The 144,179-nt window shown below is 41.5% G+C and overlaps 2 protein-coding genes and 1 pseudogene across 5 annotated transcripts; 1 reads left to right on the top strand and 2 right to left on the bottom strand.

The window, feature by feature from the left end:
• The first annotated feature begins 10,197 nt into the window (after nucleotides 1-10,197).
• On the top strand, nucleotides 10,198-30,810 carry pik3r1 (phosphoinositide-3-kinase, regulatory subunit 1 (alpha)). Its single transcript, XM_085359985.1, has 15 exons — nucleotides 10,198-10,437; nucleotides 11,470-12,101; nucleotides 20,456-20,548; nucleotides 20,638-20,712; nucleotides 20,914-21,045; nucleotides 21,708-21,909; nucleotides 22,221-22,303; nucleotides 26,581-26,782; nucleotides 26,878-27,058; nucleotides 27,163-27,288; nucleotides 27,373-27,515; nucleotides 27,605-27,781; nucleotides 27,896-27,970; nucleotides 28,057-28,227; nucleotides 28,379-30,810. The coding sequence occupies exons 2-15, from the start codon at nucleotides 11,762-11,764 to the stop codon at nucleotides 28,566-28,568; spliced, it is 2,190 nt and encodes a 729-aa protein (XP_085216111.1). The 5' UTR covers nucleotides 10,198-10,437; nucleotides 11,470-11,761; the 3' UTR covers nucleotides 28,569-30,810.
• Nucleotides 30,811-44,901: 14,091 nt separating this feature from the next.
• Nucleotides 44,902-54,454, bottom strand: LOC146629288 (uncharacterized; annotated as a pseudogene).
• Nucleotides 54,455-70,845: 16,391 nt separating this feature from the next.
• Nucleotides 70,846-106,248, bottom strand: tnca (tenascin Ca). 4 transcript variants are annotated; one of them, XM_085359989.1, is made up of 29 exons: nucleotides 105,881-106,248; nucleotides 98,704-99,265; nucleotides 96,887-98,200; nucleotides 96,264-96,527; nucleotides 96,057-96,172; nucleotides 95,394-95,547; nucleotides 93,584-93,853; nucleotides 93,202-93,387; nucleotides 93,001-93,090; nucleotides 92,595-92,858; nucleotides 91,703-92,101; nucleotides 90,475-90,924; nucleotides 88,697-88,972; nucleotides 86,408-86,680; nucleotides 85,982-86,257; nucleotides 85,604-85,876; nucleotides 82,442-82,750; nucleotides 81,106-81,378; nucleotides 80,726-80,848; nucleotides 78,061-78,204; nucleotides 77,836-77,955; nucleotides 77,606-77,749; nucleotides 76,257-76,387; nucleotides 75,323-75,455; nucleotides 74,782-74,933; nucleotides 74,490-74,586; nucleotides 74,241-74,402; nucleotides 71,756-71,919; nucleotides 70,846-71,559 (listed from the first exon to the last, which is right to left on the bottom strand). In XM_085359989.1, exons 2-29 carry the CDS (start codon nucleotides 99,179-99,181, stop codon nucleotides 71,449-71,451), a joined length of 7,146 nt encoding a protein of 2,381 aa, XP_085216115.1. In that variant the 5' UTR covers nucleotides 99,182-99,265; nucleotides 105,881-106,248; the 3' UTR covers nucleotides 70,846-71,448. The 4 variants fall into 4 exon arrangements, with proteins under 4 accessions (XP_085216115.1, XP_085216112.1, XP_085216113.1 ...); XM_085359986.1 differs by lacking the exons at nucleotides 82,442-82,750; nucleotides 85,604-85,876; nucleotides 85,982-86,257; ... (1 more) ...; nucleotides 90,475-90,924; nucleotides 91,703-92,101 and having other exon boundaries at nucleotides 105,881-106,246; XM_085359987.1 differs by lacking the exons at nucleotides 82,442-82,750; nucleotides 85,604-85,876; nucleotides 85,982-86,257; ... (2 more) ...; nucleotides 90,475-90,924; nucleotides 91,703-92,101 and having other exon boundaries at nucleotides 105,881-106,246.
• Between the last annotated feature and the right edge of the window lie 37,931 nt (nucleotides 106,249-144,179).

The following is a 144,179-nucleotide window of genomic DNA, read 5'->3' on the forward strand; positions in this document are numbered from 1 at the left end:
CCCACTTTGCACCAGAAAGAGGAAACCAGCGGCTGAACAACAGCAGCACGTTTAAGCTTGATAAGCTGTTGTTAGAATTTATTTAATATTACTTTCTACACCAGGATCTTTTTCTAGTAGCTGTGCAGGGGCGGATCTAGCAAAGTTTAGCCAGGGGGGCCGATAGGGCATTAACAGGGAAAAGGGGGCACAAAGACATACTTTTCTTTCTTATTCTCATTTAAAATGTCTAGCTTTTAATAAATAATTATCTGACACACAAAGTTTTAATTTGATGTAAAATGAATAGAAGTCAATTACTGTATATAGTGACTATTAAGTCTAATATATATACCCTAGTAAGCTATAGTACTTTTTCCTTTGGGAAGGTACCATCTGTGCAGTCTGCAATTTTGTTGAAGAAAGATGTTGAATCTATTTAATATTTCTTGAAAAATAATTGATTTCTGTGCATTTTTTTTCACACTGCATCAAATTAAGGTTGATTACGTCGATTAAGCATCATGAGGTGGCGCGTGAGGGGTGGTTCCCTATTTTTTATTTATTTATTTTTGTTGTTGCTGGGAGTTGGAACCCTATTAGTTAGGTTGCTTAATATTTACGCTAAGTACTCTTTAAAATACCAGAATAGGGAGGATGGTGTAGGTCTAAGTTTATTAGATTGATCAGTATTGCTGAACTATTAAATATTTTTTTTGTACACAGGTATAACAGAATAGCTTTAGTGTAGTTGTTGTTTTAAACTTGAGTATGAACTTGCAGACTTGCAAAATGCAGCAAGATATTTTAAAAAACAGTTTTGTTGATTAAAAAACACTATATCGGATTCATATCGGTATCGGCAGATATCCAAATTTATGATATCGGTATCGGTATCGGACATAAAAAAGTGGTATCGTGCCATCTCTACTTTCAAGCCCAACTGCTCTAAATGAAAGGGCCCTGAAGCAAGGGTGCAATCTCTGTTGGCATAATCACTGGCCTGTGCTCATCAGCCATAAACATGTCACTGCCCAACTAGGTCACTGTTCTCTGTGTATGCACATCAAACGGAGTCCTCTAGTGCAGCAATGGCAGGCTCTGCGACTTTCTGTGCTGTACCTCCACACGATGTGGCCTATTTTTCCTCTTATGTGACATGTCACCTCACGCTCTCACGGCATGCACAGAGAAGGGAGGGGACACTAACAAGTTCTCCAGACAGGCAGAGTTTGACAGCTACAGTAAATGAGGAAGAGAGGATCTCTATGTTATACATATTTATTTATGTGTGTGTGTGTGTGTGTGTGTGTGTGTGTGTGTGTGTGTGTGTGTGTGTATGACAAAATGGCGAGAATAAAGAGAAACTTAGAGGAACTGAAACAGGAAGACTTGCTTACATAACACATGGAAATTGCCTACTGTGGAAAAAGATCATTAACTTTTTCTTCATAATGGCCAAGTCCGCTAATCTTCTTAACTACCAAAATCTCTGCACATTAAATTAGTGACAATAATAATAATAATAGTATATTTTTATAACACTTTCACACAGTTATGAAGTGCTTCAACATGCAGTCTTACATTTATTCCAACATTCAGATGTACATGCAAACTGTAGATGTAGACTATGCCCAGAATTAATAAAAGAAAGACTATGAAAAGCTACAATAAGACAAACAAAATAAGAGCGTGGAAATGTTAGGATCTCTGATCAGCTGTTCGGAAAGTTTAATTGCTATTGTAATGTGGATTCTGAATTTCACTAGAAACTAGTGAAAGGAATCAAGAGTGCTGGTGTGCTAATTGTTATTAGCAGCCTAGCTAATGTGTTCTGAACCATAACCAAAAACTCCTTTTAACCCATCGCCTTAACCTTCAACGTAACCTGATGTGCACCTCCTGGGAAATGTAAGTACACATCAGTTCAACACAGCCCACAACGACTTGAATGGTGTGGAAGGCTGCAGTGTAGGGTTAAGAGGGGCTTCAAGTTACATTGTTAGTTAAGACATAGATTTCCACACAAGTCTAAATCAAGCTTAAGGAGGACTGAGAGATCCACATAAAAAGTTGCCATGGTTGAACATAAGAACTTAAGAGAGAACGACAAAGAAAAATCATAAACACTCAGAGTATATGATATTCCAGGTTTCTATCTGTGTCACTGATTTCCCAGAAGTCTCCACAAAAGCTTGCCAACATCATTCATTAATCACCTTGCCATACTTTGTTCCAAGACATCTTGTTAATGCAAGGAAGAAGTTAGAGCATTTTTGGAACAGAGTCCACTGACATTTGATCCGCTGGCAGCATAAAAACCTCCATTTGAAATCATGCAACTTCTTTTTTTTTTTTTAATAAAAAAGCAGTTTCCAAATTATAGGAACTACTCCTTTAAAATTTGCACAATTTAAAACACACACAAGCACACACACACACATACACAGCTGGAGTATTTTGACCTTTAGAATCTTTTAAATGCATTTAGGAGCTTCTTAGTCAGTATTTAACTTTGTCACTGTCACATCGTGCGTTACATGAGCTCACATGCTCCGTCCTGAGTGCACAATTAGTTTAACCTTTAACAGCACAGAAATGTAGCTGACACAAACATGTCAGCTACAAACACACCATCAGCTTAAATGCACAAACTCTACACTGTTTAGCATTCAGTATACTAATGCAGTATACTTGTAGCCCATGTATCTTAATGTCTGCATGTAAACAAAAGCAATAATGAAGTTTTTTGTTGTAAGACAATACCACACGATTAGTGCATTTAACTTAAGATCTACAAAAAATAGAATAAAATGGACTCCTCGTTACAAAAGTAAGTCTGGGTTAATTCAGTGACAGATTAGCATTAGCTAATAGCGCTAGCTATTGAATTGCTAATTCAAGATACTTAAATAGTGTAATTAACAATACTAGAGCTACAGCTGTTTAGTAATACAGTCTGTAGATATAGACAGTATAAAAGATGGACGTAGCTTCGGGGTCTAAAAAGTGAAGCTAAAACAGAAGCGTCCTAAACCTGCAATCTTTTAGAGGCCATGCAAAAAGACTTCCAGTCTCAAATGGATTTTATACTTCCTTTGTCTGTGAGTAGGGTCCACTTTGGTCCCAGTGACGTAGATTTCATCATCTCACAGTAGGTATGAGGGTCCGTGCCTGGCTTTTTTTTGTGACCGAGTTGACTTATCAGCAAAGACTTCATTACAGTGAAGCAAATCTGCATGAAGGCAGCTGACTTCAACCAGACTGCAAAGAAGTATAACAGGAATCACTACTCGGTTGTCAGGTCTCCAGCTCTCCATGTTAGTGTCTGCAACTGAATATAATCCAGGCTTTATACAAGACTACTTTTTATTTATTTATTTTTAGAAGGAACATGACCATATTTGGCCGGGAGGATAAAGGTGTGGTGTTCACAGCTAATGCTAGCACTAGCTTTCTCACGAGGCGCCTTTGTAATAAATTCAGGGTGATATTAAAGTGTACGTGAAAAATGGGGTTAAAAACTAAATGCATAAACTGGAGTTCCTACACAGCAATCTGTTATATGTACAGTGTCTTTGCAGGCAGCCAAATGCTGGACAACATGAAATAGTAGCGTAACTCAAAATCGCCATGCTTCTAACTATGCAAGTCTTAATACAGTTTAAATTAGTTGGTTATATAATAATTTATCCATGCACAATTTGAAGAGGATATTACTACAAGTACCAAAATTGGGCTGTATACACACTTAGCCTATTTCTCCTATAAAGTTAAGTACTTAGTATCCTTTGAGTACTGACTTCCTTTTAGAGCCTTCCTTGAATGCTGTTTGGTACTTCTACTTCAACCAACACTCGTATTAGTTTAAGTTCTACTTTTTGGATATACAGTAGATTCTTCTTTTTTAAAGAGGTAACAATAAATAAATAAATTGCTTTCCTCATTTATGCTAACCTCAGTTGCCTATCTCTGATCCACGAAGAGAGCTAGTGCATGCTTCTGCAAGGCACATAAGAACTTCTCAGGCCATAAAGCACTTCAAGTGTGGCTAATATTGAAAATGAATGATTTACAGTGTAGTCGGGAGAAGGTCACTGCCTGCCACATCTTATGAGTTGATGGTTGAGTAGAGAGAAGTGTTCTTTCATGCCAGAGGAATGCTGTTCCTGACAAGTACACAGGCAGGACTGTGCTTTTGTTGAAGAATCTGCAGAGGATTCCTAGAACTGCAGGATATGGAATTAGCAGCAGAAAACCATCAACTCGTGAGTGACCAAATCCTTATAGTGTGAATTACACTATGTCAGGAGTGCTGGGGAAAACTTCCGAGCAGCAGAGGGGAATGTATAGGATCTGGAATCATTTCAAACTGTAATGAAAACAATGAGAAAATGACAACTTTGATGATCTGTTTGATAAGCAACTGATATGAAATCCCATCTGGATTAAGCATGCAACCATTCATGATTAAAATCTAGATAAAGTGTCTAATCAATATTTTAATTACATGTTGATGAAAAATGTTTTAATCATCATGCATATTTCATGCCACTGGGTTTAGATGGGAATGTTACATTCATGTTTTCTCTTATATTCTGAAAAAAATCATAAAAATCAGATCCAAATCATAAAGAGAAAGTATCCCCCCTCCCTTTTTTCTAGAAGGGTGATGCATTTCACAAGTTCATCTTATGTTAGTGAGTATTATGGGATTATCCATGTGAAAATTCTCAGCTTGCTCACAAAAGTAAAAGCAAAACTGAGTAGGGAGCACAGAATGAAAGAAAAAGCTTAAAGCTGAAGTGCTGCACACTGCAGTGTGTGTTGATAAAATTCAATTCAGTTTTATTTATATAGCGCCAAATCACAACAACAGTCGCCTCAAGGCGCTTTATATTGTACAGTAGATCGTACAATAATAGATACAGAGAAAAACCCAACAATCATATGACCCCCTATGAGCAAGCACTTTGGCGACAGTGGGAAAGAAAAACTCCCTTTTAACAGGAAGAAACCTCCAGCAGAACCAGGCTCAGGGAGGGGCGGGGCCATCTGCTGCGACCGGTTGGGGTGAGAGAAGGAAGACAGGATAAAAGACATGCTGTGGAAGAGAGACAGAGATTAATAACAGATATGATTCAATGCAGAGAGGTCTATTAACACATAGTGAGTGAGAAAGGTGACTGGAAAGGAAAAACTCAATGCATCATGGGAATCTCCCAGCAGCCTACGTCTATTGCAGCATAACTAAGGGAGGATTCAGGGTCACCTGGTCCAGCTCTAACTATATGCTTTAGCAAAAAGGAAAGTTTTAAGCCTAATCTTAAAAGTAGAGATAGTTTCTGTCTCCTGAATCCAAACTGGAAGCTGGTTCCACAGAAGAGGGGCCTGAAAACTGAAGGCTCTGCCTCCCATTCTACTTTTAAATACTCTAGGAACAACAAGTAGGCCTGCAGTGCGAGAGCAAAGTGCTCTAATGGGGTGATATGGTGCTACAAGGTCATTAAGATAATGGGGGCCTGATTGGGGCCTGATTATTTAAGACCTTGTATGTGAGGAGCAGGATTTTGATAAAACTGCATAGTCTTGGTTTATGGGCCCCAGTGCAAGCAGAGGTGACTGTTTAAAAATAAAGTGTGCTGTTGAAGCATGAAATAATCCCCTCTGCTATATGCCTGGATTTTTTTGGAAATCAAAAATTATGACTTCCTTTAAGTGTGAAATTAGATAATCTTCACTACATTTGGAAGTTCCAGTTAGTAGCTAATTATTTTAACATTAAGAGTAAACAAACACACAAAAATACCTAGGCTTCCATCCTCCCTTTAAATTTTTACGCTAAGTTAAGCGGGGGTTGGAAGTGGGTTATGAGAAGCATGCGGGTGGTAGATTGGCCAGATGTTGGTCGATGTGTAAAAATAACTCAGTTGTTTGGTGGTGGCTATGGCGGAGCTTCCACAGAGGCAACAGGTGGATGAGGCAAAGGGGAGGCAGGAGGAGGAGAGACCCAAGGCGGCTGCCGGTCCGAGTGTCAGGTGAACTGAACTTCAGGTAAGAAGTTATGACCTGCAGTCTATCTGGGTCAGATAGAAACCAAGTTTAGGTGGAATTTATTTTTGTTGTGCTGACTTTTTACCGTCAGTTACAATAAGTCTTACTGCGTACTAGCTAGCAAGACAGAGTTTCTATACAGCTGTGTGGGTGCTATGATGTTACAGATAGTGAACTTTATTTTATTCATAAGTTTAGTTAGTAGAATTGCCAACCGTCCTGTAAAAAACGGAATCGTCCCGTATTCAGAGAAAATATTACGCGTTTCGTATTGAGCTGAAAAGGAACACAGTTTGTCCCGGACTTCAGCTAGGATAGAAAAAGACACAAAGCTGGAGTTATTCTGTGTCTTTATGCTGCAGCTGTTTCTTCTTCTCTCATTCTCTCCCCTCCCTCTCCTGTTGCTACTTCAATCATGAAACTGATCAATGATCAGCTGATCGGCTTTTCTCTCTTGTTTGTTTATCGCCCACTTTGCGCCAGAAAGCAGAAACCAGCAGATGTCGCGCTAAACAACAGCAGCACGTTTAAGCTTGATCAGCTGTTGTTAGAATTTATTTAATATCAATTTCTAGTATCAGCTGATGTTTGCTGGAGCCACAGCTGTAAAGCTGCTGGTCCTGATATTGGTTTGGATATGTGGTGAGCAGTGTTGGTCAAGTTACTTGAAAAAAGTAATCAGTAACTAATTACTGATTACTTCCCCCCAAAAGTAATCCCGTTACTTTACTGATTACTTATTTTCAAAAGTAATTAATTACTTAGTTACTTTTTAAAAACACGATTTACAACCTGAAAAGGTGATAAAGCGATAGATCTTTCAGCCCAATTCTACTTTTTCTGCATAATCCATCATACAAAATGTAATCAAATGGAAAAGTCTCTTTTTTTTAACTTGTTTTATCAGTTTTAATCTTTTAACTTTATGCATCAAGCAAAAATTTAATTATATGCAACATTCTCTGAGTTGAATAAATTAGTTTAACATTTAAACCTATTTTCTGCACATTCCAGCACATAAAATAAAATATTTTTTGTGTTTACACTCACTCTTTCAAATAGATGCAAGTAAAACACAGCAGAACATAAATAAAGTCAAAGACTCAGCGGTCCTGTTGCTCTATTTTCACCTGTAAAGCAGGACTACGGTAGGCGGAGGTTTACCCTGGTGCAGGTGTGCCGCGGTCAGTTGAAGAATCCGCGAGCTTCTTTGTGAGTTTCCCATTACATCGTTGCACACTCGTGCTTGCTTGGAAGTTTAGGGGTTTTTTTTTCCGCTGTAAAAAGAAGTTTTCTTCCCACGCACAACGGACACTAATGTTTTTGTCACTTTTTATGGAATCAAACTCAAAGTAAGGTCAGTACTTCCACACTTTAAACGCTGCACTCTCATACTCTCTCCACACTCGATATATGATCCATTGTTGATCTGCACACAGCTGTTGTCACTAACGGCGCACTCGCTTACGTCACTGTCATGAGACATTCTTGCAAAAAATCAGGGTTTTAGTAACGCAGTAACGCAGCGTTCCTACGGGAAAGTACCGGTAATCTAATTACCGTTTTTGCAATAGTAATCCCTTACTTTACTCGTTACTCGAAAAAAGTAATCAGATTACAGTAACGCATCACAAGTAACGCGTTACTGCCCATCTCTGGTGGTGAGAGGGAAACATGAAGATGAAACCAGGAGACGTCCTTACTGAATCATCAGAGCTGAACAGGTGATGGAGAAACAGGTTTACCTTTTAGGTGACAGGAATGAGTTGAAGGGAAGTTATGAACTGTTTCTGAGAGACAAATAACACCAGGATCCTTTTCTAAGTAGCTGACAGCTTGTAACTGTGCAGGGGTGGGTCTAGCAAAGTTTTGCCAGGGGGGGCAGGTAGGGCATTAACAGGGAAAGGGGGGCACAAAGAAATACTTTTCTTTCTTATTCTAATTTAAAATGTCTTGCTTTTATTAAATAATTATCTGAATCTTACAACCAAAGTTTTTATCTGACATAAAATGTATAGAAATCATACATATACCAACAAGACAGCGTGCATCACTGTCACAACAGCCTTTGTTTTCATTCAAAGGCTTTATGGCTTTAATACCTGGTGGGCCGGTCTCTAGTCAAAATGCCTGAGCCGATTTTTTTATCCCAGTCCAGCCCTGGTAAAGTGACTGCTTGGACCTTGAGTACAAAATGAGCAAAGTTTCTCCCATATATTTTTAACTGTTCAAAGGATACAATATAAATGCAAAATATTCAAAGCAGAACCGATCAAGTTCACAATAATTACCTAGTATTCAGTATCCATTTAAAGAGCAGGTTGTCATGAATAATAAAGAGGGTTTGTATTCCGAGCTTCTGAGCTTTGCATAAAGGGAAAACAGTCCCTAAAAAGCGGAAAAGATCAACAGTGGGTCAAACTAGATGCAAATGATGATAGTGATGATAAGCTGGAAAAAGATAAGCTTTTGTTTTATGCTGGTTGTAACAAATGGCTGCCACTCCCTGATCCTGAGCTTCTTCCTGTTTAAAGAGAGTTTTTCTTTCCCACTGTCACCAAGTGTTTGCTCATAGGGGGTCATCTGATTGTTGGGGTTTTCTATACATTATTGTTACGTCTTTACAATATGAAACGCTTTAAGGCAAATTTTGTTGTTGTAATTTGATATTGTACAAATAAAACTAAATTGAACTGAATTAAAAGTTGAACTGAAAACAAATGAAATATCAGCAGTTTGTAATGACAGGCAAATATTCCCTGTGAAAAAGGAAACACGAGTTTAAACAAGTTTAAAGGCTTAAATTCTAACTATGTCTTTACTAAAACATGGTTGCTAAATTTACACTACCACTTGCTTTTTTGTGGCAGTGAAGAACATATAATGAATAACTACTCATTCGGAGCAAACACCACTTGGCATGTTTGTGTGATATTCTGCTGCATAAACAAGCCAATAAGCCATAAGGCATTTATGGGAACCATGAAATCCACATTTGCATGGTTTACTCTTAATTTTTCTTTTGGGAAAATATCAACAAGTTCCGGTCCAGCAAATGTGCTATGGCAGAGGTGTAGTTTGGTTATCTGCAGGGGGAGCAGATGGGTCACCAGAGCCTGACTATTTAATCAGGGGATGAGGTGTGGTGCTGGCACAGTGAGGGATTATATGGTCTGGTGGTTCAAATATTCATTTCTGTCATCTGCAGCAGAAATATAAAACCCATCTTTAATATTCAGTGGACACAGGTTAGTTACTTTTGCATTGAAAAGGAAGAAAGCTACATTTCCTGTTAGTGTTGTAATAGTGGACTGAAATTTTGTACTTTTAAAGCTTGTTTTTGCATGTTAATATGACTCAAGGAAAGATGTCAAAAAGATGTCAATCAGCAGCTTGAAGTTCCGAGTTACTGTTAGTTTCAACACCATCAACTCCTGATTTCTACACTACTTCCTCTTTTCTGAATGGTCATGGCCCCTGATGTCTGTGTGACAGTGGAAACACTTACAGGCACCTAGCCCTGCACAAAGCTGCTTACAGTCTCTTTTTAGCGCAATCGGGACAGTAGGGTTTATGCTTGATAAGGGATTTCTTTCCCTGTCATAATTAGGCCACCCACATTCACAGTCATGTGTTTCTAATGGTGACTGAGATTATGGGACCTTCCATTCTGAGGAGATATCATGATTTATAGAAACAAAAAAGTGAAACTATGGTGACGAAACACCAAGTTTAACTCTACCATATACCAATTATATCTTTCAGTGGATTTCAGTTTTCAGGTTCAAGATGTGGATTAAAAAATAAGCCAATAAAGAATATGGCCAGCCCAATATATTTTTGCTCTTTTATGCTTTAGTTTCACACTGTTTTAGTGTGCATGATTTAAAATCATACAGCTCTGGAAAAAATATGCTAGATGTTTAATTTCACCAGCCAACAGAACATAGGTAATGGCAGGACTGCGTGCAAAAGTTATGTAATTTCCACAGGTGTTTCAAGTTGCAAGAGTACACGGAGAGGGGCGTGCCCACCACAACAGGAATACGATTGGATAGATTATGAGGCGTTTTTGATTGACAGAAAGATGGACCAATGAGATGCCGCTCTGTGCTTGCCCCCTTGTTGGTCGTAGAGGCGACGTTCAAGGGAACATTTGTTCTGGATGGTGAAGCTGTTCCGTCACGTCGGCAGGGTGTAGGTCGTAACATTTTGTTCTTCTCATTAAATCGGATTTAAAGTCGAGCCGAGAGTTTTTCTTTTTCAACCGTGCGCGTAAGAGATCCACCAACGGCTGCAATTAAATCTTCGCACATCGCAGATCTAAAGCTTAATAACGAATTGGAAGTGTTTTAGTGTGGAAGAAAGAGGGCTCGTTGCATTCGTCTGCGGATCCGTGTACGAGTAAGTTATTGCTCTCCAGTGTTTTTAACCTCGCTACAAAGAATTTATTTCTTATGAAGTTACAATTAAAGCGTGTTCTTGTTAAGTACTTAAATTTTGTTGAGTTATTTAAAACTACTTAAAGCGACTCATCATCATCCTCGGTTTAACATGCACTCCTTTTTTTCATTGAAGTTTATTTTTTTTCCAATTCCCTGTTCTGCTAACTTTTTCGTTACAACTCTAACCTTGCTAATAGCCTAAGCTATCTGATTCTGGTTTTAAATAGAGACGTTTAGTAAACCCTTATCCTGTTTTCCTCTAGCTGATGGCTAATTAGGTGGTGGTTTAGTTTAGCAGCAGGCTGATGTTGGCTAGCTAACTTAGCTGACTACTCCCCCGACATTTTTGCAGCGGCTGTAAAGTTGCACCGCAGGGCTGTAAAGCCGCCAGCAGAATAAACTGGACCCATGCATACGTTTTTAAACGCACAAATTCGCTCCCTGCGCGTTTTAAAACTCTAAACCTATGCATAAGGGTGATGTTTATTTATATAACTCTGTCGGCATTAGAATAAAGCTGTCAAGTATAATGCTAACGCTAGCCCACTATATGTTGGCAGGGCAGCAGAGAAGTCGATTTCAGTGTGCCAGAAACTGTAAATGTTCCAATAAAACTACACTGTCATCAATATGGAGTCTGCTCTTCAGTAAATTATTTACTTTTTAATAGTTATTTTGTTGGCAGCTGATTTAAGAAAAAAAAAAATACTGAGTGGGTCAGTGATGGCACACATTAAAACTGTTGCAGACATGATTTGGAAGCCATGTGACAAAGTAGGGCCACAAATGCATTATGGCGTATCATTATAAAAGTGTACATTTTAAATGTATTTACTGTATACTGTGGGCCTACTGTGAGAAGTTGCAGACTTCTACAGTATTTATATTGTAAAATCTTGGCATAACCCATTTCATTCACATTGGGCATTGTAAGGAGCCCATCATAGTCTTGTGCTGCCTGTTGTAAATGCTCTTTCCTCTCATCTTACAGGTCTGGGCAGCATTATCAAGATCACGGCTGCAGGCCATTTACTGATGGGTACATACTGCGAGGCAACACACCAAGAGAGCTGCAAATTATTCGCGAGAGACGGGAACTGTGAAAGAATGAAGACAAGCTAGAGACTGTTTTCACTGTAAAATCATAAATTGTAGCTTTGTTGGAACAACAGCCATTTTAACCAGCAAATGAGTAGCTGGGCTTAAGTTACTCAGAAAAAACCCTTAAAAATAACAAGACTGGTTCAGACTCATCTTTACAAGTGAACATTAAACACACAAACATGAGTGCTGAAGGGTATCAGTACAGAGCACTTTATGATTATAAAAAAGAGAGGGAGGAGGACATTGATCTGCATGTTGGGGATATATTGTTGGTAAGCAAAGGAGAGCTGGTGGCTCTTGGGGTCACCGATGGCCTGGAGCAGCGGCCAGATGAGATTGGCTGGTTGCCAGGCTTTAACGAGACCACTCAGGAAAAAGGGGACTTTCCTGGCACCTATGTAGAGTACATTGGGAAGAAATGGATCTCTCCCCCTACACCCAAGCCAAGGCCCCTGAGACCCTTACCTGTAGCTCCAGCCTCCTCCTTCAAGTCAGAGATGGACTCGGACTCAGAACAAGGTGAGTTTAAACAAGAGCTGTTAAACCATGTTTATTGGTATCAAATTCATGGGTGTTCTCCTTTATCTCAAAGTTCTGAAGGTTTTTTTTTTCCTGGATTACCAGCATAATACACGGCAGTGTGATTTCTGTACGAAAAAGGGGACAAATGCATGAGCTATCTGTATAACTTGCTAGTTTAAGCTACAACAGTTTTCATAATCTGTCTTAACATTATTATTAATTGTGACAATTTGAATGTATTAAAATCCTGAGGGTGTAAACTGATGTTAGCAATATTAACCCCCCCCCCAAAAAAAAACAAACCCTGTTATGTCGCTTTGTGCATTCTCTGGTAGTCCACTGACACAGACAACTAGTTAAGTGTTAAAGTAAAACCTTAGCAAGTCAGAGTTGTGAATCTGTTATCAGCAGGATGCTGATGCTGCAAAACAGGGTTTTGTTTAACAACTCTGCCTGGTGCGGTACAGCTGCACTGAATGTGAACCATGCTCAGTCCCAGAGGACACGGGCTCTGGTGTTTATGCTGGATATAGTACACCAGAGCATTTTCTGCAAGCCATATGTTACCAGCCGAGATCATCCATTTTTGTCCTCAAACTGCATCTTAAGGGAATGCAATTCTCGTACCAGTGTGGAGAAGCCTGTGTAGCTCAATGTATACACTGGTAGCAGGGGGGCAGTTAAGCTAGCTCAAGCAAAATTGATCGATTGTGTCATCATTTAAACTATAATTTGCTTAAAAAAAAGTAATGTAACCAATAATTTTCTGGTCTTTTTTTTAAACACCTTGTTAAATCTGTAAAAATATCAATCACATATTACTAACATCACAGAATATCTAAGTTATAGCTGAAATATTTTGGTGGTGGGGGGGGGGGGGGTGTCTCCATATTATTATTATTTATTTATTTTTTTTAAATTTTTAAATTTAATTTTTTTCTTTTGGTGGGTAAAAAAAAAAAATTATTTCGAGATGTTTGCAGTTCAAAATGACCCTTTGAAATGTGAGTCAGTGTTACAGCTCAGGCCGCAACTATGAACTGCAGTTAAAACTCGTCTTTTTAAAGACTCTGTGGCTTGTTAATGTGCACTTGAAGCTTTTTGCTCACCTAAAGAGCAGCTGTAGTCGCCAGGTTTCTAGTTTTTAGGCCATTTGTGGTGCTGTTGTGAAATTCTTTGCTGTGGTCTACAGTGCGAATGAGGAGCTGTTTTTTTTTTTTTGTTTTTTTTTGTTTTGTTTTTTTGTTAAAAAAGGGGCATATGTTGAATGGATGTGTTGTGGTTGAGTGGCAGCACTGCCAAGTGTGAATGTAGCACTGAGAGAAGAAAAGTTGCTGTGTCCTGGGTGGTGGTGTGAGCTGGGTGGGGGGGGGAGAAAGGGCCCAGAGTTGTGGGTGAAAGGGGAAGAGAGTCCCTGTGCTAGTTTCAGGATGGGTGTATGAGGATCAGGGCTGAAGTGGAGCTGGGGGCTTGGCAGAGGGGCTGCAGCTGGGATTGGGGTAGGTTGCAGGCTTTGGGAGGAGCTTGGGATCTGCATGCTCAAGGGGGCTTTGAAGAGGGTCTTCTGCTCGGAGTGTTTGTGATTTATTGCCCACCACCAAGGGATCCTGCTCCCTTCCTCCTACTCCAGATTTTTTTTTCTCCTTCTTCCTCCTTTTTTTCCTTTTTTTTTTAATGTTTTGATAGCTCCTACCATCAGCTCTGGTCCCAGGAAAAGGGTGGAGAATGGAGGGCTTGGAAAGGGGCCTCTCCTCCCTTAGCCACAGGGGGGGTTTACATGAGTGCAGCAGATGTGGAGAGGGAAAGAGAGAGACTAAAGGGCTGGGCTGGGAAACTATTAGTCCTCATTCCAGCATTCAGCCTTTCTTTAAAAAAAAACAACATTAAAGTGTTGCTCCTTTTACTAGGCCTCTCAGTTAACTGAATATACATGTGTGGTGCTGCCAAGCAGAAGAACTTGGAAAGCAAATAACCAGCTCAGAGCTCAATTTGCTTATTTGATTTAATTTAAAAAATCCACAGTTGGTTCCCAAACTGAAATTCTCCAAGTTTAAAAACTTCTCACACCTTTCACGTCTAGTATGTTGCTTTTAATGGTGAAAAAGAAGTAATTGAGGTGGAATTTCGAATAAGCTAACTGAGTCATAGTACTAAAAGAAAAAAATACAAGCAGCTACTTTTAGTCTGTAGCCAATTGTGTAATTCCTGATGCCCAACAAGCACGTTGCATGTTAAATTTGTTTAGACAGTGACTATGTTATGGCCTAATATTAACCTCTGTGTTTTCAGTTCAGTGTTTTCAGTGTGTAATTACTTTATTTTTCTCCTCCCATCTGTTGGCCAGCATCAGCATTTTTCCCCCCTCTTTTCCCAAAACGTTAGATAAGTATGAATAACCGGTTGTTGCTCTGCACGCTATCACTAGGTACAGCCTACACGCTCGGTCTTGTTTAAGGATATATTTGATGGCAGGCTGTGTTCCCCTGCTTGTCTGAGCCTTATCAGTATGTTTGAAGTTTTCATGTGCACAACATTATAGTACGCAGTATTTATCCAAAAAAAAAATGCAGTGAAATGTTTTATAGCTTTCTGCTAAATATGCCTCCTGGTGTGTATGCAGACTTTTTTTGGTTACCAAAAAATGAAATGTGGATTTTATAACTAGTAATGGATGTACTTAATGGAGCATCTGTGCTGGCTACTGGAAGGCTGAGTGCAGCCTGTACAGAGGAGACGTTTCAGGGAGAGCACTCTGCATAGCTGGAGTTTGAGATAATGCAGCTCTCCTTCTCGGGGCCTCTTTAGCACTCAGGCTGACATCTGCTGGATTGAATACACTTTCTGTTGGTAGTGTCATTTTTTTTTTTTTTTTTTTTATTTATTTTTTGCTCCCCCCCCTTTGCTAAGAGCTCACTTTTCTCTTAAATTATACATGTAATGGCTTTGGCGTAGGTTTCAAATTGGTATACTCTTTTCATTTGTCCAGAGCACAGTCACAGTTCGTTAAATCCATCCAAGTCAGCAGCAGAATAAGCACAGCAGAAGTTTATCGTGTGATAGTTTCCTCTGATGTAGTGTTCCTCTGTGGGACTAAAGGCAGCTGGGGCCAGGAATTTGGTAGTCGGGGGTACGTACAGACTGCATAGTGGACTGATTTGTACCTTTGTGATGAATCTGTATTGTGCTAAGTGCTGATTGCTGTATCTCGACGCACAATACAGCTATACAACAAATGGGTGGATGATGAATAGCACCCTAGCGATTGCTCTGTGCTGTCATTGTTATGAGTGGACAAGCTGCTGGCAAAAGGAAATGTATTTGACTTTTGTACTAGGTGGAATATTAGTATGTTTAGAAGCTGTTGAGAGGAGAGGAAAAAAAAAGCTTTAGTCAGAGGTGAGAAGCGTGTCATTGACAAATTCAGTGCCTGTGAATCTCAGACTTGAGCTGGATTTAAATATATTATGACTTGTCATAGTTTCCAGAATGGGGAGGGGAGCCTTGTCACATGCAGTGTGTTTAAAGCAGCCCACGTGACAAAGGAAATTTGCATCCACATCATTAAATTGCAGATATAATAAAATTTAGTTTTGACTGTCCTTAAAGAAAGGCGATTTGTTAGTTTTTTGTTTGTTTTAGCATCCCGATTCAAACCTAAGATGACGAAGTTGTTTTTCCTCTCACATTTTTAGTTTTTCCATTTGTTATCAGTTTACTTTTGAGCAGTCCCTTCATTTTTCATTTTAAAGTTTAGTCTGTATTAACCGGCTACCCTTTCCCATCTAGTGTTCATCAATTAATTTTTTTCTTGTAGCCTTCTCCATGGGTGGTTTGTATTGTAAACTGATATGATGCAGAGACAAATAATGTAGTAGCTTCAATAACTGTTTGCATTTAATTTTTCCTCTGGTCGGTTTAAAATGTAAAATTAAGAGGAACTTTAAGCATTGCTTAAAACTGTTAAACTGCTTTAAATAACAGTGACACGTGTGTGTGTGTGTGTGTGTGTGTGGGGGGGTTGACCTGTTCTTAATCTGTGTGGATGTGCCAGACATGACAATTATTTTTTTTTTTTTTCCCCCTTCTGTCTGCCTCAGAGAATGTCAGACTGAGGTTACAGTTAAGGGGACAACTCTACTGCTGCTCAGTATATGACAGGGAAAAAGACTAGGACTCAAAAAATAACAGATTCATTAAAAAAAAAAATTGTGTGTTTAAGCAAGTGAGACTTGTGTGCATCAAAGTGTGCATAACTGTTTCATTGCATGAGGCCGTTCAGAGGCTGAAGTCTGAATTGCCAAATCTTCTTTACGGGAGTCGGAGCATGTCTGCTAGCAGGATTAAGAAATGGAGCAAGCAAATAAGGCAGGGAGGAGCAGACAGACTCTGTGCAATTAAACAAAGGTGAGATTGGAGAGTAACACAATTTCATTGGTGCCAGGAAAGTTATGTGTGTGGTGTGCGGGCAGCTCTTGTGCACTGGAGATGTTGCATTGCATTAAGGAGTGGACACAATAAATCATCTCCTCCATTCAGTTATATCTGTCCTGGAAGTTTGTTTGCATTGTTTTGCATCAAAAGTCCTGGTCACTTCTGTTAAGGCAAGAATTGCTATATTTGTGTTTTCCCTCCTGTGCCTCTTAATGTGTCATCAGAAAAAGAGCCTTTGCAGTTGCATATCTCAAAACTATTGCGGTTAAGCAGCCATCATGATATGCCCCACTTTCATACTATTAGAGGTGCAAGGCTAAGATGATCTCTTCTTGGAAATGCTCAAGCCCAACTTGGTGAAGTTCTTGAATAAGTCATTTGCCAACCAACAAAAATAATTTGATTATGATTGTTATGGTCCCTGGTGACATTTGGCTTTTTGCATCAGAACAAACAAAAATAAAAAGTTTTAGTCCTGTTTTGATTTGACCTTTTGATAACTTAAATATATTCTCAAATTAAATAATATACTTTAGCTGTGGTTTTAATAAATCCGTGCACTATTACAAGCTAGTTCACATTGAAAGTGGCTAATCTTTGAATGAAGACACTGTTTAATCATCCTTTTACTTTATAATTTAAAGTGAGGCAGTAGTGCAGGTTGTACAATTGTGCTCAAGCCATTTAAGTTATCAGATTTGGAGTTGGTTTATTTTAATTTGATGTGAGAGGCTTCATTGGTTCTTAAATTTGATCTCACATTGGGAAACTGGCTGCTTGCATTACTTTTGCGATTCACTGATGCTCTGTGCTTCATAGGGTTAATTGCCAAGCTGTAGCAACAGTCTCCTCATTGGCTGTTACTTTGCTTTTGCACTTCATCTTCCAGCCTGCAGGAGGAGACATTGCCTGCCCTTTTTCCTAATTCAGCTCAGGGCTTCACTATTCAGCACAGTCATGCTCAGACATGTTAGTGCTGCCCATGCCAACAGAAAATCCAGAGAATTTGGCATTGCAAAGGTTTTAGGTTTTGGTAATACTATAAACTAGCTGCACCTAGTCTTACTAAATGCTACTGTAGAGACAAACAACTTTGAAATTTTTTTTGTACATTTTGCACAATTTTTACTTTAAAATGTGTTAGGTGGTGATCTATCACCACTGTGCCTTGGCTAGACCTTTTTTCCAGCCTTCTAAATTTATCCAAAGTGAGCGCTATCTTTAGTGCACTGGTAGTGCCCCAGCTCTGTTCTGCCCACAGTCCTTTCGGCTCAGACGTGCCGTTTGAGCCGGACAGATTGTTCCCCACACCACAGCAGAACCAGTGGCAGCTGCATCGACTTCCTCAACCTGCGGTTGTCTAACTGACTACTGACGGGCTGAGGCCTTGGGGGATATCATGAGGTCTGCCAAACATGCAGACGTGTAGAGGCACGTCCAAGGGGCCTCTGTCTCCATACCCTAGTTACCACAGAAACCAGCTTCTATTCAAGTCTTGGAGAGAGTCTGAGGAAGTGTAGCCTGTCAGCTGTTGTAAATGGAGCAAAATGCCAGCACATTGTGTTAATAGTGCCGTAATGCTACTGTAAAACATAGAGGGCCCTGTTTGTTTAATAGAATTAAAATTACCTTTCCAGAGAGAGTTGGAGATTCAGTTTGCATAAGCTGCAGTAAGGAGTTTTGCAGAACCTGCATTCACCTTGTGCCATTATCACAGTTAGGTATACCTATGTGCAGTAGAAAAGAAATGGATAGCTTTTACTGTAGCTAATTTTTACTTATTACCAATTTTTACAAAGTTTTTCTAGAATTAATTTGCCTTCCATGAACACATCAATTATAGGTTTCTTCTTCTTTCTTTTCCTTTCCCCTTTATGTTTCTGTGGTTTGGCCTGTATGGGCACGTTGAGCCTTGATCTCATGCCAAGGCATCTCAGAAATCATCACTGATACCTTGTAGCATTTCCGCCATATTTCTTCGGCTACTTGATACAATTCCATTGGTGCCGAAACTATCACATTGTCGACAGTACCAAGAAGCAACTCTATATCCTTCCTGACCCGTGTCCCTCAGAGGCTGACTGTGGTAGGAATAAATAGGCTGGAGGATCACTTGGAAGATTCTCCTTGTTTTTTGGTTTGTTTCCAAGCTGTGCAGAAGTACGAGCAGCTGTTTGTATATCAATGTATTAATCATTTTCAAGTGTTGAGTGTTTTTTAATCTAAGTAAATGTGTGAAAATTTGCTTGTTCCTTACACATATTTGTGATTTATTGTTTAAAAATTCCAGGCATCGTGCTGTCATGTGCTTTTTGAACATTGTGACAACGGGTGGGTCAGTGTTCTAAATTTAACTTCAGGTTGTGAATTTGGTTTCTCAGAAAACCTTTTGGCTGTAGAAGGAAGATCGTGTTGGATATCTTGTCTGGGAGAAAGATTACATTTCCAAGGTGTGTGATGGCTGCACTGCATGTCTCGATCTCTATTTCAGGAAACTTTGCAAAGTCTGAGATGGAACACCAACTTCTGAGAAACCTTCCTCCCCCCTCCATTCCCTTTCAGTTTGTATTTCCAATAACATCTTCCAGATGACCAGTTGTCCAAAGTGGATTTTTGTGTGTTCTCTGGTTTGAAAGGCTTTACTAATACATGTACTTGACACACAACAAGGCAGCCTGGGTCCTGCCCTAGCCAGAGAATGTGGTTCAGAATTTATTATTTAACTGACTGAACCCTCTTTCATGCAAAAGGGTAGCTTTTCAATAACCCCTATGCGTCTATGTATTAGCCACACCAGTACTTGGCCTTTAATGCCTGATTCAAAAAAGTAATCACTTTTAGGTGGAAAGAAAAAATAATGTTAAGAGAAAGGGTCCCATTCATAGTTTTGCAGCATTTTGAAACTGCAGACCTGATGTTGAACAGTTGAGCCTTTCAGGAAAAAAGCCTTTTCAAAATATGCCTTGGCGAAGATTTTATTTAGATTTGCCAACTCCCCTCCTGCTTTCATGTCCACACCTGGGTGCAAAGTTCTGAAGGAAAAATAAGTAAAAAAAAAAAAAAAAAAAAAAAAGTCAGACCTGGCTTACCTCATATCACAGGATATTTGCTTAGTTCCTTGGTCTGCCAAACCTTAACTTCAGTGCTCAGTACCTCCTGTTGAAACAGCCTTTTATAAATACTCACATTTTACTTTTGAAGCCACTTCATTGGTCTTGTACCTGCTTCCTTTGAAGTTCTGAGGAGTCAAGAATCTAATGAGTCTTTGCTGGTTCAGATGAATGGCAGCCCCTTACCATTTAAGGTCACATGAACAGTCATCACAGGATTAACTGTATTTAACTGACTGGCCAGTTGATATCTTTATTTAGTTACACATAAACTATAGATACTTTTTTGATCTTACAAAGGGAATTCGTTGTGGTACAGTAGCATAAGAGTAAAAAATAGAACAATCTCCAAAAAGTGTAACTAAATTCTGCTGTGTGGGACTCAGTTTTGAAAGTAAAACCAGCCATTGTCAGCACTCACCTCGAAGAAATGAGCTTAGTGAAATCCCCTTAAAGCCGTGTCTGTTTTGCAAACAGCCAACAGCATAGGGCAACTGATTGTCTTGGTTGTGATTGTGTTGTTGTTTGATTTGGAAAGCATAGGTTGGATGTAGAAACATTTTCTCTTCTTGCTTTGCTGGCTTTTGTGTTTTGGGAAGGGCAGGGGTGCTAAAATGGAATTATTCAACTGTTATTAGCAAATTGTGTGGTGCCAGCATATTTATTGGACTGAGTAATTTGGTTCACAGGTATGACGCTGGATTTGTACTAAGCCTTGGTGGGAGGATTTTCACTCCGTTTACACAAACTGAAATTGCTTGTTTTATTTATTTAAAAAATATTTTATTTTATTTTTTTAACGATCTTTAGGTTTCTTCTTGCCCGACTTGACGGAGCAGTTTTCCCTTCCAGAGATTGCTCCACCCATTTTGATCAAACTGCTTGAAGCAATTGAGAGGAAAGGTGAGCTTGACTGAATCAATTTCATATTTTTGTTGGCATTTATTTGGCATGTTATGTTTCTACAGTATGTTTCGTTAATTATTTTGTAGGTCTGGATAACCCCACATTATATAGAACATTTAACGCTGGTGCTGGACTTGAAGTCAGGCAGTATTTTGATTGTGGTAAGTAGCTCTTTTTATCATGTGTTTTATAAGCCTATATGAAGAGGAAGTCTGAGTGGAAAAAATGAGTGGGGTGCATAAAAAAAGGTTTCTAAGTGTGTGCATAAGAGTCTGTTGGCCCAGAAGAGTCTGTGCTATAGTTAAACCTAACTTTACTGAAGTGAGTTCAAGCGTGCGTCTTTGTGCCGTTCTGCATTTCAGACCCCCCATCTGCAGACTTGGATCACCTGGAGCTTCCAGTCCTGTGTGACGGTCTGCGTAGGTACTTGCAGGATCTTCCCCAACCCATCATTCCCACTGCAATATATGCTCAGATGGTTCACAGTGCTAAAGGTGAGAACAGAAGGTTCCCTCACAGTTTCAGTGGTCATTTGTTGATTGTACAGGTTGGCCTAAAGAGAAGTGCTGACGTAATGTACTCGTGCCCTGCTGCTGAACATCATGTACTCATGAACACTAAACCACAAGACCTCATCAGTACCCATTGTGTCTGAGGACTTCTTTTTTCTTTGTTTTTTGTTTGTGTAAAATTAGCTTTTATTTTCTAAAACATCTATGGGTCCTTTAAGAAAATAAGAAATAGAAATCTATGTATTTATTTCTAATTGTGTATTTTAGCACATTTCCTTAACCTTAGTCTTGCTGTCTGTTGCAAGCAGAGGGGAAAAGAAGAAATTCTCAGTGTTATGCATTCTCTTGCTGTCACATGGCCAGAAACAGGATATCTGCGGTTAATAGGAACTAAAACAAGCCTGAAAGTTTATCTCTAGCATCTCTGAGCAGCCAATCACCTGCCAGTGTACCTTATGCTCATTGTCAACCACACAGTGTCTCTGCGGTTTCCAAGTCTTTATTGCACATGACTCCTTTTTCCATTTCTTTACTGTGTAAAGAGAGCTTTCATTTTGTGCTGCTTTTCAACTGCAGAAGACTTTAAAGTAGGGCACTTTATCTCCTGTCTTCCTGAACGTTTTGGCTATTCTCATCTTCAACAGAGGTGGTGAATCCTGAGGAATGTGCCCAGCTACTACGTCGCTTTGCTAGCGCCCCAGGCCGTCCTCCCCAGTACTGGCTGACTCTCCACTGTCTGCTAAGGCATTTTGCTAGAGTGTGCCAAAACGGTTCCAAGAACCTGCTCAGTGCCAGATCGCTGGGCGAGATCTTCAGCCCTGTGTTTTTCAGACAACAGGCCACCAGGTGGGTATTGGGAGTGTAAGGCTTATGCTGCATATTTTGGTTTGTAAAAGATAGGCACTCAGTCAGCAGACAGATAAGCATGCAGGCTTAGTCAAGAAATGGCAAGACACGCACTGCAGTGTATCACACATTCATGTGTTTTAGCTGTACACGGATGTAGGTTGGAGCTTTTCTGCTTACCAGCTGTGCGGCACAATTAAAGTAGCTAAGCCTGAATTGCTATCTGATTGAAAACCGCACAGAGCAGCAGTGACTGTCACCTTGGCTCTGAAACAAACTTTGTTTACCTTGCTTTTTTGTCCCCCTCACAGTTGTGAACCCAGTCTGGATTCTCACATCAAGATCATTGAGGTTCTGGTGACCAGTGAGTGGAGTGACAGTCAAGCTGCACCAGGTAATTGACTGCTGTATTTTCGCTCGATTTTTCACCCATCACAAAACTACTGCTGTTCCTACTACTGTGGGTGCTCAGGGCATGAAAGTAAACGGTTAAAAAAAATGCATTCAGTTAAAAAGGAAAAGTAGATGGAAAGGATGTTGTGCTTTGCATTACTGATCTAACTGAAAGCTGTAAGGAACTTGTGCAGGATTTACATTGAAAGGAGAACATAAATTTGCTCTGCATTGACTGTGCACAGCACTGACTGAGACCTGAGCTATTAATAGCTTGAAGAGGAGGGTCGAGACTTAGTGCTGCTGCAGTTGTAGGGAACCACAAAGTACCCAGTGATTGGAAAGTTACTCATATTATGGCGCTAAAGCGAGTTGATTTTTTTTTTAGCATGTGCTTATTAGTAGAAACAAGTGTTCTTAGTTGAGTCTTTGTGGAGTGGTTTGAATTAGGTCTTCTCAGTTTGTAAAGCATGAAAAGTTTTCTTTCTGAACTAGCATATTTCCATGTTGCAGATGAATGTTTTTTTTTTAATTTTTTTTATATGCAATGAAATGGTATTATGTATTATGTAAAAGGTTCTCACTGGAATTTAATGACTACAAAGTAGCAACTTGTGTTAGAACAGTATTTCTCTGTCTAGCTTTATTTTTGTCAGCCTCATGAATATGAACATTGGGGAATTTGCATGTGATGTAAAATCTTCAGTAAGATTCTGGGTGGTTCTTGGAGCACATTTTTATTTTTTTTCGTCTCTACTCTGGCTTTTGCTGTTATGTAGCATGTGCCTCCAACGGTATAGATGACAGATTCGTGCAAGTCTGATTTTGTTCGTGTTACTGCAGTGGACTGCATACAGACAAAGCTGGTCTGGTGATTTGAGACAGCAGAGCATTGCATGGCAGTTCTGTTTTTACAGCTCTAGTTGGGAGCGGTGTCATTGGCAGGCCCAGCACTGACTGTGGCTGCTTAAACTTTTTATTACCTGTTAGGACTATTTATAACGCTCCTGTGCATGGTCTGCTCTCAGCTGTCAGTGATTTGCACCTGCAGGGAGCTCTTTGGCTGTAGGCTTGATGGATGGCTGACTGAATGGTCGGGCAGGCAAGAGAGAAACCCTGAAATGCTTTTTGTTGGTTCTGCACATACCCATAAAGACTGTACCCAGTGTAACACATGGCAATGTTTAGTCGGGCCAGACTGGTTTCAGTCATCTGTCTAATGCAAATAGTACGGGTAAATAACCTAATTTCTAAACACACATGTACGGAACATGCATGCATTTCTGTGAATGACCTGTATGCGCGCACGCGCGCGCGTGTGTGTGTGTGTGTGCCTCCCAGTTACTGCGTTCCTATTTTAAGTAAGCGACAAAAGGCCCACTTAGATTTGGTTGGCTGGAAAGTCGGCCTGCTCCACAGAGCACTTCTTGTTAACTCAGGGCTGCTTGTAGTTCTAGGGCCACTTGCCTCCCCCTTCAGTGGATGTCCACATGTCCTCCCTGTCTCAAAGTGCTCAACTCAGCAAATATTTGAAACTTTGCAAGTTAATCATAAGACTGCCCCCCTCCTTCCCCAAACAGAAAGAGGGAGTGACCAAAGAGCATAGAGAGACACACAAACCAACGCAGCTGGCACAAGTGGCTGCTTTCAGAACAGGCTGCATCGACACTGGAGCGGCTCCTGCTAATCATTAACTTTGTGACTACACGTGAGCAGGCCTCTGCCTCACAGGGCTCAGAAAGGGAAAGACAGAGAGACTCAGCCCTTTACCGCACCGTCAGCAGGAACTGAGCAGTCAGTCAGTGAGACAGTCGCATGCGGCACCTGCTTCACGTCGAGCGGATTACCTGGATTTCATTAAGAGGCACACAAAGCCGTGACCTTTTAAGAATTAAAACAGACCACGTCCATGTACTCACTGGTCTAAACTATGAAATGGAGCTTTACAGAAGGACTTGAAACTAACTCTGTTGGATTTACTTTATTGTTTGGGAATAAAAGAGAAGCTGCAAAGAAGAGAGAACTGATTCCTCGAGACATGCACAACTTGCAACGTAAGTTTGATGTTTCAGGTCTTGTCTTATAAAGGTGTCAAAAGTGGAACATTGTGTGTTCTGCTGCGTTTGCCTTCAGGCTATAACGAAATGGGCCTCGTGCGTAAGATTAAGACACAAATGTCACAGCTTAGAAAAGACAGAACAGGAATAATAGGTTTGTGTTTTAGTAAGACTTCAATCTTTGCTAGCAGCAAACTTGCCTCGGGCAACTGCTCATGCTTATGAGTTATGGGCCATACTTGGAGAGTGCGCATGAACCTCTGCATTAAGATCAGACAAAAGAGGCTCTTGAACATTTAAGTAGTTTATAGCTATGGTGGACAATGGCTAGTTGATGATAAAGTCTTTTTAAATCCACTGTTGTATTTTTTTTTTCTATCAAAGTGCGGTGGAACAGGTTTGTTCACTTAGGTCTTACTCAAACATTAAAACCTGTTCTTTTTTTCCTCATTTGTAGTTGATGTGAACTATATAACTTAAGCGTCTAAAATTTCCACCAACTGTCCCTCAATTGAACTAAGGACAACGATTGCTTTCACTTGAATCTTCTACCTTTACCAAGAACTGGGGCTATTTTAATTTCACTCAGGAAATCAAGGGAGCTATCCCTGTCGTGCTGAGCGTCACGCTGTGGGATTATAGACGTATTTTGGAGCTCTGGGTGCCGCTGACCGGGCCAGGCATTATAATTTAGCTGCGTACGTGCTGCTGCAGCAGAGTAGGCTTTACGAGTGCCAGCAGTGGGACGGACTAAATGTCCGCACGACACTCGCGGGGAGGAGGGGCCGAGTAACCTGCAGGGGAGCAAGTGGACAAGCTGAACAGAGAGCGAGAGGATGACAGAGGAGAAGCATGGAACAGGGAGCAGGTCCTTTCTCTCTCCTCTGCTAGCAGAGAGATGCGGAGCGCTTGCTTTCGCAGATGGATGCACACCGGGACGCAGTGCTGGTTGATGCAGAGACGCAGTCGTTTCAGTTATCTATTTAGAGTTCTAAAAAGGCGACACTTTTACAATGACCTCATCGCTCACAGGAAATGAAAGATGCAGGAGCGGTTGGTGACAGACCCCCTGTGTGATTGGCTGTGGTAAGTGATGTAACACGTTACTGAGCAAGCTGCCCTTAATGGCTTTTCAAGTACGTGTTTAAGTGGCTGTAATAAAGTATTTGTGTGGAGCAGAGGCGAGATTGGATCAGCGCAAGTTGTCTGTCTGTGGAGGTGTTTGGCTCTGGTTTTAGAAGCCTGGTTTCTTCACGCGAGTTAGAAATTTCTAGTAATCTGGAGACAAAGTGTGATCAGGTTGGAAGGCAGGCGGTATGCAGAGAAGCGCTGTGGTCGGATTGGTAGGTTGCATTTGCGCAGAATGGAAACATTTGAAATCTATGTCACGGTTGTAGCTGTGTGCACAGTGCTTGTGGTTTCAGCGTGCAAAGTTCTGCAAGGTCCATTGCAGCAGGAGGGTTGTGAATGCAGTGGCAGCGAACAACAGCAGTGCAGATTTGTGGGGTTTAAAAATAGCCGACTGCCTTATCTCTGCTACTGGTAGCTTCACGGTGAGCTCCAGCTTTAAGAGTTTAATTGATTTACTGATGGTAGAAGAGAATCTGGTTATCCTGCGTTAAAGCGCAGCCTTTCCTGCTGGTAAAGGCTTAAAGGGTCATTAGGATTTCAGTCTGTCCTATTTTACTGTAAAATGTTGTGCAGCCATCTTTTTCTGCTGTTCTCTCTGCATTTTTTTTTTCCTGCATGAAAAAGGCTTCACTGCTGCGTTAGGAGCTGGAAATATTTATAGATGGCTCCATTTCTTGAATGAAATTCATTCTCCCTGACTCACGCTTCAGTTCTCCTCCCACTGCCTCACCAATGCTGCCTCTCTGTTAGACATGGGAAGCCTTTTTTTTCCTTTCCCCACAACCCAATTCATGGAAAAGGATGCATGCGAACGAGCATGTGTGCCTACGTGCCTATCCAGATGAGGGTTCATTCTTTTGAAATATTAAATAAATTCAAAGAGCAATTTTTTTTTTTTTTGTATTTTTAATTATTTACAAGAAGATCAAGTAAACATTTTAAAGGCAGTGCAAGCGTTCCCCTAAAAATCTGCCTTAAAATGTCCAGATCTCGAGCTCTGAGTCGGCTTTATTTTAACACAAACACTCATAAGCCTAATCGCGTTGTAGTCGATTTATTTACATTCTGTGTTCTCTGCCTTTTCCTGCAGCTCTACCTCCAAAGCCACCCAAGCCCACATCTGTGATTAACAACGGTATGAACAACAACATGGCGCTACAAGATGCTGAATGGTACTGGGGAGACATCTCAAGGGAAGAGGTCAATGAGAAACTGAGGGACACTGCAGATGGTACGTTTTTGGTGCGGGACGCCTCTACAAAAATGCACGGAGACTACACTCTGACTTTGAGGTAAGTGTCTTGTCCTCTGTTTCCTCAAATTGACTGTTTATCCATTTGTAGTTAGTGACCTGTTGGTTTAACCGCCGCTGCTGTTTCGTCTACAGGAAAGGAGGAAACAACAAGCTTATCAAGATATTCCATCGAGATGGTAAATATGGCTTCTCTGATCCACTAACCTTCAACTCAGTCGTCGAGCTCATCAACCACTATCGCAACGAGTCCCTGGCTCAGTACAACCCCAAGCTAGACGTCAAGCTGCTGTACCCCGTGTCTAAACACCAGCAGGTGAGGTGGCAGCTCAATGCATCCCAGCAGAATTAAAACACCTGCGTGTTTAAAGCAGTTGAACCTCAACTTTTTCCTGTATTTGACTATGACTCTTTCTTCAGGATCAAGTGGTAAAAGAGGACAACATCGAAGCTGTGGGCAGGAAGCTCTGCGAGTACCACCAGCAATACCAAGAAAAGAACAAAGAGTACGACCGTCTCTATGAAGAGTACACCAGAACATCACAAGTGAGTACCACCCCACACCTAGGATCAAGAGTGTTACTGCAGTGTTTGTAGGTCAAGTGCTTAACACTGTGCTTCTGCTCGCAGGAAATCCAAATGAAAAGGACGGCGATAGAGGCTTTCAATGAAACTATCAAAATATTCGAGGAGCAATGCCAAACACAAGAGCGCTACAGCAAGGAGTATATTGAGAAATTCAGGAGAGAAGGCAATGAAAAAGAGATTCAGAGGTAAGAGCAGACCACACTTTGTTGTGCATCAGCTGATAACGAAATGCTTGCTCTGCTCAGAACTCATCCTTTTTTTCCTCTCCTTCCAGGATCATGGGAAATTACGAGAAGTTGAAATCGAGGATTAGTGAAATAGTAGACAGCAAGCGCAGGCTGGAAGAAGACTTGAAGAAACAGGCAGCAGACTACAGGGAGATCGACAAGAGGATGAACAGCATCAAGCCTGACCTCATCCAGCTCCGCAAGACCAGAGACCAGTATCTCATGTAAGTGCAGCGCCTGAACAGCATCCTGGCTACATCGGAAACTAGTCTTCCCTCTGAGGGAAATCAAAATTGGTCTGTCCTGCTTTCTAATGTCCATGACTTTTCTCTTTGTAGGTGGTTGACCCAGAAGGGAGTCAGGCAGAAAAAACTCAACGAGTGGCTGGGAATCAAGAACGAGAGCACAGAAGAGTAAGTTAGCGAGTGTCAATCATCCACTCGCTGGACAAAAAAATGTGCATTTTTCATGACAACTTATATTTGTTTTGTGTTTTTAGTCAATATTCTATGGTGGACGATGATGAAGACCTTCCTCATCATGATGAGCGAACCTGGAAGCTGGGCAACATCAATCGCTTACAGGCGGAGGCGATCCTCCAGGGCAAGAGAGACGGAACATTCCTGGTTCGAGACAGCAGCAAAGCGGGATGCTACGCCTGCAGTGTGGTGTACGTATCTGGCTGTTACGTAGCAAAGAATTGCAGTTTTAGTGTTGAAATGTCTTCCTGCTGTTACGGCTTCAGCCACCACTGAATGAACTACTTTTAAAGTTGATGGAGAGCATCACAGCAGGTTGTGACTCCTGTCCTCTCTTTGCAGTGTGGACGGCGAGGTGAAACACTGCGTCATCAACAAGACCCCCACAGGGTACGGCTTCGCTGAACCTTATAACCTGTACAACTCATTAAAAGAACTCGTTCTTCACTACCAGCACACGTCTTTGGTCCAGCACAATGACTCTCTGAATGTGACACTAGCGTACCCTGTGTACGCTCAACAGAGACGATGAGGACCCGGACGTATCCATATTGACGATTAAGGCCCCATGGAAGTTGGAGACATGTTTCGACCACCATGATTAAGGCTTCGATAGCCGGACTTGGACTTGAAGTTGGAGGAAAAGTCACAACAAAGCCTGAAACATTTCAGTGACTTTGCCTAAACCATGAGCCTGAGGCGAGTCTGAATGTAGATTTTTTTTTTTTTTTTTTTTTTCCCCCTTTCTGCTTTTTGTGGGAGCACAGAATCGAGCGAACACTGCTGAACTCGCCCAGCGGAGGACATTTGAGGCCTTCTCCTTATGGTGCTTGTTTTTGTTTTGTTTTTTCCCCCTGTTCCCAAAAGCTTTACCAGCTGGATTATCAAATCGCAACAGAACTCACCGGCTACAAATTTTGTTTTTCCTTTTTCCCCTTCTTCCCCTGTTGTGTGTGTCTGTGTGTGCGCGCGCGTGTGTGTGTGTGTGTGTGTGTGTGTGAGACTGTCCATGTGACCAAATCTCATAGAATCAGGAAACTCTGTGATATTGGAGGGCTGTGTAACACTTTGCTTGTATTAACTGTTCAGTAGCAGACCATGGATCAGCTGACAAATGTAGCAAAATGGCACTTTTTAAAAAACAAAACAAAGTTTCACAAAAGAAACTCCTATGGACTTTTATTAGAAGAGCAGAGAGGACAAGTACCCACACTCTGCCTTCTCACTGATGAGCATTACAGTGCATACGTAAACTTGATTTGAACTGTGGGCAGGGAGAAACTATGAATGGACTATTCTTTCATGTACATATGTGAAAATGTGCAGTCATGACTCGTACCAAAAAGGATTTGTTCCTCTTTAGTTGTATCCTGATCTGCTATGCAAACCTTTCTCCATTTTTATTTCAGAATTGTTTTATTCTGTTGCAAACCCACAATATAAGCTTGTTTTAGTGCTTGAAAAGTATTTTTTTGTTCCTGTGTAAATATCCAAGAGGATATTTTGTCAAAATGCCAAGATACAGTTTAAAAAATGCTTATGATTTTTAGAAGATGATAGAAACATACTTTATTATAAATTACTTTAACAACTGGTATACAGATGAAAAGGTTTTTTTTTTCTTTTTTTTTTTTTTGGCTTCAAACTAATTTTTTCTTCTCAGGCAGAGCCTTTTGAGTATTTGAGCTGCTTTAGTCACAAGTACTATTTCCGACAGAGCTAAGCCTACATGCAGTTCTTTGTTAAAATGGACAAAGAAGGTCAGGCTGATGGGATTGTACGACCCTTATCTACCATCACAGAAACAACAGTATAGATTTATTTTGTTATAAAATATATTTGTTCCCATATGAGAATATATCAAAGCAGACTGGTGTTTTCAACTGGTGGATATTGCTATTAAAGATCAATATGCATTGTACACTTACTATTTTTTCTGTATCAGAAAATCACTGTGTTTACATGGGTGGATCGGCTCATTTCAGACGGTAACATAATATTTCATAACCCCTAAAAGAAGGAAAACAAAGCCACGTGCTCTATTCCCACACCCTAAATTTGGCTTTTACAAGTCTACGATACAAGTGCGCCAGACCACGTAAACTATGACGTAAAAAATCACAAACTGTATTACTCACAATATATTTTGTAACCCTTCAACATGTCATCACAGCTGTCAGGTGAACCTGTTGAACGTATCTGTAGAAAACTAGTTGTAGAGACATTAACAGAATCTGATTTTGATAGTTTCCTGTTTTTTGTTGGCGTGACAGTTTACTTTAATTCCCATCTTGGACACAACTTGTTCTCTTGGGAACGGTCTACATGTACAAACCACAGAGGAAAGCTTAGTTTTAATTCACAATTTTCGTTATTTACACACAGACTAGTTTTAACACATTTGACCAAATTACTCATTCACAACTTTAAATGTAACACATTTATAGGAGTTGTCTTTTTTCCTTTTTTCTTCCCCTCCCTTCCTCCAAAGCTGTTAACAGGTGTCTCATATTTGACATTTAGATCCTCAGCAGCTGCTGGCATGAACATTTTGATTCCCTTTGTCAATTTTTCTTAAGTCTGACAACGTGCACCATTATTTCTTTACCCCATTTCTGGGTAGTATTGTTGTTTTATTGTTGTCCTTTTTATTTGAAGCTCCTCTTTGGTGTTGGCGTCCCAAAAACGATTGGATTGAGATTGCCAGTGTTCCCCAGTTTTGCTTTGAATCTGTATTGGGCTTTGTTAAAAATGAAATAAAACTCTTCTTTTTACGAAACAATGGCTTTGTTTTGACTGATGAGTAAAATGAGTTCATGTTAGTGGTGTTGCTCTGTTGGCAGTTTTGGCCAAACCGACAGTATGTAACTGATTCTATTCTCTTAACTAGAGTAACTGTAGCTTAAGAGGGTGGTTGACAACTACAATTACTGCAATGAACTTATTGCTCTGAAACAGTTGCTTCAAAAACAGAGATTAGTGCTGCAGATTTGGTAAACTGATGTTAAAACAAGATGAAGTCGGTCTACTATTGAATGTTGGCAATTACATCTACACATCTGTCTGTGATAATACAGCAATTAACTTTAAATTCATGGAAATCACAAATCCTTTGCCATATCCATACATGGAAATTCCCACTACTAGAAACACATTCCTCAACAAATAGTGGTGCAGTTGCTGCAGGAAAGCCATTTAACTGTAAAGGAACATTTGTATATGGGCGACCGTGGCTCAGGGGGTTGGGAAGCGTATCTGTAACTGGAAGGTCGCAGGTTCGATCCCTGGACTCTGACCTGGTCGTTGTGTCCTTGGGCAAGACACTTTACCCTACCACCTACTGGTGTTGGCCAGAGGGGCCGATGGCGTGATATGGCAACCTCGCTTCTGTCAGTCTGCCCCAGGGCAGCTGTGGCTACAACTGTAGCTTGCCTCCACCAGTGAGTGAATGAGTGAGCGCTTTGGGTGCCTTAGAAAGCGCTATATAAATCCAATCCATTATTATTATATAATTACTGCTAAAATCGGCATGCAAAACATGCTAAGCTAAACATGAGATTAATGCAGTGTTGAACACTCCAAAAGTGACAGCCTACCTCCTTGACCTTGATTTTGATGGAAAATGAGGTCAAGGGGAAGGGCTGATCCAAAGGAAAATGAATTCAGTGATAATCCTAGCAATGTAACAGACCTAACTATAGCAATCCCTGAACGCACTTTGATACAGTTAATATATCTTTTAATCTTGGTTTAGAGAGGCAATACGTGGACAAGAAGCAGACTTTATTACAGCATCATATTGTTCAGAGTTCACCTGTGGGGTTAAGAGCCTGTGGTTGAAAATTCAGTTACATTTGAATGATCTGTGCTGAAGTATCCCTGCGATTTATGGGTTGGTCTTATCACCTTTCATTTTCATAAAGGAGATCCAAGGGGTGCCTTACTATAGAGAATTTCACGAGTTCCTATATTATAACAACTATAATATGAGAACACTAACACTTAAGGGCGACCGTGGCTCAGGGGGTTGGGAATCGCATCTGTAACCGGAAGGTCGCCGGTACGATCCCTGGGCTCTCTGTCATGGTCGTTGTGTCCCTGGGCAAGACACTTTACCCTACTTGCCTACTGGTGTTGGCCAGAGGGGCCGATGGCGCGATATGGCAACCTCGCTTCTGTCAGTCTGCCCCAGGGCAGCTGTGGCTACAACTGTAGCTTGCCTCCACCAGTGTGTGAATGTGAGAGTGAATGAATAGTGGTATTGTAAAGCGCTTTGGGTGCCTTGAAAAGCGCTATATAAATCCAATCCATTATTATTACTATAAAGTATATTAACTACTTGGAAGCATCTATAAGAACGATAAGATACTTCCAAGTAACTTTGCAAAACTGACTTCTGCTAAATTTTGATACAGCTGATCTTCCAGCATCATAGATTCAGATCTCTGAACAGGTTTGAGGTTTTTCCCCAGCATAGTGGTGCGTTACAGACATTTACAGGTGTACAAACCAGTTTTTGCTGACTGACAGCCAGTGTTGTGAAATGCTTTTGATGTTTGAAAGGCCTAAACTTGGTGAGCATGACTGTCATTCCAGATGTAGAAAGCAGAACACACTGTCAGTTTGGAACTTTTTCAATAGATTATATCTGTTAGCACATGTACTAGCTAGTGGAAAATTACCATGGAGCTTTACAGTAATGCTGAAAGATGGCCTCGTTGACATTTAAGGAGAAAATGTTGTTTCCAGTGACTTTGCATTTTGTTTCAGGAATTCATAAAACTGTATATTTAGCATATCAAATCATATTCTTGATTGTAGTACCTGAGTAGAACTGAATATGTTGACTTTGAGTTGATGGTGTTAGTTCACAATTTTATTAATAGACTGAAAATACTTGCAGATGAAGTAGTCCTTTAGGTTTCATCCAGCAGTTGCCTCCAGCTGGATGTGGGATGTCTTGCATTTGAATATAAAGTGGCCATGCATCTCCAAGCGTGAGGTCAAAGGTTTGATCTGGGAAACAGTGAAGTGCCCAGACACGGGTGGCGAATGATGATAGTAGTAGTAGTGTGGGTGCTGGTCAGACAGAGCTGAGCCTGAAGGCGAAGCATAACAAGGATGCCTACTAGGTGTAGTGTTTCCTTCAGGACGGAGACCTGAGGACAGACCCAGAAGACACTAGGGAGTATACGTCTCATAGCTGGCTTTTAATGCTTTTTTGTCTCCCAGAGGGAAACATGGAGGTTGGACGACAGGATGGTCTGGGAACCTTTGTCTTGACTGTTCAACCCGATGACCCAGGCTCAGATAAGCAGTAGAAAATGAACAGGCAGATGCATTTCTGTGACTGATGCATTTTAAAATAAAACCTTAGTGTTCAATATTGACGTAATAGTAATTTTCTAAAGATTATACAAATACTAATCAAACCTAACCTATGAACCTGTATATTTAGATATGGAAATACAGTATATGAATATATTTGTTTTTTCATTTTTCTGCTGTACATAGTTTTTTACACCTGGACAAAATTGTCCAGTTTCCTCAAATTTTTTAATGCCGCATGGCACACCATACCAAGATCTGTCAGGTCTTCAGCTAAAAGCACTTTGAGAATCACCTTGTTGGTGAACAAATACTTTTTTACGCCTGTCAAACTGTCTTATCATTGCCATTTGTCATAGACTCAACTGATGAAATGGGAACAAATTATGAGTGTTTGTGACATAGGTCAGAGTTAAGTAGCTTAACAAACAAACAACAAAAAGGGCATTCCTCTGAGAATGGTACCATGTCCAGAGGAAAACTTTGAAAACTCTGAAAGGCATCCAGAAAACATGGAGAACCATTGCACAAGACCACTTTTGCACAGTGCTGCACATTAACTTAAATATAACCAAAATCGGAATAATTGTCGATCGGAATAAAGTGTTTTGAAATTGCTTCTCTGCAAATGTACTTCATCTGTAACTTACCACTTGTTGTGGCTACAAGTAGAAACCAGAAAGATTCTTGTTTCAAAAATCTTTCAAAGGTTTGGAATCACTACTGTGTGTTAAAAATGTTATTATTCCTGCAGCCCTGTGCCTAAGTTGCAGTGCAGGCTGCATGACTTTTCACTGCATACGTGAAGCAACACTTGTACATTGTGCAATAGAGAAAAAAAGGCACATTGTCAGCGGTAAACCACACCTCCTGGACACTCATATCTGCTCAAAAGTGACTCAGTTCAAATCAGTATATGGCATTTAAAAAAGTGAAGCATTTCATGGTATGCCATCTTAACTCAATTATTAATCATCTAAGCTATTGTGGTGGCACATAAGGAGAGGCTGGTGTTAATGGCCTCCTACATCTGTGATTAATAGTCATATTCTCTGGAAAATATTTAATGAAAGAGCCTCGGAGTTTACATAACCATGGAATCAGTGGGTTGACAAATTATACAGCATGTCCTACATAAAAGAAAACAAAACAAAACTGGACGATACCTAACTGATATAATTTGTCACACATGGAGCAACAAGAGTGAAATATCGCTCTCTTTTTTGCCTTTTATTTCAATTGTGGACACTCTAATCAATAGAATCATTCAATTCTTTTATATCTCTGATTATTTTAGAAGGGGAATTCTTCCTCTTTTAGGTCAGATGCTCTGACTGTAATGTAGCCATACTAGTTACAGAGCCATAAAGAATGAGGTTTAGCGATAAGGCAATGGGTTCAGACGGCTTATCTTATAAACCCCTGATAGAGGGAGCAGAGGCTCCGGCATTGCACAGCACTCTGTTAAATATTCACAGATATATCTGAAGCATTGATGAGAAGCTCTAAGAAAGAGATCTCAGGGAAGTAATTAGGCACCAAAGTCCATCGGTTTACCCTCTCGGAAAGTATTACGTTTGTCATGATCACATTTCATACTTATTTCAGTCTACACACATAATTTATTTTAACATTAAGCCTCTTTTTTTATGAATACAACCACAGTTTTTTCTTTTTTTTTGTAGCGGGAGGGTGGGTATTTTTCACTGGTACTAGTTTTTATTTTTCTGTCACTCTAAATAAACTGCCTCGTATTCTCAAACACTTTAAACCTCTAATCACATTTCATGGCAAATGTAGAACAGTCCATTCTCCAGCTTTTTCAGATAAGATGTAATCGCAGCGTACATCCACAGAGTAGCTTAGAGTCACTGAGTTATCTTAATCATCTGGATGAGCGCCATCATTTAAACTGCCTAGAATCTGGAACGTGGACTGGTGAAGAGTCATGTACTGGCCAGCAGTGATAATTCAGAAAATGTGCTTCCCAGTATGAGGCTGAGTAACCTCTAAGTTAATTGGCTTAAGCTTAGACGGATGGCAGTTACAATTAAAACAATCCGGGAATGTTAGACTTGGCCTCATTATTTCCAATTAACCCCTCCAAAGGTACACACAGTACCCTGTGTGTTACATGACACAAACATACTGCTTTCTTTTGGGCTGGACACATGGTCACACTGGGAATTATCAGTGTGCACAACTGTATCGAGATCTGACCGCAGTGAGAAACAGCTTAATTAGCCAGACTGTAAACAACCGCAGCTTCCACATTAACAGGATGTCTCAAATGAAATAGGACCATCTTGTCACATGCTGAGCTCACCATGTGGTTGCACAGCACAAGTGTGCGCACTGTAAAATACTCAAGATTGTTAATCAATAATCAAGGACATTATTACTCTTGTCAGAGTAATATGTGGTGTCTGGCAGATATGAAGGCATTTAGTCTATCTGGATCCCAATCAGTTAAACTGACAACCGAGGTGACTGTAGGTCCTTCAACTTGAAGAGATAGGCACAATTTGTTAAAGTGTGGGTGGCTACAGCAGTTATGGAAAACTCATTATAGATATTACGTTACTGATGCTTCTAAATTGGCTGTAGCTGCGGATGTGTTTTAAGTGCACAGAATAAAGTCCTGCACAAATCGTACAATTGGTTACATTCAGATTTTGGATATGATGATTGCAACGCCAAAACTGTCTTGTTGCATCAGGCAACCGTGCACAATCTTCAGGTCATGGACTGCTGCTCCTATTCAAAATCTGATACAATTTGAAATTCTTTCTTTATAATTCAAAGCAGCCTCAAACTTTATTTCTCCTTCCATCGTGCTTTGCATGTAGACAGGGTTTTGATGCTGGTCTGCTCTGCTGTTATTCCTCTAAACACAGAATTGTGCATTTTCCTCCAGCTGTCCATAAACTATTGTGACCGAAGAGTCATGGAACATCTAGTATGGACAGCAGTTACCTTTATTTTCCCTTGTGCAATTAATAACCACCTGGCAAACACAAAGGCAATCCAGTTATTATAAAGGACACTTTACTTATTTGAAAAGTGGTCATAAATGTATTTCTCTACATTACTGCTTGGACTTGGGGGGTGAAAGCCAGTTTCTTGTAATCTAGGCAGTTTGAGCAGTAGCAAGCTTTAGGCAGGTCACAAAGCAGTCATCGGTAACTGTGCTTTTACAGATTTCTGTGAGAGAAAGCAGACACATAAATAGGTTCATCTGTAAAGGGCTGCCAAGTTCAGTGCAATCTTGGTTAAGTTACTTCTGTTCCAGCAGTAGATTCCACAGCTCTCAAATCCAGCCAAAGTGTTGCCCTGGATTTGAGCTTAATGTCACTTTGAAGAGTAAGAATCTCATTCTCAGCAGCAGAGCTATCCAGGTGGAACATTAAAACTACTGAAGCGGTGCAATCCACATCGATACTTTCACCAAATTGAAAACACAGATAGGCAACACAAGGCTCAGTGAAGCACTTCTCAGATACTGACAAGATGTTCTGAATTTGATCCTCACGCTGTGTACTTTTAGGCTACGCACAGTGCTGCAGTCATGTGAGTAAAGTTACGCAGGTCACAGTGCTGCAGCCTACGTGACAGGCTTGCTGGGTGCTTGCTGTTAAATGTGTTCACTGTTCACTGAACTGATTATGTGGATTACATTATTTATCCCGACCCTGCAGCTCTAAATTAGAGTCATGGAGCAGGTCACTGAGATCTGTCGGGAACACTAAATCCAAAATCCACTGGTAGCTGTGCACATACTGCACGTTTTGAGAAAATCTTTCAGTTCAGGCAACTCCTCATAAACTCGACTAAGTCATAAAACATCTGCAGCCAGCTGCAGGACTGTGTGCTCTTTGTCAACCACTGGCTTGAAAGCAGTAAAACATACTCGCTGCTAACTTAAACAGTGATAATTCAGGATAATCCAAGAGATTACACTTGCATGATTTACTATTGCTCAGTGTTGGGACTAACGCGTTATTAAATAACGCGTTACAGTAACTACGTTATTATTGTGGTAACGAGCACGGTAACTAGTTATTATGCCAAAATCAGGAACGCGTTACTCGTTACTGGGATTTAGATAGGGTCGTTACTCGTTACTTCGTGTGGTGGCTATCGCGGAGCTTCCACAGATTCAGTAACATTAGCAAGTGGTGGAGGCCAGCAGGTGGATGAAGGAAAAGGGACGCAGAAGGAAAAGAGACCCGAGGCGGCCGCCGGTCCAAGTGTGAACTGAACTTCAGGTAAGAAGTTATGACCTGCAGTCTCTCTGGGTCAGATATGAACCAAGTTTAGGTGGAGTTTATTTTCGTTATTCTGACTTTTTCCGTACTGCGTGCTAGCTAGCATGACGGAGTTTCTATACAGCTGGGTGGGTGCTATGATGTTAACGATGTTAAACTTTATTTTGTTCATAAGTTATTAGAGTTGCCAACCGTCCCGTCTGGTATTCAGAGAAAATATTACGCGTTTCTTATTGAGGTGAAAAGGAACAGTTTGTCCCGTAATTCAGCTACAATGAAAAAGGCACAAAGCTGGAGTTATTCTGTGTCTTTGCTGCACAGCTGCCTCTTCTCCTTTCATCCTCTCCCCTCCCTCTCCCGTTTCTACTTCAATCATGAAACTGATCAATGATCAGCTGATCGGCTCTCGTTTGTTTATCGCTCACTTTGCGCAGAAAGAGGAAACCAGGGGATGTCGCGCTAAACAACAGCAGCACATTTAAGCTTGATCAGCTGTTGTTAGAATTTATTTAATATTAATTTCCAGAGGTGTGGACTCGAGTCACATGACTTGGACTCGAGTCAGACTCGAGTCATTAATTTTATGACTTTAGACTTGACTTGAAAAAATGTTCTAAGACTTGTGACTTGACTTGGACTTTTACACCAATGACTTGGGACTTGAATTGGACTTGAACCGGTTTACTTGAAAAGACTTGATATTTTACCCCAAATATAAAATTTAACATGCATATTATATAGAGATTGAAAATGTGACGTCATTCACGGGTAGAACCGCAAAGGATTCTGGGAACTCTTGGCAAGCGGTACTAGCGCACGCAGGTTTTCAATTGAAATCAGTTACACAGCGATAAAAAGAAACACAAAAATGGCAAGAAGCTGTTGTATCATTAACTGCAATAGCCGGTCGCATGACAGCCACGGGAAGCCGACGGGTAAAGAGATCGGTTGTTATCGGATTACGTCGTTGAAGAGAAATTGTTCGAGCCATGTTTCCGAAGTAACAAAGAGGCGACTGGATTGCAGCCATTCTAAGACCAAATATAACGTCCCAGAACCCTCCAGCTCACAGGTTAGTCTGCTCCAAGCATTTACACGAAGGTCAGTGTTTTTTAGTAGTTAATACGTCATTTTCATAACATAATTAGTGATATAGGTTACAAGCAAGTCTGGCGCTGAACAGAAATTGTCGCGCTATGCTCCTTTATTTATTGTGCATAAATAGTGAATTGTCCTGACACAATATTGCGTTTCGCTTCTGTTATTATGGTACATTGACAAAAACATATACTTTTATTCACAGGATAAAACAGGTTTTTTGTATCACTAATTGCCCAGTACGATTACAGCATACAATATTGTTGTCACTGCTACATCTGTGATGGGTACCAGAAATTATTTCCACTACTAATTAATTACCGTTGAGCTCAAAGGTCCTATTAATAAACGGTTAATGAATGTGTATTTATGACGACAATTTGTGAGACTGGTAAACTTATGATACATACGATGGTCTTTACTTTCTACACGGTGCATTTCAAGGTCCTGCACCCATCCGTCGGTAAACTGTACCTGGGCTTGTTGCAGTGACCTGAAGTTACTAAACTTCATGAGTGTATGCACTCACTCCAAGAACCGTATGATTATAAATATGCATATAAATATGCTACAATGAGATAGCTGACTTCATCTAACTAGCAAATGTTGTCCAGGCTACGTTGGTGATACAGTTTTTTTTAATGTGTATGATATTTTTGTCATGCGATTTTAAAGCTGGTCCTACAACCGCATCCAAGAATAACATGCAGCTTATCTCAGAACTGTCGGTGAAAATTATTCTTGGAGCTAAGTTTAATTGAGCTGCATTTTAAAGAGGTGCAATTTCACAATTTGTGTATATTTTCTACGTTCACTTTTGTCATGTGTTGAGAAAAACACAGATTTAAAATTACATGGTCTAATATTTACATTTAGCATATAACTGCAACATTATTTTTTCGTTGTTTTTTTTTTTAAAGACTCGAAAGGACTTGAAATTCAAAGTTTCAGACTTGTGACTTGACTCGGACTTTTACACCAGTGACTTGAGACTCGACTCTGACTTGCCTGACATTACTTGAGACTTGAGGATAAAGACTTGAGACTTACTTGAGACTTGCAAAACAATGACTTGGTCCCACCTCTGTTAATTTCTAGTATCAGCTGATGTTTGCTGGAGCCACAGCTGCAAAAAAGCTGCAGGTCATGATATCGTTTGGTTATCTGGTGAGAGGGAAACATGAAGATGAAACCAGGAGATGTCCTTACTGGATCATCAGAGTTGAACAGGTGATGGAGAAACAGGTTTACCTTTTAGGTGACATGAATGAGTTGAAGGGAAGTTATGAACTGTTTCTGAGAGACAAATAACCCCAGGATCCTTTTCTAAGCAGCTGACAGCTGGTAACTGTGCAGGGGCAGATCTAGCAAAGTGTGGCCAGGGGGGCATGTAGGGCATTAACAGGGAAAGGGGGGCACAAAGAAATACTTTTCTTTCTTATTCTCATTTAAAATGTCTCGCTTTTAAAAAATAATTATCTGAATCTTACAACAAACGATTGATAGATTGATACATATATACCATCAAAACAGTGAACATCACTGTCACAGCAGTGTTTGTTTTCATTCAAAGGCTTTATGATTTTTGCTATAATGGCGGCCAGTCTCTAGTCAAAATGCCCGGGATGATTTTTCTGTCCCAGTCCAGCCCTGTATGCAGCTCATCTGCAGTCTGGTGTTGCCTACATCTTCCTATTCAGAAGGCAGAATTTCCGAGTTCTGAGTACAATCGAAAGCACCACGACTGCAGTTTTTGTGTTGGATGTAAAAGGCGCGCATGACGCTGTGACGTAGGCTAGAATCATGGCGGCGGTCAACAACGGTCCAGGCGTGGGATTTCTCTCGTGGAAATATGCACATTATCTTTTCCTTTCTATTGGTAGGTGGCACAGTGCACTTGTGGCAAGTAAGCAAGCTAGAAGACTGGCAAAGTTATGGAAGAAACACATTAACAAGAGAATTCTGAGTAAAACCAAAGTTACTTTCCCTAGTAACTAGTTACTTTGAAAGTAACGAGTAACTTGAAGTAACTGAGTTACTTTTGAGAGAAGTAACTAGTAATGTAACTAAGTTACTATTTTAAAGTAACTTACCCAACACTGCTATTGCTGGAGCACCATGGGTTGTGGTGGAGATGAGCTTTAACAGGGGCAATTTTTGCAAAAAGGTGTGAAAAATGTTTTCACCTTGTGTAAACCTTTAACTGACCCGTAGAACTTCTTTTGTGCTAATTTTTCTAAAAACATTCTGAAGACATGATGTGACTACCTCTCACATAAGCACATTTCTTTCGGTTGCAAACCCCTGGCATTGCCAATTATTAATATATATTTGAAAATTACATTTAGCTCATCAACAAAATCTTCAAAAGTTTACTCTCCAAATTCTGACTTTAATGTCAGGATTTTGAAAAGAAGAGGTTCCCAGTTTGTGGCCCCAATCCTCTTCCATACTCACAGTATTCTAATTTGGAAAGCTTTGTAGCTTTTGTGAATCATTGTGCAATGCTGCTTTAAATTGTCCATCTGTATTAAGGCAACACTTGGAGGTAAGAGAAATGCAGTTTAAATGTTGAGAAAACAAAATAACAGTCATTCTTTTTGTTTGAGTAACAGTAAGTTTAGGATTTTGACTTCTGCAGTACCAACCTAGCTAGCTAAGTGATGTATTAACTTAGCTGGCTAACTAGCGAATTAGCCAGCTAACTTAGCTAGCTAACTATGATCAATTAGAGCAGGCCACTGATCATAGTTGGCTGTGACTTGCCCTTGCAACAACTTGTCATTATACTGCCTAGCGTGTTAGCTCAAGTATTTCCAAGCATTATTTATAGCACATATGGAAACCACACACTGGAAAATGCTAATACACCTTGCTACTTTACAATTCTGTTACATATTACCTACATTTTAAGGAAATTTTCAACTCTGCGATAAATAAAGGACATCTTATCTTTTCTTATTTTGCCTTATCTTACTTCTTGCAATACATTGGGTGATTCCCACCAGTTGGACACCCTTGTTGTGACTGCTTATGGATCATCACATCTAAAATATAACGTTGATTGTTTCTGTAGCGTTTAAATCTGTACAAGTGAAATACTTAATTTGGACTTGGTATATTTTTAAAACCATAAACAGTAGTATCACATCCATATGGAGACTTGGAAATCAGTGAAACTACGGAAACTGTAGATTATAAAAGCCGTAGAGTGGTTAGCGCAGGTGCTTGGGTTAGGGTTATGGGTATGAATCTGCAACCTAGAGCCTTTCCATGTGGAGTTTTCCTTTCACATTCTAAAGCCATAAATGTTAGGTTAATTGGTGATTCTGAATTGGCTTTAGGTGTGAACATGAATGGTTGCCTGTCTCTTTTAGTCCTGTGATGGACTGGTGATCTGTACACTGGGTGTACTGTATCTCTTGCCCTAATAGATGGAATAGGCTTCTGCAGCCCCACACTGTATAAGTGGTTAATAAAATGGATGTAGGATGTAGTTTGAAAACTGATTCATTTTTTGCAAGGAGTGCATGAAACAGGAAATATATTTTTATGTTTGTCAAAAAAAGCTGACAGGTGACACAACACCCAATCTGGATGAAGCAGATCCAGAGGCAGTTTTACATAGCACTTAGTTTCTAAATATGATGAATATTTTAAGATTCGAAGCTATGCTTTCAGTGGTGTTTAAACGAAGGGAGGTTGCGGCCCGAGTGCAATGCAAATCCATAATGCTATCTCCACACTATGTTCAAAGATAATGCTTGGGGCAGTTATCTAATTGCTAATGCAATGTGAGTGTTTCAATAATTAACGAGGCAGGGTTCACCCAGCTGCAATGACATCAGCTCTGATTAGTAAATGTGTGCGGATGGAAGTCAAAGTACTGCTATATCAGAGCAGACAACACCATAAATCACAATTCTATTAGTGCTGAATTTATTCATTTCACAGCAAGTCTGTCATGACAAACTAGAAACAGCAAATGCAACAGAATCACTGATGACTCTGAAGCAAGGAGCATAGACTTGACTTTAGTAGGAGTAACAAGTCTGCCTGAGTCAATGGCATTTTCTATTTACTACTTTGCTGCTGGAGTCATTTCCTCATTCAAAGCTTCATGTAAAGTTATGAAAAGTCAAATATTTTCAGTTTCTGTTGTTATTTATATATGTGTGAGAAGTTGGTAGAAACAGTATGTACTTTCAGATATCACAACACCAATATTGAGCATCCTTACATGACCACACAAACCCAGCACATATTTCAACATTGCATAACCATTGGCTGGCGGTCTTTTCTCAGCGGCTAGTCATAGTTGAAAACTAGTTTCAAAATTTGATTTAAACCAACATTAAGGACGATACCATAAAGTCGGTTCATGGTGCTTCTTAAATGTTGCCTGGACTTCCTTTTTAAACTTTCTAAGAAGATAACATTTGTATGAAATAATTTTTATACACTGGTTCCCAAAGTGAGGGCCTGGGCCCCCTGGTGGGCAGTTAGATATTTATTAAAAAAATATATAAAAAGAGAATTCAAATTGGAAATATGAGGTTTATGATATTACTCCTTATTCTGACCTAAATTTACTGCTCTTGCATTGAATTTTGTGATCCAGTGGAGGGTGGGTCACAAATTGGCCTTAATCCTTTGCATATGACTGGGTTTATATGGCGTTAGCAATTTAAAGACAACAGCCTTTGCTGTTTATGATTTTTGAATAGGAATTTCAAGGAAATAATTCTTTTTCTTGTATTGTGATTCGAGTAAATATTTAAGATGTATGGGACCCATGGCATTTTTTTGGCTTTTAAGTGGCAGCAGCACTCTTGACTTTGGGAATTTAAAAACAATTCTTGACAGAAAGAACAGGGGAGAAACTTATCCAGCTAAATAACAGTATGCTTGGGTTTATGATGCTAACATAATGAACAGAGACGGGATAATTCTAAGACTGAGATGCAATAGAATTTATGTGTCCAAACCTGTAAACAGCTTAAAGGCATTGTTATTTAAAATACAAACAAACAAAACAAAACAGGCGCCAGTAATGCTAAACTATATGTACAGAAGTTATTTGTTCACAGTGATGTACCCACTATATTAGTTGTCATTGTTTGAACAACGACATTTAATCATGCACTTAGTTAATAATTATGTTTTTTTCCCCCCGTCTTTGACTTTCAACATAAATATAATTCCATCTGTAATCCATCTGATTCACTGAGTTTTATAAAATATGACCACAAATTTTTTTTATTGAGGTCACATAGCAGGAGTACCGTGTACATTTTAGGACATCGTCAGGTCTCAAGAAAAAAGTTGTCAGGTATCAGTTGTCAGGAAAAAAGTTGTCAGGTATCAGACAAAAAATGTCAGGTCTCAGTTGTCAGGAAAAAAGTTGTCAGCTATCAGACAAAAAATTGTCAGGTCTCAGTTCTCAAGAAAAAAGTTGTCAGGTTTCAGACAAAAAAATGTCAGGTCTCGGTTCTCAAGAAAAAAGTTGTCAGGTATTAGACAAAAAATTGTCAGGTTTCAGTTCTCAAGAAAAAAGTTGTCAGGTATCAGACAAAAAATTGTCAGGTCTCAGTGTCACGGTCTGGAGGGCAGACCGTGGGGGATGTAGGAGAAAGGACCCAAACGCTGGACTTAATGAAATGAACAGTGGGTTTATTTACAGTGAGGTAAATGTACACCACACATTGAATCTCCAAAAGTGCTCCCTCGACTCCCGTGACGTGTCTTCTCCCAAGTGCTGGTATCCCGTGCTCTCTGCCCCTGTGCCTTCACACACCCCGTGTGTCTTGCAGTCCTGTGTTCCACTCTCCTGAGGAAAAAACACAGACACAGCCGTTATGGCACCAACTCCAGCAGGCATACACTGACCAGCACTACAAACACTGACATGGAGTCTAACTCAACGATCCTGCGCCGGAGGAAGCTCCATCGCTCTGTTAAGTAGCTCCCCCGACGATCCTGATCAGAAGCAGGTGTGTGGTAAGCTAGGCGTGACCAGCAGCTGGCAGGGCCACACCCATCAGGCCTGCAGGTGGCTGTCCTTCATCCTCCAGCCTCACACACACACACACACACACCAGCATGGAACACAAGAGCACAGTGCAGCAAACATACATCCAATACACTAATAACAATAAAGGTCCACACTGTTCACGAACCCCGAGTCCCCGGCACCGGGTCCGTGACAGTACCCCCCCTCAAAGGGTCGACTCCCGACGACCCAAAACAAAACCACAGAACAACCAACCCAGGGCGGGTGGCGGGGGGTCCAGGACGGAGGGCCCCAAAACCACTCCGCTAAACAGCCACCACAAAGCAACAAAAGAAAAACACAGTTCAACAGTTCAATCCCCCGGTCCAGTGGCAGCAAACACAGTTCTGGCGGCCGACCTGTAGGACGGCAAAACAAGCGGGACCCGCTGCGGGTTAGGCAGTGGCGGCAAAAAAGTTCAGGTGGCCTACCTCTAACCCCTTGATGGAAACGCAGGAGCTCCGGCGGGCGGCCATGGGTCCGGCAGCCGTGGTGGAACGGTTCTGGTGGCCTGCCACGGGTCCGGTGGCGGCGGCGTTGCTCCCCCGGCGGCCTGCCACGGGTCCGGTGGCGGCGGCGTTGTAGCTCCCGCCTCAGCACAACCCATGATTCTCGATGTACCGGCCGGGCTGCAGGACGTGGCGGCCGGGCTGCAGGACGTGGCGGCCGGGCTGCTGGACGTGGCGGCCGGGCTGCTGGACGTGGCGGCCCCTCCGGCACGCCGACCTCCAGCTCTGGCTCAGCGGATCCCTCCGGACCTCCGAGCTCCTCCGGTGGCAGCGCGGGCTCACCAGGCTCGCTGAGCTCCTCTGCTGGCAACGCCGGTCCCTCCGGCTCGTTGAGGTCCGCCAGCAGCGGTGCGGGCTTCTCAGTGGGTGGCTCGCTGAGCTGCTCCAGCTCACAGTGCTCCTCCGGCATTAGCTCGCTGGGCTCCCCCGGCTCACAGTGCTCCTCCGGCTCGCCGAGCTCCTCCGGCTCGCTGCGCTCCTCCGGCTCGCTGAGCTCTACAGCTGGCGACGCGGGCTCCCCTCGCTCGCTGAGCTCCTCCGGCTCGCTGAGCTCCTCCGGCTCGCTGAGCTCTACAGCTGGCGACGCGGGCTCCCCTCGCTCGCTGAGCTCCTTCGGCATGCTGAGCTCCTCCAGCATAAGCTCGCTGAGCTCCTCCGGCTCGCTGAGCTCCTGCTCGAGCATGCTGAGCTCCTCCCGCTCGCTGAGCCCCTGCTCGGGCATGCTGAGCTCCCGCTCGCCGAGCCGCTGCTCCCGCTCTCCGGGCTCCGGCTCGCAGGGCTGCACGGCTGGCCGTGCGGGCACCTCCCGCTCCCTGAGCTCCTGCTCCGCTTCGCTGAGCAGCTCCTCCCGCTCTCCGGGCTCCTGCTCCGGCTCGCAGGGCTCAACAGCTGGCCGTGCGGGCACCTCTGGCTGCGCTTCAGCCACAGATGGATGATCCGGAGGCGAAGATGGTGATGCGGTGTCCGCAGGTGGGGAAGGTGAAGGTAGAGCCGGTGAAGAAGATGGCCGAGGGGTGACTGCATGCGGATGGGATGATGACGGCGCTACAACCGCAGATGGTGAAGCCGCCAGTGGCGTGGAGACTGCTGAATGAGGCCACGCTAGTTGTACTGTTGGCCGGCTTGCAGCAGCGTCAGCGGTGTCACCATCCACTGAAAACAAAAAAGCAGATGGGGTGAGAAATGAAAAAGTGTCCTTATTACTCACCACAGCCGGTTCTTGAGATGTCCGGGAGGGCGGCTGCGGTGAGGAACGCCGGCGGCGCGAACGCCGTTTCCGGGTAGACGTCGGGGCCGGCGTATCAGGCTGAAGAACCTCAGGCTGGCCGAGTGGGGGGGCAGCCTGGATCGGAGAGTGGAGGTGAAGGGTGTTGAGCAGGAAATCCGCCACAATCGGAAAAAGATTGTCCAACACCCAGGGAAAACAAGTCAGTGTTTCCTGCAACCGCTTCTCCACAGCACAACGTAAACCCTCCGCGTGCGCTTCCAGCCACAGTTCACATAGACGATTTACTTTGTCTGTCACCTCCCTCCTGAACCTCTCCGAAAAGTCCGCTGGGTCCATCTGGCAGGATCGTTCTGTCACGGTCTGGAGGGCAGACCGTGGGGGATGTAGGAGAAAGGACCCAAACGCTGGACTTAATGAAATGAACAGTGGGTTTATTTACAGTGAGGTAAATGTACACCACACATTGAATCTCCAAAAGTGCTCCCTCGACTCCCGTGACGTGTCTTCTCCCAAGTGCTGGTATCCCGTGCTCTCTGCCCCTGTGCCTTCACACACCCCGTGTGTCTTGCAGTCCTGTGTTCCACTCTCCTGAGGAAAAAACACAGACACAGCCGTTATGGCACCAACTCCAGCAGGCATACACTGACCAGCACTACAAACACTGACATGGAGTCTAACTCAACGATCCTGCGCCGGAGGAAGCTCCATCGCTCTGTTAAGTAGCTCCCCCGACGATCCTGATCAGAAGCAGGTGTGTGGTAAGCTAGGCGTGACCAGCAGCTGGCAGGGCCACACCCATCAGGCCTGCAGGTGGCTGTCCTTCATCCTCCAGCCTCACTCACACACACACACACACACACACACCAGCATGGAACACAAGAGCACAGTGCAGCAAACATACATCCAATACACTAATAACAATAAAGGTCCACACTGTTCACGAACCCCGAGTCCCCGGCACCGGGTCCGTGACACTCAGTTCTCAAGAAAAAAGTTGTCAGGTATCAGAACACAAGGTACCAGAGAGAAAATCTTCCTGCAGGTGGTGGTGTTGTCATGTCCCACCCAGTGTTGCCAACTTAGCAACTTTGTCGCTATATTTAGCGAGTTTTCAGACCACCTTAGCGACTTTTTTTCTTAAACGCGACTAGCGACAAATCTGGCGTTTTTAGAGACTTATTCATGACGACTTTTTGACGTGAAAGCGCGTATTGCTCTTACTCTCAATAAACAGCGGGTGCTGCGGTGGGCACCTCGCCCGTGCTAAAGCGTTCACAGGCGGAGGATAGTCCTCCCCCAGCTGCTATCAGGGCAGGGCTCCCGCACTGACTGTAACGCAGTCAGTTCTTCTTTTACTGTTATGTTGTTTTGTGGACCACAAAGTTTAAAACCACACACACACACACACACACACACACACACACAATAACTCCACCAGAGTGCCTGTTTCGGGTCACTTTTGCCGGTCCAAGCCCAGATAGAATAGAATAGCCTTTATTGTCATTGTACAGAGTACAACGAAATTGGAGTGCCACTCCCTTGGTGCAAGTTTCAATAATAAATATAAATGTAAAATATAAAAAGTACAAAAAAAAACAATCGTAAGTACTCAAACAATAGTATGTACAATATATACAGGATAGCAGCATTAATATAATGACAGTATGAATAGCAGCATAATATAATGACAGTGACGGTATGGAATAGGTTCAATTGTTTTTGTGCTTATTTACTACGGTGATAGCTCTGGGAAAGAAGCTATCCCTGAATCTGTTTGTCCTGGTTTTATGTGACCTGTACCGTCGGCCTGACGGTAATAGTTCAAACAGTTGGTTGCTGGGGTGAGAGTGGTCCTTGATGATATTGCCAGCTCTGCTGAGGTACCGAGAGTTTGCAGTGACCTCCAGGCTGGGCAGAGAGCAGCCAGTGATCTTCTGGGCTGTGTTGATGACCCTCTGCAGTACTTTCCTGTCTGCAGCTGAGCACCCTGCATACCATGTTGTTATGCCGTACGTTAGGATGCTCTCTATGGTGGCTCTGTAAAATGTCACCAGCAGCCTCTCCTCCAGGTTGTTCCTCCTGAGCACTCTCAGAAAGTGGAGACGCTGCTGGGCCTTTTTAACCACCGCTGTAGTATTTGCAGTCCAGGAGAGGTCATCTCCTGGCTGGAGAATAAATCCCATACAGTTGTTGAGAAGCAGTCCTGCAGTTGAGAGGGCTCCTTCAGGCCAGGTTTTTATTGTTTTTTCGGTTGTTTTTTTTTTCCTCAGCAGGGGGGTGTAGGTGGGGGTGAGGGACATGCAGAGGTGGTCAGATCCAGCCAGGTGGGGGAGGGGTGTCGCTCTGAAAGCATGCCTGATGTTTGAATAGACATGGTCCAAAGTGTGTTCTCCTCTCGTAGCAAAGTCCACAAACTGGACAAATTTAGGAAGCACAGTCTTTAGGCACGCTTTGTTAAAGTCGCCGGCGACAATAAAAACCCCATCGGGGTGGGCAAGCTGTTGTTTGTTTATGGTGTTGAGCAAGAGGCTGAGAGCCGTGCCAACGTTAGCATCCGGCGGTATATAAACAGCTATCACAATAACTACTGTAAACTCCCTCGGGATGTAAAAAGGTCTGCACGAGACTGCCAGAACCTCCAAATCAGGAGAACAGTGTGTGTGAATGATCCTGCTGTTACAACACCACTCGTTATGCACGTAAACACATAGCCCCCCTCCTCTGCTTTTACCTGAGTTGCTGTTTCTGTCATGCCGGTGTAGCGTGCGGCCTGCTAACTCGACTGCAGCGTCGGGAATCAGCGGGTGAAGCCACGTCTCCGTAATAAAGGAGCAGGGTTGGAATTGTGACATTAAAAAAACAATAATTGCTAAAAGAAATTTAATTTGTAGTTCTAAATAAACTCTAAATGCATTTAAGACCTTTTTTTTACTGACTTTATGTCTCTTCCACGATGTTATTTCTCTCTCCAACAGCGTAGGTTACAATGACATTAGCATGACCAATTATGCAAATTAGGCGATGACATCATTTAGCGACTTCTAGCGACTTTTAGGACAACCAATAGCGATTTTCCTTACTGAGAAGTTGGCAACACTGGTCCCACCCGAATTGATTTCCAAATACGTCATCAATGTGTGACAGTGGGAGAGCGTAAGGTCATTGACCTCACTGGAGTTTTACTGCGGTTCAGGCTCCTAACGACACAAGGGCTGTATCCCAATTCAGGGTCTGCAGCCTTAAAGTGCGCAGCCTTAACGGTCCACAAGGGCCGCGTACTTAAAGGCCGGAAGTGAGAGGCTTGTGAAATGGGACAGTCTAGCCTCTGTCGCGCTACCCAGGTTGCCTAGCAACCATGACACTAACGGCTGGAAACGTTTCATACAGCTTTGTTTGACAGAAATGAAGGAGAAAATCTTTTGTTCATTTGTTTGTTTGTTTGTACATGAGCTTTGATTTGATAAGTATCTGAGGCTGACTGTGAAATCATGATTATTGGGCTTCACTTCTGTACTGAACAGTCATTTAAGATTACCTAGTAAATAACAATTAGCCAATGTTGTTCATGAGACTAAAGTCATCTCACTTTGGTAATGTAAATATAATATGGCCAATATTAAAGTTATAATTTCAATCATTATTAGTTGTTACAGCAGTGAATGAACTCTATTTCAAATACTGAGCTTCAGTAAAGATTCAAGCTGCATTTATTTATATTATTTATATTTCCTGTCACCTTAAATCTTCACTCAAAGACAGGTTTCTTTGACACAGTATATATAACTGTGTTATATATATGAGAGACAAATATTGTTCTTTTATTATGTTGGCATTACTAAATTTGTCTCAGTGCTTAATTTAAATATCCATAAAATCATCACATTCTCTGTAAGATTAAGGTCAACTATTGAACGATGTATATTTTAAAGTAAAGGCTTTAAAACCAAGTTAGTACAAACGTCACTAATGTCACATAACTTTGCCGACATGTGGCCAACAGTAATGTTTTAATGTTCCTCATTATTAAACATTTGCACATAAATAAGTGACATAATATTCAGTACTTACTTTTAAAAGTTTACTCTTCGGCCGCCCCTCTCCCGTCGTTTTTTTTTCCGGCAAAATTATCCACACCCACCGCCGCGCTATGCATTCTGGGATATGTTGGGCCACGAAGTCTGCAGCGCCACATCCTTAAAATTCAATGAAATGAAGGACGCATTTGAGGACCGCATTTTGAGCAGCCTTTGAATTGGGACAGCCTTCGTCGTGTCGCTGTGACGTAATTGGCCTTAATATGCGGCCTTTAAGGCTGCAGACGCTGAATTGGGATACAGCCAAGGTAAGTTTAACTTTGGTTGTGTCCAAATTCATGGGCTGCATCCTCCTGAGGCCGCATTTGTAGACCGATTACGTCACAGTGACGCGCTGAAGGCTGTCCAAATTCGTAGACTCCTCCGAATGCAGCCGACAAATGCGGCCTCCTTTTCCCCGAATTTGAAGGATGGGTCGGGTGTGTCCTTCGTGGCCCACCATTCCCAGAATTCATATCCCAGCCAAACTCCAGTTTCCAACAATGGCGGCCGCAACTAAGTTTTAAAATTACTCATACTAATCTTTCTGGGTCACAAAATAAACTTTTAACATATTTTCAGGCAAGAAAGTAGCTGTGTAAACATCAAATGTCTGCTCGGTTTATCAAGATATCGCATATTTGCAAAAGTGCTTCGACGTTTTCGGAGACGTCTGCTACCCACCAGCTCGATAGCTAGCCGGGAGCTCGAGGGTTACTGATGCGGCCGAGAACGGCACAACTCCCGGCACATCATGTTCAGATCACCGCGGACTTTCCCTGCTCGGGTTAAACGTAATATATAAGTCACTTAGACAACCTAAAAATGTTATTGTTGGGCTTTTTTCAGTGTTTTGTTTGTTCGTGAGTAAATCGGTTTGGCTGAGATTAAAGTTATTAGATTAGATAAAATAAAACTTTATTAATCCCCCGGGTGGGTTCCTCCTTTGTTTTTACACAGCTGACTAAACGTCAAACAGAAAACTGATTAAACAGAAGTATGAGACAGTCGAGAATTTACGCCAGTGTCCTGTTATATTTTAGATAGCAAGGAGCAGACGGACGAGTTTATTAAACTCCACTGAGACAGCGGCGACGCTAATCAGAAGGCTAGACCGTCCAATTTCACGGCCGTTTACTTCCGGCCTACCCGACCTTCTGAGGACCTGGCCCACGTAGACCGCGAAGGCCAGGTCCTCAGGAGGATGCAGCCCATGAATTTGGACACGTCAATATGACGTGTCCAAATTCATGGGCTGCCACAGTTGTGTTATATTAAGTTGCGGTTATGTTGTGAAAGTTAAATATCAGAGAAGGAAACCTAGTTTTGTACGAAACCAAATCAGTACTATTTTTGTCTGGCTAATTCATTCTAGCTAGCGACAGTGGTGAAATGTGATTTTTTTTTTTTTGTTTTTTATTCGGAGATGTTTCTGTTTTATTAGGAGACTGTCTCACCCCAACATCGTCAGACTCATGGCAGTTGCCCGCACTGAGTCCTGCTTTTTGTTGGCAGCTGAATACATTCATGGCGCAACCCTGCAGCAAGTGCTTCACACAGACAGCTGCTACTCTAATAGTCTGTGTTATTGAAGGATTCGGCACTTCTTTTGTTTTTTTTAATCCATTTTTAGACAGCGATGAGATCGGCTACACACTCCACAGAAGCCCAGAGTTACTGTTAATATCAAAAATATAATGCTGTCCTTTGAGATTTTAACATTTAAGACTGTGAGTGTAATGGATCTAAAACTGTTTAAATCTCTACAGCCTGGTAACATGGAAACTTTAAAAACAGCAGCAGAAGGTTTCAGTAGTGTAGTCTAATTTGTTCTTTTCATTTAATAATAATCCATATCATGTATAACAGCTACATTCACCCTGGAGAGAAACTAGTGAGGGAGACCATCAGGACCAAGCTGGGTTTCCTGGGTCCAGAGGTTTGGAGAAACTTCTTCCCTTTCTTTCATCACAGCTGTCCTGTGCCAGAAGTTCAGTTGACCCACTGAAAGAGGCATCATTTAAGAAACACCAGGAACACTGAAGCTCATGGCATTGATCAAGCAGGACAGCTACCAGCAGCTCCCTCACAGGGAAATCTTCAGAGCTCCTCCGTAGGCCCGCCCCAGGAGATGGATAAACCCAGCATTTCATCAACACTGTGATGGAGACCTTTGGTTTGTGTAATGTTATAAATACTCGGATACTCCCCAGAGGCTCCGGACTTTTACATAAAGATATTATATTCAGTCCTGTAGAAAGTTATATATTTAAAAATATATGATCCTCTCTGGTTACTCTGGTATAAATAACTCTGAATCACTTTATGGTAAATAACACACTATCTGCAAAAAACTGTGAAAACTGTGACCTTTGACCTTCATCGGGTTTTATTTAATTGTGTTAGAGAAACTCATTTATCATTGAAGTGTCTTGCAACAGGGCTGGTTAAATCATTCCTCTTGATTGAACTTCTGTGTTCATTAATTCGATCTTTAAGAGGGCGAGATGTTTCTCCTATATATATTTTATTGCATGGGCACTGTATCATGTAGATTACATTTTTAGTTCTGCATGTAATAAAGCCCTTTATGGCAATGGTTTTGTCACCTATAGGGTCTTTGAATGATTTAACATTTTTGGTATATTGACAATTAATGCATGCCCCACACTTGAAATGACCATGTAGGTTATGAGTTATCAGGGTTTTATCTGAAGTGATAGGGTCCTGGCAGGCTCTAACAAGCCTATCTACCTATTAAGACGCACTTAAAGAAATACGAAAGCACAAAAAGGAAGCTAAAGAGCTCCTCAAACACAAAGTGAAACTGGCCAAACAGCAGCTGAAAGAAAAATTTAAAGATGCCGAGGAGCAGCTCAACAAAACCTTAAAAGAACTGAAGGCAAAAGAAAAGCAAGCCGAGGACAGGAGGGGATTCTGGAGCAGACTGCTGAGAAAGAACTGACCCAGCAGCATCAAGTTTGAGGACATCAATAGTTTCTTCACCCTCTCTCCACCTTTCTTTCACCCCATCCTTCTTCTTGGGATGTTTGTTTGTTTTTTAAAAACTCTAATCTAAATACATGTACTGAAATACACAAATAAAATTGCCATAACTTGACCTCATGTTGCCTGCTTCTTTTCTTGTGTGTGCAGCTGCAGCAGCTTCAGCAGCCTGCGTCTGTGCTAATATTTCCTTGTGCTACATGAATCGGCAATGAAGTTCCTGAGCTAGAAGACTCAGAAACAATCTTATTTTGCCTGTCCACCCTGTACATGCCTTGTACAAAATGTAGGCATTCACCGCCGCCAGGTCCAGCATATTGTAGAAAACCGTTACTGACCACCTGCGTGTTGCTGCTCTTACGGAATACATCCGCGCAAGTTGAGGAAGTTCACGCCAGACTTTATTCACCGTGCCCCGTAACGGCGTTTTGCGCTGCAGCAGTCTGTGCGACAGTGACAGTGAAGTAAAGAAATTGTCTGTTGTGACGTTTCTCCCATCATCCAAAAACGGCTCCATCAGTTTCATGACCACGTTCTCTGCCAGCCTCTCTCCCTTCTGACGACTGGGGTCTTTTCCCAAGTAAGGAGATGCACTGCAGACATATTTGGTGTCCAAGTCCGTGGCCATCCAGAACTTGATCCCAAATTTGTCTGGCTTGGTTGCGATATACTGTGTGAATGGACAACGAACCTTGGTAGGGAACAGCTGTTCATCTATGGTCATGTGTTCTCCTGGAGTGAAACTCTTAGCACAGTTCTTGTTGAAGCGTGTCCAGATGTCGGAGATCACTGCAAATTTATCTGTTTTCACCTGTTCTGCCTGCGTGTCCTTGTCATCAAATCGAAGGTGTTGCATAATTGAAATGAATCTATCTCGGGGCATTGTCTCTTTGATTACTGGCACCAGAAATCTTTCTGACCAGCAATCCACAATGGCACCAACAGGACACATGATTGCTCTCACAAACAGGATTGAAATGAATGCCATCAGTTCATGAACTGACAAATTCCAGTCCGGCTCTGTTCTGTGGGCTTGATGGACCGTACACTCCCTGATGGTCTGCAGCATTCCCACGTCTAACAGGCAAAGAAAGCGTTGGAGCACACTTGTAATCTTACGCTGTCAGAAGATAAACAAATAGAGAATGGTAAATTTACATGGACCTCACTCTAAATGGGTTTATATAAATATCATATGTAATGTGGCAGTGACAAACCTTAGCAGACTCTGTGGGTCCAGCTTGTGCAGTGAAGCACGAGCGATTTGCTACTGCACTGGGCATTCCAATGTCCAGTGTTTTTTCCTGATAACTGATACCTGACAAATTTTTTCTTGAGACCTGACGATGTCCTAAAATGTACATGTCACACAGCGGAAATTTGTGTTTTTATGTTTTATCAATCTGTGTATTGGTACATAGTGTTGATTTTATTTGCATGATTTTATAGTGATATTTATATTGCATGTTCGTTTATTGATATTTATACTGCATGGTTTTATCCTCATGTTTGTATTTGTGTTAATGTTGTACCATGTTCCTTTAACCCACTGTGGACTAAACAGTCAATTGTAGGCACCTGTGAGGTGGGGGCGTTCCCCAAGGTGGCCTATCAGCCGCCAGGTTGACCTGTTAAAGGGGATAGCGAGCGCAGAGACAAAGGAGAGTGACGCACGAAAGGTGGGCAGGAGAAAAAGGAGCGCGTGCAAGCCCGCACGTGTGTGGAAGGAACTGCTGCCTGACTGTGGGGTGCCGCGAGTTGTTCGGCGATCCACTCCCAACGCAGGGACGGCAACAGTGGGTGGCGATGGCTGCAATGCACAACAGGGCAGGGATGCCCTTCTGCCTGCATCTGACGGTGAGACGAGGGAGGCCGTGTTCAGGTGTGGAGTGGGGCGGGACTGTGCGGCGACGCGCTGTCAGGAGGAGACAGGTCTGCGATAGGAGCCCCCTCCCTGGTCTGTTGCTGACGAGTTTTACCATACTGGAAGAGAAGTTCCTCTCCTGTCTCTTTCATATAAGGACCATTCGCCCATGTGTGGCTGGACTGTGGGATTATGGGACTATGGGAGGGTAATTTTAGCATATGGAAAACATTCATTTAGCCTTGTTTTAATATTGTATAGTTATTTCTGCCGGCAGGGTTTTTAGCGGGTTGCAACACTATTTTTATTGTATACGGGGAATTTTATCTTGTATTTGTGACTCTGGCTGTGTTTTTTTTTATGGAAATAAATGGTGTTTGAAGCCAGCTAAGTTTCTGTGCTCTGAGCGCTGACCCACCCACTCCCCTTTTTCGCTTGTATGTATACCAGACGTGGTGGTGAAGATTTAGGTCCACCAGTCTTAGCGGCTACATACACCGTACAGGAGAGCCAAGGACTGTTTTCACACAGACCTCATTAGAAGTAAAAGTTGTATTTTAATCATAAGAGTCGCCCTCTGCAGGCCATTAGAAAGAATGCACGTTCACGCGGATTACGTTTTTCAAACCTGCAAGCTGCATACATCTTATAAACGATATTCCAAATTGTCTGTGAAGGTTCTCAGTCATCCAGGTCATCGTAGTCAAAGGAGCTTGCAAAGAAAAGCGTCTGGACTTCTTTAAGTTACTTGAAGACGTTTCACCTCTCATCCGAGAAGCTTCTTCAGTTCTAAGGTCAAATGGTGGAGAGTCCCAGATATAAACCTAGTGGGAGTATCCCCTCACAGAGGGACAAAAGGACCCCCTGATGATCCTCTAATCGCCTGAGCCAAGGTGTGAAACTGGGCGTGGGTCCCAATCAGCCAGAGTTTCGGGTGAGTTCATTGCCCCACTGGCCCCACCTTATCATGCGAATTCTTGAGATTAGATGGCCCAGGATGTGAGTCGGCGTTAAGGCGTCTGGGAAGGGATTTCAAAACTGGATTATAGATGGCAGAGAGTTGGTGTCGTAAATCACCGCCTCTGTTCAAAGATGGTCGCTCACAGTGGACATAGATGGCTTCTTTCACTCCTCTTTCAAACCATCTGTCCTCTCTGTCCAAAATGTGAATTTCCTTGATTCCCTTTCATACTCCCTCACCAGTTGAAGGTGTTCCTCCCAAAATATACGGCAATATGTCTGTGAAGGTTCTCAGTCATCCAGGTCATCGATATTCCAAATTATTATACAAATGATATTTGTCGCTGACTTTCCTACATAGTCCATGCAGACAAAAGTTAATATACTTTTCAAGTCATCAACTGTTAGAGCACAACTAAAATGTTATTGAACAAACCTCCCAATGTTTTTGCAAAAATAAAAAAAATGAAAATGCATTGTACCAAATTAACATTTTATTGGTTGTAAAGAACTGAAAATGGTCATTTGTTGGATTTGGAGCATTAGGAGGTCACAAGCCAAGTTATAGGTTAACATAGGATCCCTTCTTTGATATAACCTTTACAATTCTTCCATCCATTGAACTTGTGAGTTTTTGGAGAGTTTCTGGTTGAATGCCTTTAGAAGATGTCAGAATAGCCTTCCACAGCTGCTGTTTTGATGTAAACTGCCTCCCACCCTCATAGATCGTTTGCTTGAGGACGCTCCAAAGGTTCTCAATAGGGTTGAAGTCAGGGGTGGATAGGATGAGTTTCTCTCCTTTTATGCCCATAGCAGTCAATGCCACAGAGGTGTTCCTTTCAGCATGAGATGCATTGTATGACATAACTGAAAGAGGTCGACTACTCCACTACTGTTACCACTCAAAATCAAAGTTATAGTTTTCTTAAACTCTCAAAAGATATTCTATAGTGCAACGATGCATAAAACTTGCTCATAGTGCAGCAGCAAATTCCTCTATATGTGCCATACAGCCCAAGGCCCAGGAAGAGAAAAAATACAAAAGAAAAAAACCCAAACCCGGGTTATTTAAAAAAGTGGAAACTCTCCCTCTGCTTACATGCCTATACCAACATACCCACTTCATTGAGTTTAACAGTGGGCGATTTTAACACTCAACCCAGTAACCAGGTTAGGCTATGAGTAAGCTGGTTGCACACTTGACAGCTCTGGAAGTGTTTGAGCCAAATGTCAGACCGCACACCCCACCAAAGTTTAAATAAAACAAACTAACAAAAACAAAACGGATGGAGACTCCACAGAAACCAAGACTTACCACACTAGAGAACCATGTAGTCACAGCTAACAGCTCATGCCTGTCCAGGTGTCAGCACACACCAGCTGCAGGTTCAAACTGAGACAAATGATTCAAATTAACCGAGCAAATTCAAACGACTTAATTCCAGCTTCTCCTAGAAAAAGGATGCAGGAGGGTCTGTGCTGACGGACGTGGGTTACTGACCTGGTAGCCTGGCTGCCCCTGGGTGGGTCCGGGATGGGCGTGAGGTTCTGGGGGCGCTCCGTCTCTGGGCTGGGGCCCGGGCCGGGCCTCGGGGGCTTGGGTCCTGGTTGGTGTGTTGCCGGGGTTGTGGGCGGGTGGGTGCATGGGGGCCCAGCCCTGGAGCAGGGTGCCGCCGGTGCATCGAGCCACCTGGGGGGCTCTTCAACTGGTGGGGAAGATTGTCACATCTTGCAGGAGCTTTCCTCTCCTCAGGAGCTCTCTCTGCAGGAGGGGGAGATACAGGAGAGGTGGAGGAAGATCTCAGCCTGGGTGTTTATTGTCTTATGTAGTCTGGAAGATGAGTGGATGGTGGGGTGGGTGCAGTTTTCTCTGTGGTGGGGTTGGGTGGACTGTCCCGGGCTCTGTGGGGCCGGGAGGCGCTGCTGCACTGGGCCCCAGTCTGGATGGGCCTGGGCCCCCTTTCCCTGGCGGGTCGCGGAGTATGGGGGTGCCTACTGGGGTCAGCGGGGGAGCCCCTCCCTTCCTTCCCTCCCTCCCCATCTCCAGCTGCCTCCCTCTTCCCGCTCCACCACAACCACCCACACATGCAGGACCTTGGAGTAGGGGTATGTCACCAGGGTGCAGAGGAGGCTACCCCCCCCCCCCCCTGTCCCCTTCTGGCTGCCTCTGCCTCAATTTTATCCCACAACTTAGACATTCACATTACTCACACTCTCATTACACATACATATAGGATCTTGGGGGTGGGCATGATACACGGAATCCAAAGTACCATCAGGGTGTACACCTCACCCCTGGCGTCGTTGCCCACCTCTCAATTTTGAATACACGTAGACATTGAGGGCTAGCAGGAGGGACCATGCGCTTACCTGCTGCTCTCTGGCAGGTAGCTCCATGCCCTCCTGGGTTTTAAAGGCACCTTAGAACACACATGCATCAACACTACAATGAGCGGGTGGAGGGAGGTTTGGAGTCTTCTCTCACCCCCATTCTCTGCGACCTGCTGGAGCGGGGGGGCTAGGAGGAGGAGTTGGCCGTCCGACTGCGGTCTGGAGTGTGGGGCCTCCCTGCTGCTGCGGAGTCGGGGCGGTCTGCCTCCCCCCACCGCAGGGAAAAGGGTAACACCACCTGGGTCTGGGTGCAGTTCCCCCCTCCAGGGGCAAGGGTACCTAGACCCGGTTTGTAGAGTACGCTTGGGGAGTGTGATCGTGTGTACAGCGTCTCTTTATGTCTGTCTCCACGTTGGTTGAGTGTGGAGTAAGTGCATATGAGAGCATGAGGGTGGGAATGGATGTTTGTATCTGTGTGTGCCTGTATTTCTGTGTCTATATGTCAGGATGTCTATATGCCGATAAGCGGCCGCTCACTCCTTAGCGGCCGCTTATCGGGGCCTGGAGCCTGGGGCTCGCTCGGGCCACTTCGGAGGTGGGGTGCCCCCGGCCTCTCGGCCTGGGGCTCGGTCACTCAGGCACGGCTGGCTGCCGGCGGAGCTCACGGGCGCGTCACTGCAATTCCCCCTGGCTTCTGCTCCGCGGCTGCTGAGTGAGCCCTCATCTGGAACTCTCCTCAGCTCTTTCTGGGACAGTGGCGCGGCTGCCCCTCTGTTGGTCTTCCTTGGTCTCTTGTGTTCTGGGGGCCTCTGGATGTCTGGAGTTTTGATCTCCTCCATACCTGCTTCATGCCCTGGAGGACGGGGCTGTGGCCCCCCCACACCCTCTAGCAGATCATTACATGAAGGAACCTTTTAAAAAAACAAGCGCGTCCATGCTCACAGGTGTACACACGGGTGATCACACCCACAAACTACACCCTTTTTGGCTCCTACCTCAAAGCACACTGTGTTCTGTTGATCTTATGTGCTGCACAATAATGTTTAATATTTAGTATTTACTGTCATATTCCCATATATCATTGTGATGTTGTTTATTCTATTACTCTTGTTCTCTTCTGCTTGTTTTCTTTTTTCTTTCTCAGCAGGTGATCCAGGTGATTGATATATGCATTTTTTATTTCTTTTTTTTTTCTGCTCATTCTGTTGGTTTTTGTTTTTTGCCCTTCTCCCCCGTCCCTCTTCTCAGCTGTTTCTCTTTTCCTCTTTCTTTCTCCCCTTCTTTCCCCCAGTCAAGTCTGTCCCGTATTCAGTAAGTGAAAATAAAATAAACAATAAAAGGTGAATCAAATGGACCATTACGGCAAGGCTGGGATGGTCAATTTGGTAAAGTAAATCCGTTGGGCATCTTTCTTTGCCTTTAGACAACAATTCTGATGGCAAAAGAGCCAAACGGGACAGGCAAAAAAAAAAGAAAAAGGATGCAGCAAACAGAATTGAATCCTGCCAACAACGCCATAACAAAACGGTCACAAACTAATCAAATTTAGATGGATGAGCCCCCAGTCTTCACAGACAGAGCTGCAGGGCCATGACAAAAAGGGAGATGCACACAGGGAAAGAACTTAATTTCAGTGGTGTAAAGCCATCCCACTGGATGGCTTTACACCACTGGATGGATGAAGAAATGGCACAAAAAAATATTGTTTAGTACGGAAGCCAAAATCCAAGCGGTATCTTGGGGAGAAGACCCTGAGATAAATAACTTTTATAGCGCACTAGCACACTGGGCCAAGGGATTGCAATGTCACTGATGGGAAACAAACCACCCCACCTCTCTAATACCTGCAGATGAGACCTGCCACATAAACAGGCCAAAAGGAAAGCAGGGTGAAGTGAGTTGTTACAGGTAGTATACTGAAACAAATTGCAAATGACTCGAGGGCTTGCATGCAGTACATGTTAGGTAATAACCAATTGTCTCACCTGCACTCCATCTTTGTTTGAAGAGCTTCATGTCTTTGAGTGCAACAGTCCTCACTCTTGGCAAAAGCAAACAGAATGATGCATTTCTTTAATGAGAGCAAGGTGATAGAAATTGTGTTGTAACCTTGCTGATAATCTGACCTGGGGTGGAATGAGAACTGCTCCTCTGAGGCCAGCATTAGAGAGACAGTGTTTCCTGTAGCTTGGGAGCAAGAATATGTGAAAATAGGAGCAGATGCTGAAAGATAGAAAGCTTCTCTGCCAACAATAACGCTTCCCTTTTTTTCCTCAAGATTTATCACGTTCAGTTTATTATTACGAGTCACATTAACAAGTATTAGTTTGCCATGTCTACTTTTACAAAGCAAACGCTCTCCAGTGTTAAACATGACATATATGGCGGCTCTATCACATGCACATCAGTAATTACAGATTGCAAATCTTTCAATCGGTTTAGCAAATACCGGATGGATTAACATGGAACGGTGTACAAACATTCATGATTCCCAGAGGGTGAATCTTACTAACTACTATGATCTCTGCTCCTAGCAGATCAAAATATGCAGTGATGCATCCCAAGACCTATGCTATTTAAAGTTCACATTACCCAGAAGATTCATCGTAGCATTATTCTTCCGACTTCTGACTTTGGCATAGATGTCGGAAACGGCTATAATAAACTATTCAACTACTTAGAGAGCCGCCAGTGTGGCTGCAGACTTCAGAGGTAAAAGGTCATCACCACCCAGAACAATACATATAAAAACGACTGCATGGACCAGTAGCTGCTTTGCATTAAAGCTTTGTCATGGAGAAAATATGCTGGCAAATAAAAAGCTGTCAGCACTGCTGCGACTCTAAAAAAGACGAGCACTTATCAAAAATGGGCTCCTCGCTGGAATGACAGCTGATCAAATCTATGTTTAACTATCACAACACAGATGGGGATTTACAAGCATTTCAAATGTCAAAGGCCACGAAGGAGCCGGCCTCTGAGTTTGAATGCTTGTAGATTCATTGTGATGCTAATCCTGTTTTATCCAGTCAGACCCTAAAATAAACCGAGCGCTCTAAAGAATGAGCCGTAATCCCCATCACCGAGCTCTGTGCGCTCCCGTTCTTAGCCGGGATGTTATGTCACTGCAGTCAGAGCTGCAGAGTTAAAACCTTCATCAAATGAGCGCGACGGAGGGGAATACGAGCAGGTAAAGCAAATATCATCCCGGGATTTTCAGAGATGATTTGAAAAGTATAAATGAAACAAAGTCAAGGCGTGGATTTAGGACCGTACACTGGTACACAATCGCACAAGCAGGAGATTTATTATAAGGTACAAAATAATGTAGAGGATCGACTTCTTTCAATGTATTTTTTATCATGCATTAAGTTGTTCACATTTATACGTTTAGCTGTGGTTGACATTATGTCCTGCCCTCTTATTTTAGGGCAGGACTTCCGTTGGGTGCTACTAGTTTAGCTGGTTAGTATAGAATTTGACCTTTCACTGGACTGTCGAGCAGTAAAATAAATTGGTTTTCATTTATTTTATTTATTTATTGTTTTTTGATCATGTTAAAGTACCCTGTAAAGTATCCTGTATGGAGAAAATATGTTAGATTTACACCCTGGTTCTTCATAACATGTTTCCATCTTCATAACAACCATCTAACTTATCTGTTTAATTTTGGGGGGGAATTTAAAATTTACTGTGGTAACCCCTCGCAGTCTCCTAGGCTGGACCTCTCAAAATATTTATGGTTTTGTAACTTTGGAGCATTTTCAATGCAATTATCTGACAATAACTAATTAGTGAGCGGTCCACCTTCTCATCAAATATAGAAACTTCAGGCATAAAACAAGTAAGGTGGTGATGGCAGCCATAAAGCTGTCCACAAATCAGTAAGTAAAAAATCATCTTTTACAGTCTTTGCAACCAACTATTATTCCAGTTTTAGGTTTATATATTAAAAAAACAACAAAAAAGCCAATATTTAGGTTTATGTAGTGGTTAGCACTGTTGCCTCACAGCAAGAAGGTCCTGAGTTCAAATCCACCATCAGGTGGAACATAAGGAGTTTGCATATTCTCCCTGTGCTCTCTGGGTACTATGGTTTCCTCCCCCAGTCCAAAAGCATGCATTTAGTGGGGATAGGTTAATTGGTAACCCTAAATTGCCCGTAGGTGTGAATGTGAGTGTGAATAGTTGTCTGTGTCTATCTGTTAGCCCTGTGACAGACTGGCGACCTGTCCAGGGCACCTTGCCTCTTGCCCTAAGACAGCTGGGATAGGCTCCAGCCCACCCGTGATGTTGAAAAGGATAAGTGGGAGAGAATGGATGGATGGTTTATGTATTACGATGCAGCTCACATACATCAGTAAGTACATTTTGTTAACTTTGCACAAACATGTTCTAGAGTGATACCCCTGCTTTCAGCCTCTGTGTATGTAAAGTGCATACTAACTGGCTGTAGTATTCAGCAACACTATAGATAAAAGCAGCAATTAATTACTTTCATCTATCTCTTTGTAAGGATGGAAACAATCAGGTTTGTTTTTATGCTTATTACATTTTTTGACGCCTTCGAGGTTGTGTTTAAGGTGCAAAAACACAAACATAATTTTTCTCATATTCTACATGCCTCATGTTACAGCACCTTTAGACCCTTGGTCTAAAAAAAAAATCCACGCAGCAAGCAGGTCCAGGATTCAAATCACTTTTAAAAAGTTTGCATCCTTGCCTTGGGTTTCAGTGGGTTCTCGCAGTCGTCCAGAATCCTCCCCAAATCCCAGTGCCACCAGATTTGGTTAACTGGTGGATCTAATTTGGCCATAGAATGTGAGTGTGAATGGCTGTCTGTCTCTGTGTTAGCCATATAACAGGTTGGTAGCATGATATAAACATTTCACTTATATGTATATGCCACCATTATATGTAAGTACAGCAAAGTAAAACATCTCTTTGGCCTTTTAAATCAGGTTTATAGCTTCTATTAAAATTCTGTGTGCATACATGACACATACTTTATATTTCACCAGTGCATTTGTTGCCTAAAAGTCCAGATGGCAACTTGATGAGGTAAAGCAGCACTATATGGGACTGCATTGAAACCACTTGAGTAGCTTATATGTGCGGTTCAATATGCACGGCTAAAATCCTCTTAGGCTCAGGTCCAAGTTGACATACATCTGGAGCAATCTAATGAAATGTGTTTCGTCTTTAATGCTCTCATTGTAAAATGAAGGAGGGATGACTTTGCACTAGCATCCATACTAACATAAGGATTAACAGATCCCTTAATTTGGAGCAAGAAGGAAATGAAAGCCACTGTCTACAGGACGGAAGAGACTAAAACTGCAACCGTGCAGCCAAATAATTCAGTTTAATGTAACTGTCAGCTCTGATTTCTTGGCTTTTAATCAGAGGTCAGACATCTGGCCTCGAGGCTTTCATGTAATTACTCTGCTTATGTAAAATGGACAATAGCATCAAATCTATAAATTTGATCAAATCCACAGTGATTAACTAAACAGGCTCTGTTGTTAATCTGTGAAACAGGGATCCATTCGAGCAGATCATGCTCCACGTTGATAGGCAGAAACCCCCCCGAAGCATGATCTCATGTACATCGGAGGTCATTCAGCCAGCCACGGCGTATTAAGCTCTGTCTTATTTTCTACATTCTAATTTGAGTAACGCATCAGATGGTTGTGTGCGCTGTTGTGCCAACAGACATCAGGGCATAGTCAGAATGATTAATGACTATAATGTCATTATTTTTCCACAATGTTATGTATTGCTTGGATTATCCTGCACATAAATAGCTGTGAATTAATTCATCTCAATTCGCACCATTATTCTCAAAGCACTTTAATGAATGAGACTTAGATGGATTTGTTCCATGTTCCATGGAATGATATTGAAAGAACAATAACAATAATAATACCACTACCACTACTGCTATTAATAATAATAATAATTATAGTAATAACAGTATCTGGCATTTGCCTTTCTGGCAGACAGATATATTGTATTATAGATGAATGCATTGCTGGTTAAGTTTAAAGGGATATGCAGCTCAACAGAGCTCTCACTCTTTGTCAGCCTGACGACAGTGCAGAAAAAAAACCTGGGCTTTGTTTCTTTTTATCAATCAGTGATGAATAGTAAGATGTCCTAGCTTTATGGAGGAATTAAAAAAAATAAAAAAATAAAAAAATAAATTGAACTGAATTGAAATTCGCTCATGCTAAAAGGCAGTAGGTTTCAAAAGACTCAATTCAATTCAGTTCAATTCAATTTTATTTATATAAATCACAACAACAGTTGTCTCAAGGCACCTTATATTATAAGGTAGACCCTACAATACTACATACAGAGAAAAACCCAACAATCATATGAACCCCTATGAGCAAGCACTTTGGCGACAGTGGGAAGGAAAAACCTCCGGCAGAACCAGGCTCAGGGAGGGGCGGGGCCATCTGCTGCGACCGGTTGGGGTGAGAGAAGGAAGACAGGATAAAGACATGCTGTGGAAGAGAGCCACAGATTAATAAGTAGTGTGATTCAGCATTAAAAACCCCAAGAGCGACGGCTCGTTTTCCACATGCCTCAGTTAGTGTGTTAAATGTTAAACGTCATGACAGTACAAGCAGAAAAAAGACTAAAACACTTGTTTGAAAGAGTTGGTGAAAGACTCTTCTCTCTAAAAAGAACACGTCAGCAGGTTTGCATCTGAACAAATTGTAATCGGCGTTCTGGAACAATGTTCTTTGGACAGGCAAGACCAAAATGCAGTGATGAATTGGACATCTTGCAGTCACTGAGTCGACCATGAACCAAATCAATCCCAAAGTATTCTAGAGTATTCTAGACTGCTGAGGCTCGGCTGAAATAGTGTGTTGCAACAAGACAGCACAGCAGCAAATCTACAACAGAATGGCTAAAAGAAAAGAAGCAAGATGTTGCAATGGTCCAGTCAAAGTCCAGACCTCCACCTGATTGAAACGGCATGACCTTAACAGAGCTATCAATGAATGTCCACAAACCTCAATGAACTGAAGCAATGTTGTAAATAAGAGGAGGCCAAACTTCCTTCACAACAGTGTAGGAGACTTGTAAAGTTTTTGCTGTTAAATGTGCTTCTACAAGCTACCGAGTCATGGGGTGTACTGAGCTTTTCACACACTGCGTCTGCCTTTTGGCTTCGTTTTTATGTTGTTGTTCATCTCAAGTTGCACTTACCTAATTTGAAAACCTTTTAAGGACAGATGCATTACTTTTTACCCGATCTGTGCATTTCCTTGTTATTTATCATCATTTGATAAGCTAAAATTTCTGTTAGGTTTGAAGTTTATTGATCAATGTTAGCACTCTTGCATTTCAGGTAAATAGTATAACTCATAAAACTGTCAAAACACATTTCACAAACCTTTTAAATTAGGTCAGTAACAAACCAGCACACTACCATTATTGAGACAATAGTCTAAAGGCTCTGCAGTGTTGCTGTGTCGTGCTGCTTGAATTCAGCAACACGGCATTAATCACTGTCCAGTAATGTTTGCCCTGTAGTGTGCAGGAATGTGTGAATTGTCTTCTGTGTAAAATTTGTTTGTGGACACCTCCAGGTGCAGTCTATCATGTCCATTTGCTCTACAATGAGCTTTAGGTCAAACTTCCTGTGTATGCGCTTTCTTATTTTTAGTGCTGTGCCACCATCATCTTTAGCTTTAGGAGTTCCATCAGCATGTAGAAGAATCAGACAGAGCATAAAATTACCTATTTTGCAATTACATATGCCCAGAGAAGGAGTGGAAAGTAGTGCGTTGAGCACTGAAAGGACTGTGGCCGATGATTTAGATACATGTTCGCACAGTGCCAGGGACTCGGCACTGAAAGCAGAGCCAATTCAAATATAGCACACACTCTTGGGGAAAAGTTTCCTTGAAAAACTTGATTTATGACAGTCCAGAGTGATTCAGTGAGGCCGCATGGCGTGATTAATGCAAACAGATTTTCTTAGGCAACACAGTAACCTTTGCTCAGTTGGCACATGCAGAAATCCTTTTTTTTTTTTTTTTAATTTTGGCTCCCATTTGACCTCATGAAGTAAAAGCTCTGTCTTCATGTTGCTTGCAGAAAATATTTCACATAGGGCACACTATGAAAATAGAATCAAATTATACAGTCAACATTACATAAAACAGAACATCATGTGCTCATTTTTGTTTACTGAATAGAAACCAGTTATTTTTTAGGTCATTGCATCAGCAGGAGAGAGCTGGCTGTGTAAATCTGAGACAGCTCTTTGAACAAACAGTGATATAACACTGTTCAAATACTGAGAGTATCACAATGTGCTACAACTGCATGACAGTTCTGAGAACTCTTGGCTAATTTTGGTTCACATGTACTGAGGCAAGTCTCTGTTGAAGGGGTGTATGCATTACCCTGTGGGATGTGGAGTCATGTGAAAAAGAAAGTTTTTACAGGAATCTGTGCAGTCCTGTGAAAAATGCCCCACCATTTAGCAGCAATAACTTGAATTTATCATTAGTTCATTTTCTCACTTTATCAGTCTTGTCACTTTGTGGAATTTTGGCATGCTTTTGTTTGCAGCGTTGCTTCATTTCAGAGGTTTGAGAACAGCTCTCTTAAAGTTACACGGCAGCATTTCAATCAGGTTGAGGTGTGAACTCTAACTGGCCTGTTGCAATATCGGGTTTCTTTTCTTTTTCAGCCATTCTTTTGTAGTTGTCCTGCTGTGCTGGGAATTGTTGTCCTGTTGCATGACTCAATTTGAGCCAGACTTTAGCTCTCATACATTTGACTGTAGAATATTTTGGTATACAGAGGAGTTCATGCTTAACTAAATGAATGCAAGGTGCCAAGATCGTCACCCGTATGATGTGTTTGTGCTGATATGCTGTGTTTGGTTTTCACCAACCATTGCCACTGCTGAGCATTGTTGGTTTTCACCAACAATGCTCAGCAGTGTTGGTTTTCACATAGTTACAGTTATCTTGTGGTTTGCACAGATGCAACTTTGCAAAGCTAAGACATGCTGACCTGTTCTTTTTAAGAAGATGAAGGTTTCTGCAGGCAACACTTCCAAACAAGGGTTAGGAAAGGTTACCTTCCAAACTCTTACACCCAGTACAATTAGAAAGACTGACTTGGTCATACTATTGTCTGATCAAGGGATGAATTTGTTGTAATGCACACTCCTAAGTGTACATTAGTGTCCTTAGACTTCTTTAGACAAACAAGAAAAAGAGGCCTCAGATGAAATCCTCAGTGGAGGAACCAGGCCGCATTCTGATACTGATATGCTGGAAGCTAAAGAGACCCTTACAGGTAACAAAAGCTTTCCTAGAAATACTCTTATTGGCATGAAGTACTATGGATATAGTGGGTTGAGCCCCCATTTTGCTCTTAGATCTGCTTTAATTCTTCATGGCATAGACTCAATAAAGTGAAACGTTCTTTCGGGCGACCGTGGCTCAGGGGGTTGGGAAGCGTATCTGTAACCGGAAGGTCGCCGGTTCGATCCCTGGGCTCTCTGTCCTGGTCGTTGTGTCCTTGGGCAAGACACTTTACCCTACTTGCCTACTGGTGCTGGCCAGAGGGGCCGATGGCGCGAAATGGCAGCCTCGCTTCTGTCAGTCTGCCCCAGGGCAGCTGTGGCTACAACCGTAGCTTGCCTCCACCAGTGTATGAATGCGAGAGTGAATGAATAGTGGCATTGTAAAGCGCTTTGGGTGCCTTGAAAAGCGCTATATAAATCCAATCCATTATTATTATTTAGAGAGCATGGTCCATATTGCCACGATAGTATCATGCAGTTGTTGCAGACTTGTTGACTGCATTTCCCAAAGATGCTGGGTCTTTTGGATTGAAATCTGGTGACTGGGACTGCAGGTGCTATTTGAGTAAAGTGAACTATGGATACTGGATGCCTGTGCTGGCATTTCTCCTGCGGTGTTGCTACCAGTGTGTGAAGAGTGGGAGAAGAGGGTTGCATTGACAATCCAACACAATGGGCAGCATTGAACACATTTTATAAGTGGTCAGAAACTTGTAAATAACTCATGAAAGAATAAAGTTACATTGAAACCAAGCACACCATTGTTTTTCTTGTGACATTACCAATAAGTTTGATGTGTCACATGGCCCTCTTCCTATTGAAAAAACAAAAGTTGTATCCAAGATGGCCGACTTCTAAATGGTCACCACCCATCTTGAGTAGTTTGCCCCCTCACATATACTAATGTGCCACAAACAGGACTTTAATATCACCAACCATTCCCATTTTATTACGGTGTATCCATATAAATGGCCCACCCTGTATTATTTAATTAGTTCAGTCTTATTACCTTATTGTCTTGGAGCAACTGTAACCCACATAATTTCCTTAAGGATTATTAAAGTATTCTGATTCTGAATAATGTTTTTTATTTTATTTTCCTGGGACCACAAATTTCACACCAATCCATCTTCTGACTGTCTCAAGTATCTCAGTCTGGAACAAAGTGGCGGACTTCCTGCCATCTCCTTCGTCAGAGCCTGAAGAACTCAGAACATCAGTAGAAAGCTAAACCTGTTCTGGGATAGCTTTCTATAAAATCTGACAGATTTCAGGCAGAGATGTAAACACTTAAACTATCTGAGAAAATATCTGCATTATTGTGTCTGCAATCAGCCCTTCTGCCATGGGAAATGTTAGCCTGTTATTGACAAACACAAGTTCCTAAAGAGTGAAGACTAGGATCCCTGGAAAGGTTTTACTTGAGCACTTTAGTCTGTCTGGAGATAGATTACAAGGACGTCCAACTTGTGGAGCCCTTATTTAGAAACACCTCAGGATGAAATGAGATATTAGCAGCATGCATTAGTAGAAATCCAAGTCAGAAGTTATTTCTAAATCTTGAACTTAATATGGAAAACTCCCAGCTCTGTGCCAGCCGACATCTCGTGTCCTGGGGTTTGCATGCTTAATTGTAATATTCAAACATATAGTTCCAACATCCTAAACTTCCAACAATGAAAGCGTCAGTCTTCAGTGAGCACACACAAAGGCTGACATGGACACCAATACTCAGAAGCTGTTTCTTCGATCATTCCCTTGTAGGATCAGATGCAAGAGGCCAAAATGTCCCCATTCAATTGGACTGCAAAACAAACAAACTGTGCCAGAGGGTGCAGAGAGGACATAGAAGTGGCTGCAGATTGCGAGGAAGGGTCGGATCGTTCGGCCACGTGCTAATGTTGAAAAAAGATATCTAGCCTTGACAGGAAGTAGAGCATGTGGCTCAATTATCTTTAACTGGATTTTCTCATTAAAGTCAAATCTTTCAACTCCAAAGTCTTTTTTTTTTCTTTTTCTTTTTTTAAGAGGCGATCAAATTTGGATTTGATGACAACTGCAGAAAAGGTATTGACTTTGCAAACCTTGTGTGGCTTGGAGCTGGGGGGGGGGGGATCCAAAGGCCTTGAATTGCAAAAGAGAAAAGATAAACCACATTTTAAACTTTGGCATGTTGAACAGATGCAGTCACCGAAAGCAAAACGCCCTTCTGCAAAGATTTAAAAAAGATTTATAATAGCATCAAACTGGTAATAACCTAAAATTAAGATCTTTTAGTAACACATTGAATCAAAGAAAGACCAAACCCCAGTCATGTCTTTAAACCCCCCCCCCCCCCTTTTTTTTTTATTAACAATGAAACACTTTTTATCAGACCTTCTGAGCTGTGTTTAACAGTAATTGCTACTACACCTGATAAATGAATGTTGCTGTTATTTTCCAAGCTACTCTACCTAAGAATAAATGCAATTTAAGACCTTTAAAATTTGGTGCTTTTTACTGTTTTAAGACCCACGGCCACTGTGAATAATCTTTAACACTTACCATCAGCTGCCTGGTAATATTAGTCCTTCAGCTGCACTTAGCAGCAACACACAGGGCGCCCCTGTGCAGTACTGCACAGAGCAAACACCGCCATCTGCTGGGGTGGACGTGGTTCAGCTGGTCACTAATAAGAAGAGCCACCACACGCTTGTATCAAACTAACATCTTCTTTTATTTGTATTGAAGGTTACAGAGCATCAGGTCTTTTTGTTTTCCTATCAAAATAAGTAAATCAAAATTCAAGCAAGAGTTCAATAGCTTCTTGGGGGATGGGATAAGTGGATTTGTACAGTAAACATATGACAATATTTAAGTTTTTAAGCTTTAAAGTTTTCATGTGATGCATCTAACCTGGTCAGTGTTTCCGTTTGAGATGGATGAGGCGAACGCTCTGATGCATGACTTCAGGGGATGTGCCTTTTGACATGTTACTGATTCAGTGAATCGTTTCAGATCCATTTTTAATTTTTTTAATTAATTTACTTAAATTTTTCTACAGGTGTTTGGTCCCAACAACACATATATGTCCGTTCGTGAATCAAACTTAGCATCTACTCTCTTTGGGAATGCAAAAATATACAATCACACACGGGAGAACTACACAAAAAACAACAAAAAACCCCCAGTTAATGATCCTCCAGGGTCTTTCCCCACATTGAAAACTCAGTCACAGCGTGGTGTGACTGCCTGTACGTGTGTTCGTGTGTTCGTGTGTTCGAGTGTTCGAGAGTGTCTTAAAGATGGGGGAGCACAGATGCTGATGCCTGGAGATGAGGTGTGAAGGAGAGAGGGCTTGATGAGTCTATGATCGCTTTTTTCTGCTCTCAAAATTTCTGAAGTTGGCCGGCCTTATCTTCATCTCTGCAAACTGGATCGAGTGTTCGTGGCCCTTCCAGTGGAACCAGTTGATCCCCTGTGGAAAAAACAACAACAACCCCCCCCCAAACAATACAAATCATCAGCTTTTCCTAAACTGCACATCCAGCAGTGAGCAGGGAGCAAGTTTCACTGGGAAAAATCTGATTTTCTCATTAGATAATTCAACTGCTTATGGCTCGTGTTATGGTTTACCACTTCATTTTCTGCGATGCGTGTGAAAGCGTTCGTACCTTACTGTGACTTTTGTCGCCATATTTCCCCATGAGGTTGACACGGTGACAGTTTTTATACCAAAAGGCGCCTTTGTAGGACAAGGCGCAGTTGGTCACAGCGATATCGTTATCATTGTCGTAAGTGGAGAAGGGCCGACCCTGGTGGTAGGTCATGGAGTCACCTGGTGGACAAATGAGTATTATTCAGTTAAGGCAGTCTGATGAGCTTAACTGGATTTGTCAAAGTGACTTTTCTTAGAAATAATTTGACATTCTAGGAAATACGTTCAGTTTATTACCAAGAGTTTAATGAGAACATTCGTCACTGTCGAAATTGCACGATTTAAAATGTAGGGTTAAAATATGTCTTTAAGGAAACAGCTGTGAGCTTGTTTGTACTTCAAAAGATAAACCCAAGGTTTTAAGACAGAAAACTTCTTTTGAAAAAAAAAAAATTCCCCAAAAAATTCTTTTGAATTATTTGTTGTTGTTTTTTAATAAACTGTGCAGACAAAATGTGATCAAAACGGGAATAGTGTCACATTTTCTAGTATTTCCAGATTATGTCTTTTTTCTTCTTCTCCAGTGCATTCAATACCATTGTACCCACAATCCTGAGGGACAAGCAGGAGTACACAGGTGTCAACCAACACCACGTGGATCCTGGACTACCTGGCAAGGTAGTCCATAGTGCCATCAGTATGTAAGGATCCAGAAGTGTGTGTCTGATAGGGTCTTCTGCAGGCGCCCCTCGGGGAACAGTTCTATTCTATTCTCCTTATACACCACAAGACTTCACCTGCAGCTCTGATCACTGCTTCCTGCAAAATTTCTTGGATGACTCAGCAGTTGTTGGTCTGATAACAGGGAGTACAGAGAAATTACTTTGTTGACGGGTACCAGGAGAACCGCCTACAGATCAGGTACAAACATCCTCGACTTACACCCGTGAACATCCAGGTAATGGATGCTGAGCGCATCGACTTATATAAGTACCTAACACCCTAACTAGACTGGATTAACAATACAAAGGCCATCTGCAGGAAAGGACAGAACAGGCTGTATCTGCTATGGAGACTCGGTTCTTTTGGAGAGCAGGGGCAACTCTTGAGGACCTCCTATGACTCTGTGGTTGCATCGACCCTCACTTATGGTTTGCTCTGCAGGGCAGCAGTATCTGCTCTGGAGACAGGAAGAAAATGAACTGGCTGATCAAGAAGGCCAGCTCTGTTCTGGGATGCTAGCGGAGGTGGTGGGTGACAGCAGAATGATGGCTAAGCTGTCATCCCTGCTAGAGAACACCTCCAACCCCCAGGCAGGTCACCCTGACAGCACCGAGCAGCTCCTTCAGTGACAGGCTGCTGCACCCACGGTGTGCAAAGGAGAAATATCCGAGGTCTTCCTTTCCAGCTGCTGTCAGACTGTACACGTGAAAATGCACCACACACTGTACATATTTCTGAAATGCCAAGTGTATCACTGTATCACATCTACATCTACATATCCATATATATATATGTAAATAATATTTCTTCTGCCTTGTATAGTTTACATTTGTCTTCCGTTGTTGTTTCATCTATTTATTCCTGGTCTCTTCGTTCTGCTGCTCTAGCAATCTGAATTTCCCAACAATGGGACTAATAAAGCCTCTTATCTTATCTGGTTTTATCTTATCTTTCGTGGTGCTTACGTCTGAATCACTGAGTGTCTCAGGATCATAAGATTTTATGTCCCTATATTCACTTTATTAAACTTTAAAGAGGGCGATATAGCTGCTGAGACAGTTGTGTTCAGTGCAGTGCCCTCGTGTCTTGGCTCAGACTCACTGATCCGGATCAGTGGGTGTGATCCAGACCTCTGTGTGTTCATATTTGAATCAAACTATCAGCCAAACTTTTACAAAGAACTTGTGAGCACCAGTGGTGTTTCTCCATTTCACAGCCAAAAGCTACATTCACGAGTGTTAATATATGACGAGAATGGAACATTATTTTGACACAGGAGGAGTTACGAGCAGAAGACGCGCTGCGAACAATAAAACCTTTTATGAAGTTTCCATTTGTTTTGACGAGCCAGCTATTTCACGTGGTTATTAAATCCTTTGAAGGTGATCAAAATGCTCTTTTCAGGGATTTCTCCTGTGTCATCAGAACAGATCGAGCAACCAACAAAAGTGCTAAACAAAAAGAAAAATTTATATTGTGACACTCAGAGTGAGTGTTTTTTTCCAACCTGGATTAGTGTAAACTTTCAAGCAAATACTCTGTAATTAATTGGCTGTGAGTCAAAAAAATATTGACAGTATAAACCTAAAATTTGGCTTCATTAAATAAACTAGACAAAAAAAATCTGCTTATTCTGAGAGGTTCAACTGAACTGAGCCTTTATTACACTTACTGGAAGGAAACAAGAGTGAATACCCTTCTCTTGTCTAACGTTAAAGTACAAAGTTAATACTCGTACTCCCCAACATGTCAGGCTATTTCATTAAAGTGATACCAACCTGCTGTTCCACTATATGTTCCTATGTAGATTTTATAGCGTGTCCTTGGCTCTGCAATTGTGAACTTGTCATATTGCGCGTAGGCGTTCTCCCCGTTGTCCCTCAAGTCCACTCGCAGCTCATAATGGCCTGAAGATGTGATTTTATGGAGGTTGGAGAGACCTACAACCCAAGTTTAATATGTGTGAGTCAGGAGGGCAGTGAGTGAGGGAAAGAAAGCAAATACGGCTCCAGAATGAGCGAGCTTACCCAGCCAGAACTCATCGTTCATGTTACCAAAGCCAGCCGTGTAGTTCTTCCAGTTCCTGAAGAATTCCAGCTTTCCATTCTGGCGTCTGAGGAAAACCTGAAGAGTACCGACTCTCATGAGTGTCAAAACAGCTTCACGACAATCATAAGAAGCTAGGCTAAGGCCACTGTGGTGCTGTCTATCATTTGTCATCAGAAAAACAGGTGCCACATAAGCAGAATCATCAGGATTCAGCTTGAATAATGGTGTGAAACGGGCTTTATTTGGATTCCAGAAGGCTGATTTCCTCACCAGCCATCCTCCGCCATCTGTGGTCATGTCACAGTAAACCTGGATGGGCTGGCTCTCCTCTCCTCCAATATAGATGGTATACAGACCAGCGGTTGTCTCTCCGTTCAGTAATATCTGAGCACAGTCCCGTGGGCGTCTGTACAACTGTCCGACTGAAAAGCACATATTAAAAAGGCATCGCGTTAGAGACCCTGAAGGATGCGCTCACTTATTTTTCGTCCCTGTTAAATAAACAAAGCATGAGGCTGTATATAGCATCCTGAGAGAGAACTACGGAACGGGGGAGGGCCAAACAAAGGAGAAAGGTTATTCCATCTGGAGCTCAGACAGAAAGAAAAACAAGCACAGGTGATCTGGCTCCAATATCAGTGCAAATGAAAGGAATGCACATTAGAAGATCTCTTTCTAATGTGCATCTGGACTGTTGCATAACAGCCAAACCCTTCACTTCTGAGAAAGCAGCGACAAGTCCAGTGCTCCCAATTTTCAGCTATACGTACACATTAATTAAGAAGAGGTTTGTGTGTGTTTTAATGCTTACGGGTAGTGAAGACGGTGGCCACGTGGCGACTCCTCTGGGCTCCAGCGGCAGCCTGCAGTCTCACATTGTACTCCGTGGAGCCAGTGAGCTGCGACATGCTGTAAGATGATGCTGTTGGGCTTAGCATCACCTCCTGAATTCATGCAAGACACACACATTATTTACACCAATGGCATTTCTTAACTGATTACTATAGCGGCTCGAAGTGCAGGACACAGAAACATTTCAGAAAACATGACAACACCATGAACATTGGAATGGATTGAACCCAAGAGCATTACGATGGGTTGATGTCATTTCCTTGTTCTATACTATTCCCTCAAACTGAAAGAAAGAAGACGAGATTGCAAGCGTAAGGCAATATTTTAACAAAGAACACTGATAAGCTGGATTTCATAAACTACAGATGGTGAAAAAAAGGAGAAGGAATCCTGCACTGTGTCTGTTTCTGTTTCAGGGCATGCAGCTCTTGGAAATCATCCAGAACTCATCATGATATCATTTCTTATTGTTTGTGTTTTTTTTTCTGTTTTCTGAAATGTTGTGCAAAATGAACATTAGGACCTAACAATCTATCAGAGCTCCAGATTTTACTTTTTAAATTTCACAAATAAAGGTTTTCTCAGCAAAGGAGCCTTGCAACAGCGATAAGAAAAAAAACCCCTTTTAACAGGAAGACATTGGCAGACTTTGTCTCAGGCAAGGCAAGGAAACAGGACAAAAAAGTCACTGTGGAGAAGAGTAACTAAATGCAAAATGGAGAGTGAAAAGAGAAATTCTCAGAGCATTATGGGAAGCCCCCTGCAGCCCAGGCCTATTGCAGCATAACTAAATGATCGGAAACTTGCGCTTTCAACGACAGTTAGAAAAACTGGAGAAACACGGCAAAACATATCTGTTGTCAAACGATGAAATGACACGGGCATGTACGTACCCTGATTGTTCCATCAGCAGAGGAGAAGCTGAGCATATATCCAGTGACAGCAGCATGAGGTGGTCTCCACTTCAGAGTGGCGCTGTCAGTTTGAATATTCATAGCTATCAGATCGCGAGGAGGGTCCACATCTGCAAATACAGCATCACATTAATCATTCGGTACAGCTGATGTGGTTAAGAAATCAGCGCATGTTGCTTAAGGTTATATTGACGCTGATATACTACATATAAAAGATAGACAGAGACGTGGGAAAACCAGATGTTTCTATGGCAGGATTTTTTCAATCACAGGCAGATTCACCTCGAAGAATAAGCTACTTTTAATCTTTTTTTTACTCTAATGAGGCCCCTAAATTACAAAAACAAGACTTTAAATTAGCAAATGAGACCATAAACACATCAGGAAACTGTTCATAATATGGCTCAGAAATATGGGTGTAATTAAATTGAAGTTTGCTGTATTTTGTTTGAAATTACAATGTAATTATATATACAAATTCTTAAAGCTAGGTACACCAGAATAATGTGGTAACAAGTCAGTCTTTAACAAGAAACAAAGAAATAATTTTAATTTGTGGAAATTGAAGTAATGTGTAAGTAATGTTAAGAACTGCTACAGTTACAGAAAATGACATTGAACAAATTATGGTTTCGGGGCTGGAGTCGGCACCAGTAATGGACAGACAGCCAATTGGATCCTCCGGCTCAGTGCTGGTGAAATTGTTTTGGGTCTTCCACTTGACTTTTTTGTTCCATAATCCTCAGGATCATTTAAGAAATTCCAAATAACTGTCCTACTGCGTCCCACCTCAGCAGTGATGGCGCACTGCGAGAGATCCTGGTTATGCAGTTTAACAACCCAACTATGTCCAAAAAAGGAAAGTTTTTTTGTCTTTGCCATGAGAACGTCATCACAGTGTGACTACCTGCCAAAAAATGACAATGAATCCACATTTTTGCACAGATTTGGCCTTTTAAAGGCATGTGGTCCTAAACTTTTGATCAGCTGTAAAGCAGCCTGCTTCAGTTTAAGCGTTGTTGTCAATAAATTGCATGCTCAAAAACATGTTTTGTCTCACTCCCATTTCTTGTTGTTGCATATTGAAGTTCTTCTTGGAACCTTGTTAAGATCCAACCATGCAAAATAGGATTTTCAGCCATTTTTCCAGTGGTCTTAAACTTTTGACCGGGACTGTATAATTAAATTAGAATTTCAAATAAAATACAGTGAAATTCCATTTAATTCCAGGGAATTACATCTTTAGTAACAGGCCATATTATAGAGTGTTCCCCATCTTTTATATTAAGCAATACTTTTATACAATCTGGACATCTTTCTGTGTTTACCTGTGGTGAATTCGGTAACAGCAGAAGCACTCCTCTGAGCTTCTTTCATAGCATGAACTCCCACGGTGTAGTGGGTTGCTGGAACCAAGGAGTTCATCTCAAACTCCACAATGTTCCCAGAAACGTGTTCCACTGTTGGGGACACTATAGGGCAGGAATTAAATTATGCAATCAATACAAAGTCAGTTAAAATGAACAGAAAGCAAGCTCGTTTAAACTCAGAGACACACCAGAATCAGCACTGTAGGTAATGATGTAGCCATCAACAGTGGCGACAGATGGTTGCCACAGCAACAGGGCCGAAGTGTCCGTGACATTGATAACAGTAAGACCACGAGGTCTGTCCAAACCTGCGGGGCACGAGGAAGATCACAGAGAAAACGTGTGGGGTCAGTACATTTTTAACTGACTCCAGTATTGCCGGAGTCAAGGCTGCATAAGAGAAAAAAGCCAACCTGTGGTCACAGTGTCTGTGCTGGGGTCACTTTCCTCCAGACCCTTCAGAGCACTGACGGTTACTTGGTACGTCTTTCCGGGAATCATATTGGGAAGCAAAGCCTCGAACACGCTGCCATCTACAGTCAATGTCATTTGGCTTCCTGTGGGGGAGAGAGAACAAACACATGTACTATTGATTCAAAGACAAGCTTGTCAAGAGGTGTCAGATTTTATCTATTGGTGTATTTCCACTGTACTGAACAAGATGTACTAAAGCTCTTCACGTACTTTGTGGTGGGTGGTGATAAATGTTTGAGTACTGGAGATTGAGGCCAAGAGAAGCCTTTGTAAGGCTGAGATAAATGCTTACGTCAACTAAAAAATGACAAACTGATTGCAATCACAGTGCGCCGTATTGCTAATGATAGTGTATTACTTTCATTACTCAAGAGCATGGTCCTATATTTTATGATTTATGATGATGAAGTGAGCTTCCTCAAAACTAGCAGCTAAAAACAAATTTGCTCTTGCTCCAAACTGCATGTCTGTACTCTGTAGATCAGGCGTGCGTAGATTTCCTGTGTTCAGCTTCTCATCCATGCTCATGTACTCACAAATCATCTTTGTGTGCTATGAATCGTGACACAAGAGCTAAATACATGCATACAAAATATTTTTCTTTTTTCTTCGTTTTGTCATTGTTACACTATGTGTTTTATTCTGTTGTTAAGTGTCCTTGGGTGTCTTGAAAGGCGCTCTTAAATAAAATTGATTAATATTATTATTAATAATACCTTGTTTGGTATTTCCTTTCTATCTGTTATTATCTAATAAAAGCAACAATCATTAAAGAGGATTTATTGCATATTTCATTAGTGGGCTCCATTGATGGATATTAAATATGGCTAAAGTTTCTAATAATGTGGTCAGTAGATTTGTAAGTAATCCCTGTGAGTCAAAGGCTCAGACTTCAGACTGCACAAAACGCTGTGTGTCTGCTCTTGAGTCTCACTGATTGCATAGCGAGTGGCTCGATTAGCAGGTTGTGACAGTTTAAACAGTAACCTTACCCACCTGCTGAAAGAAAGTTGGCTTAAAGGGAAGGGACCTTCTTTCACAGACTGGGTGAACTGAGGGGCTGCATCAAGTAAATAACTATTATATTGAACTGAATCATGCACAACTACTCTGGCAGAGTGGATAAAAAAATATTGAGCTGGAAATTGGTCTTCTTAAAAAAATATTTTTATAAGATGAAAAATCTCCAAGTAGTGCAGTGCCAATAGTATCAAATGATGTTGACAGTGAGACGTTCCCGGTTAGCCTGAGCAGGTATTTTACCTTGAAAAGGGTTTATATTTCCTTTCTTTCTGAACTTTGATATATAGCTCCCTCTTGTACAGATTTTGCATTGACAATAAACATATTGCACCATTTTTAGAATAGCTCGACAACTATGTGACTCTGTCACTGAACTATGGTAAAAGGTTGACCAGTGATTGAACCAAGGACATGCTGTTAAAGGCCTTAATTTCATCTGGTGAGCCCACTAACCAATCAGCTGTCAGAAAGAAAGGCAGGATGAAGGGCTATAGCAGAAGCACAGGAACTCTGTACAAGCAGCACATGATAGGCATGTGACTTGAGTGCAGGCGTGCAGCTTTGAGCAAGAGCAGAACAAATCTGCATACAGGGAGGGATCATTTCAGTTCTGGGAAGATCACTGAGTAGCTAAAGATGAAAATGAAAGCACACGTTTTCAAACAAAAGAACCATCCTCTTGAATAAAGTAAAAGAATTTTCCTCAAGATATTTACAATGTTTGCAATCTTAGATTAGCATGTTAGAAGTTTTGCTCCTAAGCCCGATGGGGAATGTCACTGACATGGATTTAAAAAATCATGGAAAATTTAAGTTTTCCATAGACTAGAAAAGCATCAGTATCACTGATGTCAGAGGAGTTGATACATTTTTTCAGATTTATTGAAAAGTGATATCTATAGACTTTTTGATATTTTATACATTTAAATGTATAAAATTCATTGTTTACTGGACCAAATGTTTGCCAGTGTGACGCCATTAGCATGGTAACGCACCAGAAGTACCAACAGAACATCAAAAAGATTTTAATTCACTATTATCTTGAACGGTGCATTAATAAATAAATAAAAAACCTCGACCAAATAAGCATTAATAAATGTCACTGATCTGTACAGAATTAAGAATTCATCACACCTGTGAGTCAATGTGCATTGCACAGCAGTATTTTAACAGAATGCCAGCCATTACTGTAGTTCGAACAGTATGGAAACACAAGAGCACACAACAAATGACATGCAAATAAAGTCCTCAGCGGTCCGCCTGTTTCCAGTGCTTAGCAGCGTTACACTGAGCCTAGTTTAGCGGGTTTGCTACCTGGAAGAGAGTCGCTCTTCTTCACATTCTGACTGTGTGAGAGCTGCACAGAGAAGTGAACGCTGTTACTGAAAGTCTGTTTCTGAAATTAGAAAGTGAAACTGAACTGATAAGTGGATTATTTTTGATATTATCACATGCATGTTTCTGACATGTCAACATCAGTATATCTGATGAACACGGACACAACAACGAAGCTAAAATTAAAACTGTTTAATTAAATTCAACCTTAAATGTAACTTGTATAAACAATGATTGACCTCTTACCTCCTTCAAATGGCACATAGGTGATGCGGTAGTTATCCACCGGAGAGCGAGGCATGGACCAGTGAACTACGGCTGAAGAGTCAGTCACTTCAGAGAAGTGAAGTCCTCTGGGAGTGCTGAGGCCTAGCAAAAAGCAAATGGATTTGCGCAGAGAGCAAAAAAGCAAAGTAAAAACTGTAAGTATCGTAAGTAAGTATGTGAAAACACAGTTTTTCCCAAAAGGACGTTTTTCGACAGACGTGAAGTTTCAAAGAAACCAGAGGAATAAAGATGATTAGTGGGACACTGGGTTGAGTTCTCTGAAGTCGAATGTCGCACTGAAAACTCAGAAAGTTTGGTAGTTAACATGAGACTGCACACTCTACAGTTTTTCAGTATACCTGTCTGAACAACCCCTGTAATAGGTTGGGAGCGTCGATCCAGTGTGGCACCGTAAAGCTCGATTTCATACTCGGAGCCACCCATAAGTCCGGTTATGACCTTGGTTCGTTCATCGCCACGGACGCTGTGCTCTTGAGGATGGGCTAACCTTTTGCTGTCTCTTATTTTGATCACAAATCGGTCAAACAGATCTTCATTGGCAGTCCACGTCAGACGGAAACTGTCAGCTGTGACGTCTGAGACAAAGAGATGCTCCACTTCTGGCTCAGCCTCTGGTTAAACAGGGAAACATTAACGTTGCAGCGCGTCTGGTGATTTCCCAGCAATATTCATCACGTTCTGAGAAACACCCACAGGGATCAGTTTGGAAGAGGTCAGAAATCGGGCAAGACAGGATTAGGTTCCAGCCTGAGGGCCTTCTTGTCCACCGCCACCAATCTGCCATGCTTAGGCATCCATTAGTGTTAATCAGTAAAAAATACAGCGCATGGACTACAGAGGCATACGCTTGAATGAAAAGACAAGATGCTTTTTGTAGATGTCAGTCAACAGAAGGATTCTTTCGGAAGGATTTCAGCATACACTTGTTGAAATGCGTCCTCAAGGCCAGCCTGGATGCATTCAGTGCATTTAAAAGTAATGGCAGGTGACAAACGAGATTAGAAGCTAAATCAACAGACATTTCATGCTCAGAATATCTGCTGATTTATCCGTGTTTTCCTCCATATGAAAATGTCATTTTCGATTGAGTGGTTCATATCCATCCAGGGAGTTTGAACCTGATCTACAAACCAGCCTCACTAGGGAGTAACATGGTGCAATAATTGGATTTTGTCCATAGATATCTGTCTGACTATCAGCGATTAAAAATGCGAAGGAAAACACATTTTAAAATATGAAGACAAACAAATGTGCTTGCTCATATTTTGGAGGTAAGAAGAAACAGACGGGAGCTCAACACCTCTTCCTCTCGGTGACACAGCTGCATACCAAGGAGATGCTTAAAACCAAGGAAAAGTGAGGTCATACTGGAAAAAAAGGTCATCTGAGTTAGGGTTAGGTAAGAGTACTGAACTGAAGTCTCACCATCAAAACGTGGCACTGAGTTAGATGTATCCGTCCTCAGGCTAATTTTGTTACACAATGTCTTTTGTTGCGTGAAATGAATATCAGTGATTAGTAAATATCACAGAACTGCACCAGGTTGTGATAGTGAAACTGCAGAGCTGAAATGGTTATAATAGTTATACACGTATACACCCATGGTAGCTTCAACAAAGTCAGACACTGGACTTTGTAGTAAGACAGGAGGGCTTACAGTGCACTGAGTTGTACCTGTCACAGCCACTGCAGTCAGAGGCCGAGAGAGAAGCCCTGACTCTGACACCCCTGTCAGTCGGACCTCATAGCCTATGCCGGTAATGAGGCCCCCGATGTCCAGGTGACTTTGGTTTCCTGGCACAGTGAACTCCTGAGCCTTCAGCAGCCAGCCAGAGTCTGTCACCACTATGTGGAAATGGCTGAAGCCACCACTAGAGGGGGTTAGATTATCCTGCGGTAGCTGATGCTTCACCCCCCACGACACACGGAAGCCATAGGGGGTTATGTTGGAAATGGTCAAGTTTTCCACTTTAGGCAAAGGAGCTGAGAGGAATGTGGGTTTAATTGAATGGGAGGAAGGAGTGTGTGTGGGGGGAGGGGGAAGGGCAGGAGGGGGACGAGACTTCATTAGGAGGATAACGTGTGCAATGGTTGCAAAAGCAAATACAGACACAGTTCTTTTACAAGGTAATAGTTATAGGCCAAAACACACTAAGGGCAAATCTAGCATGCATCATAATTTAGTACTTTGTCCTCACACTATCTAAAGTGGCAAACACAGAAGTGCTAAAAAATGCAGTTCCTTGAATGGCCACTTAAGACTGAGTTAGAGCACGAAACAAATACAATTTTGGTGTCTTTGTGTATTGGTTTTCTTCATGACAATTGCACGTACGTTGCTCACTTTGACTGGCAGATATGCTGACACAGACGGTTGTAGCCAGCAGCCACTTAAGGCCCCAGTAACACAGTCCTAGAGACTTCTACTGGCAACCAATAGTTGCTGAGGAAAAAAATAAGTATTCCAGTGCTGTTGGAAGTTGAAGCCCAAATTACATGGGTCTTAGAGAAAAATGCAAATTCCCTAACTGGTTTTCAGTTGGTTGTGGGAGGTGTTATTCCCTATTCCTCAATGCTTAATTGAAAGCCCCCAGTAGCCAAAGCTTCCTTAACTTGACCTGACCCAAACTATAAGGTTTTAAGCCTAATAAAAGTAGAGTAAGTGTCTATATACTGAATCCAAACTGAGAGCTGGTTCCATAGTAAAGTCTGATAGCTGAAGGCTCTGGTTCCGATTTTACTTTTGAAAACTGTGGGGACAATTTTGAGAGCAAAATGCTCTGTTAGGGTTAAAATATGTCAGGGCCTGAATATTCATTATTGTTATTTTGCGCATGACGGGAAGGATTTTAAATTCAGCTCTGAACAGACAGCCAACAAAGAGAAGCTATTATGGGAGAAATATCCTCTCTCCTTCTCGTCCTAATGGGTACTCTCACTGCAGTGGTCAACTGAAGGTTTTTGAAGGAGCTTTTAGAGTGACCTGATTATAATGAACTACAAAAGTCCAGCCTGGAAGTAATAAATGCATGAACTAGCTTTATCACTCTGAGACAGGATGATTCAGAATTTAGCAATATTGTGAAAATGAATGTAGGTAGTCCTCTACATTTGTTTAATGTGCATGCTGAAGGTGCCTCACAGTGTTACTGGAGGCCAAGGTAACGTCATCTAACGCAAATATCTGTTTTAGGAATGACTACAATAACCTCATTTTTATCTGAATTTAAAAGTAGGAAATTAGAGGTCATCCATACCTTTAAGTCTGTAGTTTATATTTAGATAAACCTGGGTGTCATCTGCATAGAAATTAAAATGTATGCAGTGTTTCCTAATAATAGGTATGTAAATGTAATTGGTCCCAGCAAAAAATCCTTTGTGAATAACGTCTTTGTGGGAAGAAGACTAGCCATTTAGTTGAATAAATTGGAGTCTATTTGAGAGATACGAGCTAAATCACTGCAGCATTGTAACTTTAATACCTGCACATGTTTTAAAATATTGCTGGACTGAGGTCTGACAGGACAAGCACAGAGATGAGCCCACTGTCAAAGGCCATAAAAAGATCATTCAAAACCTTTAGTAGCTCTGTTTCTGTGCTATGATGCACTCTAAATCCTGAATGAAACTCTTGAAATAAACCATTGTTTTGCAAATGACCAGTTAACTGTTTGTCAGCTACTCTTACAAGAACTATTTTGAGGCCAAACAAAGATCTTCTAAATTAGTAAGATAATATTTCCTCTCTAACATTAACGTGGCGCGTGGGAGGGCTCCACTTTGAGAGAAGCCACTAAAACCTAATAAAAAACTATATGAGGCTGTCATTTTGAACAACTACATGGATGTTAAACTTGCCTGAAATAATTGTTTTATCTGAACTTTTTATAAATCAGATAAAAAGTCAAAGAAATCAACTTCAAATTCTGAGGACAAGCCAGGTGGATGATTATTAACACATAAAAATGGTTTATAACTTCTCCGGTTAGGGTGGAAAAGGTTAAGAGTTGGGTTTCTAAATTCTGTCTAGCTCTTTGGTTGTTTAATAAGTTGGAGTGAAAGATGGTTAAAAGGTGCATGTATCCATTACAAGCTGTTAGCGTATCCTAAACGATTATCCTTCTTTCTCACTATTTGAATGACCATTATTTTCAAAATGGTCGTAAAATATTCAGAATGGCTTGAAGCCCAAGAAGTTTTAAGTAAAAAGGTTTATTGCACTCATACAGGAAGAGGGCATTGTGCCATTTTCCTATTGAGTCTTGAGTCTTTTTGAAACGTGATGGTTTGCCCTCTGGTGGCCATTAAATAGAATGCAGGTTTAAAGCACTTCCATACTGGTTTCCCTAGTCAGGGGTGTTGAACTCCAGGCCACGAGGGCCGGTGTCCTGCAGGTTTTAGATCTCACCCTGGGTCAACACACCTGAATCAAATGAACAGCTCATTACCAGGCCTCTGGAGAACTACAAGACATGTTGAGGAGGTCGTTTGGCATTTAAATCGGCTGTGTTGGATCAAGGACACATCTAAAACCTGCAGGACACGGCCCCTCGAGGCCTGGAGTTCGACACCACATCTGTTTTAAACTGACTATGAATGTTTCAAGCATCAACAAATGCTTGCTGATTATGAGCGTCAGAAAAAAAACCAAAAGCTGCTTGTGATGCATGTCCGCTTTGCTCTTAAGGTGTTTTGGGATTTTGACCTGCATATTGAATTCATTTAATTATTCTGCTAAGTTAAACTGATAAAAGGAGCTAAATTCCTTTTTAGTTTTGGTGGAAAAAAGTATACTTGAAGTATTAGAATAAAAGATATGAGTAAAATACGTAGTACCTGTGACAGCGTGGGCTAACACTGTGGGGGTGTGACGCCCATGAGAAATACCGTATAGTTCAATATCATAGCCTGTAGCATCCATCAGGTTAGTGACTGTAATGTTACGGACATCACCAGGCAATCTGAACTCCAGTGTCTCAGACTGCTGCTCAGAATCACTGACTCGGATAACAAAGCCATCAAAATGACCTGACACAGTGCTCCAGGACAAGCTGAGGTTATGTGGACTCGCAGATGAAGCAGCTATGGGCCCCAACTGTGGGATGTCCTCTGAATAAAAAAAGAACATGGCTTTTCAGTTATGTCGTCCTGCATACATGTACATAACAATGTAGGCGGCATGTCCAGTGTCAAGAAATGCAAGTCATGTGATACCTGTTGTAGCTACAGCAAATAGGGGTTGTGTGTTCTGGCCATCAACACCAGTGGCATACAGCTTTATGTTGTAGCCCGTGCTCGCTTTGAGCCCCGCCATTACTGTGGAGCGCACATCTCCAGGCAGAGCGCGCCCCATTGCCTGCGAGGGCAAAGCAGACTCTCTGACTTCTACTATAAACTTATCAAAAGCCTTCTCTCTTGTCCGCCAAGACAGAGAGAATCTGTCTGAGGTAATGTTAGAAACAACTAGCTTGGACAAATCAGGCTCTTCAGCTACAGGGGAGAGAAAATATAAAATATATGCATTTATTAAAAAAAAGATAACACATGTATTTGTCACTTTAAAACCCAAGTCAACTTTAGAGTGAAGGTAACAACAATTCTCTTGGAGACTAATGATTTGATACACATAAAACCGATTACCTGTCGATGCAACAATACTGACTGCACTCGTTCTGGATCCCTTGTACGTTCCATAGAGGTAGGCTATGTAATCAGTGCTGGGCCTGAGCCCTGTGACATCATAGGACTTTACATCATGGGATATGTTATACTCCTTTAGCTCCATCAGCCAATCAGAATCAATTATCTCCAGGACAAAACCATCAAACTCTCCTTCAGTGCCATTCCAGAGGATTGAAAAGCTCTCTGACGTTAAGTTCATGATATATATTTTGCCAACCACTGGTTGATTCACTAAAGAAAGAAACCATGATTAGATTGTCACCAAGGCATTTATGCAGAAAATGTTATTATTAAATGACAAGTAAATGATTAGAAATTGATCTTTTTCTAGAAAGGAATACATTTAGCGTTACGGGACGCTCACCACCACCAACAGTAACTGTTGACAGTCTGAGAAGCTGTGATTAAATACATGCATGTATTTTTTTTTGCATTAAACGCAAAGCAAAAATCCTGCACCACAGTTATTTAAACACAATTAGATTCAGGATTTTTTAAACAGAAACACAATCTTCACAATTCTAACTGTGGCTGCCACCGCAATAGGTTTGCAATACACAACCATGAGGCAACTGAAGCACAGACTTTTCAAATTTAATTCAAGGGGAACAAGAATGATGAGGTAAATATTAAAAATCCGCCCGTATCCTGCATTGCAAAAAAAGCTGGACCACTTCTAAAACTGAAAGCGTATGGAGATACCCGATGATTTCAAACATATAGAAACACCGTAAAACACAGTGAAGAGAGTATGTACAGCCATGCATGGTTTCTAAAGCTACCAGGCCAGACGTGTTTATTGCTAATGTGACCGAACACAGAAGCAGCTGGACAATTTCTGAAGTATGCAGAGCTTTATTGTCTCCGGTGATTCAGCCAAATGCAGCAAAGCTGATTGGATAGCATTTTACGGAGAATACTATGAAAGCAATTCAACTCAACATTTAAAAAGCACTGCGCATTAAAATGGCTGTGATTTCTCAGCTGTGGCAATGCAGCATTCTTGTTTCACCTTGTAAATTAAAGTTGAAAGTCTGTGTTTGAATTGTATCCCAGTGTGTCCCTTAATATTGCTTGTAGAGCCGTGTTCAAAATTAAGAGAATTGTGTCACTGTAAAAATTTTGGAAACCAAATATACTCTTTTCTTTACCTTGAATATAAGCAACATGTAAAGCCAAGGAGAGAAACTCAAAAGGCCTTCAAAATTACCTGCAAGTTTGAGTTGTTAATCACTGACTTAAATTTGAAAATGTGATTAAGCAGATTTCATGCACATGTAGCATGGTTTGGGCATGTTAATGCTGATCAATTCAATGCATAACGCGGCATCAAAGCAATTCAAAGCAGATGAGTTAGAGAGCTAGTTAAACTTCATTTACATGTTGCAGGAAATATAGTCCTTACATGCAAGCATGCACTAAAAACAAAATTCAGATGTAAATCGAGGTGATGCTACTGTTAGCTTCGTTTTATGTTATTAGCTTTTTACCTTGATAGTGACAAGAAGATTTAATCATTTGCCACCTAGCAGTCCAAAAGGAAATGACTTGTGTTTACTTTGATGTTCCGTGAAAATAAACTTCATCAGAATCCACAAAACCACCCCAGCGTCATTCACACAAACTGAAAGATGACATGGATACTCACGCATACTGTGAGCACTTGCACATCGACGGGCAAATGATGGGTCATGGTTAATCAATTATACGCTGAATGAGGGCTGATGAGATGATATGAGATTATCGCACTGTTGCTGTATGACTGGCGGGGGAGGCTGAGAGTTATTGGTTTGCTTTTGCAATCATTGCAGCACATCAGCGCCAGACCGGACCACGATGCAGGGATGGCAGAGGGGGGCTTCATGCACTTTGGGATAAGGGGATCAGTCGGAGGTAAGTCAAGGGGTTTGGGTCAGTGATGAGGCACATGTACGCATCACCCTGCCCTCTCTCAGCTAGACAGAATCAGTGGCTGGAGGGTGAGGAATGGTAAACGGCATGTTGGTTAAGATGAAGCAGTAAAGTGCACTGTGTCCAGGGTGTTGGACATTGAGGCCATAAACAACAATTGCGTTATTATCATGATGTTCTTGTTTCATGCTGCGAGGTGAAGATGCTCCATTGAGAGTGAGACAACAGAGCTATTTATGTGTATGCTTCACAGATGTTGACTTTAGTAGAAATTATTCATGGAAAAGAAGGACAGTTTAGAGGACAAAAGGCTGCAACGCTGCAAGTTGCAGGTACCTGTGGTGGCTTCACTGTACACAGGTTCAAGGAAGGAGCCCTGATACATCCCATACAGGCCAACCATGTAGCTGGTGTTGGGATTCAGCCCAGAGATACCCAGGCTCAAAGCGTCTCCGGACAGAGTGAGGTTCTGGCTCTCTGCAAAATTCTCCAGGTTTGCTACCTCAATCACAAAGCTGTCAAAGTCCCCACTCGTGGGGCTCCAGGACGCAGTGAAGCCATCCCATGTTATGTCAGAGATGGTGAGGTTCACCACCATTGGCGTCAGCATCTCTGGTAGATAGACATATCAGACTGGGGTCAGCTGGACAGGAAGATGGATTATGCATTTCATTTTAAGGCGAAAAAAAAAAGTACATCAGGAGTATGAGGAGCACAGTGGGGGAAAAATCTCAGATTTTGAGATAAAATTGCAAACACTTGAACACATAAAAGTGATGATCACCTCTTTCATTGAATTTTGAGTGTTTTAATCATCCTTGTTACATCTGTGGTGCCATAGCAAATGAATGGGAATACACTCAACCTCCCCCCCCATTGGCTGAATGACCTACTGAACAACCAACTGTAGGGCCCACTCAACTGAATTTCGTGGTGAAAAATGTTTGTGTTAATTTAAAACAGACCGCTCAATTTTGACCAGGAACACTAAAGTAAGGGGGGTGGGGTGCACAAAACTGGAGGGTTAAATTCTCCCCATCTTCTTGTCCCACCGAAGGGCGGAAAATGTGTAATTGGTTCTGTTTGCTTGTCTTTTGTCTGTCTGCCTGTTTGTTAGTTAGCAGTCTAACATCAACAGTTATCAAGATATTATTTTGAAATTTTGTCAAATGGTGGATACCAATAATAGCTTAAGCACATTTTTGGTGAAGGTCAAGGTCATGCCATATATAAAAAAATCAGTAAAAACTTAATATTATGCAGAATTTTTTAAGGATTGACTTAAAACTAGTACCTAGATTGGCTAAGCATTTGACCTTGACCTTTACTATTAGCGCCCAAGGACAAAGTTAAAATATTTCAAGAAGCCATATCAAGTAATATATCATATGAACATCACAGGCTGACATCATCATGTTGTAATAAAAACACAATAAAGCATCAAACTTTTAGTATCGTAAGAGTCCTTTGAGGGACTTGTGAAATAAAATAAAAAAATAAAATAAAATTCCTAAATATTGAACAATATTAAACTCTAATCATTTTAATCACAAAATAATTTTTCAAAAAAGTTTTACACTCTTAATTAAAATGTTTGATATTAAAGTATTGAATGTTTTATATTTGATATATTGCAGTATACTGTATATTTACAATATATTTGACATTAGAGTCAAAATTGAATACTAATATTTAATTTTGAGTTCATTATCAGAATTAAATAACATATTCTTAATATAATTTGAAGTATTCTAACTTTTAACAAATTCTACCAACAACATGTTAGAACTTTCCTTCATTTGACATCACTTTTATATTGTTCGTTTAAGTTCAACTAAAAACAACTTTCAAAATTAGAAGTCTCTTTGTTAAATGCACATTAAATCTCAAAATCTCAGATTTTTTGTGGACCTAATACTTTGTTGTGAGGATTTAAAAGTTCAGCAAAAGACAAGATTAGATCAATGAGGATTATCTTTTACAATAAAACATGAAGTATCTGTGGAAAAAGAAATGATTGAACCATTCTGAAATGTTCAGACATAGGAGATAAAAGATATGATGATGATGGATTGAGATGAAGGGCTACAATAAGAAATATTTGTTCCATGTACCTGTAGTAGCAAAAACTCTGAGAGGTAAAGATCGCTCCCCTTCCACCAGCCCTTGCAATGTAATATCATAGTGTGTAGCAGGGGACAACCCTTCTATTTCAGCCTTCCTCATATTTCCTGGTACCGTGGTCACACGAGGTTGCGTTGTTGCTGACGGAGCAGTAAGCTCCACCAAAAAGCTATCGAACGCCTCATCGGGCGCGGACCATGCCAGCTTTACACTAGTGGCGGTAACACTGACTGTGAGATCCCCGAGTAGGTCCAAGCCTGAGCTGTCAGGCTCGGCACCGGAGCTTATCCCGCCAGAATCAGAAGTGGAAGTTACTTCATTATTTAGAGTATCGAGGATGTCTGGGTTTTGAACAGCTTCATTATCCGGAACAGACTGTGGGAGCGTTGAGGCATCTTTGATACTCAGCGTAAGCACATCTGGAGATGTGGGCTTGGGTGCTAAGTGAATAAAAGAAGGTTAAAGAATGAATTTCTTATTGGCTCTGCTGGAAACTGTAAAAAGATCATGTGAAGAAAAACAATGGGTTAACATAAAAATATAATAATTCTGCACAAAATGCTGTCCTTATTCTACCTGAATCATGGATATATTATGACGGCTAAATCATCAAGCCATTGCTAAGGCATTAATGACACCTGAAGCAGGGTCATTAACTTTCTGAAGACTCTGCATAGTCCACTGGTGTGAAAGTATACAGTTGTCTTCAAATTAAGTTGAAGCCATGCACAGCCACGTTCTTTCGGCTTTTGTAAAACACAACTCAGGAGTCTTAGTCATGAGACATGCAGGCGACCTGGTTTAATTTGCTATTAGAGAATCACTCATCTCTCTAAACGGGGTTAATGATGGGACAAGGCTTTAATTTAAAAGCTCAGGTACAAGAAGAAACTGGGACAACCAGCTCAGTAGAAAACCAGTGTGCTTGATAGCTTTAATAATCCAGGCTAGACACTGATGCCACTGTGGATTTCTTCTTGCATTTGAACTTTGGGAACCAAAGAATCAAACGAGATGGGTTTTTGTAAAAACAGAGACATTTGTTAGGTTCAAATGGACTCATGCCAAAGGTTATGCAGATGATGGTTTCAGTGGAAAAAAAAGTCTTGTGAAATCTGGGAACAAAGAATCCAGCATGCAAGCCATATCAGTCTGGCCTCTAATCAAAAGCTTCCACTGAAGGAAGAAGCTGAAAAACCCTAAAAGAGAGACTTATACCTGTGATTGCAACAGCTTCAAGTAGCGCAGCTCGTTGGCTACCTGTTATTCCATAAAGTTTTATTAGATATTCTGTCGATGCCGTCAGGCCATGGATTCTAGAGCCATGGGCATCTCCAGGAAGTTGAACCTCTCTCATGTCCCACAATCGCTGAGTGTCTTTATATTCTAGTGCAAAACTATCATAGACACCACGAGCCTTTAGTTTCCATGACAGATCAAATCCATCAGACGTGACACTTGAGACAGTCAGCACTCCAGGCTCATCCTCAGGCTCGGTCCCAGAAAACTGGGACTCGGAGGGGTCTAGATACACAAAGCTAATGACATTGTCCTCCAAGCCTGTAGGAGTCACTAGCTCACGGTCATCTGAGTCAGCTAAATAAAATGTGAAAGAGGCTACAAGGAAAACAAGAAAATCAAGAAAGCATCGTTTAGTAACAGATGAAATAATAGTTTCTTGGTGCTGGTCGGGAGCAGATTTATTTCCAGCCAGCAAATCTCTACTTGTATTTCTAAACATGTACACAAATGATCATTTTCAAGCTTTCAGTCCTGGTTGCCTTGGTTACAAAGCTGCGATTAGCATTATATATGCAAAAAACGCAGCTGTTACTATAAACCAATCTTAATTAATTTTAAAAAAAGAATAGGAGATGGATCTTTTTACAGTGGAGAGCAACAATCTCAGGTTGTCCAATGAACAGTAAGATAAAAGAGAATTAATGATGCTGACACCCCTGAACTCCAACAGCTGAACCTGTCTGTAGATCCTTTTAACTTTAGCTCCTCGAAGAAATCCTGAAGAACGTAACAGAGCCTTTAACTAAAAATGCATGCGTTCTTATTCATTCTATTCATTTAAACTGTGGAAAAATGGTTCCCTACCCACCTGTGGATGTAGACAGGGAGACGGGTGTGCTCCTTTTGTGCCCCCTCTCTGCAGTCAAGGTAAGGGTGTAGCTCATCCCAGGAGTCAGATTGGGCAAATGATAGGTAGTCGTTGCAGCTGGGAACCCCACCTCCCCAACCTGACCGTCTCTGGAGATGTACACCAGTCTGTATCCACTGATTTTGGCCTGAGGTTTCTGCCACTTGACGCTGAGAGACGTCTCTGTGGATTCAATTTCCTCAAAATCTCTGGGAGGATCGAGGTCTGACAGAAAAATGAGGTAGATAAACAGCTCATTAGTGTCATTTCACCACTCAATTTGTATCAACACATCCTATCTGTCTGTGTGTTTATGAAGCGGTGTGAAGGAGGAGTGTTTGGACAGCTGTTCAGCAGTGTCTCTCACCAGTTGCTGCGTTTGTGGTAGCTGGGAGGCTTTCTCTCTCATTCTTCACAGCAGTCACTCCAATCCCGTACTCTGTACCTGGCTTTAGCCCTGCGGTGCAGAAAGACGGAAGCTAAATATCCATGTTGGGTGACAAATGCAATTCTGGATATTGCATGTGTGTGGTCAAGCTTAATTTGTATTAATCCATGTGATACTTACTGGTGATGGTAGCCTGTGTGCTATCGCCTGGTCCTCGCTTGAACACTTCCTCACCATGAATTTCCCCAGAGATGGGACTGTATTTTACCCGATAGCTGCTAATATCAGCTTCACTGTTGGTCCACTCCAGGGTGATGCTGTTGTCTGTCTGGGACACAGTCTGAAGGTTCGTGGGGGCATCCAGTGCTTACATAAACAGAGTTTCTTTCATTAATTATGTAATGACTTGACACTTGTTGACCTACAATCATACAATAACCTTAAATACATACTAATACAACATTAGACTGCTCTAGTTTGTAGTGTACAAATGCATAGAAGTCTCAAAATATAACAATACAGTGAACCAAAACAGAAAATACAGTTATTATCACAAGACAACCTGTAGTGAATGTGGCAGTGACAGGGTCACTGGTGATGTCTCCACTCCTGGAAATGAGCGACACTGTGTACTCGGTGTCTGGCCTCAGACCATCAATGCTATACTGCTTGTCTGGGGGGGATATATCCACACGATTTTCATCTGAAGGGTCAGAGCTGGGCATGTAAAACATGGTGATTCCATCCATGGGAGCCACTGGCTGAGACCAGCTGATCAGAGCCGAGGAGTCCGTAATATCCTTCACCTCCACCTGTTGAGGGCTATCAATCTCTAGATTGGGCAATTTGGTAAGAGAAGGAAAGTTGGATGAGATATAGAGGGGAGAAAAGATGCATGAAGAAACGTGATGTCATCTAACCACAACAGAGGTACTGATTCACTGAAAGACAAAAAATGTGAAGAGTGGTAATTGTCCTAGAAACTGATGCATCCAGGGGTTCTTTTTTTCTAGCTTAATATTCAAACATAATAACTTATTTGTAATCAATGTAAGCTGTATATTTGGCTCTATTTAGCTAATTTTGCTAATCATGCTAACCTAAGCTGTTGAGTATGGTGAACACTTTTGCTAAAAATCAGCAAGTTAGCACTGTCAGTGCAAAAATATTAAGTATCACTGCTGGTTTCCACTTTGGTTATCCTGAAGATTAAAGGTATTTCGGCATCATAAAGTCATAGAAGATGCTAATACATGTAGCTTGCTAACCAAGCAACTGCTTAGGGTTTCAAATATGTTCATGTTTGGCTAAAAAAACAGCACCAAATCGGTAACATCAATACCAATTCATGGCACCGCAAGCTATGTCCATCTCTTCTAGTGTCATCTTGCAAGCTAAAAAGTACCTTTCCAAAAAGTTATGTCTACCTTTGGTGTCAATAAGAAGAGAAATGTCTCTAACAAAGATTTAATCAGTCTCTGTATGTGTAATTCATTATCTAAAAATACACAATACAAATTCACAAAGAAAACCTGGATAAAGAGATGTTAATCGTTGTTTTGTTTGTACGTGTTTAAACATAAAATACATCTTGCATAACTCAACTTGGATATCAACCACCACAACAGGAAAAGTCATTATGAAACATAATGTGATTCCCTTTAAGTCTGACGTCATGTCACTACCTGACAAATCTCCTGTGTTAACATGTGGAGGAGACATTTTTCCTCCATATTTTGGATCCATGCTAAAAAAGGACCACTGGGGGTACAAGGGTATGAAAAGTTTAACCTCGCTTCTATCATTCCTCTGTGTCGACTTTCAGCCTATACAAATAAATGACATCAGAAACAAAACGGTGTGATACCCAGAGAGTCCATCAACACAGTCCTGTTAACTAAATGATTTTTCCATGCTCAAAGGAAGTTGTCTGGCTTGACGTGCCATATTGATGGCGTAAGGAACTGGAACCATTTCATAACTTAATGTATGGAGTAACTCGGCAATAAAAGTTTCAACGAGACAAGGACGAGAGCTAAGAGCAAAAGATTTATTGGAAGAGGAGAAAAAAACAACTATGACATGGATATGCTATGCTCAGCTTCAATTAGTTTGAGTTATTACTCTTTACCCTGAATCTGTTAGATGGACTATGGAGAGCCACCTGGGATTTCTTCTTGTAGTTCTTCTTTTCTTTCTTCACTCTAGCTCACATTGCAGACACAGTCAAAGTGCAAAAGTACTAATAGCTTCCACATAGTGCAGGAAAATTAAAATCTTCTCTGACTCTAATGTGATGATTATGGTCAAGAGTTGATGATAGGCAGCCATAAACTGCATGACTGTAAATATTCTGTGTGCAGGAAACTCACTGGTAGTGAATGTTTGGGTTGTTTGGGGTCCTCTGGTGTTGTTCTTGATGATGTTGATGGAGACTTCATACTCCTGTCCTGGTCCAAGCCCTGATTGGAAGAATTGGTTCTGAGAGGGTGGAAGGGTGCTTGAAACTTTTCCATTTTCTTCTTTCTGTAAAAGTTACATAATATGCAAATCAAGTTAAAGTAGAAAATTTACATTAAACTTGACTGCTGTGAGAAAATCAGCTTTTGGCATTAAAACATGGTGTCTCTGTTTTAGCATTTTCATTACCGTTTAGGTTATGCTATGTTTAGTGTACCGCAGGCAGTATATTTCTTCATGCAAGGCACAAAAAGGCAGGAGCAGGAGCTTGAAGGTCAGAAAAGGACAACACATTTTAAGGCTACAGAATATTAAAAGGACTTATCAGCTGACACATTCATTCCTTTTCGAAGAGTTGGTTGGATTTTGCCTTGGTATCTCAGCAGCAGTTTTAGCCACAGTTCTATAACATCCCTCACTTTTCCATATGTCAAAGCAAATTTAATGGTTACCACTAAAATAAATCCTTGTATTGCTGAGACTTTCAATAAGCTGTCGTAGCTTATCACCTCTGACTTTTCCCCTGATGGTTAATAAAATGCAGGCAAGTCCTCAGCAGAGATGGGGAGACTCACCATGTTGCGGAAATAGATCTCCCAGCCATCAAAGGGGATGTCCAGCTCGTCCCAAATGACCTCGACTGAGGTCTCTCTTACTGATTTGAATCTTAGCCCTTCTGGCTGCGGAAGGTCTAGGGGGGACAGAGAGAGAATTAATAAATGTCTAGTATCTTTTTCTAACCATATTCACAGCAAATGAACACAGAAACAAATATGGCATACCTGTGGCCACCCGTGCACTCACAGGGATGCTCCTTTTGTTACTCAGAACAGCGTAGACATTAATCAGATACTCAAGACCAGGCTCAAGCTCTTTAACAGTTGCAGCAGTTTTGTCTCCAGACACAGTGAACTCTTGGAGAAGACCGCCAGGAATTGTGGGCACATATGTGACGAGGTACTCTGTGACCAGCATCTCATTGTTCCAGGACAGGCCGACAGTCTCACTGGTGACCTCCCCAACAGTTAGGTCCTTTGGAGGAGATACTGGAAAAAATCAAGAAAAAAAAACAGCTGAGGGTGTTGTATTAGACATTTTCTCAGGCCCTCAAGTCAGTGAATATCAACCACGTAGAGCTAATGCAAACTCCAGACACACATCTGGCTGTGGTGTGAAGAACTGCCAAAAAAGCACAAACCGAGTACAGACAAGGGCAGCACAAAAACCGAAACCCTCTTTTATATTCACCAGAATAGTTTCTTTCAAGAAGAGTGGTGAGTGAATTTTGAGAACGGAAGGAAATTACATCACTCTGCATTTGCTTTTATGGTGCACTTAGTTAACACATGGAAACTTTCTAAAATTGTGAACTGTCAAATCCTTTTTTTTGTCTAGAGACTCTTACCTTGTGAGCAGTCTTCTCCGATGTATCCCTCATCGCAGACACACTGACCGTTCACGCAGTGCCCTTTGTCCTGGCAGTTGTTGATGCAGCTCATCATTGCACAGCTTTCTCCTTCATATCCGATCTCACACATGCATCTTCCGTCGACACAACGCCCCCTGTTGTTGCAGTTATCTGGACAGGTGAGCACGGCGCAATCGTCTCCCGAATAGCCTTCATGACAAATGCACTCTCCGTCAACACAGTAACCGCGGGTCAGGCAGTCGTTGGGACAAGCTCTCTGACTGCAGTCTTCTCCTGCAAACCCTTCGTCACAGACACACTGACCATTGATGCACCGGCCATGGTTCCTACAGTTGTTGGGGCAGCTCAATTCACTGCAGTCCTCACCAGTGAAGCCTGCGTGGCATAAACAACGCCCCTCGGAGCACTCTCCACGGCCGTAGCAGTTTGAAGGGCATGTGCGGATGCTGCAGTCCTCACCAGCGAAGCCTTCCTCGCATACGCATTGACCATTGAGACAGTGCCCCCTGTGCAAGCAGCTGTTTGGACAGGACAGCTCGGAGCAATCGTCTCCCTGGAAGCCAACATCACACGCACACTGTCCATTTATGCACTGGCCTCTGTTGTTACAGTTGTTCAGACATGCCAACTGGCTACAATCTTCACCCTGATACCCTGTGTCACAGATGCACATCCCACTGAAGCAGGTTCCTCTACCGTTACAGTCATTCAGGCAGGTGAGCTGACTGCAGTCTTCTCCACTGTAGCCAGCTGTGCAGACGCACTGGCCATCGACACAGAAACCATTACCACGGCAGTTGTTCGGACAGATGCGCTCTCCACAGTCTTCACCGGCAAATCCTTCATCGCAGTAGCAAGTTCCATTCAGACAGCGTCCACGGTCGTAGCAGTCTTTGGGGCAGATAAGCTCAGAGCAGTCAAAGCCAGTCCACGGTTCATCACACACACAGTCTCCGTCATCACAGCGCCCACGGCCTAGGCAGTTATTGAGGCACTTGCTCTGAGAACAATCTTCGCCAAAGAAACCATCCGTACAGACGCAAACGCCACCCACGCACTGGCCGTGCACGCTGCAGTCCACAGAGCAGGCCTCAAATGAGCAGTCTTCTCCAGCGAAGCCTTTAAAGCACTTGCACTTTCCATCCACACAGTGGCCTCGGTCCCGGCAGTTCTTTGGGCACTCGGGTTCGGTGCAGTTGGGTCCCTTCCAGCCAGGCTCACATATGCAGCCACAGGTTTCAGCGCTGAAGTTTCCATGACCATTACAGTAAGGTTTTGTTCCCACTTCACCTTTAAAAAAAATGCAGCATAACAATGACAAATGCAGTCAGCTTGACATTTGGAGAAAGCATGCTTTTTTGACTTTCTTGTTGAGAGTTGGCAGTGAAGAAAGACTTTTCTGTATGCTATGAAGAGCCAACAGATGCATAAGCGAATGTGTATTTCCTAAAATGCCAAACTATTCCGGCTTATTTTAGCAGCTACTGTTTTCTTGCTTTCATTGGTACTGACAAAACTTTATGTAATCCCTTACTGATCCAAAAAATAACAAAAAAACATGCAAAGTTAATAGATGAGCTGGTGTCCTCTACTGTACAGCTAAAATTACACCCCCACGTTAAATTCCAAAGAACTCTCAGCAGATGAAGGGAACAGATGTGACTCATGAACGAGACTTGTGGGGTTACAAAGCACTTTTCATTGCAGGGTCTGATAAATAAAGGATTGTTTTACTTTGCTGGCTCTAACGGGCAAATGTGACTGACACAGCGTGATGGAAAAATTAGACCTACCTTTGACCTGAGCACTGCAGCAGGCCCCTTCACTGTGGCACTGATCCCTCAAAGCTGAAACTTCTCCCTCAAGCATCTCAAGCCGGCTCATGAGGGCTTTTAGACCGGGCAAGTGGTCGGTGCAACCGCAGGCCTGCCGAGGTATGTTGATGCGGTGAGTGAAGACAATCTGGTTCTCCCCGTCGAGCGTGTGCTCGGTCATGTGATGGCCTGAGGAGACTGGTGCATCTTTGGGATGAAGGTGCGTACTTTCTGTAGTGTCTAGGTCCACTGAGCACAAGGAACTTCCAGGAACATTAATGTTATAGACGTGGTTGAAAACCAAAGGATGATCTGCTCTCGGGAGGGTTATGTTTTGATCTTCAGGGGATGCCAAAGTCTGTCGTCGATGCCGTAGGATTTTTTTCACAAGCCCAGCATTTGATAAGGTGAGGCAAGTGATTAGGAGAACGCAGCCCAGAAGGCCTTGTGTACCCATGTTAGATGTGTAGCGCTTTATTAGTGAAATAAATATCCGTGCAAACCTCAGACAAAAGCTCAATCCTGGTTAACGGTGAATGTTCTGGAAAGACAGACAGATACATTGTTACAGCAATTTAGTATTTAATGCTTTGTAGCACAATTAATAAATATATGAGAAAACATCTGAAGAACCGTGTTATACCTGCTCTAATTACAACAAACCAGCAATTGAGATGAAATGTTAACGAATTGAAAGCCATCCACAACATTCAATGCCTCACAAAGTCTTTTAAAACAGTTTTTCATAATGCCTGTCTTTCATAACTATCAACTGTACATGCGAATAGGGTTTGGTGATTTGGTGTAAGTTGACTACATGTGACTAGTTTTGTCTTGTTTAGAGAAAGACAGAAGCTTGAGAGATGGAAATCAGTGCAACATGAACATTTAGGATATGACGCAGTTATTTTTTGGACTGTTTTTTCATCGTTTTTGCTTTGCTGGTGTTAAACAGTCAAAAATAAATATCCAATAAATGTAGTTTTTGATCATTTTTGATAATCTTGTACATAGTTTGCATAATATTTTATTAAAGCCCTGCTTTAAAAAAAAACCCTATTATCAAATAATCCGCAGGTGTCCTGGTAAATCAACTTGCTTCACGGTGTTTGTGTAAATGTAAAAAATCTGCTGTTTTACTCAAAAAATTATAATCCCAATTCTCTAGTGTCCACATAAAATTAGGTATCTGGACACCAACAGCACTATAATTTATGGGAGTAAAATGACAAGCTTCTTCCTCAGCGTGGGAAAGCCCTCTTGGATTACTCAGTGATGAGTTTCCAAATGATCTAAGTTCACACGAGATACTGAAAATCAATAATAGCCCACAGTGGCCGACTCTTCCTCATTACTGGAAAAAATTCTTCCTTCGTGGAGTTTTATGATAGTTCAAAGCTGTGTTATTGTTGCTTAACTGCATTTGCAGGCTTTAGACTTTAAATTCCTTCACTCATCAGTCAATAATCATTGCATCCACAAATAGCCAGCAAATCAAGTCATCCAGATAGGCCCTCAGGTTCACACGCTTGTCTGCTGGCACACCTGGGAGGCAGCAAACAATACCTCTATAAAGAAGCTGCATTTCTGGCAGCACAGGAGGATTTTGTCCAGACTCTTTCATTGGTAGCAAACCTGCGCATGCAAACCAGTGAAAAATTACTTCCAAAAATGCAGTTATGGACTTAAAAAGACATGTGGTGCACCTGGATTTATGTTCTCCCGAGAGTTTCTGGAAACTGTTTATTGACACAATGATCAGCTATCGCATAACGGAAAGTATCTTCAGAAAAGCTTCAGCTGAGCTTTTGCTGGATCTCAGGGTTGCCATGACTGCACATTCATATATTTATGACCAAGAAGTATTTTATCCTCTGAGACACAAAATCAAAACACCTGTGGCTGATCCTCATCCTCTTAAAGCAACACAAGAAAGCCTAGATATACATAAAACTACTTGCAGTAACACACACAAAAAAAATATTGAGACCTATACCAAGAACAAAATCTGCCTCACAATTTTGTAGAAAAATCTAAAGGTGGGTAACAGTAAAATATATAACCACCGGATTACCTTGACTCAAGATGTCATCTGAGCTTAGAAAAATTATAGTTCCTTGTTATTGCACATCAAGCGGTTCACTGTTAATGTGCGTGTTAACTTTGAGAGTAAAATATGAATATATTTCTTTTAAAATATGATGGACTCTCTACAGGTTGTGCTGAACCTTCCTGTGAGGAAGCACAAAGATTTTATATTTGGGAAGAACCAATAAAATAGAATAAGCTGGTAAAGGAATCAAGAGTTGTTGGCTTTCGTCAAGGACTTTTTGAAACAGTGAAAACAGTTTGAAAACTTTTGCAGTGATAGCTGAATGTTTCCCTTGTTTTTTATTGTTATACTTAGATGACAGGCAGCATGGCTATCTTTAAATCGCAATGGTCGCACGCAATACAAAGGCTGTAAAAATGTTGCTACAGTGGGGCAAAAAAGTATTTAGTCAGCCACCGATTGTGCAAGTTCCCCCACCTAAAATGATGACAGAGGTCAGTAATTTGCACCAGAGGTACACTTCAACTGTGAGAAGAAGAGAAAAGCTTCTTACAGAAGACGTTACAGGTCTGTGAGAGCCAGAGATTTTCCTTGTTTGAGGTGACCAAATACTTATTTTCCACCCTGATTTACGAATAAATTCTTTACAAATCCTACCATGTGGATTCATGGATTTTTTTTTCACATTCTGTCTCTCACAGTTGAAGTGTACCTCTGGTGCAAATTACTGACCTCTGTCATCATTTTAAGTGGGGGAACTTGCACAATCGGTGGCTGACTAAATACTTTTTTGCCCCACTGTACTTCAGAGATATAGGTTTGAAGGTAGGGCTTTTTCATCGGTCCTCTTTCCTTTCCTTTATCATGACCACCTTTGACCTGACCTGGCTTCTGTCCCACACCCCCTGCCAGCATTTTCACTGTTCTTCATCTTACCTGTTTAAACGCCCATATAAAATCCCAGCTTAAGTTTCACGAGGCTCTCACACATCTGGTGAGCGGCAGGATAAAGGTAGGTTACGATTAAGGTTGTAAATCTGAACTCTTGGTCTTACAATGTGTTTGTGATCTACTTCTTGAAACCTTTACAACACATATCACTTGTAATTTACAGTCAGTCTGGCAAAAAAAAAAAAATCTTCTTGATAATGCCCACAGGTAGCTCACTGTCACTAACATAACTGTACAATATGGACTTTTTGAAATAATAAGCAGAGGAATTCAACATATTTTTAAGAAAATACTGGCTGGTAACCCTTTTTCATTGTAAGACTAATTGAAGTTAATTAGTTGAATTAATAAATTGTTTTGATTCATTTCTTCTAACTGGGTGCACTTTTCCATGTTGCACAGAGCAGAAAAAACATTCTTAAAATAAGAGGTGCAAGCAAGGCACGCAGTGCTTGTGTAGCGAGATCTAAAAACAGACATCAATTAAAATGTCAAAGTTAAAGTGATCCTTCTCCTTTCATCTCAAACAACATTCTGTCGTTAAAGCTTCTGGCCTGTTTGCATTCATCCATCATATAGCTATAGTTGGCAATAGTCTCTGGAAGCAGGATTAACTCCGCTTGTGTCCAATTCCACAGGAATCTGTAGTGCACCTCAGTTTTTGCAAAGGTCTTCTTTCCATTATCAATCGCTTGAGCTTGTCAAGTTGGGAAATAACACCTTTTTCTGGTTGATGTGCGTTCATAGTCCTCCATCTGTCTCTAATGGGAGATTGATGGGAGCATAGTAGATAAGCTCTGAGATCAGCTAGCATCAGTGGGTTATGCGGTAATAGAAGTAGCATTAGAAATGACTTAGTGACTGCTTGGCCAATATGTATATATAATATATAGAAGAGTTAGAATACAGTGTGAAAATGTTTTTAATAACTCCATCAGCACGTTAACAAGAAACGCCTTGTTTTTGCTCCACTAGCATTTTAAAATTAGCATCTATGAGAAAAGTTTAACGAACAGTGTTCCTCATACACCACCTTTATTTTTCATTAATATTCTCAATTATTAATTAAATTAATTAAAATAATTGTTAATTGTTAATTAATTTTGAACAACCTGTTTATTTGTTTCTTTTTACATTAAATTTTTTTTTTAATATACTTTTTTCAAAATCAAGCTGTAAATCTGTGTTTGAGCTCATTAGCAGGTGTTTATTTACAAATACATGATCCTCCCAGGATCCTTTTGATTGCTGATTAAACAAAATATAAATTATTAACATAAGCTCAACCTAAAGCTTCTAAAGCAGTTATTATATATATTTATTAATCCATATAACATTGCTAAAAAAACACAATTTTCTGCAAAGTATTTTATTTTTAAAAATATGTACCGTTTTCCACTAATAGAGTTTTACATGTTGTGAGGTGTTTTCATTGTGTTTTATTGTTACTTGTACTGAAGGAATGGTTCTAAAAAATTCTACTGCACTAATAGTAAATAGTTTTTTAGCCAGGAAGGATTGCAGAAAACGTGCAGCAAGCTGCATGAGGCAGCTGTGAAAGTGCAAAAGGCTCTGACATGTCACTCATATATCAGTAATTGTAAATTATGTGCACATTAACACTAACTTAAATTTTACATTTTAAATTTCAGACTTGAAATAACTTCAAAGGCTTTTTAAAAAGATAACTGCCAGCACATTTTTTCTTTTTTGTAACTTTTCAAAACCAGCGGAAACTTTGTTTATATAAGTGTGACCTGATGTTTTTGTTAAACTACTGAGAACGGTAGTGCTTACAGTACAACGCCAAGAACACATCATTCAGAGAAGCCCTGGGGTTGACCAAGGACATCTCCTTTGACTATGGGACATGGGAAGACAATTTAGAGAGAAAATTGAAATAAATATAACCTGTTCACTAAGCTATAATCCAGTTCCCGTAGCTTTAGTATCCTTTCCCCATGCTGGCAGCTAAAAGGGAACTTTCCCACGTGGAAAAGAGAAACTGGGAATGTTGGCCCTGGGCTGATCACATCTGTTTTGCCTAGTCAAACTGAAATAAAGGCAACGAGGTTCTCGTCTTATGTCCATATAATAGCTCAACATTTGGCGAGCCAAAAGTGCTACTGCATGCAGATTTAATGCTAAACACAAGCAGCCATTAACAGATTGTATGTGTAGCAAGTCTGGACACAGTCCGTATGGAAAACATTTGTGGTTGACAGCTTTGTGTCAGGATTCAGTCAGTGGTCAACAAGAAACGAGTGCATCCAGTTGTTCATCTGTGATATATTAACATTTCTATTTTTTCCATACATTACAAAGTACAAAGCCCGATTCTCGACAGCATCAGAAACAGCTGGAAATCATCTCAGGAAAGGTAATTAGAGTAGTTAATGTAGCTGATACAGTAAGAGAAATAGCAGCACCTCATTAGCAGATTACAAAGTTTCCCACTGCAGCATGGCAGATATTATCCTGTGGGACCAAAAAGCAGTTTCACTGTGTCTGCAGGTGAGCCTGACTAGAATGCAGACTTTCAGCAATTTCAGTAGCAGTTACTCTGTCTCTGCAAAAATAAACATTTTTTAAAAAGTAATTTTTTTGATTTTGCATGCTCTTAAATGCAGATATGTGCTTTGTTATATATGTTAATAAATGGAGGAAATACTATGCAAATGTCTAAATGTGTCATTTTAAATTAGTTAATCTGCTGTGAGTGAGTGAAGCATGGGCATTTTACTGTTGTGCATGTTACCAGCAGATATTTCCTCCATGAACAGGCACGAACAGAAACAACCATCTGTGTCGGTCCCGCTTATTAGCAACATACCAGTGTTAAAGTCTCACACTCTGACACAGTCACAGGCCTGAAACAGAGCCTGCAGTTATGTGATAGAAAACATAGATTTATTGATGTGTTGTATAAATTAACTTGTTGACTTTTAACCTAAAAGAAGGAAAGACTTTCATTAAACCCAGTTCACTGCTCTAGCTAACCTTCAGCTGCTCGAATGAATCCTGAAACTTGACAAAGAAAGACAGAAAAAGAAACAGGAACCAAAATATAATTTACATAAAATAAAGAGGCATGAGTTATGACCCCTGACTCTGTGTGTCAAAGTCATGTAGAGGGAAACAGTGTCGTATGAGCCCTCTGGGAGCTCTGGCTATTAAACCAGCTGTCCCTTTGACACGGACACCTTTCTCACTCGGCTGCACACAATCATCCCAGGACACACGGCACATAGCAGAGAAAATACAAAAAAATACTCTCCTAAATAGCTATAGCTGTATATGATGGGAAACAATGTGCCTTCTAGGTATGAGCTGAAGTAGCGTGGGTGAGGGGGATAAAACTGCACATCAGAGGAACTGAATGATTATAATCTCATTCAGCTGAAATATTCCTTTCTGCTGAATGTGGACTGGAACTGGTGATTCAAACCACACAAAGGATGAAACAGAAGTTAAAACCACTGACTTTGACTTAAATTTCAATTAAGCATAGCTAATGGACTGAGTGGTTGAAGGATGTAATTTTTTGATTTCTCTTTACCCATGCTGGCAACGTCACTAGCATCGCCTATTTTTCCTTTCATTTAATCTCAGTGGTGGAAAAATGATGCACGATGAAGTCTGAACTGCATTGCCCAGAGTAATATGATGAATCATCAGGCTGCAAACCTCACCAGACACAGGGATATTTGTGCATTTTTTTGGCCCCGTGCAGAAACACACACTCACACACACACACACACACACACACACAGCTGTTATTTTTATATTTTCTCCCAGTACTGATCTACAACCTGACAACATTTTTTGCAAGGGTCTCTTTTTGGCACAAAGTGCGCTGGCCATTCTACGGAGGCGATCAAAGCCTGGGATAACTCTTCCACATGTTCACTCCCACAGCAGTCAGTCATCACCGCTGCTCCCAGCACTGGCTGCTGTGTGAGTCTGACAGAGGAAGAAGTTGCAGTATACACCAAGAATGCACTTCCAATAAATAATAATTGTGCCTTTTGGTTCTGTAGTATGCGTCACTCGTGCAAGTTGACTACTTTCACTTAAAAACAAAAGGAAATGAGAAAACTGACCTTTCAAATAATTGTTTACTCAGAGAAATTCATAAATAGATCTTCTTACCTGTTTTTTTTGTCACAAGCCCCCACGGGTAACATGAGGTGCTCCTCCGGGTCTTCACAAATTTAGTGAAGCCAAGAAAAAAGATGATGCTTCGCTCTGTTGTGTCACTGCTCCGTCATACAGCCTCTCCAGCAAGGTGGCAGCTCTGTCAGTCCAGCTCTTTATCCTCCCTCACAGTTCACAGCTCAGGCTGGGGTTCAGCTGAAAGAGGGAGTAAGTGAAAAGCGGGAGACAGGGAGTGAGAAAGAGAGAGAGAGAGAGAGCGAGAGAGAGTGAGAGAGAAAGAGTGGGAGGAAATGTCTTTTAAAGTGTGAGGAGTGTTTAGGTCAGACTCCCATTGCTTTAAACCCGAGCCCTTAAATAGTCGTTTTCTCCCTCCCTTCACAGCCCCGTCTTCCCTCCCTCTGCTGTAACTGATGGATACAAGGGCTGGTCTGCTTCCTTTAAATGAGATGCCACTGTAGCCGGGAGTCATGACAGAGTGAGCGGTGCTTGTGGTTGTGTAGGGAAATTAGAGGGGAAAGCCAGGCAATAAAAAGAAAGTGAAGGAAGACCGTAGACAGCAGACAGACAGTAGCTTTCAACTAGACTCACTTTGCAATAATGATTTATGATTTTCTCATACATCATTAAGGCTGCAAAAATAAATCCCAATCTTTGCTCAGCATGCTCAAACTGTCATTTCATGTTACCCCTCCATCGTCAGTCTCCACTTATTTCCATGCTTCACTCTAATCCTCCTTGAAATACAAGTCTTTCTCCAGCTCTGTTAGAGTATTAAACCAAAGATGAGAAAAATCAACAAAATACATGATTTCTGATTAAATACTTTCGGTATCTATCCAATTATATAATAAAGGTGATGGATAAAAGTCAAAATGAAACAGTGGAGGAAATCTCTTAAAGGAAGTGTTTTGCTACCATACACATATATTTCATATGAAGTCATTCATTTAACACATTTAACTGAATAGGTGAGAAACAAACATGTGTTAATGGAATTCATCTTGTATCTTGCAGTCACCACAGACAGGAATGCAATAACTGCAAGACTATAAATATATAAATATAATATAAACTATATAAAGACTAAATAACTGAAGCCCAGGGAGAGAAAAAGCAATGTGCCAGCATATGGAAGCAGCTTCCACAGTTTAATCTTAATATGATTAGATGAGGATAAGGGAAGAATCGGCTTAAATCTTTTAAGTGAGTCCGTGGGACTGTTAAGATATACAGTTTGCAGTCTGTTGTGAGTGGAACCTTTGAATGATAATGTTCTGAGTTTCTACTTGGACACATTCTGTGAAGACATGACAGAAATGGGTTACATCATACAAAGACTAAATTATTTAAAGGTTTTATTAGCAGCATGGCTGTAGGGATAGCTCACTGATACATTAGTCATGTCAGTCCAAAACAAAATATTGTATCTCAGTGATTATTGCTACTGCTGTTATTCCGACTCTAAACACCTCCACTATTGAGATTGGAGATTCTTTGACTTTCTATCAAACAGTTATGCTTTGGCAGCATCATTGTTTCACTATATGCCTAAATACGAACCTGTACCAGTCCATGAGTCGTTTGGTAACGGGCTGTGAGAGTTGAGGCACGGGTGTGAAATTTATGTTTTTTATGATTTGTATCATTTAAAAAAAAAAAATCATTTTTCATTTACTCGGTTTCCCTGGATTTTCCCCCTGTGTTATGTATAAATCTTCTTTTTTTGGGGTACTAGTACTGGTTTTATTTTGTTGTATTTATCTGCGACACTTTAAAGGCCAGAAAATATTGTCGGACATAAACCAGTCCGTGGCGCAAAAAAGCTTGGGGACCGCTGGTCTACACAACACTAAGCAGCACTTGAGGTCAGTGAGCTTTGAAATATATCTGTGCACAGTCAAGATCACGCATCTTTTAAATCCTACAAAGTGTATAAGAAAATGGTACTTAGGCTTGACTTTTGTAAACACTTTCCTAATGTCTTCACTCAGTAGCACCCATTATAGAATTTCTTTTTATGTTTCATTCTGAGTTTCAGAAAGACGTATCCGTAGGCTGCACAATTCATTTAAAATTTTAGCCACAATCACAGTTTTGCATTCCCACAATGAAAAGGCGATTTCCAAACAATATCTGAAATAGCCAGTGCAATCATTTTCCACTTGTCCAGTAAACACAGTGAGTGATAAGTACACAGCAAATTGAAAAGTGTTAAATTTTTTGGTGTTAATAGTCTCCTTGCAAAAGTAGAGTTAATTTTACTCTAAGTAGAGTCAGATTCTTTTAATGTAACTCTGAGGTGTAAAATGATAGTAGTTAAAATCGAGTGTTAAAAATGAGTGTTTCTAGGTCAAATCTGGAGGTGTTACAATGGAAACATTAACTCTTGACCTCTTAACTCTGAACTCCTACAGGGGCTATGACACCAACAGAGTAAATTCACAGACGCCGCCCCCAGCACGGCTCCAATCGAAGCTGAAGTGAAGCCGTTTCAGAACATTTTGCTCTACATATTTGAGTTGTTTGCCATGCTTGGTAAGTCATTTTTTCAAAGATTGTTTCAATTATTATTATTAGCTTTTACTTCTGTGGCTCTTTGGAGTTGAGACAAAGCTGTGTGAAAGGCATTAGCCATGTTGCTCGGTGATAGCATAATATTCTGTTTTAGCTAGCTGAAAGGTATTGTTTGCGGGCAAATACCACAGCCTTGAAAAAAAGCTTGCATGTGAATTTTCAGTCAAACTTTTGGTCAAATACACCTAAAACAATGTCTAGAATGTGAAATGTTGGTATAATGGTGCTACTTGAAGCCTGAAAACGATCTCCCATAAAAAAAAACCAAAAAAACGAGCAAACAGCAGTAGCAGACGTCCTGACTGGGTTCTACGTTAGCATAGATCCCTCCAGAGCTTTGTGCACACGGTTTAGGTAAAAATGAAAAAGGTTGAGGTTTTACATTTAGTTCAGTATTACCTGGCTCAAAGAGGATTCCTTTTTTTTTACTGTGCTGCAATTGTTTACTGGATTATTTGTGCCATTAATTAGTGTCAACTAATTTTTATTCAATCTCCGCACAGGATATGCTTGTGAAGATGGAATATGGGGGAGAGCAGAAGTGCGTTGAAGTTCCACAAAGGGATGAATGAAGGACATGCATATTGTATTGAAGAAATAAGTGTTGAGAATGCTGGTTATTTGCATTTACCAGCTCACCTATGTCAGACCTTTTGATAAACACAATTCTAATGAAAGTGAGAACATGTATACTGTTACATCTTTCAGAAAATGTTTTGAAATTGTGGTGCACAGTTCAGAATAAATGTTTTTCAAAAACCATTGCATCTTTTTAGTAAATGTTTATTTCCAAAAGAAATTTCTAGAAGTTCAGAACAGTAAAATTCCCGCTTTTTAGAATGAATTAGAAGATAACTCTTACGTAGTTAAACTAAAATACTCTTTGAGAGTTAATATATAAACTCTTAACACCAAGTGTTAAATTATCAACTCCAGACAGATTTGGTGTTTAACACTAAATCAGAGTTAACGTACCAACTCTCCAAAAAGAGTTAAATTAACACTCTCTGGTGTGGACCCATATAGACACTTTAATAGTGTTGAAATCAAATCCGACAGTGTTAATTTGGACATGCTGGATTTGCTGTGTACTCACTGGCAAAGCCTGTGCTGTAGGAAACACATTGCGGCGCAAATAAAGAGGCATCTCACAGGTGTTGAGTGCTTTGCTACGATTTTTTATTCACATCCATCATATAGGCTCAATTAATAGAGTGAAAGACTCTATTTTCCTGTAAGAAGACACACTTAAACTAGGTGAATGAACATGAAGACTCCTTTACAGGGACGTAGCACACTATAAAAATGAAAGCACTGTTTTCATGAGAACATGCAAAACTGTCAGAATCACCACAAAGACAGTGTCGTCTGCATATTTGAGAAGTGTCATGTTCTCCATGTTACAGGTTATATCGTTTGTGTTAATTGAGAATTTAAAAAAAACACAAAACAGTTAGTGTGGATGAATGATAAATGGACTGATTCTTATGTAGCTCTTTCTACTCTCCCAGAGTACTCAAAGCACTCTATACTACGTGTCACATTCACCCAATCACACAAGCACTTTCTTCTAAGATTTCTAACATTCATACACAGATGGATGCATCAGAGAGCAACTTAGGGTTAGTACCATGCCCAAGGGTACTTGGCATGCAGACTGGAGGAGCCAGGATCAAACCACAAACCTTCCGATCAGTAAATGACCTGCTCCACCGCCTGAGCTACAGCCAAGGAAGTAAATGGTTGATGGAGGCTCAATATCTGAGCAGTGGAGATTAACATCACTGTCTGCTACCTTTTTTCCTTCTTTTGTTTTTGTCTCTTGCCTGTCTTGACATAGACATTGTCATACTATTTCACATATAATGCAATAGCTGAAGTAACACAAAAAGAAAGGAATAAATAAACATAGTAAAGAGTCCCAAGAACAAGAGGAGCCTGTAGAGATTCTATGCAGGAGTTCTTGTGAAAGCAAAATGTGTTTGGCACCACCGTGCATTCAGATCGCAATTCTGATTGCAAACCTGCCAGACGGCACGGGATTCAAAAAAGGGGAAGAAAGGAAAAACACTTTCTGTCTGCTCATAGGATACCAGTTCTTTGTGAGTCTCTGCATGCTAGCAAGAAGCTAGTCATTAACCCTCCTGCCATCCTTTAAAAAACTCACACCCATCACCCTAGGGACCATTCTCAGCCACGCCATAAAAAGACCATATATCCATATTTTATTCCACTTTAAATTAGCCAACCTTGTAAAACTACTTCTCCCTGAAATATTCATGTAAAGTTTTAATTATATTTTCGTTGTTTTAACCCTTCAAATCCCAGTGTTATTACATGAGCGCCCTGTGTTATAAGCCCCAAAAACCAAAAAACGAAACTAAATATTTCCACAAAAAACCAGTTGAAGTAATATGTGATTGTCATTATAAGTAGGCCTTTAGATGGACCAAAGATTGGCACCAACATACATTTTGACCTGCCATTATTTTTTTTGCATTTTTTTTGCAATTTAAAAATTAAAACTTCAAGGCCCTGAGTCTTCATTGACATCCAAGAAAAGAAGAAAAAATAAAATCATATGATGATAATTTGGGGTTGAAAAATAGCGTTTATAATGGAAGTCAATGGGCAGAAAATGGTCCCCAGGGTGATGGGTGTGGGGATTTCTGCTGCTCAGCCATTTTAGGCTGATTTAAGGAATTCACACTGGAATATTAACATTGACAGGTAAAAACTATCCTGTGGCAAGTTTGGTTATATTCCACTGAACACAGTGGAAATGGCAGCCATTTAACACATAGCAGTGGCACAAAAAGGTCCCAAGAAGGCAGGAAGGTTAATAACTGAGAGTTGTGTTAAAGCCGAGTGTCTGCCAATCCCAGACCAGCAGTCAGATATTCAACGGGTAGCAAATGAGTTTGAAGGTTTGAAGCATTGCAGCCTCAATTTTACCCACAATTCAGTCCCCAAAGTCATCTTTGAGTCATAGAGTCACCTCAAGACGTTTTACTGTGCAAGTTAAATATCCTACAAATAAAAAAATGAAAAATCTAAATTTTGCAGATAAATTTTATATAAATTATATTTAAAAAATATGAAGGATGTTAGAGTCTGTTGATCCAGGTTCACCTCATCTTCTTTGTTACTGTGTTTAAATGAGATACTAGACTCATATTGATGTACAATAACATTTGGATAAATTATTTTTTTCATTGCAACTCAACATTGCTGCTTTTTCGTGTATAAATGAATTGTTGATTTGTGAGGCTTTTTTTTGCTTTTCTTACAACAGTGCAATACTATTACAGCTCCATATGGTGTTTACATTTCTGAACAAAATGTTAAATGTGATTTGAAACAGACATCTGCATTCTCCAAGCAAAACAAAACAAAATCCAGTCGATAAAGGTAGGTCTGGCTTTGTTGCTGAGAAGAAAAGGGAACCTCAGAGGGTTCAGTTAATGGACTAAAACCATAAACCCGGATTATTACAATGGCACAAAGTAGATTTGTCACTTTTCATTGCAGGACAGTCTGACAAGGAACAAGAAGACATGTCTGGACTTCAAGATCCTGTGATGCAAGGAAATATTTACATGTTCAACAGGAAGTTTAAATATATGCTGAAGAGAGTCCACTCACAGCCTGAGGAGAAACTCAATAAATCTATCAGCATTCATAAAATTAAATCTTCTCCCAAGCATAAAAAGGCCCCAGGGATTTGGTCTGAAGGGGAACCGTGCAGATGGACAAAATGTCTGTGGAATGAAGTAAATAGTTGACACTGTGGTCCCCTTTAATTTAAGACTGCACATGTGTTTCACATGTTCTACACACTGCAATACGGCTCATTTGGATCAGGCACAAACCATTTAACGTTTGGTAGCCGCTGCTACGGAAACTATAAACAAATGTCCGTTATGATTGCAACTGAAGAATGTCTGCCACCAATGGATCAAAACAGTTAAACAACCATGTCTCCGACTTCCAAGACGCCAACACAGCAGCTCTGTGAGGCTGTACTTAGGACCAGCTGTGCTTTGACTTAATGTTAATGTCAGCAGGCCAACACGTAATAACAATAATGCTCGTAATAACAATGCAAGGATGCTAATGTTTAGCAGGCACATAAAGTTCATCACTTCAGGTTATCATGTTAACAGTTGCTTACTCAAAGCATATTTGGCTTCTTTTTACTAGCTTAACCTAAATCAGTTAAAAATAAGCCAAGAGATCATCAAATGAATTTGTCCTCACAGTAACAATTATGATTTATCAGTAACAAACTTCATATTTGTTCTCTCAGAACCACAAATGGGAATCTCATGGTGGCTCAAAGAGAAAGGTCAGGGACCACAGTCACTAAATCACCCACTGAGGTCCAACCACAGCTGTTTATTGCAGTGCTTCCAAAGGTTTTTCAGTCTGGACTAACCAACTGACGGACAAGAGAACTGTCACCACAACAGCCACACCTACACAGCTTTAAATTATGCACGGCCATAACAACTCACAACATCATCACTTTGGTCAAATTATAGTATAGACGACACTAAGAACATGCTCTGAGCTTTAAGTAAATGTTCAGAATTCAGCTTAAAATTAAGGTTAAAAAAACAAATGAACAGCAGCTTACATGCACAGAAAGCATCCTGTGATTACTGGCTGAAGTACATAAAAACACTGGTTCCATGACAGAACAATAATCTGGTGTGATTTTGATTAATGCTATCATTTCTTTATTCAAAAAAGCCAAAACTATACAAGCTTCAGCTTCTCGGTTCAACTCATAAGATTAAATAAGTTTTGTTTTGGCATTGGTGGGTTTTTACATTTTTATGAGCTCTTCTGATTAACAAAAGCCGTCAGTCCTTAAGTGCCACATTTGCTGTGTGACAATAACATATTATCATTGTGTCCTTTGTGTGTGGCCTCCGACAAAACACACATCTAACTTTCTTTAGTATTATCAGCCGAAGAGTTAATTATAAAGATAATATTAACAATTACTATCTGGCTTTAGCTCATTAAATTTATGGTTCCTTTATTTGTCCTAGCATTACAAGATATGACTGGATGGGAGTTTTTTTTTATGTATTATTATCTCTTCTTCAAATGACATGTTTTTTTCCTGCTTTAAGAAGTCACCAAAGACTGAACATTCATACTGACACGCTGCTCGGTCCAGTTCTCTATAATCTAAACAATGAAACTGGCATAAAGAGAAGCAAAATGTTTCCTGTCCCACCTTAAGACAGCGATGTAATCGCTGTCTTATGAACTGATTCCTCTGTCTTACCTAAAAGGAATCAGTTCATAAGTCTTAACTTGGAAACTGTAAAGATAAAACTACCATTAGCATTAAATTGGATCATATCGTAAAATGAACAACAAAGCAAATAAATGGTTAAGGAGTCACAATTTAAAACTGAAAGTGGACTACAGTGTGTCAAAATAATGCCATGATTAATTAAGTACTTTTTCTTTATGCAGTTATGCAGTGCAGTCGAAGAGCAGCATTTTCCTGATTTTACTAGCTAGCCTTAAACTCAGGCCAGTCACGCTACCAGTAAAGTTCAGCCTGAACCCCTACAGTCAGGGTCTGATTCACCACTGACTAAGATTAATGAGCAGTCCTCATTAGTGGTTCTTTCTAATTGCCTTGTTCCACTTTTGGAATATAGTTTATGCTGGATACCTTTGCTAATAAGGACACTATAATTTCAAAGTATAGACCAACCAAGAACAGACTTAGTCTGTTGACCTGACAAAGCCCCACATGTATATTTACACCTCACACAAATCCCTAAGTTTAATAGAAGTTGAAAAAACACCAAAAATAGATTCAACTATTCCAGAATTATTGCACTCAACATTTAAAGCCCTCTATCACTTTGTATCTATTCTAAACATTCTTATCAAAAAATTCTCTGATTCACTGAGACAAAAAACTAAACAAAACAATGTAACACGTTTAGTAGTGGTTTGTGAGATGATTGAGAGAATAGAATAGCCTTTATTGTCATTGTACAGAGTACAACGAAATTGGAGTGCCACTCCCTTGGTGCAAGTTTCAATAATAAATATAAATGTAAAATATAAAAAGTACAAAAAAAACAATCGTAAGTACTCAAACAATAGTATGTACAATATATACAGGATAGCAGCATTAATATAATGACAGTATGAATAGCAGCATAATGTAATGACAGTGACGGTATGGGATAGGTTCAATTGTTTTTGTGCTTATTTACTACGGTGATAGCTCTGGGAAAGAAGCTATCCCTGAATCTGTTTGTCCTGGTTTTATGTGACCTGTACCGTCGGCCTGACGGTAATAGTTCAAACAGTTGGTTGCTGGGGTGAGAGTGGTCCTTGATGATATTGCCAGCTCTGCTGAGGTACCGAGAGTTTGCAGTGACCTCCAGGCTGGGCAGAGAGCAGCCAGTGATCTTCTGGGCTGTGTTGATGACCCTCTGCAGTACTTTCCTGTCTGCAGCTGAGCACCCTGCATACCATGTTGTTATGCCGTACGTTAGGATGCTCTCTATGGTGGCTCTGTAAAATGTCACCAGCAGCCTCTCCTCCAGGTTGTTCCTCCTGAGCACTCTCAGAAAGTGGAGACGCTGCTGGGCCTTTTTAACCACCGCTGTAGTATTTGCAGTCCAGGAGAGGTCATCAGATATCTGCACGCCCAGAAACCTCATGGAGTGTACCCTCTCCACACAGCTCCCGTGAATGTAAAGTGGGGCCGGGTCTGCTCTGCCCTTCCTGAAGTCCAAGATAAGTTCTTTAGTTTTCGTGGTGTTCAGTTGGAGGTTGTTAACTGAACACCACTCAGTCAGTCTGTTGACCTCATCTCTGTAGTCCGACTCATCCCCCCTTGAGATGAGTCCAACCACTGTGGTGTCATCCGCGAACTTTATGATGGTGTTTGAGAGATGGGTAGGGGAGCAGTCGGATGTGTAGAGCGTAAACAGGAGGGGACTCAAAACACATCCTTGTGGAGACCCGGTGCTGAGTGTGATGGTGCTGGACCGGTGGGGGCCGAGTCTGACAGACTGTGGTCTATAGAGGCTATAAAATGTTGAAATTGAGATACTGTGAGCCTACAAGTGGAATAATAAACAGCAAACACTGAAATAGTGCAATAAACAGCTCAGGCTGACACTGACTCTGAGCATCCCGTGGCTCTGTGGGCTGGAGATGTCCGTGGTCTCATCTTTTGGTCTTCCAAAGTCTTGTTTTTTTTTTATCTATTTTAGCTGCGATGTTAGGAAGTCTTCTTGTTTAAGGCCTCCTTACGGAACAAAATAATCTAGAACATTTTATACTCTTTGTGATTCAGGTTGTTGCCAGTTTCAGTGTTTATGCTCTGTTACCAAGTTAAAGTCTAATATTCTGCTGAGCCGTATCTGTTTATCTAGACATCGGATTGTAAGGTTTTTTTCCAGAGGGGGTTTCCCGGATTTATAATCAACAAACTGTCAGTAACTCGTAAACATAGTGACATAGGGAAGCTTACTCTTTGATGACCTCATTAGTTTTATGATCCGCTATAACTCTTGCAGCCCAGTGACATTTGCAGGAAACGTTTAATAAGCTCCATCTGCCATCAATTTATTTCATGACAACAGCTGTTTCATTCATGGCTAATATCAGACGAATGACTTGGGAATTTCTAAGGTGAAATAATTGCAGTTAGGTGCTTGTAACAGCAGATGAACTGCAGGAAAAGGTAAATGCTGTTGGTTTGCAGCTCTAAAATTAAGCATCTAAAGACATAAAAACACTGTTTAATATTGCATCCTGTATTTATTATTATTATTATTATTATTATTATTATTATTATTATTATTATTATTATTAACACTGATGACAAGAGTGACAAGCCTCTATAAAAGATCCGTCCTCATGTGGCCACTGGATTCTCTACCGGCCATGTGCAGACAGTAAGCAGACCAGAGGTGTCAAAGCTCACATAAACATGAACTAATATGGCTCTGAAGGCATTACTAACCTCTTTTAGGTCACTCCTGAGGCTTGCCACAACATCTGCTGAGAGCAGCTTTAACTGACACTAAACTGACAGGCTGGATGGAGATCACCTCCCTTTGTTGTCTCATTGTAATAGCTCTAATGAGCTTCTGCTCCTCACAGATTAGAGGATCTGCAGGCCCAGACATTAGCGTAGTTGAAGGATTAATGACATGGGTCATTGATATGTCCTGAATGTACCAGCTGTGTTTGTCTGTGTGGAGCTGGTGCTTAATCAACCTCAGGGTCTGATAGGCTTACTGAGATCGGTGACCAGTCAGTCATCACTGCCGTTGTTGCAGTTATGATGAAATTACTAATCAATCCCTTTTCATCAAAGCAGTATTATTAAGTCAGATCACAGTGATACACAGTATCGATCCTCGGGCTGAGCTACAGGAGACTACAAGAAAAAATGAATTTCATAAAACAGTGGATACATATGCACATGTATGTAGCATTTGTTACACTGTCAAAAGAAATTAACTGTCAGCATCCCATATATTGTTATGTACAAAAATTATATTACACGACATCACACATAATTAGATCGCCTGGCAACTGCTTAGCAACCCAAAAATTATCATCTTCTTTTAATATTTACTACTTTGATGGCTGACATGGTTTTTGTTGGGTTTTGTTGGCTATCTTAACTTAATCATTATTCTTTCTTGTGGTTTTCGTGTTCATATTTTCCTTGATACTACATCTCTCCTTCATTTACGACAGGGTAGATGTTGCTCAGCAGGTAGCGCATGTCATCTCCTCATTGGAAGGTTGGTGGTTTGAGTCCTGGCATGCCAACTAACTCTTGGGCAAGATACCAAACCCCGAAGTGCTTATTGAAGTGAAACAAAGTGCTCTGAATGAATCAAGTAGTGCTTCCCACTTTTCTTTGTCTCCGTGCTGTGATTAAGGTTTCGGTGTTTCTCGTCCCTCTGATTCCATAATTGTTTCCACTGGTGTCTGTTTCCTGTCCCTTTCTGCCCTGTGTTTGATTGTACTTACCGAAGGCCCCTAAAACCCGGTCCCCGTGTGTGTGTCTGTGTGTGTGTTTATAAGTTTGTGTGTGGTCTTGTCCCTTATCAGTTGTCAGATTAGCTGTTTGTTCTCCGTGTGTCTACCTCTCATGCCTCTTTGTTTACTTCGTGGATTCCATTATCAGTCAATAATTGATCACTTTTTCTTGTTTAACCTGCCTCTACATCCTGCACTTGGGTCCACTAACAAGATGTTTCAGCCCAAGTAAATGTAAATATACTTATGTGTGCTTAGATGTATGTACTGTATTTATTCTTACTGTCTAAAAATAGTAGCACATAATAGCACGTGTGGTGCATATGTTCTCCGGTTGCTGCTATAAAAATGGCATCCATGTAGTGCCCAAAATGTCTCACCAGCTGTCTGCACTTGTTCTCTATTAAGCCCACTGTGAAGATCACAAGCGAACAGGTCCAAACACAGCCTAAGAGTCCAGCCCGGTGTGCTGAGCTAAACCGCAGCATGCCATCATGTTCACAATGCTACAAAACTACTCTGACTTTAGGAATAGCATGCTTAGCAGCTACATGTCTGAACAAAATTTCATGGCAATCCATCCAATAGCTCACAGTCCCAGGAGTCATGGCATGACTAATAAAAACACGTCTAATCATACCAAATAATAAGTCTCAATTCAAATAGTCACTTATGACAGCTACTCCAATAAAACTACAGAGAAATACACATCTGCCGTTGCAGTCGACATCACCCGATTTCACTTCACTTTCATGTTTGATCAGTTTAGCTTCCTGAGTTAATGGTTTTACTGAGTTCTCGTTATTAAGGGAAAGAAAATATCTGCCAATTAAAACAGACAAAGAAGTACATGACATGCACCGACTGCATTAGGAATGTCTATTGTCACTGCTGCATGCCTCAGTGATCTCGCTGCTGTAAAGTTGAGATGTTCGGGGTTTATTAACCACAAAAAGAGATTTCTGAAAGCCACGGAGAAAATTGAGCAGCAGATATCATCATCCTCTGAGAAATTTAAAATGAAGTCATTACCGTAGGCTGCGGCTGCCATGATTGCTTTACTATAAATAACTTAATAATTCAAACAGTGACAAAGCACTGAATATCATTGCTTCTCTTTGATGTATTTTTCTGAAAATCACGAGCATGGATTATTCCAAACATTTGCACAGCATTATTGTCATATTAACAGCAAAGCCTGCCAACTCCAGAAGACAGTGGAAATGTGATTTTTCTTTCCATTAATAAATCTTCTTCGGATTTGAGAACAAGCAATACACATTGTCCCAAAACATCAGCCAAAGTCCCAGATGACAAATATCATCCAGAATGAAGCTGTAAATGTGTGAACTCTGATATCATGTTACGCACTTATGCCAAGACTGTTGGCATAATCTATTGGTGTTTATGTTAGTTACTAAACTGTAATCCTCTCCAGAGTGTCGATGACATTCATGCCAGCTGCAGTGCTAAGACTCTGTTTTCTGTTTAAAATACTTGTTTGGCACAGCGGAGCTTCCAACTTTTAAACAACCTACTGGACCAAAGTAATGTCCGCTTGCCCCCCCTTATCACAGCCTTTATTTATCTTTGAGTTGGAGGAGGTAAATTAATTTGAAAAGCTTATCAGGACAAGCTGTGCAGATGTTTTCTTTAACACTTACCTTTTCCTAATTTGTCTAAAGCTCATACTTTCCGAAACCATCTTTCTACCACTGCTTTAAAATACATACAAGTGAACTACAGCCAGCTGCTCCTGAATTCACAGGGGTTTTCCACAGTGCGTAGTTCCGCATGTTTGACATATCACTTTTTTTTTTAACGTTGGATGCAACCGAATTCCTAATGCAACCCCAAAGACATTTGTGTGTAAAATCAGATATTCACTTTATCTTAAAGAGAACAGAAGCATGGAGACTCCACAGGCCATGCCAAAAAATGTTCAGATAGGATGCTTAGACACAACGTTTGCGATTTCTTATTCATACAATATTATATCTACAAAAAAAAAAAAAATACAGATGCAGTAACTTGTGTAAGGCAAAGAGAAACTTTCAAGGCAAAAAAAGTGAAAGTGAAGCTTTCAGTCACTTGATGACGACTCCCTCTTCATCATAAGCTGTATATTTATGTAGCCCGGATGGGAATTTGGGAGTAGATACTCGTAATTCCCATGGACTTAAACGCCACAGTAACATAAGGTGTTCACAGTTAATATTATGTGATTTAACTGTACTCTGAATGTAATTTGCCCTGTAATATGTCACAAGGTAAATACAGGTAATTAGAGCAATGAACCTGTTATGTTAATCATAAAGTATTATTTTATGGTATGTAACTCTGAAGAGAGTTAAAGTATTGTTCAGAGTTCTAATTTTCTGGAGGCCCGTGAAGGTAGCATGAAACGGGACCTGTGTATCTGTTGTAATGGAGGAAGAGAGGAGAACGGCATGGAGAGATGCACGAGGTTAGCTGAACCAAAGTGAGAGACTCAGTTAGTTTTACTGAAGTTAGCTAGCACAAAAGAGTGTCGGACTAGAAAGCTAACCGTGTGAGAGCTTCGCAACAGAGTGTGGGGGAAGTGACTTTGTGTTCAATGGTCGCACCACCGTGAAAAAACTGTGTTTCCAGCTACGACCGCCGAGGCTAAAGGCTAGCCCGGACTGCCTGGCTGCGCCACGGAGGCAGCCGCTATGGACTGTCGGAGAGCTGGACAGTGACTGGCTAACGCGTTGTAGCAGAGACAGCATCCGGTCCGCAGGGAGAGCGGAGAGTGAATTTAGTTTGGGACTGGCGAACGGAAACCTACCGAGCAACTGAACTGTAAGTTGGACTTTCGTGCTCTTACTGGGGAGAAGAGGATTTTTCTCCATCGTCCGGCGTGAGCAGCAAACAGGCCTGCAACAAGTGTGAATGTGAGTGTGTGTGGGGCCCATGTGTGAATATTGTGTATCTAGTGGATTATATAGCATATTTTTGAGTGTACATTCGTGAGTCACTTACCAAGAGGTGATAACATAATTTGTGTTGTTTAACATAATTTCAAAGGGAAATATTTCATTTACACAGCATGTTTCATTTGTTTATGGAGCTGGATATCATTTGAGTTGAGTTAAGAAAAGGGTGTTTTATACATTACTTTTTCCTGCCCTTACATTCAGTAAACGTTTGGTTTGTGTTAAAGAGTTGTCTGGGGTTGATTCTTTTACTACTGGTTAAGTCTAACTTGCAGGCAAAGGTTTACTGATAGTTTCCCTGATTCCTGTCTATACCAGAACCTTTTTGTGGTATCTAGGCTGTAACGAACCTAACACCCCGCCTAGGGGGTCCAAACTGAGGTAAGTGGATTTAGACTCCGTATCACGGGTGGGGTGCTACATAAAATGGAGGCACCGCTGGGATAAAGACTGGTAGTAATTAGTATTAACTTGTGACCCAGACAACCTTTAAAGAGAGGGTGATTTGAAGTTATAGTAGGTTACAGCAGAGCAAAATCAGTTTGTGTTTGGTATTGTGTTACACTATACACATACAGTAAGATTCACACACTCAACACCAAGAAATGGCTCAGTTACGGCACTGGTGTAAAGGAGAAGGCCTTAACCCTTCGCATGCCATACTACTTAAAGATGTTCCCGAGGACACAGAGATTGAAGTCATAGAAAGAACTCTGCAATCCATTAAAGTTCTTGGACGTGTGAAGGTTAGAGGACGTATGTATGATCCTCAGAGCAAGTGTTTGACTGTACTGTGTGAATGCAGAGAAAAGGTAAATACTAAAGCCATTCCTCTGGACATTCTAGCTGATGGCAGCAATTCACCCTGGAGAATCATCGGCCACTTAGAGGAGGAGGATGGTTCAGTTGACCAGCTGGTTGCAGATGACTGGCAGGCATCTCAAACTGATTTGGGACCTGCCGCCACACTTCAGGCCTCCACTCCTGAAGCAATCATCAGAGCTGTTGGTGACCTTCTGCAAAATACCTCTAAGCCTGCCAGTGACAATAGCAGCTACAGGAGGTTGCGCACCTTCTCAGGGGTTGTTCCCACACCCCCAGGAGAGGAGCAGTTGGAGAACTGGATACTACAGGCTCGACTGATGATAGAGGAATATGATCGGCCTGACAGAGAGAAGAAAATCAGGATAATGGAAAGTGTAAAGGGTCCCGCGTTGGAGATTTTACAGGCTGTACGATTTAATAACCCTGAAGCAACACCTCAAGAATACATTGATGTAATTGAGAATACTTTTGACACACCAGAAACAGGAGAGGAACTCTATTTTGCCTTCCGAATGCTATGTCAACACAGAGGGGAGAAACTTTCTGAGTTTCTGAGAAGAATGGAGAGATCTCTCAGCAAGGTGGTCAAAAGGGGAGGTCTGTCTCCTGCCCTAATAGACAAAGCACGTCTTGATCAGCTCATTAAAGGTGCAACAGGGTCTGACCTGATGCTGTTAAGTTTGCGTTTAAGGGAACGAAAAGATAATCCCCCTACCTTTCTGCAGCTGTTAAATGAGGTCCGCATTGAAGAGGAGCATGAAGCTTCTCGGCGCAGACTTAACCTCAATAAAGTCGTGCATGTCAAAAGCGCTACTGTACCCACAGGGGCACACGTGGAAAATCTCAGACTTGAGATACAAGGTCTGAAAACCCAAGTCAGTGATCTCACCACTGCTGCCGGGGTGCCAGGTGTCCATTCACCTGGGGCAGCATCCACAGAGAATGTGGAAGCAGACGGCTTGGGAGAAGACAAAAACTTCCAAGCATTAAAGAAAGAAGTGGTGAGGCTAAGAAAACAGATCTCTGTCATGTCAGTCAACCCCAGCAAAGGGGTTGCGGTGCCCTCACCCAGGCACCATGGTTCTCCCACGCACCTTCAGCGGGGAGCAAGAGCACTCAGAGATCCCAGTCACTTTTTCTGTTATCGCTGCGGGGAGGATGGGCACATCTCTACCAAGTGTAAGGCTCCAGAAAACCACCCTAAAGTGATACAGAAATTCATTCATGCTCAACGGAAACAGGGAGAAAGTAATAGAACTCCCAGTCCTGCCAAAGAACCGACCACCACCAATGTAGGTGTTAACCGGAGTGTTGTCAATGTCAGGACGCCTAGTTTCCCTGAAGGACTGGTAGGGCCACCCTCCACAGCCGGTGTGAAGGTAGATGGTGTACCTTGCACCGCTCTCTTAGACAGTGGCTCTCAGGTGACCATCATTTTTGACAGCTGGTATTCAAAACACTTGTCTCATGTGCCTTTACGCTCTGTTACGGGCCTAGATATTTGGGGACTAAGTGAATCAGAGACCAGCTATCCTTACAGGGGGTACATTCAAATTGAATTGGAATTCCCCGAAGAAACACGAGAGAAAGTTGAGACTATCCCAGTCCTCGCTTTGGTGTGCCCAGACCCTCGGTGCTCAGATACCATACCTGTCTTGTTGGGCACCAATGTTCATAAAATCAGACCCATTCCTGCAACTGGAAAGAAAGTGAGGGTGGGGAATGTTTGCTCTGCCAAAGTGAATGTTCAGCAGCCTCAGAACCTACCGACTATTATGTCTGAGTCTGCCAAGGATGATGACAGTCCAGTAGCTAACGTTAAGTGGACTGGTCCTGGCCCACTGGTCATTCCAGCTGGGAAAGAACGTATAGCTGTCTGTAAAGTCAAAGACATCCACACTATTGGAGACAGCATCCTCATCACAGAACGGGCAGCTTCACATGCCCTTCCCCCGAGTGTGCTTGTGCAGCCAACCGTACTGTTCTCCAAGATGCTTGATAGAGACAAGTTTCTGGTGCTCATGCGCAACCAGTCACTAAAAGACACTGCCATTCCCATGGGCACTGTGGTTGCACATCTGCATGTAGCTGACATAGTGACTGATGTCCCCGGCCCAAACACAAAAGCTTCTACTATGCTTGACCCATCTCTGTTTAATTTTGGGGACTCTCCTATACCAGCTGAATGGAAAAAGAGGCTTAGTCAGAAACTTGCAGAGAGAGGCAAAGTTTTCTCGACGGAGGAATGGGATGTGGGTTTGGCTAAAGGAGTGCAACATCACATCCGTCTAGCTGACCATACCCCCTTCCGAGAGCGGTCCCGCCGTGTTGCCCCAGCTGACCTGGATGACTTACGCCGCCACCTGCAAGGACTTTTGGCAGCGGGGATAATAAAAGAATCAAGGAGTCCCTATGCTTCCCCCATCGTCTTGGCACGAAAGAAAACGGGGCGGTTGCGCATGTGTGTGGACTATCGGACCCTGAATCGCAGAACTGTCCCTGACCAATACACAGTTCCTCGCATTGACGAGGCGTTGGACTGTTTGTCTGGCAGCAGGTGGTTCTCTGTCTTGGATTTGCGTAGTGGATACTACCAAATTCCCATGGCAGAAGAGGACAAGGAGAAGACCGCTTTCATATGTCCTTTGGGATTCTTTCAATTTGAGAGGATGCCCCAGGGGATAACCGGAGCTCCCGCGACCTTTCAAAGAGTAATGGAGAAAGCAGTGGGAGACATGCACATGATTGAGGTCATAGTGTACCTTGACGATTTGATCGTGTTCGGAAGAACTTTGGAAGAACATGAGCAGAGACTAATCAAAGTTCTTGACAGACTGGAAGAGACTGGCCTAAAATTGTCCATTGACAAATGTCAGTTCTGCAGGCCACAGGTGACATATGTTGGACACATAGTGTCAGAGAAAGGGATTGCCACTGACCCAAGCAAAGTTGAGGCGGTAGCTCGCTGGAAGCAACCCACCGATCTCCCATCACTGCAGTCTTTCCTAGGGTTCTGTGGGTATTATCGTCGCTTCATAAAGGACTACTCCATCATTGTCAAGCCGTTAACCGAACTATGTAAAGGTTACCCACCAACCCAGAAGGGAAAGCGAGCTGTCAGAGTCCCAGAAAAGACCTACCATCGCGTAAATGAACCGTTTGGGGACAGGTGGGATGCTGCATGTACAGAAGCTTTCCAGAACATTATACATTCTCTTACAAATGCACCTGTTCTAGCATTTGCAGACCCAACCAAGCCATATGTGTTGCACATTGATGCTAGCCTTCAGGGGTTGGGTGCTGTGCTCAACCAAGAACACCCAGAAGGGCTGCGACCAGTTGCATTTGCTAGCCGAAAGCTTAGCTCATCAGAGAAAAACTACCCCGTGCACCAGCTTGAGTTTTTGGCGTTGAAGTGGGCTGTAGTTGACAAGTTTCACGACTACCTGTATGGAGCACAGTTCACTGTGAGGACGGATAACAATCCCCTCACATATATCCTCACCACTGCCAAGCTCAATGCCACCGGGCATCGGTGGTTAGCTGCTCTTGCCACTTACGATTTCACTCTCCAGTACCGACCTGGGAGCAGCAACATTGATGCTGACGCGTTATCGCGCAACCCCTTACCAACAGAGGACACTGATTGGCAAACTTTGCCCTTGGACAGTGTCAAAGCTCTGTGTAAGCAGATCTCCTGTAGAAATTCAGCAGGAGGGGGGGCAGTCAGCTTTGCTGAATCGTTAGGAGTTTCCCCTGAGGCACTCCCAGAGTGTTTTGTTTTCCCCACTCATCTTGACTATGGGTGTTTGACCCAGATAAGCAAGGCCGAGCTTATCAAAGCACAAGACAATGATCCAGTGATCGCTCCTGTAAAGAAATCTATGAATGGAGCGATTCCCTTTACTTTCGACAAAGACTCCAATGCAGAAGCCATGTTGCTTCAAAGAGAGGCAAACAAGTTGGCAATCACTGATGGAGTACTCTACAGGAAAGTACAGAGACAACCTGGAAAGGAAATCCATCAGCTTGTACTACCCCGAGAGCATGTTGCCATGGTGCTTAGATCACTTCATGATGAGTCAGGTCACCTGGGGGTGGACAAGACTGTGGAGCTCATACGAGACCGATTCTACTGGCCTAGGATGAGTGCAGAAGTTGAGCAGTACATCAGGAATTGTGGGAGATGTGTTGCACGTAAGGCACCCACACAACGAGCTGCACCATTGAACCAGATCACCAGTAGTGGGCCACTAGATCTCGTGTGTATTGATTTCCTATCCCTAGAGCCAGACTCTCAGGGATATGCTAACGTTCTGGTAGTGACTGATCACTTTACCAGATATGCACAAGCTTTTCCAGCTAAAGACCAGAAAGCCTCCACAGTAGCCAAGATTCTCTGTGAGCGGTACTTTGTGCATTATGGACTTCCGACCCGGATACATTCCGACCAGGGACGTGATTTCGAGAGTAAGCTGATCCACGACCTTCTGAAAGTGTTGGGAATCCGGAAATCCCGGACAACGCCTTATCATCCCCAGGGAGATCCACAGCCAGAGAGATTTAACCGGACGTTACTTTCCATGCTGGGAACCTTGGATCCCAAGAAGAAACAGGCGTGGAATCAGTCCATCAGTCATTTGGTACACGCGTACAATTGTACGCAGAACGAAGCAACTGGGTACTCACCCTACCTGCTTATGTTTGGCAGGGAGGCCCGGCTGCCTGTGGACATCTGTTTCGGAACCAACGACCAGACACACAGCAGTCTGACACATCACCAGTACGTAGCTAAGCTGAAAGCTGATTTGCAACAAGCTTACCGCCTAGCGACAGAGGCTGCTGACAAAAGTCATCAGAGAAACAAGAAAGCACATGACAAGCATGTGAAAGAACAGACCTTGGCACCAGGAGACCGGGTGTTGCTAAAGAATTTTGGTGTCTCTGGAAAGCACAAGTTGAAGAATAAGTGGAGAACTGCACCCTATGTTGTGCTTGACAAAATGCCCCGTCTACCAGTATACAGAGTGAAACCTGAGAAGGGAAGGGGGGTGGAGAAAACGGTGCATCGTAACCACTTATTACCCATAGGGTATCTAGTGAGACTTCCAAATGATAGTGAACCAGAGTTGTTTGATAGACCTGTCACTCGATCCCAAAGGGGACTCGCCAAGGCTACACCAGTTGACAATCAGGGAGATGCAATATCTTCTTCAGAGTCGGAATCCGAAGATGCATGCCTGACACAATTCCCATACATGGATTGTGAAAACCTTCTGTCACTGTCAGAACAGCTTCTGAGGGACCAAGGTCAAAAGCCAAACGTGTTGGATCTTGAGAGTTCAACCACTGATTTGGCAGATATTGAAAGAAATTCAGATGATCATAACCCTCCAGCTCTCCAGCTAGACCCTGAGGCAGTTACAGTGACTGGCCCTGAGGAGGGAACCGAAGAGAGTGGGATGTCGCTGGAAGGAGAGGAGCATCCAGTGTGCCGCCCACAAAGACTAAAGAGGCCTGTGGTGAGACTGAGTTATGATGAACTCGGGCAATCATCAGATCACCCTGTAGTGGTTTTGAGCCATGGGGTTTTGGTGGGAAGTGGCACTTACAGACATTCACGAGATCACACTTGCCAGACTTCATGGTGTCACCCACTAGCACTATGCCCTTCCTGTGTTAAATTAGAGCTGGACTAACAAAGCACAGATTTTTGTGTTTATAAATCTGTGGGGTTTGATAGGGGCATCAAACGCATTTAGAAGGGGGAGGGTGTAGCCCGGATGGGAATTTGGGAGTAGATACTCGTAATTCCCATGGACTTAAACGCCACAGTAACATAAGGTGTTCACAGTTAATATTATGTGATTTAACTGTACTCTGAATGTAATTTGCCCTGTAATATGTCACAAGGTAAATACAGGTAATTAGAGCAATGAACCTGTTATGTTAATCATAAAGTATTATTTTATGGTATGTAACTCTGAAGAGAGTTAAAGTATTGTTCAGAGTTCTAATTTTCTGGAGGCCCGTGAAGGTAGCATGAAACGGGACCTGTGTATCTGTTGTAATGGAGGAAGAGAGGAGAACGGCATGGAGAGATGCACGAGGTTAGCTGAACCAAAGTGAGAGACTCAGTTAGTTTTACTGAAGTTAGCTAGCACAAAAGAGTGTCGGACTAGAAAGCTAACCGTGTGAGAGCTTCGCAACAGAGTGTGGGGGAAGTGACTTTGTGTTCAATGGTCGCACCACCGTGAAAAAACTGTGTTTCCAGCTACGACCGCCGAGGCTAAAGGCTAGCCCGGACTGCCTGGCTGCGCCACGGAGGCAGCCGCTATGGACTGTCGGAGAGCTGGACAGTGACTGGCTAACGCGTTGTAGCAGAGACAGCATCCGGTCCGCAGGGAGAGCGGAGAGTGAATTTAGTTTGGGACTGGCGAACGGAAACCTACCGAGCAACTGAACTGTAAGTTGGACTTTCGTGCTCTTACTGGGGAGAAGAGGATTTTTCTCCATCGTCCGGCGTGAGCAGCAAACAGGCCTGCAACAAGTGTGAATGTGAGTGTGTGTGGGGCCCATGTGTGAATATTGTGTATCTAGTGGATTATATAGCATATTTTTGAGTGTACATTCGTGAGTCACTTACCAAGAGGTGATAACATAATTTGTGTTGTTTAACATAATTTCAAAGGGAAATATTTCATTTACACAGCATGTTTCATTTGTTTATGGAGCTGGATATCATTTGAGTTGAGTTAAGAAAAGGGTGTTTTATACATTACTTTTTCCTGCCCTTACATTCAGTAAACGTTTGGTTTGTGTTAAAGAGTTGTCTGGGGTTGATTCTTTTACTACTGGTTAAGTCTAACTTGCAGGCAAAGGTTTACTGATAGTTTCCCTGATTCCTGTCTATACCAGAACCTTTTTGTGGTATCTAGGCTGTAACGAACCTAACACCCCGCCTAGGGGGTCCAAACTGAGGTAAGTGGATTTAGACTCCGTATCACGGGTGGGGTGCTACATTTAGAATATGAAGAATTAAGAAAGAATTGTTTAGCTAAAGTTTCTAAGGATTCTGAACTAAGACACTTAATGTGTTTATTAAAATTTGAAATATTAATTACTGTCATTGTATTTTTGTGGGGAAAGGTAACAAACAAAACCACCTAGGTAACCACCTAAGTTTTTTAGATATATATGGTGTAGACTGAGACAAAACGGGGGAGAAAGAGGAAGCCATGCAGCAAAGGGCCACGGGTCAGACTCAAAGACTGGTCGCCTGCTCATCAAACTTGCCTTTTTTTCCTCCCTGCTTTAGGTCTTTGCTGATCAAGAGTGCTGATCAAGCAACACCACAAATTCAAACCAAATATTTTGAAAAATGAAACCAATATGAAGTGGCAGCAACTGCAGTTCCTCTAATAGCCACTTAAAGTTGGCTCCAAAACCATGGACAGTGTAAAAGATGGATGTAGCTATCATGACATCACCCACTGGTTTACAAAGTCCCTTTTTGCCTGCAGAAAATAGTGGTTGGGGATATTGCTGTGAAGCTTCTTGCTCAACAGTTTGTGACTGACCAGTCATTATCCAAAGAGCATAGATAATCCTCCATAGCATGACCAAGATTTGCAACCAGGTATCACCATATGATCTTCAGATAGAATTCAGGTTTAAGACACTTCCACATTGGCTTCATTTTTCTGACCTGGAAGATATAAGCACGTGTTTTATGCTGTATGTGCTCCACATACAAGTCACATCCGTATAGCCTGTCATGGTATAATGTCCAAATCTGCAGAATTAAGGAAAATGTCCACACTTGAGAGACAGGTGGCTCCCATTTCAGCTTCAGTGTTCATTGCACAAAAAAATCCTAAATAAATGATCCAGTAGTCTTTTTAGACGGTTTTAGCTCATATTTGAAACATAAAAACAACCACAAACAGATGGGTGATATCAAACTGGTTATGTCTATCTGAAATAATGATCTAAGGTATCAGGGAGCGATCAATGTCTTAGTGAAAAATGAAAATTATAGTGCTTTTGATACCTAAAAGGAAATATAGTTCCCCTTCTTTCTAATGTCTCCACAGAAAAAAACTGGAATCACATTTGCCTAAAAAAAATTGCTCAACACATATTTGTCAAGTTTGAACAAAGGACGTTCAAATTTAAATCTTATAATGCTTAATTTCAGTCACTTATTAATGACCTGTAGAGTTAATATTATAGTTCAGAAGAAGCTATGGGCCTATTGTGTATAGAAGTTACAGCACACAGCTGAAAACAGGCCTGGATGAGTTATAGCACTGGTAGTCTCTTCTGAACCAGCAGGGCCTCCCTGGTTTGCAGGCCTGCCTCATTCCTTTTAGCTGACATCTCCCCACTGTGGGAGATGGCTGGTCTTCACAGAGGCTATTCAGTCTGGCCTTAGTTAGCAGCTACTCAGCTCTTTTATGCACACAGCTGCAGGAACTCTGCGGTCTCCACTTGGACAGGGACATACGGAAAATGTGTGGGAGCACGAATTTGATTGTTCTCACTCCCGTGACGTCTTCTACAGCTCAGGCTGCAGTTGTTACAATTCTTTAAATTGTTATTATTATATGAGAAGTAGTCTAATAAAAATTAATGAGCTAAGTCTACGAGAAATTTTCTAAACTTTGAAAATGCTTCAATATGAAGATTAATGACACCAAATATGATTCTAGCAGGGACATATAAACAGTAACTAAATCTTCTAACCCTGGATATGATTTAAGATCCTTTGTTCAAACAATAAATTTACCCGGTCAGGATAAAATACTGGAGCACTAACATGACAGCCACCCCACAGTCAGTCAGCCTGTTGTTATAATGATGTGCTGATGAGCCAGCTAGCCATCACTTGCTGTCAGCAGTGGCTCTGCTGTACAGATGCCTTAAAGTATACAGCCAGGTTAAAGTAAATACATCATGTAGATACAGTGGGCTACATTTCAAACTTGCTCTCACGCCATATTGAGGCAGCACAGCACCCCATTTGTCTCTGCATTGGACAGGAAGGACCGATATGTCTGGGCATAACCCTTACAGGATCATTTTATGCCTGGTAAACAGCATGAAGGTCAACATAAAGGAGATATTCTGTTAGCTTAGAAAATAAAAATCATGCCTGTTGTTGAGTCATGTTGTAGTTTCTTTCAGACCGCACTTTGCTGTTTTGTATAATACTGTGGGTACAGATTGTTTTAAGGGTTTATGACTCTTTAAGTCTTTTTACTGTGTCCAGGAGGCAGTCTCCAACATGTTCTGTATATTTCCAGCTGTGAGCTGTTAGCCTTCATCCTTTTCATTTATGTGCTAGTTTGTTATGAAGTGTGATGTTGTCCTGCAGGGTTGACAAAGTACCCACAAAACACCCATTACACTGATCCCACTCACTGTGGTTGCAGTTGGAGATCCTACCTATGTAAATTTATGAAGAAAACCCCCCCAAAACAAACAAAACTGGTGATTACGAATACATTTTAGGAGGTATTTGTGCTAAACACAGGTAAGAAGTAGGAGGCACCACTTTGTGCAACATTTACAAATCAATTATTTATTAAGTCTGATTTTTAAGGAGGCAGATCACTGATGCAGTGTCAGCACAGTTTGAGAGACACAAAATAGCATTGTTGAACCTGCCTTTGATTTCCAAATAGCTATTAGATGAAAACTTGTCATATCTCTGTATGGTGTGCAGGGTGCTTGCAGATCACACAGAAAGGATTCCAGTAAAGACCTAAGACAGGAAACAGATAAGACATGCAACTGGCCCTTCGGTTGATTCATCTACTGTTTGCCGAGGCCTCAACAGAAAAGGTCTCAGTGGAAAGGTGGCTGTCAAGAAGCCCTTAATGAGGAAGTGTAACAGAGATAAAAGGCAGAGGTACGCCAAGTTACACAGGAACTGGACTGAAAAGCATTTCAGTCTTATGAAGTGATGAATATAAATTTGAAATATTTTGTTCAGAATCAGCATCAGTATGTACGGAAGAGGTCAGGAGAGAGGCAACATGGAGAGTCTACAGCCGTCTATAACATACAGTGAAGGCTGTGCTGTGGTTTGGAGCTGCATATCAACCAGTGACGTTGGGGATTTTCTCCAAATTGATGGAATTATGAACACAGGTTTTGATTCACCATGCAATAAATCTTTCAGATTGGCAGTGGTTTCAAACTGATCTCAGTTTGTGCAGTAGAAGCATTACTGAAGCAGTGTGGGATCGTGTTGACAGCGAAGGGAACAAAAGGAGCCAATATCCCAAAAAAGAGCTTTGAATGTTCTTCATGATAATCAAGGTAAAAGTAATACAAGTAATAAATACTTTCCCAATCAGTGTTTGGTGGTAAATCTCACAGGTACGTGCATCATTGTCTAATTATAAAAAGGAAAAAAAATGTCAGCTGTCAATCCAAACAGGCCCAGAAGTGATGAAATAGCTACCAGAGGCAGAATCACTGAAGGTATCATAGTCATTAGTTTATAAATGTACACATGCCACACTGACACCCACCCAGGAAAGATAAAAAACCCTGAAAATCTTTAGACTTGACTGACCAAAGCTGATTATCTGGCAGGGCCACTTATCCAGGGCAGACTAGCAGCCTAAGCAAAGAAGGAGATCCAAATGCTAACCTCTACTCTGAGTCTCTCGAATGACTCAACTCCTCGTTTCCACCATATCCCCAGCTGGCCAATTAGATCCTTTAAGTATAATTTCTATTTTTCTACACAAGGTATGTCTGACTAAATAAATCAAAGGTACTGCAGGAAGCAACTTCAGCACAGTAGTTCCTTGAAAAGTTATTTACTTTTTGGCTCTTGATTCTATTTGTATAAAGTGTTGCCAGAAATGCTGCATGAGCTCCTGCACAAGGACAACTTCATGCAGCTGCTGCACGTGCAGCTCCACGTGTTGTGTTTTCAGCAAACATTTGCAATCAAACTGAGGTCAAGAGGAAGGAGTATTTACACATCACACACAAATATTAAGCTCACAGTTCATAAACAATATTTTTCATCTGTCATAGTCACACTAAATATGGGACACGAGTGAAAAACACTTCAGTGTTATTGTTACAAACAGCTTAGAAGTGTCAGTTTGTTGATATTTTTCTCTTTTGCAGTAGAGATATTTCTAATGTGGAGCTGTTTCATTAGCATAGCGTATAAAACATGAGATACCGTCATCTCGTCCTGTTTCCAGTGGAAAGTCATCATTTCTGGGAAATACGAATTGAGATAAAGTCATTTAGTCTTAGAGTGATAATGACAGATAATAAAAGATATGCAACATTGTGGGAGGACTATCAGCACAAAGAGATTCCATGAAAAACATAATGAAATTAAAATTAATAGCTTTAAACTTTACAAGATACAGATGTAAAGATGTAAAGTAACTAAAACTGGAAACACTGAGAAAGCCTGCTTATAAAAATACAGATAAAATAACAAAATAATGAGTTTGCCAATGTGTTCTCCTCAGGTTGTTCCAGAGAGTAGGTGCTCTAACATAAAAGACCTGGGCATCCTTTCTCATCAGCTGGGATTGTGGGATGGCAAGCACATCCTTGGCTGAATACCTCATGTTATGACCTGGCACGTATGAGGAATATTTACAAGAGGGATAATCATAGTAATCGATAATTGTTTTGAAATGAGAGCGAGTATATATTTAAGGATGAAGGCCTTGAAGTTTCAGTTAATATATTTCTTAGTGACATATCAAGCACTACTTCCAGGAAAGCAGCAAGAAAGATGAGAAAGACTCAGCCATTATTCCTACCAAAAATAAAGTTTCTCTAATGTAAAGGCATGTGCTTAGTTAAAATTGCTACATATTAGTATTAGTATTTAGTATTTAGTATTTATTTATTTATTGTCATTGTCAAGAACAATGAAATTGCGTTTGGGGCTTCCATACAACCCCAAAAAAAGAAGAAAATAATAAATACCCCTTAAAACCCAAGTGTACATATTTAACCCAGTGTGACTCCAATGCAATAAGACAATCCTTAGCAATAATGTTCGTAGAAATTCAGACAAAGACCTGAGAAACATGACAAAATACAACAATGCAACCCATTCAATATTATTGTACTGTGAGATATGATATCAGATATGATAGTTATCTATTTAAGAAAGAGGGGGGGGGGGGGGGCAGGAGGGGGAAGAGAATAAAGATATGATGCACCAATGCAGACCAGTTCATTGCTATTAAGAAGTTGGATATGGTTATTGTCCGTGAGAGGGGGGCAGAGAGTTCAGGAGCCTCACAGCCTGTGGATACAGGCTGTTGGCCAGTCTGGATGTTCTGGCCTGTATAGACCTGTACCTTCTCCCTGAGGGCAGCAGATGGAAAAGGTGGCGCGCAGGGTGATGTTGGTCCCGCAGGATACTGTGCACCCTCCTCAGACAGCGAGTGGGGAAGATATTACTGATCTCTGGCAGACTTGTTCCAATAATTCTGCCAGCTTCTTTCACCACCCGCTGGAGTGCTTGCTGATCGGCCTTGGTGCAGCTGGGGAACCACACTAGACTGGCTTTGATAAAGCATGCTGAAATCCATCATCATAGACCAAGATGCTCCAGGAAGTCAGGAAGCCGTACACATGAACTAGCAAAAGACAAGGCTTTTGAGCTGTTTGAGAAGACTTCCACCCACATCAGGTCAGCGAGAGAGTCCTAAATCCTATACAAGACAAATTTCTGATGACACAGTTTCCCTCATCGAAAGCCCCACCGCAACCAACCAAAACAATCTGCTGTTACCACGACAACTGCACGATTTGCCTTCAGATGTGGGTGACAGTAGGAGTGGGAACATTTCCGTAGAGGTTACTCATACAGGAAGTTAATGTGGGACACATGGCAAACCCTGCATAGGTTTACACAGGCGCCCACTCTGACATGCTTTTTGGTCTTCGGTGTCTTTTTCCCCCTAAATGCCCAAACTCTCAATTCAGCCTCTCAAGATAAGAATTTGCCAACATGTCACCATTTTACATTTTTGTACACTGAAAGCAGTGAGTGACTCATAGGTCACTCAATGTTATTTTGTGAGTTAAATCATGCCATTAATCTGTCATGTCTGTCACATCCTGTTTCTTTCTTGGTCAACTTCTTTCTTTGTTTCTGTTTTGTCTGCTCCTTTGCCTGCATCAACTTCTCATTGCCCTTGTTATTGTGCCCTGTCTTATTTTGGTAATTGGCTTTCCTCACACAGCCTTTGTTGTTTTACTTCCTGTCCGTGCCTGTTTTTCTGCTCCTTATGATCGACTGCTCCGAACTGATTGTTTTCACCCATATTCATTAGTTCCACCTGTTCACAATTAGTTCCCTGTGTATTTATAGCTCTCTTTTATTTTTTATGAATTGTTAAGACTGTCTGGGTTCTCCTTCACTCCTGTCTTGATTTGAATCACTCCTCTGGTCTCCTGGGTTGTAAACTGTGTTAGCAACCAATGGCTTCCTTGCCAGTTTTATTCCTGCCTTCTCTTGTCTGCATTTGGGTCCTCTTTTTGAATAAAACATAATGCTTAAAGAGAAGATGGTGCCTTGAGCTATAATTATGCTGAAAACTAGTCTAAAAATGTTACTTTAAGGCTGGACTATTTTTATTCCTCTTGTTTTAAAAACTCCCTGGAAAAGCTTTCACTTGATCCAAAATGCTACAGTGAGAGTACAAATGGGGTTGTTACGGCTGTGGCCATAAGAACACTGTGTGGGCTGTTTTGTTCTGTGTCTCTTTACTGTGTTTAAGACTCTTTACAGGTCCCTCCCCTAATGAAGAGTAGTGAGCAGCTGATTGGACCATGGAACAGGTGACCACATTCAAAAAGCTGCTCTGACAGCTCCTGGGAGAGAGAGAGAGAGAGAGTGGGGCGAGCGAGCGAGCGAGCGAGCAAGCAAGCAAGCAGGCAGGCAGGCAGGCAGGCAGGCAGCTTGACAGCCGACGCGGTCCTGACCCTGGTTTTCCCAGCCTATACTTTTACTGTGTATTTGTGTGAGCGTGATCTGTGAGAGCTGCTCTTGGTGCATTAACTTAGTGCTTAGGCACTCTTAGGCTGAAGCGGAAGGGGTGAGCCACCTTTTTCTTTGGAACAGTTTTCTCCTGTTTTCCGGGTTAGGGAGCGAGGGTTAGTATTGTCATTTGTTTGTTCTGTTTCTTTCTTAGGGTTTAGTTAGTTTTCTCTGGTGGGACTTAGTTGGTTTTGTTTATTATTTTGGCCTGGGTTCACCCTGGAGCTATGCTTCATTACCTTAAATAAAATCACCTTTTTTTACTCACAACTGGTTTTGGATGTCTGGCTTGGGAACCAGGGCGGGGATTTGTCTCTCTCTTCTCCAACCTTATGTGCGTCTCTACACGCCTAGACTAGGGGCGTAACAGGGGTCTACAAACAGAGATTTATGGCTTCTCTTTACTTGCTCCCTGTGAATTGAATTTAAAATCCTTACAGTGTACAACATCCTGAATGATCAGGTGCCATCATATCTTGAGGGCCTCATACCAGAGCAAAGACTGATGTTCAAGTCTCTCCAACTGCAGGTTTACTTTTTTTTTGAGTTTCTAAAAGTAGAATGGGAGGCAGACCCGTCTATCAGGCCTATCTGATCAGGTGACTCTGGCCCATCCCTTAGTTATGCTAATATATGCTTTGACTTTTGGGGGGATAGAAATGGTGTCTGTTTTCTGAATCTAAACTGGGTTCTGGTTCCACAGAAGCGAGGCCTCCAAATTCAAGGCTATCTTTCCCACTCTACCTTTAAATACCCTAGGAATCACAAATAAACCAGCACTCTGAGAGCAAAGTGCTCTGATGGGGCGATATGGTACTATAAGGTTTTTAAGTTATGATATGGCCTGATTTTTCAAAAACTGTGAGAAGGTTTTAAATTGGATCCTGGATTTAACAGGGAGCCAGTGAAGAGAAGCCAATATGAGAAAAAGAGCTCTCTCTTTCTAGTCCCTAAAGTACTCTGGCTGCAGCATCTTTGATCAACTGAAGGCTTTTCAGTGAGGTTTTAGGACAAAATCATGCTAATTAACTACAATAATCCATTCCAGCAGTAGTAAATGCATAAGACAAAGCATTTATTAACATAATCAAAATACTGTTATGAAACAAAAAGCAGTGAAATCTATCTATTACTTTTAAAACTGGAATCTATCTTTAATTTTTGCCTACAAACCAGTCTGCATAAGAATCACCATGACAAACTGTCTGTTTTCTTTGTTGACGTTTGTCCCCTGGCGATATTAAAATTTGAAACCCTGACAGTTTTTCCAGGTTGTATCAAACATCAGTTTCTGTTCTGCCTCAAACTGCGCTCCACCTCACGGAGAACATGATTCAGAAACCATGGTGAGGAAATCACAAACATCTCAAATAGACCGATCGGGGAAAAGATGTTGCTTTCAACCAGCTGTTGAGATAAATCATGATCAGACAACTGCAATTCTCAGATACTCCAAAACAAAGCTGAGGGTTACGCAACATTTATGATTTTTTCTATAATACTAACCCTAAACGCACAAGTGTTTTTCAATGTTTCTAACAGCTACATGGATACTAAAAACCGTGTGTGTGTGTGTGTGTGTGTGTGTGTGAACGAAAAAAACTGCAGATAAGGAGCCACGGTATTTAATACTCAGTTAATGACATCACTCTAAAATATCATGCATATTATAGTGTCACTGGATATCAGATGTCCTTCAAAGCAATCAGGCTGGCCATGAAGCTTTCATACTTTTACTAAAATTTAAAACACTATAGAAAGCGTTACAGCAGGGACAAGAAAAGTGTTTTCAGTTAGATGCTTTGTACATATGACACAGTATTGACCAAACTCATCCTAGATTTGTCTGAAATTCACTAAAATGAGTGGAAAAGTCTCAGTACTTACAACACACAATGTGTTGGCCACTTTGGCTCATGCAGCAGATGCAACTGAGTCCTCTGTGAGAAGCTTCCATCAATGAAGTGACTGCAGGGGGGGAAACAGCATGCAAGGCTGTAACACATGATCCAGTATAACAGGAGACACTTAATCCAGATCCAGTCTTCAGTGGAGTACTCCCCCTTTTGTCTTTGAAATCAAAGCAAAAAACAGCAAAATTGACATCAATAAATTGGGAATTTATCTTGAGCAAGAAACACTGGTAAAGTTTGTTGGTGCTCTCGGTGGCCAACAGTAGCTGATATGTGCATGGGTCATCTGGCTCTCTGCAGGAGGTCTGTAAAGTAAAGAAGCCAAAATCAATACAGCTAATAAGCCATCAACTGAACAAAAGAGGTCAGTGCTCCCAGACAGAGAGAGATTAGAGCTGGCAGGCTGGTCTGGATACAGTGACATGAACGCCATTCATCTACATTTATTGGATTTACTGTAAAATCTTTTGTCTCCCTGACAAAAGGCAGAGATGACAGAGTTGACAGTTAAGATTTTATTAACCTGATTGCTTTTGCAGGTTTTTGAATCCCTCTCGATTTTACTGTTTTGCAAATATGGGTTACTTTATTTCTTTAAAAAAAAACTATTGCAACTGATTTTATTAGATCTGGTGTACTGTGTATGCTGCAAAATAAGAAGCAGTCTTGTTTGATGTCAAAATTAGGTTTGCATCACACACAGACATTATATTTGCAACATTACAAACACACATATTGCAACTATGACCTAAAAAGCTTCTTGTTGGGAGCCTTTTCATGCTATAAAAACAAGTGATTTATGAAATTCCAGACTTCTCTTTATTACTAAGTTACTGGGTTTTAACAGCCTTTTGGTTATACCTGTACTTCACTTTAATTTCATCCTGTTAAACAAATAAAAAGTTTTATTGGACAGATTTGATGTTTACCTTTAAACTTCACGGTGCCATTACAGTTTTTCTCGATTGGTTTGGCTCATTTCTTGAAACCGAGATGACATTCTCAAAATAACATGGACAAATCTCCAAACCACCTTGCAATTGTTCACAACAGAATGGCATTTTTCATTGGTTTTATCAAATTGCAAATGCTTTAGTACATGTCTCAACTGACTCTGTGCTTCTTTTCAAATGATTATGTACAAGTAGCTACAGTTAGCACAATGAGCCCACATTTAGCACATTTTCCAAATAAATAGATCTTGGCGATCTAAACTGATTAGTTGATTTTTCAGTGAAATGGTTACTCACTCCAAAACATATCAGCATGGTTTCATTGTGTAAGTCATCATATGCACAATTGTCTGTTCAACTGTCAAAATTAGTCAAAGATATAATACCATGGAAGAATATCTTGGAAGTTATGACAGTACTTGACAATCAATCAGGTGAAATTAGAACTAACGAAGGAGCAGTTTCCCACATCTCAGATGACCAATCAAACAGGTTGTTTAGATACCTGACAGGTGTTGTCTGTGATTATGGCTGCTGCCAAATGTATATAGACAGAGCTTGGCCCGGGGCCAGTTTCATTTGCAGTGTGAACATGGAAGCACCTTGCCAAGTACAACAGCAACTTCCTGCTCGAGGAAGAGGAGGAAGAAGAAGAGGAAGAGGAGGAGTGAGAATGCGTGGAGGAATAGGGGGAAGAGGCCGAGGAGCACGGAGGCACCATGATGTCCCAGATGAAATCCGGGCCACCCTTATTGACCACGTTATAAACCATCGCCTCACAATGGCAGAGGCAGGTCGCCGAGTGCAGCCTAATGTGCCTCGGTCTACAGTCTCCTCCATCATCCAAACCTTTCGCAGGGAAAACAGGTACAGAACTATGCTATTGAACTATTCAGTGTTGGTGTGTGTGTAGGCCTAGAGTACTGTAATATCTTCATGTGATGTCATATGATACTATAAAAATGACAAAGAAAAAAAATGGAGAAAATACTGTGAATAGTATTCCAGTCACTGTGCAGTGCATCACACTTTTAGTACCATAAAACAGCAGTACAATTACATTGGTAACTCATTTTGTAACAAATTTACAGTGTTGACCTTTGACTTGTATGTCTAGGATTGGACGACAGCCTCAATTGGGTGGCAGAAGAAAACTTCTAAATGAACAACAAGGACGAGAAATATGCAACATGGTCATTGCAAATAATGCCATCACACTGAGACAGATTCGTAATGCAATCCTGCTAGACAATGTAATGTTCCAAAATATAAACTCTAGCAGCATCTCCACAATAGACCGGGTATTGAAGAAACATCAGATGACCATGAAACAGATTTACAGGGTACCATTTGAGAGAAACTCTGACAGAGAGCAGTGCGTCGATGGCCAGGGGGATGAGGATGGTGGCCAGGAAAGAGAGGGTGACAATGGCGACCACTGAAAATATTACTGTACTATAGTTCTGAAACTTTATTTACAGTATGGTAGGCTAGAGTTTGTTTTGGTTTTTTGTTTGTGTTTATAACTGTTCACATTTACAGAATCCTGTATATGTTTTCTTTTCACAGTATGTTCTCTAATGTTAACATTTCTTTGTACGAATAAAAATGTTTACAGTTTCCTTGAGTATGAGTGGTTTATTGGAGGCTGATTTTACTGTAGAATCTTTTAGTTTTATTCATAGTGGTATTCTGTTGCTAGACCTGTGCCTCAGTGACAAAACGTCTAAGCATTTTGACTTGCAGTGCTTAAACAATGCCAAAGGTATAATGCATTTTGGGGGCATTGACTATTTATAAGAGAAGGATATTTAGTTTTGACACATGGATAAACTCTTTTGGGAGAGATATGAGCTTTTGCAGGCGATCCATGGTGTTGTGCTAAACCATCCAGGTTATTTTGACAAAAGCACTAAATGAATGCACATGTGCCAAGGCAATCGAGACGGATCTGTGCTATTTTGACTGTACTGACCTTTTATATGGGAAAGGAATCTGCTTTTGAAGCATGGACGAAGAGTTTGGGGAAGGATATTTGATTTTGCTAGTGAGCTATAATGTTGGGCAGAACTGTAAGACTGTTTGGCCAAATGACCTTATGGTTTTGAGAATGTCATCTCGGTTTCAAGAAATGAGCCAAACCAAGCGAGAAAAACTGTAAAAGAACAGGTCTCCGATAATTACCATTGGTAATATAGAATGAACATTGACCTCACTGACTCGGTTTCTTTGCACTTTAACAAGCGTTTTTTTTTTTAATCAGTGGTGGCAATACACTACATGATAAAGTATATCGAATGGATAATAAGAGAGTGGAAAAAGAACATTTTTGAAAATTTTCCAGTGTCTTATTAATCTAGGAATAAATGCATTGTGGTGTAAATATGGTAAATTAATCACATTTTAAAACATAACTAACTTACAGTATTTATACCACAGCTAGTCATGTTTAGAAACTAAGACCTTTTAATTAAAATATACAAAATAAATTGTAAGCATAATAAATTGTCAAATACAGGGCTGAGAATTTGCCCCTTGTATCCAGTGGGGATTGGAAACCACCCAATGACTAAATATGCTGCTAACAATAACAGCAACAGTAGTATCATGACACGATTCCAGGACACTCAATACAGTCAAAACAAAAGTTTTGGCAGTAGCACAGATTTTGTTTCATACTTTAACAGACTGGTGACCTGTCCACGGTGTACCATGCCTCTCGCCCTAAGACAGCTGGGATAGGCTCCAGTCCCCCCGCAAACCTGAATTGGATATGTGGAAGAGAATAGGTGGATGGATGGATGGAGGGACGGACGGATGGATGGACGGAGGGATGGATGGATGGACGGAGGGATGGATGGATGGATGGATGGATGGACGGACGGACGGATGGATGGATGGATGGATGGACGGATGGATGGATGGATGGATGGACGGTCGGAGGGATGGATGGACGGACGGACGGACGGATGGATGGATGGACGGAGGGATGGATGGAAGGACGGAGGGACGGACGGACGGATGGATGGATGGATGGATGGATCGACGGATGGATAGATGGATGGACGGACGGAGGGACGGAGGGATGGATGGACGGACGGATGGATGGATGGATGGATGGACAGATGGATGGGTGTTGGATGGACGGACAGACGGATGGATGGATGGATGGATGGATGGATGGACGGACGGACAGATGGACGGATGGATGGGTGGGTGGGTGGACTTCAATTGACTTTTATTGGCAAATAAATCAAATTATGAAGAAATCTATTAGGACTAAGAAAACATCTTCCAACAATCGAGCAGCAATTTGGTGGACTCAAGGTGACAGTGATCATTTTGCTGATGCATAACTCAAGTGCACCTGACCTTCAGGACAAATAATGGCTGGAAATTCAGGAGTTTCTTCTAGAGAGATGGTTCCATCAGTTACAGCTAGTTGTCTAGATCCTGAAGCAACCCCAAACCATCACACTACCAACACCATGTTGTACTGTAGGTCTGATGTTCTTTTCATGAAATGCTGTTAGTTTATGCCAGATGTAGCAGAACTTTTATCTCATCAATCCACAGAATTTTTTCCCTTTGATGCCATTTTTGCCCAGTCTCTTTCTTTTTGTTTAATGATGAACGCTGATCTTAACTAAGGGAAGTGAGGCTTGCAGTTCTTTAGATGTTGCTCTGGTCCTTCTGTCACCTCCTGGATGAGTCGTCAATGCACTGTCGGAGTAACTTTGGTTGACTGTCCACTCCTGGGAATTTCACCACTATACCAGATTTCTCCATTTATGGATAATGGTTCTTACTGTGATTCACTGGAGTTCCAAAGCCTAAGAAATTACTGTGTAACCCTTTCCAGACTGTTAGATGTTGGTGATTTTGGTTACGTAGTGATATACTGTATGGATGTGCTGTAATATGTTGTCTTTGGAGATCTTTGAGCCTACATCACTTTCTCAAACAGGTTCTTTTTATATGATTTCTTGATTCAGCAGGTCTGGCAATAATCAGCAGTAATCATGGTTAGTGAAATCTCAACTTAAAATGTGGTTAAATGTGATAGATTTGGATAGTTTTTATTATTTAAATGCAATCATTATTTAAAAACTGCATTGTTCGATTTACTCAGGTTAGCTTTGTCTAATATTAAAATTATTTTATCAAAAATGTGATTAAATATGCAAATAAAATACCTTTTATTTAACTTAAAACATGTAACTGATGTGTTCCTGATGTCCTGCGTTAAACATTTCTTCTTTTTTGTTTCTTAGTTGAGTCAAAGGTAAAGCTGGATGTTTAGACTGATTTCTGTTGGTCAGGACAAATAAAGGGCACTGGGAAGTACACTGTACCCTTTTAAAAACAAAAACTTGGGATAATGAACAGGTTCCAGGAGCAAACTAAGAATTTTCCTTTTTCTCTCTACTGTAAATGTGCTTCTCAGGGGTTATCTAAAGCAGATGAATAAATCTTTTTTTTAATGGGTTTCCTTTTTACATGAAATCCAAAGATGTTGAATTTTACCTCTGAGTGTAATGTTTGACTTCATATTCCTAAAAGGAACAATTGGTCCCTTTTTCAACTTTACTTCCATGCATTAGTCACAGGAATTGCAGTATATCCTGCTGTCATGCTTTCCAACAGCCTCTATCATGGAAGCAACAATGGGAGGGCCAAGGATTGATGCAAAAACTCATCGATTATTCTTATGGTCCCCCCATAGACCTGCCACTTTCTGTCTCTCTCTCTTCCTGTCTCTCCTACATGTGAGTGTATGCTGCCTTTGTGTTTACTCACCCACCTGATCTCTATCTGCTCATCACCTACCTGCGGTGTAACAGGACCAGCTCTCCACCACGTCCTTCCATCACTCTTCATGGTGGCGTCGTTCAGCTCACTTAGTGATAACAGTTTTCCAGTTGTTTCCAAGTTACCAGGTGCACTCTTGTACTTCAGATTCCTACAGCCTCTTAAGTTTAGTCCACAGTTCGTAGTGCACATAAACACTTTAAACTGACTTCCTGTGTTTCGTCTTGCTTCAGAGTCTGCCAGTCCTAACACAGAGCAGGGAGGACATTCTAACAGAATTGTTTCCAGTACTTTTATATCAATGCATCACAAAAATGTACCTCTTTGCCACATTTAAGAAATTTCGATCAGTAGAGCTATTAGGGGGAACACGTAACAAACTTGAGTTTTGTTTAAATGCTTGACTGTTTAAATACACACTGTACATGTCCACTTGGATAGAAACTGGCTTCCAAGTTTGGAGTTTTCAGCCCGAGGTCTTGATCACTTTTGTCAGCCCTGCAGGCCAGCGGTCAAAGTTCTCGATGACAGTTTTGAACAGTTTAACATGACAGTGGAGCTTGCTTTCCTGCTTACTGCAGAAATATATTGTACAAGATACATGGTAAAGTCTGATTTAGACTTCTGCAGGGAATATTCTCGAGCCTACAATGTAAGTGGCTGATGTCATTACCATCGTTGTGGTTCCAGCTGTTAAAAACAAGTAAAACAAGTGTGTTTCTGTGTGTGTGTTTCAACTTCTATATACACTCCATCAAGTCCAAGTCATGTTGCTTGTATTATGATGATTCTCTCACTGATAGATTCAAAGACTAGGGTGGAAAAAGTAGCTGGAAATCAACACGAGGCATAGAAAATACTGAACTGGACAGTCACAATAGCTGCATCGGCCCAATGTCACCAAAATTTCTAATGAGCTGCACGTCAGGTTGTGCTGTTTTTGGTTTTCTGTTTTCGTTTTGGGTGAAAACAGAACAGAGGTATCGGAGGTACCATTTGTTTTCCAGACACTGTAAAGATAATAGCGCTGTTCATCTGAATTAAACTGACAGCATTTTTATGATTAGGACATAGCACATACTTGTGGTCTTTTTTTTAGGACAAGTCACTTAGTTGTCACACTTCTTCCATAATTGAAGACCTATAACG

This window comes from Diplotaxodon limnothrissa, linkage group LG7 (assembly GCF_057381915.1).
Source record: "Diplotaxodon limnothrissa isolate DT_005_m linkage group LG7, D_limnothrissa_male_GT1.1, whole genome shotgun sequence".
Taxonomy (NCBI): Eukaryota; Metazoa; Chordata; class Actinopteri; order Cichliformes; family Cichlidae; genus Diplotaxodon; species Diplotaxodon limnothrissa.

Bases quoted from the DNA above. Each gene is read 5' to 3' on its own strand.
- pik3r1 (XM_085359985.1), top strand. From the start codon at position 11,762: ATGAGTGCTGAAGGGTATCAGTACAGAGCACTTTATGATTATAAAAAA. The intron at 12,102-20,455 runs GTGAGTTTAAAC...AACGATCTTTAG, and splicing joins GGACTCGGACTCAGAACAAG to GTTTCTTCTTGCCCGACTTG. The intron at 21,046-21,707 runs GTGAGAACAGAA...CATCTTCAACAG, and splicing joins GATGGTTCACAGTGCTAAAG to AGGTGGTGAATCCTGAGGAA.
- tnca (XM_085359989.1), bottom strand. From the start codon at position 99,181: ATGGGTACACAAGGCCTTCTGGGCTGCGTTCTCCTAATCACTTGCCTC. The intron at 93,854-95,393 runs GTGAGTTTCCTG...TGCCCAATCTAG, and splicing joins AACCCAAACATTCACTACCA to AGATTGATAGCCCTCAACAG. The intron at 74,934-75,322 runs GTAAGCATTAAA...TGTGCTTTTCAG, and splicing joins GGCCACCGTCTTCACTACCC to TCGGACAGTTGTACAGACGC.